The 142,848-nt window shown below is 44.3% G+C and overlaps 3 protein-coding genes across 4 annotated transcripts; 2 read left to right on the top strand and 1 right to left on the bottom strand.

The window, feature by feature from the left end:
* Positions 1 to 32,305: 32,305 nt before the first annotated feature.
* TP53BP2 (tumor protein p53 binding protein 2) lies at positions 32,306 to 56,887 on the top strand. The gene is made up of 16 exons (XM_009809546.2): positions 32,306 to 32,419; positions 34,221 to 34,300; positions 35,263 to 35,364; positions 38,208 to 38,382; positions 39,828 to 40,009; positions 40,405 to 40,569; positions 40,992 to 41,229; positions 42,924 to 43,052; positions 43,461 to 43,597; positions 44,381 to 44,870; positions 45,228 to 46,009; positions 47,922 to 48,059; positions 48,652 to 48,785; positions 49,802 to 49,968; positions 53,104 to 53,303; positions 56,060 to 56,887. The coding sequence occupies exons 1-16, from the start codon at positions 32,332 to 32,334 to the stop codon at positions 56,099 to 56,101; spliced, it is 3,249 nt and encodes a 1,082-aa protein (XP_009807848.2). The 5' UTR covers positions 32,306 to 32,331; the 3' UTR covers positions 56,102 to 56,887.
* Positions 56,888 to 58,038: 1,151 nt separating this feature from the next.
* LOC104255472 (calpain-2 catalytic subunit) lies at positions 58,039 to 86,431 on the bottom strand. 2 transcript variants are annotated; one of them, XM_059835586.1, is made up of 21 exons: positions 86,195 to 86,431; positions 85,619 to 85,688; positions 77,076 to 77,194; positions 76,565 to 76,698; positions 75,484 to 75,652; positions 73,396 to 73,479; positions 71,755 to 71,840; positions 70,982 to 71,056; positions 70,612 to 70,772; positions 70,106 to 70,275; positions 68,864 to 68,875; positions 67,187 to 67,398; positions 65,828 to 65,864; positions 64,931 to 64,996; positions 64,340 to 64,397; positions 62,651 to 62,715; positions 61,455 to 61,523; positions 60,785 to 60,863; positions 59,690 to 59,806; positions 59,139 to 59,197; positions 58,039 to 58,515 (listed from the first exon to the last, which is right to left on the bottom strand). In XM_059835586.1, the coding sequence occupies exons 1-21, from the start codon at positions 86,429 to 86,431 to the stop codon at positions 58,492 to 58,494; spliced, it is 2,103 nt and encodes a 700-aa protein (XP_059691569.1). In that variant the 3' UTR covers positions 58,039 to 58,491. The 2 variants fall into 2 exon arrangements, with proteins under 2 accessions (XP_059691569.1, XP_059691568.1); XM_059835585.1 differs by lacking the exon at positions 68,864 to 68,875 and having other exon boundaries at positions 70,094 to 70,275.
* A 6,707-nt stretch (positions 86,432 to 93,138) lies between these two features.
* Positions 93,139 to 123,773, top strand: CAPN8 (calpain 8). Its single transcript, XM_009810964.2, has 21 exons — positions 93,139 to 93,375; positions 96,349 to 96,418; positions 104,321 to 104,439; positions 105,529 to 105,662; positions 105,971 to 106,139; positions 107,036 to 107,119; positions 107,963 to 108,048; positions 109,405 to 109,479; positions 110,495 to 110,655; positions 111,364 to 111,539; positions 113,540 to 113,551; positions 115,282 to 115,493; positions 116,073 to 116,109; positions 116,787 to 116,852; positions 117,794 to 117,851; positions 118,376 to 118,440; positions 119,672 to 119,740; positions 121,066 to 121,144; positions 122,060 to 122,176; positions 122,797 to 122,855; positions 123,750 to 123,773. Exons 1-21 carry the CDS (start codon positions 93,139 to 93,141, stop codon positions 123,771 to 123,773), a joined length of 2,109 nt encoding a protein of 702 aa, XP_009809266.2.
* The last annotated feature ends 19,075 nt before the right edge of the window (positions 123,774 to 142,848 follow it).

The raw sequence follows: 142,848 nt of genomic DNA, 5'->3' as shown, positions 1-142,848 counted from the left end.
TTACATATCCTCACACAGCTGTACTCAGAAGTAAGCTCAGTGAAGAAGCTTTTATAAAGAAGAAGGTGGTTTTAATTAGATTACATCACTTTTGCTAATTCTCTGTATTATTTTCTTGTAGGATATTTGCAAGCCCTAGAATGGAGAATCAGTTTCCACCACAGGGAGGGGCTCAGTTTTGCTGCTAGTTGCCTTGATGTAAGTTCTAAGGCATTCCTTTGATTTTAGTATATTACTATATATTTACACTATGATAAAGAGAACTTCATGAACATATCAGTAATGCCTCTCTGTGTCTCATCAGTTCAGCTCAGTAAAACACCACTGACACGACAAACTGCACCAATAATGTTGATGTATAAGAAAAAGTCATCTCCCAAAGTGTCTGTTGTCGCTTACATACAATGTACCTGTGTCTGAAAGGGTTATCTAAAGCAGAGTTTGATGTGCTGAGGCACAGGACTATAGCTCTGTATAAGAATGCGCAAAGAAAATAGGTAAATTGACCAGGAGAATACGTTAACAAAGATGTAGTCTGCTCAGTTCTGCAGTCACTTTACGAAAAAGAAACTGTGTGGAGCCTGATCTTGAAGTAAGTTTGTATTTTCCGAAATCCTTCTGTTTTCATTCTCTCTTGACTCCAGAGGGACTGCTAGCATGAGCTAAGGCTGGCTCTTGGCAGCTGAAAAATAGGGATGAGGCACAGTAAAATGGTAGTGTTAATTTAACTCTCCACATTCTCTAAACATGCAGCTGGGATGAAGGTTCAGCATCACTGTATGGCCGATCAGTGTCTTAAGATTTCTGGTAAGGAATGGGATTTTGATCACAGAATTCCTGTTTGCGACAGCTGAATATATATGTGCTTAATGAGCGTATTTTTTGGTTCCTTCCCTGTTCTTCCTCACCAACTAACTCCCTTATGGGGCTGGGTGAGTGGCTGCAGGCAGAAAGGGCTTTCTCTCATTGCTGTAATTGCCTTAAACATTTTGTTACAGAGGGTCTTCTGTCAGGATCTGTGCTGAGGCAAATTGACAGGGATCCAGAGTGAGTCTAGTGAGTGTAATTTAGTTATTGAGAAGAATGGCAGCTGTGTATGATGTGTAAAAACCACTAATTTGTGCCAGCCTACATTTTTTTCAAAGATGCTGGGGACTAATGGAAGAGGAAGTTTATTTCTCCTCTCTTTAAGACACAGTGCAGGCTTGCTTGAACTGGCTGGTTGGTAAATCAGCTGTGGAAAAAAAATCTGAATTTAAATTACATGGAAAAGAATTTTGAGTGAGGAAATTAGAATTTTCTTCCAGCAAGTAACTTGAGAAGTTGGAGAAGCTTTTGTTTACTGAAGTTAAATAATTCCTGGTTGATCTGGAATAAATGGAAGACTTTTGTTTACTGTGAGTGATGCTTGCGTGCAGTGATGTTAATGTCACTTTCTACTTTTATAGAATCACCCTTTGAAACTGTTGTTAAATTATCAGCTTCAGAGCTGAATAGGTTGCAGCAAAATTGATGCAAGTTTCTAAAGTAGTTTCTGAGTGCTGCTGGCTCCGTATTGTTATTAGCTTACTGATTAATGTGATTGAGTATGTACTTTGCGCAGTGGGCACATGTGTGACTCCCACAACTTAGATAATGGGATTAGTTTACAGAGAGGGCACAAGCTAAGCAAGAAATATTTTTTAATTAACTTTAAAGTTACAGAGTCTGGACTTGAACCTCTGTTGTCTCATGTAGTTGCTTACATGCATTACCAGTTCATATATACAGCAACCAATGAAGTTTGTATTCACTTTGTACAGAAGTAAATGCTTTCACAATGCAAAGTCTGTCTCTCATGCCTCTGAGTGAGGTAAATGTAACTCAGCTGTTCCTCATGTTAGGCAAATTTAGTTTTTGTTTGAGCTGTAGCACAGGAATGTCACAGAATACATTTTTTTGTTTAGATTTTAAATTAGTATCAGCTGTGTGTGAATAAGGAAGTATATGGCGCAACCAAAATGGACTTCATCTGACATACAAAATGTACCTTTCAACAAAACACACACCATTCAAGTAGGGGCCTGGTGATGTTCATTAAGCATGCACTGATGTGATGAACTCCCTGAAGGGGATTACAGCTGAAGAGAGTAATTTTAGTTGCCAGACTCAAACATTTTAGAAAGAAGTAGCTTATCACCAGGAGGAAGGTATGTCTGTTAGAGCACTCCTGAATGCCTAAAAACCCCTCTACACTTAAAGAATTGGACTTGACAAAAGTTGTGGCAAGCCACTGTGTTTTAATTTAAAATTTACATCTGCTAAATGCCTCTTGATGTAGTCTTTTGAATGTGGCATAGAGCAAAGGCTTTTGCTTCGGAAGCAGCCACTGGGATAATATGGGATGTCCTAGCTGGTGTGGGTAGCAGATTTCTTTAAGGATTTCATGAATCTCAGCTGCAGACCTTGGAACTAGTGAACTTCTTTTTCCATCTGGGAGGTAGACTCAGTTGTTGCCACACGTTTTCCCCAAAATTGTTTCCACTGCAAGGTCAGTGATCTGTCATTTTAAAACAAATTAAATACTAAAAATGCAACATTAAATAGTGACAATTTAACAACCATCAGAGGACAGCTGGTGGATTAGCAGAACTGTATGAAAGTGCTGAACGTATAAACTCCTCAGTTTTCTTGTCTATAGCTACTTTTTTTTCCTCTGTGAGCAAACTTGATAACACACTAGTTGAGGCCTTTGCTTTGAATCACTGTCTGGAAAAGCCTTATCTTGAGCTGGAGACTAGCTATATAAATTAGGTGCCAGAAGTTCAACATTGCTGGAAAGAATTCCAAGCTTGTGAAGCTGCTGTGCTGTGTCCCAGCCCGCTCAGTTGAGGTGAGCAATTCTCTTGGCATGTTCCCTTCTTTTTTTTTTTCCTCCCCAGCAAACTCAATTCCGAGGCTTTCCCTTCTTGCTGTGCTCTTCAAACTGTATTCCTCAGAAGCTAGAGCTCAGAAGTTTGACTTGGTGGAGTTTTAACAGTAGGTGGCAGTGGACAGCAAATCTAAACCAGCTGGCCTCCTGCTCCTCTTACATGGATGCTGTCCGGTTGATTTCTGAGAAACTCTCTCCGAAACTACCATCTTACAAACAGTCTAAGAATCAGGTTCACTGTCTTTTTGCTCAAGAATTAAAGATGTTATTAAAATACAAATGACTGGCAGGTACAGCTTTTTTAAAATTATTACAAGGTACGGCAAAAGAGATGTCGCCTGATGTCTGTTGCCGGATAATCCTCCTAATTGTGTCAGAACTATAGAAGAAGACTTGACTGGTCTGGAGGCAGTTTTAGGCAGGCTGGTAGAGAAGAGGATGAGAAGTTACTGTTAAAATTGCTTAGATATAGCACTGAAGCAGTTAACTGAAGTTCTGGAGTTTGAAGTAGTGTGCTGAAGGTAGGAAACATAGCATTGCCTTCCTGGCCCCCCTCCCCCCAGTCTCATTGCAAGACTGATGGCGAGAAAAGATGATGCTATTGATTTCTACGGATTATCACTACCGCTACTGTCTGTAATGTCTTTCTACTACCGCAAGTATCTGTGGTTCAGATCAAGTAGATCTCTCATGGAGAGAAGAATGATTCTCCTAGATCTTTGTTCAGTGGTTTGGTGGGTTGTTTTTTTTCCTTTTCTTGGATACTTGTCAAGCAATTCCATGAGTATTAACTTCCCCTGGACCCTTGCTGTGACTGCTTCTAGGAAACTGCATGTGGTCTTACTCAACTGCAACTCAACTCCGCACCAGCAGCCAAGAGTGGTGGGAACCAGGGAAGAGGTGCAGAGCTTCAGCTGTCTGTGTCGTTGGCTCCAGATCCTGCAGATCTCATCTTCCCTTCCTTTTTGTGATAGGTCTGTATATGCAGGACTGAGAGCTGTTGCCCCTTGACAGTTCTCCTGTGTGTGACTCAGTTATCTCCAACTGTTTACACACCCCGGAGATTGAACCTGCAGTGAGAAACCCTCACGTGTTTCTTCCCGCTGTGGGGGAGAACCATCTACTCCTTGCTCATAAACCCAAAAATCTTTCCTGTAATTAATAACCTGTTGTGGGAAATTCATGTCATGCTTATCCAGTGAAATCGTGTCTGAACTGCTGTAAGAGGCAGAAACGTGGGATTCCGTATGGAAAGTAAGAAATGCGTAGGGAAAGGTAAGAAATGCTGCTGAGATACGCACAGGTGCGAGCGGTTTTGGCCCCGCTTTACCTGCAAACCTGGCAAGGGTTGTCTCTGCTGGAGTGAAGCTGTGAGCTAAAGTGCGTGGCCAGATGGCACAGAGAGCCTCCATCACAGCGTATGAGTCACAGAGCCTGGACAAAAACTGGAAAAAAATAGGTGCACCCCTTGAAGCTTCATTTCCTTAGCAGGGATGGGGTTGTAGTTTTGTATGGAGGATGTAGAAATTAGCAGTCGTGCCAACAGACTTCTGTGGATTGACCTTCAAGAGGCATGCGCTAGCAAAATATAGGTACCGCACACAGACATGCATCTGAAACCTCTTTTCTAGTTGATTTCTTATCTAAACATTTCCAGGTTTATTTTACAGGCTTAGAAATTATTATTCTAATATTCTAATTTTCATTAAGAATAATTTGTACCTGTATTTGGGGCGTACATTTAAAGATCATACCCCTTATCTTATCCCTTTCCAGCTAGATGCTCCTAAAAATTCAGCAGAGATTTGCAGAATAATTTAGGTTCTCCGTTGCCACGTGCTTTGGCCTGTAACTTGTTTATCTTGTAAAATAAATTCAAAGTTTGAGTTAAAAAAACCCTACCAAATGAAAACTGGGATTGCAAACCTTCCGTGGGTTGGTGGACCAGTATGTCCGGGCAGTGAAGGGAGCCGTGCGTGCAGCGGGGCCATGAGGAAGCGCTGGTGTGTACAGTGTATGTTCTACTGGTCATAGATCGGCAGTGTGCCCGCGGGAGCAGCGATGCTGCGCTTTGCTCGTGGTTTAGGGTGGGTGTTGCCAGTCCTTAAGTCAAACCAACCACCTGCAGACAAACCGGCGACGGCTGGCGCTGCTCGGAGGCGCGCGCTTTTCCCGGGAGAGCCGCCGTTTTTTCCCGGGAGAGCCGCCGGGAGCAGCGAGCCGCTGCCCGCGGGGCTGCAGGGCCGGGAGGCGGCCGGGGGCAGCCGCAGCTCAGCCGCCGCGGGGTGCGAAGGGTTACGGGGCGGTGCCGTGACGCCACGGCGTTGCTGGGAGACGGCGCGCTGTTTTCGCGAGGTACCCAATAGGCGTCGGGGGAGGTGATGTCATGCCGCCGGCGACGCCTTCTCATTGGTCAGCCCTGGCGGCGGGGCGGGGACCGGCCGGGGCGGGGGCGAGGTCCGCGGGGAGCGGCCCCCGGCGGCGTGGGGCCCCGCACCGCGGGAGGGCGGCTTCGGGCTGCGCCGGGGCTTACGCCGCTGGAGCCGCCGCCTCGCTTAGGAGAAAAACGTTCCGGGGGGCGGGAAGTTAAAGCTGGTCACGGCCGTGGGGAAACGGCCGGGCTGGACCCCCCCGGCCCGGCCCCCGCCGCCTCTGCAGGTGGTTCTTCCGAAACCGAAGCGCTGCCGTAGGTGTGAGCTGGGGGCGGAGGGACTTGGTACAGCAGGTTTAAAACAGATGCGAGACGCTTCTGGGGCAGGTTTTAGATACTGCTGTATTTCAAAGCGCTGTAGCAAAACAAAAAGGTGACTTTTCCTTTTCTTTGCTGTAATTAGACAACTACAACAATAGCTTTTTATCTTATCTATTTTTTTAGCGCCCCCCCAGCTGCAAGGGTGTTGTATTAAACAATATTTGATTATTGCATAGGAGTTCCCGGGGTTTTTGTCAATGCTGATAAAGTTTCTTCACTGCTTTAGGAAAAAAAAAAAAAAAAGAGATGTTTATATACAAATTAGGTCTGAGTTTTGTTCTCCCTTTATCTGGAAACTTCTAATCCTCTTCCCTTTTATCCTTTTTAATTACTGGGAAGATTTTAATACGAGTAGGAAAAACAGATGGAGCTGGTTTTCTTGCAGCGAGAGCCCTGTAACGGTGCTGATTTAGCATACTTTCCTTCCTCGAGCTTTTGAAGTGCTGCTAGCAAAGTACCTGGCTTCGAAATGGGTATCCCCCACTCTGGTTCAGGGCAGGGAGTTTTTTTTCCCCCCCCTCTTAAGTGGGTGTCAAAGATTTGTGGGGTTGTTTTTTTGCACAGCCCAACCTTCATATGGGTCTCTAAGACTTTGTTCTGGCACCTCAACGTTGCTCCGCGAGGTTTGACTTGGCCGATGTACCTCGACTGCAGGTCCAACTAAAAAGAGCGAAAACTGTAAAACGTACCTTGAGCAGGGATGCTAAACTGGCTGCGTACATCAGGAGCTAAAAGGAGGTTATCGGTAGGCCCATCGCTTGAGGCGGCAGGGAAGGCAGGGACTCGCAGATCAGACTAGGGGAGGCTCCGCTCGTGGAAGCCTGACCTTGGCCGCTCGCTTCCCACCCGCGCTTCCCCGCTGCCGTCCCGGGGAGGCTCCCTAGGGGAGGGACCGGTGCCGTGCGTGGGGCCCGGAGGCCGGCGCGGTTCGGGGGGATGTGCGGGAGGAGGTGACCCGTGAGGACTCACACGTATCTCGTATTGCTGCAGCCCCCCCGCGCTGAGCCCCGGACCCGGCCCGGGACGCGCCGGGCCCCGGGACTTGGCGGCGGGAGGGCAGACCCCCGCCGCACCGGCCAGGGAAGCGGAGCTCACGGTCAGCTGGGGCGCCTCGGCTCCCCCGGGCCGGGCACCCGCGGCGGGCGAAGGAGGCGGCCCGTCCCCCGCGGGAGCCGCGCTGGCCCCTCCCGGGGGTGGGCGGCGGGCGGGGCGCGACGGCTCCTCCTCGCCGGGCCGGGGTTAGTTTCGGAGCGGAGCCGGGGGCGACGGCAGCGGCGGGAGAGCAGAGCCCGGCGGGAACAAAGCGCGGAGCGGGCGGCGAGGCCGGGCCGAGCTGCGCGCCTCCCGCAACAGGTCTCTCCCTCCGCGCGTCCCGGCGGCGGCGCGGGCCCTCCGCCTCCCGGGTTCGCCGGTCTCCCGCTCCGGGCGGCGGGGCCGGCAGCGGCCGCCCCCATGCGGTTCGGCTCCAAGATGATGCCGGTGAGTCCCGGGCGGGCAGGGCCGCGGGGGCGCGGAGCGGAGCGGAGCGGCGGGTGGCGCCTGGGGGCCGCCCCCGGGGCGCGGAAAGTTGGAGCGGGGCAGCGGGAGGGAAAGTGGGTCCTGCGGACTTGGAGAGGGGCGACCCTCCTTCCCTCTCTTCCTCCCTCCTTCCCTCCAGCCTTCCTTCCCTCCGCACAGCGCCGGCTCCGCGGTGCGGCCGCGCAGGGGCTTCCCCTCCCCCTCCCGGCTTTTTTTTTTTTTTTCTTCCCCTTTAGCTTTTCCTTTTCTTCCTCTTTCACGGCGAGATCAACTTGTTAGACGGGCCCGCTGGAGCAGCGCCAGCGCAGGGGGAAGGGGGGGCCGCGGGGCCCCGGCAGCAGCGCGGCGGGGCCGGGGGAGGCGGCGGAGGGGGACCCACAGCGCCCGGGACCCTCCCCCGTGCCGCGCTCCCGGGCGGGGGGATGCAGGACTGCCCCGCCGGGGCCGCTCGCTCCGCTCCCCGCGGGGTAAACAGGCTCCTCCTCTGAATCCTCCTTTTTTTTTTTAATTTTTAAATGGTATGAAGTTCTGCAAGTTGGCTTGAAACGAGCCGTATCTGCTGCTTCTGGGTGGTGGCGGTGGTTTTGTTTCCGAGCGCCCGGACTCCAGCAGGAAGATGGTGTCCATGTTGTTTACGGTTCAAAGTGATGAGGAGCTCTCGGGGCTGGGCATTCCCATCCCGGGCCGGGGGAGCTTCGGGAGCTGTTCGCTGCCGTGTGTGTTAAACCTGCCCTGCTCTGGGAGGTGTCTCTCGTTTAACACTTTCAAAAGGGACAGGGAGGACCACCTCCAACCGGAGTTTCAACGTGAATTTTTAAACGACACAGCTTTTGTCAGCTGGAGTTGGGTGAAAGCGTAGCACAGCAGCTTTGCTTAGCTTCCAGCACAAAATACGCGAAGGTAATGACGTAAAATACTTAGCTTCCTCAAAAAGTACGCCTGCTTTTCAATACCTGGTTTTACCAACAGAGATGCCCCATGAAATCCTTAATCCATTGTTCTGAGAGGCTGGAATACCTACAGAAAATCCCAGCAAGTTTAATACCCGCTTGGTCCGAGTGGAGGGTGCTCTAAAATGTTCCCTGCCTTCTTCCCCTGGGTGATGTGTCCGCGCTTGATACCGAGGAGCTCTGCATGCATAGGTAGTCCTTTCAACAGCACTCTTCTCTTAAAGATCATTTCCAGTTTAACTCTTCCAGGAGCTGACTGAAGTCAGCGAGGAAGGAACTGTACTAGGAGGTGAAACTGGGAGTCCATGCTGGAAGGATATGGGTGTTTCAGGGATGCTTGTTTTGCTATCGGTGTGAGGTTCTTCCTCTGCAATTAGGAGGAAATAATGAGCCATGATTTGATCTCACAAAACGCTAGAGAAGGCCGGGTGACTATTGCTGTAACTGATGTGGGAGGCACAGGCAGCCCAACTACAGATTAAATAGTCAACGTGTTGTGCAACTGTGGTGTTGTCTCCCCAGGAAAAACTAAGAAAAACAAGCAGTAAATATAATAAGGTGTTAATTCAACCCATGTCAAAACCAAGCTTGGTAAGCACCCTCATATAACAGTGAAATCTCCAAGAGATGCTGTTGCTGGCCGGTTCCTTATCACGGAGTTCAAATAAAGGAGAAAACAAGCAGGAACAGTCTTACCCCATCAGCGTTTACAGGTGACAAGTTCCGGAGTATGCATTGCACTGGTGGCTCAGACTTTTCTTTGGCTGATGATTCAACTCATTAGTGGTTCTGGGTTTTAACCCATAAATAAAGGGATGGATACAGTCTTTTCACGTTGTGCTTACTGTGAATAAGGAAAGATTTATAAAAGTTGAATGTGGCTAAAGGAATTAAAAATATGAGTGTTATGAGTATTAGAACTTTAATTCACCTTTAAAAAAAAAACAACAAAAACCTGAGTTTTAGCGTGATCTTCAGAGGGATAAGATGTCCAACAGTTATATTAAACAGTGCAAAAGGGTGTTAAAAAATGCTGTGGTCCATTGGCTGTAGGGCAAATAAACAGCCACTTGCTACTTTGAAAACATTTTATAGTAAATACGTGAATACAAAAGTGTCGAAAATACAGTGCCAAAAGTAATTCTTACTGATTATCTTTTTTTGTAAGTATTTCTACAGATTTCCTTGTCTCCTTTTTTAACAGCACACACCCCCCCCCCCCCAACTAATTACTCTTTATAAAGAGGTTGAAAGAGTTTGGGGTGGGAAGAGAAGGAGTGTTTGAAGAAAGTCATGAGGAAGTGGGTCATCTGAATACTCTTTTATTATGCAGTAATGAGGTGTTCATGGGCTTGAGTATCTTTATCTGCGTTGTGAAAAGTACTAGGCTGGCCGTAAACCATCTGCAAAATGGTTTGTTTCTTGCTTAACGTTTCTTACAGTGTCTCTTTCTCTTCCCCACCCTCCAAATAAAATTGTGTAAGATTTTCAGGCTCTGCTCCAGGTCCATCTTTCCTCTGCTCCAGAAGATAGCGTGGACAAGGGATTAAACAACACGGGAGGGCTCGTGGCCCCAAGTGGGAATACAGCAAGCCCGAGCCCAGCCAGGAATTCACCTCTGCCAGTGAAAAGCCTGGAAACTGCTGTAGCAGCCTAACTACTTGTGCTCTTGGGAGACTACCCTGAAACAGGAATGTTTTCCTTGCGGTGATGACAGATAGGAGCTAAACTGCTGCTGTAACCATATGTCAGGACAATGTGATTAAAAGTCTGCAGGAGGGTGTAATATGAAGTAATTTGTGTGTAGCTGTTCTGATGAAGGTAATAACAGGGTTAATGCTGGCAAGCTGTGTGAAGTTGTCTCACCTTTCATCTGCGAAGGCTTGTGGGAGTGTGACTGGTACTGTTAAGTAGTGAAAAGGAACTGGAAACACTTTCAAAAATAGCATATTTTTCTGCAGCATAATTGGTCTCTCTCCCTTATTTTACATTATTACCCTAAAGATGAGCATGTATTGAGAAATAATTTGCATCATTATGCATACTGGATAAATGGCTTTTTGAAGATAGTAGGAGGTAACACAGATTGAGCTACCTTTTAATGCCCAGTGAAGTTTTTGGATCAAAACCCCTTGATGATCTAGATGAGGGTCCATTTTGCAATTTGTTTTATGTACAGTAGTTATGGGGAGCCTGCTTGAAATCAGGATGGATCTAGACCTGCAGATAGATCGTTAGGGTTAGGGACTAACCTGGCAAACTGGAGAGTGCTTAAATTCCTAGATTAGTTTTGCCTTCTATTGTCAGAAATAACTTAAATTTCTGAAACTGAAATTTCCTGATAACCACGTGTTCTTTTCTAATCAAGTTAAACTACACTTTGTTTAAGTGTAACACTGCAACTTTGACACCATAAGGAGTTGTGCTTTCCTTCTGCAGTCTGTTGAACGCCTTGTGCCAAGTGGGCTTCTCTGAGCTGTTACCTCCGGTGAGCACTGGACTTAAAGTACATATTTTCATTGCAGAATACTCGCTACTTTGCGGATGTGTGTATTTTTGTTTAAATGTATTTTTGACCTTTAAAAAACCCCTACAATTAAAGTTGTTTTGCTTGCTCCATTAGGCAGTTAATTGGAATGGCCATATGGATTCTGAATTACTGAAATAGTGTAGTTGTAGCCCATCTTGGGCAATTTTCTTGGGAAACACTTTTCTTGCTGCTTAACTAAAGAAATTTTAACAGAAATTAATCTCCTGCACTTTGTAAGAGCAGCTATAAGTTTATTAACAAACTGACCACCCCCACCCGCCCCCTTGGTAGAGTTTAACAACTTGTTACGGTACCAATAAGTGATCTGTAGGATCTCAGCCCCATTCCCTACAGGCTTTTAATAATTTAAGTTCTGATCTGGTTTATCAGTCATTAACATTGTTTTTCTTGTCTGCCTGCATGGATTTCAGTGCATGAATGGGACTTCAGACTGTGAGCTCTTCCGAGCATGTGTCTCTTATCTTCAGCTGATTGAAGTATTTAGTATCTGTTGTGTGTTCTTCTAACTGAACTTCCATTTAATGTTAGTTATCTGAAAGTTTTAATACTGTGATTGTATTCAAACATTATAATGTGGTACTCAGCGTTTAAAGTATTTAGTCCAGAATGCTGAATAAAGCTTAGGTGATTATTTTGCTGAGCTTTCTTACCTCGAAACTTCTACCTCTTGCACTTCTCTTACAGACAGTGACCTGTAATTATGCATAATAGGAAATATTGCCTTGAGGTTCCCAGGGTACTTTTTTTCCCCGTATGGTGTTACAACAAGATCTTTTCTTCGTTTTTTTTCTGTCCCATGAATAATTGTTCCAGGAATAGTTTTAAATGCATGTAATTTCTCAGATGACTTTTTTTAATACCTTAGCCCTCCGTCTGCAATTTGTGTTATATTACACTGCAGTATGTTAAATATCTTTGTTTCTTTGTGTGGCTTTTATCGGAAATGGGGGAAGGGCAGTATTACAAATTCGTACCAGATCGAGCTGTAGAGACCATGGGAATAGCTAATTATGCTGCTTCTGATCTGTTCAGGGTGTGAGTGCCTCGTGGGGTTCTTGCGTTTACTGTTTCAAGGGCTAGCATGCAGTGATGACGTTTGAGATGGGTGGATAGTTCACAGGACTTCTTTTCTTTTTTTTTTTTTTTCTTCCTAGTGTTGCCAGATGGGATCTCTCCTTTATTAGTGAGCCGGTCTGCTTTGTGAGATTAATTTACATGCAAGTCAGTTGGACTTCAAAAGAGTCAGGTATAAAGGTTATTTCAACAGAATAAACTAGCAGAATGGCAATGTGCCTAGCATTCCTTTCAAATTATTGATTAGGAAACGGTCTTGAAAATGCTCCATTTGTCTAGCCACTGTCCTTGTTAGTAGTCTGCCGCGGGGACCCTCCTTTCTCTCCCACTGTGTGTGTTATTGAGCTTGTTTAATTATGGGCAGAGTTGTGCCTTGCTGCCGTACAGCCCCTCTGAAGAGGGGGCCCGGTAACCCCGAGGAGACCGGCTCAAGGGACCTCCCATGGCTTGGTGGCACAGCTGGAGGAGGACTTCTCCCTTCCTTCTTCCACTGATAACAAAGGAAGCCCCAGATCCTTTTAATCTGTGGGTTTGCGACTTCCTGTGAAGTGTAAGAACTTATTTAATGTTCTGGAAACTGGAAGGTGCTCCTATTCACAAGGTAATGAGCAGATAAAACTCTTCTCTTTGCTCTCAGTTTTATTATCTTGAGGCCTGGTTTCTCTCAGCTTAGTCACTTGTGAGTCAGGCAAGGTCTTTTGATCTTCAGTTCTCAAACAGTCTGATGATACTGTGTATAAAGGTCACTAGAAATCCTGGACATCATGTGAAGTATACTTAATTATCTTAGTCACTGTTGCTTAACTGTTTTAGAGGTTTCAGGCTTTTCTGTTGAACATGAAAGACCCGAAACATTGTTTAAAATAGTATTAGACAACTGTTGCTGTAGTTTGGGATAAATGGTCATGGAAAGGGAACTGTAAGTGAATCGGGGAAAGAACAGCAATCGTGACACTGTCATGATGCTGGACATGTTAGAAGGCAGAAACCAGTCTTCTGCTTGCTTTTGCTATTTGCTTTTTATTAATCATTAATATTCTGGATCTTGCTGCTGGTGTTTAGAGTTAGTCATGCGTGTGTCCTTGCCAGTTGTTTCACCATAGCAATGGTATTACATGGATGTTGAACCTAGTTGTGTATAAAGGATGAGCCCTTTTTGGTTTTTGTTGCTGTGGTGTTAACAAGAATTCTATTACTGAGATGGTAACATCGTTTCTGTACCAATTTCTTCTATGCTACAGTGATGCTTCTGGGTCTTAATACGATATGATCTTTTGATAGATGGCTGCGTGCAGTGCCCTAGCTTTTATTGGCATCTATTTTTAAAAGGAGGATTAGGGGAACACGTGTTGCCTTTTTCTTGATTTTTTTTTTTTTTTTTTTTTTTTAATCCTACTCTTACATCTTTTATTTCATCCTTTTGCAAAGTAAAGCATATACATTTTAAAATCAAACATGTACTGCAGTTATCCCTTGTCCGGCATGGTTCTCTTGGTTATGAAATTGATTCAGGAAAAACCTTTATCTGCAGCATACCTGGGTTGTAGGTGTAGTACCCAAACTCAAGTAGAAGCATGGACACTTTTACATTGCTGACTTGAAAGCTTCTGATGTCGTTATTTTGAGTTGTTCAATGTGAAACAACTGGCCTGTAAAATACTAACTGCTATGGGTCAGGGCATTTGATAAAGGGAGTGGAAGCTGCAGGGAGGTTAAGCTACTTGTTAAAGGTCATGCAGTGAGTTCAGCCTGGCATTTGGGAGACCAGGATTCCCGTAGAGTCAAACCAACTGGTACGCTGCAGTGCAGCTGGAATACAAGTGTCATATCCAATGTAAGTATTAAATGATCTTGCTTAAAGTAACTACATCGCCTGCACCCCTACTTCTGTAGGGTTAATCATGAATGGGGAGAGAACCGTGATGGTAGTTTATTCTGTTCCATGCTTGAGAACAGTCCCCAAAAGAGGCGCTTGTTCATAAATCCTTTACATGTGTGTAAAGTCAATGTTCCCGTTTCACTGTTTAAGGCATATCTTGCATATAAGAAGCGGCACGTGGGTTTTGTTTTGTTTTTGTTAAGTAACTTAGGAGATTTTCCTTGTCTTTTGATACTTTTATTTTGTGAGGCTTAACTGCTTAAGGGACAATTTAGATCTAAGCTTAGATTAGTAGTTTTCCTCTGTTGCAGCAGAGTGTTAAATCCCATTGTTTCTTTAAATTGAAAGCTAAGGAAGAGTCTCTGGAATCATGTATTTTTCTTACCTTCAGTTTCCTTCTGTCATTTAAAAGAGGAAAATCCGTATTTTCTTAACTCTTCTTCAGTGGGTTCTTTTTTAATGCTGTCATTGTTATCCCATTTGAGCTTTATGCTGCACCAAACCACCCGTGTGCTCTGGTACTCCAGCGGAGCAGCAGCCTGCGGGTTTGTGAACATGTTGCAGCTTTGCAGTATGTGAATAAGGAGCCTGAAGACTGCACGTAAGCACCGGTGTAGAGTATCCCTCTTGCGTTCTCAAGGTGTGGAGGCTTGGCCTTCTGCAAGGTGACTGTCCCCTTCTTGGGTTTCAGTAGCCACAAAGCCTCTTCAGCAAGACACACAGGGATCTCGCCCTCTCATTCCTTAGTTTTGCTGGACAAAGTTGAAGTTGTGCAAACTGGCTGGGCTAGCAAATCACGCAGAAGTGTACAAGAAGGGGCTTACTCTCTGCAGCTGGGGCTCTCTTATTCAGCTGTTTCTGTCATATCTATGCACAGTTATAACTCGGTGGTAATTTCTTTGCAGCTTGAGAGTGGTGGCTTGTCTGGCTTTTTTTTTCTCTTTAAAGTGTGTGCAAACGCCTTTTTCCCCCCCTGTTCTCCATCCTACATAGTGTATGCTGTCCTGAATGCAGAACCCCACCCAGATCAGTATCTGGGCCGTGCAGAGCAGTGATTGATGACTCCTGCCCTGACTTCTTCAGGAAAGCGAAACCCATTCTTGCCGTCTTTGGGCATCCCGGGGCTGGGAAGACCCTTTAAAGGATGGGATTCCCAGAATTTGTTAGAGGTTCTCTGATCTCAGCTGTAGTAAGACTGTGTGTGTCTCTCAACGTAATGAAGTGTTCAGGAAAAGCTGACGTAGCAGGGAATGTGACTGATTTCTGGCTGCAAAGGAGGGAGGGAGGGAGGTGTTCTGAGTTGTGAAAGGCAAAGTGCACAGGAGCCAGGCAAAATACTCCAGACCTCCTTGGAAAATGCCATGAAGCTCTCGTGAAATACCAAAAATGACAAAGTGACTCTGCCATGGGTCATGTGTGAGCCGTGTTTCTGAAGAGCATTGCCTACTTGTCATGCTGCCCCATAGCCACTTTATCAGCGATAGCCACACTGTGTCTTCCAGCCTTTTGAGAACGTTTTACTACAAGTAAAGGTTTGTGTGTGGGATCTATGGAAATGGCACTGCACGCTTCTTGCCTCTGCATCGTTATTCCTATGCTATTATTCGTAGGTCTTGCCCACTAGGCCTTTCTGCAGTGTGGTCTCCCAGTGTTGCACAAAACCATTGTTATTTAGAGCGCTTCTCTTGCAAATAGCATTAAAGCGAGGTTGGGTTAGCGAAAAAGTTTTCTACCTCCAGGGAAGCTGAATGAGTGGCCAAATAGTAACAGGCTGAGAGGGGGAATTTCTGGAGTTCCTGAGGCAAAAGAAGCCTGTTGAGGAGCCTGGCATAATATAAATGTTGATTTGATTAAACTCTACTCTGTTTAATTAATTTAAAATAGCTGTGACATCACCTCAGTGACCACCATTTCACATAAGGCTGTCTGCAAAGATCACTGTCATGACTTTGCTGGTGACAACGTGCAGAGCCGCCCAGCAAGCCTGCTGCCTCGCTCTGATGAACTGCTCTCCCTTCCTTCACTTCTCAGCTGGTGTGTCTGTTTAGAGCCTGGTATCGCCTAGAAAGAGCTCTGGGGAGTAAGCAGCACTTAAATAAAACCTGTCAGACAGTGATCAACTGTACAATCTGCCACCGTTCTGCAGCTTCTGTTATAGTAGCTGAATGTTTCCTTATGAAAGTTAAAGCACGTAGAGGTCCACGTTACAGGAGCAAAGGTTGGCTCAAACGGGGTGCTTGGTGGGCTAACAGGCGGACTGTCAAGACAAGATTTCTCCTTCTTGGTTCTGCTGTAGTGGGTAAGTTGTGCATATCCCATTATAATGTGGTTGACTAGGCCATCTGACCATCCATCGTTTCCAGTGCTGGAATAGCCCCACTGGTCCCTTTTAACTTGCAAAATAAGAAAAAGATCCATCCGTTTTGGTGCAAAAGCTCAATATGTCTTCTGTGCCAGTTGAACGTGTGCTGCTGTAGCGTAATATTCTTCAGTATCTGCACAGTTACTAATGACTTCCCGCGTGTTTGTAGCCCGGAAGTGGTAGGACAAAACCTCTTCTTTATGGCTTTGAATAATAACTTTAGCTGCTGTTGTCAGACAGATATAATCACCAAGTGCAGGCATTTCATGCTGATTGTCTTTGGCATTGCTGGTGGCTATGTTGGTTGCCTGCATTGCCATGCATGGGCTGCTCAGTCTCAGTGCAGTGCTAGTTGTCGGGGTTTGACAAGTGAAGATCATTCCTCAAGGTGCACTTCCATTGCACTGGGAATGCGTTCCCACCCAGGACTGGTAGTGAATCGGAAAGGGCTACCCTTCTGCAAAGGTATGGTGTGATATTACACCTAATTAATTTAATAGTAGGATGCTGCTCAAATGGATGGTCTTGTTCCTTTGGTTTCCATCCCCACCCAAAGTCACGTGTCTCTTGTACCTTCCCCTTGAATTTAGTAAGGAGTTGGGTGACAGTTGATTCGGAGGAAATGCTACCTACACTAAAGGCAAAAAGCAACAAAAAGGCTTATATGGTGGAAGCGATATGCCATGCGGCTGCATAATCAGACGTAAAGGGGGACGGATTTGCGAAGAGCACGGGCTTGCCTCCGTCAGCTCACCATTTTGATCGGCTAAGCTGTAGCAGTCAGATGGTACCTTATGCTTTCCTTAATCTCCATGTTGTCTTGAGAGATGGTAATAGAGGGGAACTTCTCCACCATCTTTGGGTATTCTCACTCGCTGTGAGGATTAAGTTGGACTAACAGAAACCTATTTATCCTGGTGAGATTGAGAAGCTCATATAGCAGGAAGCCTCTGCTTCCTGGAGGCAAGTATATAGAAAGCTGGAGCCAACCTTGAAAGCACTAAAGTATGCAGACTGTTGTGCTATGTGGTCTGAAATTCCTGTTTTGGGTTTGTTTCCTTTTTGCTTGTCCTGAAGGTAGATGGCTGAACAGCATGTTCTGGGGTCGCAGCATAAAGGAGACGTCAACCTGCCGTGTGCTAAAATGCCCCTAAACTTCACAGTGTAGTGATGCATTTTAGGATACCAGACTGGTCAGACTATATCACAGAACCCCCCAAACAGTATATCCTGTGACTTTCCCCACACTGGAATTACCCCTGTGGTTAAACATGTGTCATTGTTTCAGGTGCCAGAAATGGTGTGTCCGCTGACCTACCTGTGCATGTCATGAGCATTTGGGTTTGTCATAGATCTGTTTCGTGGAGGTAGGACACAGACTTTGGCAGCTGTTTTCCTGGAGGAGTGACTCACGTGATGTAAGGAGTAGTATTTTCAAAAGCGTTTGGCACTGAGTACTTATGAAGTTGCTGGGATTAGAGTAAACCAGAGTTCTATGCTTCTTTTTTTCTGACTTGGTACTGATTTGTTTTGTGTTGCTATTAAATCACAAAGCTTCTGCTCTCTTGTTGGTGTGTGTGTTTGGTTTTTTTTAAACTGTTTGAGATAGGATTTTTTTTTTTTGTGAGTCGATGTCTTTCTGCTTCAGTATTCTGCCTCCCCCATGGGTGCTCCCAGGAGCCAACCCTCTGTTGCCAGTAAATAGAAGGTAATAAATTTGCTTGATGTGGTGGTCAGGCACTTGTTGCATGATAAATGTGGATTTGACTTTCATGTTCTGGTGGGCTGAGATTGGGTGCTTCCTGGTGTGAATGTTGATCGTCTTTTTATTGGTGAGATTATTATACGTTGGCTGGAAAAGCAGAAATGAGTATTTTTAAACCCAGTAAGGAGTTGGTGACTTAGCCAGTGGGCGGTGTGGCGTGGGTGGTATAGGTGCCAGTTTACTGTGATAGCCTGTTTTGTTTAGGTGTAGGTTGTGTTAAATATGCTTTCATCCCTGATGCGGGTGTAACTTTCCTTTTCTCTGTGAAGGATCCTGCCTTGTACAAAATCTTTTTTGATTACCAGGAAAAATACTAGGCTTTCTTTTCATTGTAAGAGTATACATGCATCTTAAAGGACTATTTTGAGAGGTGTAATTCTCAAGTGTCCCGACTGGCAGCACTTAGTACGGCTTTTTATTGGCCTCTAGCCGTCTAGGAGGCTAAGAGAACAGTAACACTTACTCCCAATGGGGGGGGATGCAAAGCTGTAGAGCAGCAAGAGCAGCTTAGTTTCTTTTTTTTTTCCTTTATTTAGTTTTTTTAGTACAAAGACTGCCTCTGGGTTTGATGCAAGTACAGAAAATGGAGATGATTCAGGCTTAAGCTTGAGTTCATAACCCCGCTCATTATGCTTGGATGTTGCCTTGGCTATAGACTCTTGTTAGGTGCAATGTGTGTTGTGATACTGAAGAATGGAAAGAGGAGCAACTGTAAACCTCTGTGGTTATGTTGTATGAGTTAGACCGTTAATCCTTTTCCAGAGCATAGTACCTATTGTAACAATTATGTGGTATCATTTTTTTTATCTGCCTGAAAATAGTATTAATTGCTTTCTTCTTGTGTACCAAGTGCTAATAACTCAGTGCTGAACACAGAAGATGAGGCAGAGTCTGCCTGAAGGGGCAAGCCTCCAAAGACCCAATTCTCCTTCGCTGACTCCAGGAGGAGGAGGAGCAAGCTCCAAGTAGGACACCAACAGTACAAGTCCGATAACTGTGTGTAGGCTTGCTTTTCTGCCAGTCAACTTGCAGCAGGTTTTGGTGAAGTGTCCAACAGTGCAAAAGCGGTGGGTCTAAGGAGTTACGAGGAAGGATTTGGGGAGAAAGGGGAAGAGTACTTGGTGGGGGGGAACCTGTGGAGGAGAGGAACTTCACAGATGGCAACGGGAAGAGATCTGTGAACATGCTGCTGTGTGGTACAATATGAAGAATGTATTCAGGGTTTGTTTACCCTGAATTCCTGCAGTTGTTTAACTAAATTGGTGCAAATCCGTATGTGGTTTCAGGTCTGAGCAGAATGAGCTGTACGTGATGTGTTGGCAAATGTGGGTGCTCAGTAAAAGGCTGTGGTTTCCTACATATGTTATTGAAACCAGTTTAGTTTCTGTATCTTAAAAATCAAACAAACTGGCCTGTATCTTTTGGAACATTTTCTTCTGCTTAATGCTGATGTTGCAATAGATACCCACAGTGCAAAAGTATAAGTGGCTTTAAAAGCCACACTTGATTTGAGACATTTTTGCCTTTAGTGATAGGTGGTAACTCAACCAAGGAGCGTGGAGTGTGTTGCTCCTGCGTGTATCCAAAACAGTGAGCTTCATTTGCAGAGACCTTTCTGATGTCTGGCTTATGGGAGGACTTCTGCTCTTTTGTAGATGAGAATGACTGAAGAAAAACATGAAGTCGGAAAATGTAACTTGGGTTCAAAGCAAAAATCTTTGTTTGCAAAGATCTCTTCTTCATGACCTTGTGCGTAATGCCCTACTGAAAGAGGGGGGATGTAGGTTAGGAATCCTGTATTTACCAGTCCTGAGCTGTGCCTGACAGATTTCACAAAACCAAATTGGCTAAACTAAGGTGATGATGATTTTCTATAAGGTTTGGCAGGAAGACTGTAATTCCATCTTCCTCATTTCTAAGTCTGAACTGAAGCACTGAGTTCTGTCTTTAGGGTTGCAGTCCATGAAGTAGGAGCATTGCGAACCTACGTCCATTAATTTTAGATGGTAACACTGCTTGGCCAGAACTTGGACTGTTTTCCTTGCAGCTCTTCAGATTCCCCTAATGGTGATTCAGATGCATGCCTGATAGTGAGACGTAATGTGGCGTTTGTGCTGTAGCGTTTGCCCAGTTTAAGTAGTGTATACCAGAAACAGATGGCTTTCATTCTGTTCTCTCTGCATTAAGGATAAAAGGGAGGAAAAAAAGGAAGGGGAGCAGAAAGGCTTCTGCTTTGCTGTTTCCAGCTCTTTTTCCCCATCCCCCCAAAAGTGCACATAAATGCACATTGTATTTTAAGACCTGGAAAAAAATGACATTTTTACCAAAGATAAAATACAAACACATAATAAACTTATCTTTAAAATAATCTACACAAGCAGAAACTACCATGCCTTTGAGAGTAAAGGCTGAGTCTTGTTTTCTCCTGTAATACAACTGAAAGGAAAAAGGGCTGTGCTTTATATAGACTGGGAATAATCCGAACAATCCCACGGTGCTTCCTACTGTACTCCACCTAGCTTGCATCATAACTTCCTTTCTCATATTTATGGCCAAAAGCCAGTACAATATAAATGGAGTAGTGTGTGCGGTGGGTGAGACAGCAAGAACCTAACTCCATGCATTTGGGTGCAGCTGTAGGCAAATATTAAACTTTACTCTGCATTTCTGTTGCACCTAGCTTTATTGAACAGCTGAATATGAAAAGGATCAGGAATAGCAATCATCCCGTGTGCCTGTCTTCTAGTAAGTCTATTATAATCTTTTGCTTACCTTAATCTTTTGCTTACCTTAATCTTCAGGTACAATAAGTGAGCATGTTGCCTGCTGAAGGACTGTTTTAGGGTTCTGAGAAACTTGATGTGAAAGAATCGCTGAATTACTTTATTATTGAGATATACTTTGCATTAAATGGAGAGCCATAACTATGCACCAGCTCAGAATGCTGCTTATCAGAACAGGAAAATGTGCCATTGTGCAGGCTGTCTTCTGTTGTTTAGAAAGTTGCATCAGGTCAGCAAAAATATCAATTTTAGCAGCTGATTTTCTTTGCGGCTATCTGGGAAGGTGCAGCATCAGTGTTCCCACTAGGTAAGATGCAAGACTTCCATTTAAAACTCTTCGTTTGGAGGGATTTTATATATATCAGGAAAGACTCATTTGTGGTTAAAACTATGGGTATCAGGTCTGTGGGTGGAAGTGGTTATTTCTCATTTCTGTCATCTGTACTTGAAATTTGATAGTTAATCTATTAGTTCTAAAAATGTTATGTTGCTAGTTTTTCAGCTAACTAAAATGAACTTCTAAAAATACATTTTAGTTCAGGATGTAAATTATATTGTTGCAATTATTTTCCATCCCACACAGTGCTTAAAAAAAGCCTTGTCACATACTTGTGAAATATATTTTCTGTATTGATGTATATTGCTGCTGTGTAACCACACGGTGTAGAAAAGTCATTGAAGGGCGTGCTATGAGCTCTTTTTTTGGAGGCTTGTTTATACAGCACATCAGGTGTACATGCTCTCCATGTTGGAGGAAGATCCATTGCCTATGTTGAAACATTTGCAGTGTAATATGATAGGTATAACTCTGATAACAATAGAGAGAATATTACTGCAAAGCATTGCATTGTCAACCTTAAGAGTGACTTTTAATGCCTCCTTAAAAATGAGAGCTAAGAAATTGGTATGCAAGCTAAGGCCATTACTTAGCTGTGTTACGGAAATAAAAACCCCAGCACTAGTATTGTGCGGTTCAAGGGTATTAAGTTTCGGTCTAAAATGCAGAGAATATGGAATGTGGTACGGAATTATATTATTAGCTCTAATGCAAGGTAATGAAATGAATCAACGATTTCCAGAGGCAATATGCTTGTTTGGCTACTAAATAATGTTCTTGGCTCTGTCATTGCCTTGTTGTATGCCTCAGTTTCCCTGCCTGTAAAGTAGGAAAATGCTTGCTTGTGTCACGACTTCCTGGTCATAAGGTGCTTCGAAGATGAAAAATACTATGTGACTAGATGCCACAGTTTGTATTGTACGTTGCACGCTGTGCAGGAAGACTGCATAAAGTTAGGAATTCAGCAAATAGTGAAAACCAGCGTTAAGTTAGGGTTGTTTTGTGTTTTTTTAATAAATTATCTACTTGATTACAATATTTTATAAGGGACTGAGTTTTGCCCTGGGAGATGGTTGTCCGTTGTTGAAATTTTATGATCTGAATTAGATATTTCACTAGAAACTGTTGGGGGAGAAAAGTATGTTCATCCTTTAAACTCGGGTAGTTTCAGGAATTAAGGAAGTCCTTGTGTATTAGTTTGCATCGTGTACAATAATGGAGTTTTCCCCTGAATACTTGCATTCTGAATAATTGAATATTATTAGTATATTAATTAGAAAATGTCCAATTTAGCAGCCTTTTAAAACCTAAGGCATGATATCGGTTTTATAATAAGTAAGGAGTAAGAGAAGTCTGATCCTCACAGAAACACCATCAAAGCTGAAAAGTAAGTTGCATTTCTATTTCTCCTCCCTTTTAATCAATAATTAAGGTCTTCTGATCTCAGGAGAAGATTGATATGAGGTCTTTGATATGAAACAACGTCTCATTGGATGGATGTTAATTGTAAGGCACATGTTTCCTCAGGTTTGTATTCCAAACAGGTTTGGAAGCTGTTTTGGGTTTGTTTTTTTTAATACGCCAAAGCAGGAGCCAAAATGTAGTGTACTTTTGTAGAGCTGGCCATTCTTAAATATTTTACTTTCAGTTGAAAACTTATTTGCTGATGTTGAGTCCTGTTATGTCATATTAAATATCAGTGCAATTGCACAAAATGATCCTGTTGATGAGCTTAACAACAAATGGGTCAGATTTGCAGGCGAATATAAGGCTATATGGGACTGACGTGCAGAAGGGAGTTGGAGGATTATAAAGTGGGGTGTGACTTGCTTTAATTGATGCCCTCTTCTGTCCTCCTGTTGGGTTGCTTTTCTTGCCACATTCTCTTCCTGTTGCTGGGCGTGTTACAGTCCAGGCTCGGTGGCCGTAGTTGGAGGTGATGCATGAATAATATGGGTTGGAACCAAATGATATATTTCATGCTGAGAGGATTTGAAGCTGTAATTCATACCAATTTGGATTTTCTTAGATTTGTGTCTTAGGTGGCAGGCTTTTTTGAGACATAAAGTCCTCCCTTATGTTCGGTACTCTACTTTGCTCTTCAGCTGTTTGTAAGTCATATGTAGCAGTCGTTCTTGCAAAAACTGTCTCTTGCTTTAGCTCGAGTGTCCTTGGTCACTCCTTTGATGCCCTTGAGGCATCCAATCGACCTGCCTCATTTGGCGGCTCCATAACTGCATACTTTTATTTTCTAAGCTGTAGCAGAGTCAGCTGAAATCTGTGATGTGATTTTTTTTTTTTTAAAAGCAACTGCTTCAATAGGTAGGCAACACATCCCTGTTTTTTTTGCAAGGATGCCCCAGTCCTGGAATGCTTTTACGTTTTAAAGCTTTTCAGTACCTATAAACAGTGAGTACATCTTGGGGGTGGGGTGGGGAATGAGGGGGAAATCTTTAGTTTAGAACTTAGTTAGGGACCTGACTCCTGTTTAAAAGTGCTTAGCCTGTATACTGGGCATTCCTAAAACTCAATCTTTAAGAGAGGAAAAAACCCTGATCCAAGGCTATATGGAATTGTCAGATATTTCAGTATTTGCCTGGATGCTATTTTTAAAAGAAGTGCAAGGTCTAACTGAGATTTGTCTTCCCCTTTTTTTTTATCAAGTCTTTCTTTTATGCCTAGCTTGAAAACAAATTTTTTGCATGTTGTTTTTTCTTTTTTCCTTCTATCTTAATTCCTGGCTGCCTATATATAACTCTCTTAACGTCTTCGGTTTCAGGGAGGAGCTCTAGCTTGGTGCAATCTACGGGATTCAAACTTCTGAACAAGGTGTCATGAGAGTATTCTTGTTTCCTTTGTTTTTCACTGCTGCGCAGCGATCAAACAGTAATGTAAACTAGCTGGTAGGGTGCTTAATAAATGTTGCATTTGAACCATTCCCGGGGGAAGGATGATTTCTTGGGATCCCAATAGGAGGTGGTGCAAGCCACGGCAGCCACCAAGGGTTACGAGCAGCGCTGAGAGGCCATAGCGGGCTGTTGGTTCACACCGGCTTCTTCATGTTTTCCAGCCCTCTCTGGGGAGAGAGACATCTCTGTGATGGATACTCTCTGCTCAGTGCGTGCCCCAGGCTCAGCCGTGGCCGGGCGAGAGCAGGCTACTCCAGGAGACCTTGCAGATACGGAGGCAGAGGAGCAGACAGGAGTAGCTCCTTGCCTCTCCGCTGCAAGGTGATAAATGTGACCGCCATTTAGGTGGGAGAGAAGGGACACAACCACTTAGAGGACTTCTAAATCATCTCAGTATTGTCCCTGGAGCTACAGGGAAGTGGGATGAGGTAACTGTGAAGGTCACACCAATTTTGTAGCCTTTTAGTTGCTTTAGACTCTTAAGACTTTGAGGTACGTTTTTAGGGAATTTCCAGAGTTTGGTTGCTTTTTTTCCCCCCCCAGTTCCTGGAATACGTGGGATAGAGGTAATGGAGACACTACCAAGTCTCAGAAATGGCCCCCACACACCAGTTTGAGTGCTCTTGGCTTAATGTATTAGTAATTATCCTGAGCATTGTGGATAGAAATGGCAACTCGTGATCCTTCCTGCGTAGTTGTCTGTATTGGTAAATCCTAAGGATTAACAACTGGATATAAACAGGCATGCTGAAGAGTGAACAGCCCTGTGACTGTCAAATTAGGTCTGCTTTGTGTATAATGCCATGTTTCTTTACAATTTTCTCTTAATTCCCATCTGTGAGCTCATCTTTTAAAAAACTAACAAATGTTACTGCAGATACACAGCCTGGGCGATTTAGTGTTGTTCTGAGGACGAGGTTGTACAGCTTTAAATGTGAAGCGTTGATGTGTTTTGCATGCCTGTATAATGCTGTTGTAAAGCTATTTAGGAGCCTCTTTTTTTATTTTATACTTTTCTGCCCCAATTTTTGTGATTAAGTGGTATTTTTACCTGGTTCCATGTGGCATCCGTTACTGTCAGCCTCCTCTAGAAACACTACATCTAAAAGATAGCAAGTTCAATGACAAAAGATTAAAGCTGAGTATCAGACTTCCTGCTTGGAAAGCTTTGTCTCTTAATTTAGGTCAGTACTTCAGTGCGCTATGCTGTAAACAGCGCAACGGTTGCGCCCGTCTTCACTATATGAGAAGTGTATGGGGTAAGCTGATCCTACCTGACTGCCTGCCCCACAGCTCTGCCCCACACAAAGCATACCCGTACCGGAGAGGGAGCAGCGTTAAAAGGAATTCCCCGCCGCCGGTGGGCGAGCAGCTGTGACCCTGGCTGGCAGGCGGGTGCTCCCCTCCAAGAGCAGAACCGTGGAGGGAGCAGCAGCCTTGATTCAAGCTAAAATCCTCAAGCGCTGGCTGTCCCGCTCCATCTGCCTGCCTGCCCTCCACGGGCTTCACCGCCTTCCGTCGGTCAGTAACTGGAATTTTGTTGCTGCCTTTGCGTTTTCCACATTCTCTCTCCTCTAATTCCTCTCAGAAAGAATCACAGAATCACTAAGGTTGGAAAAGACCTGTAAGATCATCAAGTCCAACCATCAACTAACACCTCCATGCCCATTAAACCATGTCCTGCAGTGCCATGTCCACACGTTCCTTGAACACTCTCCTTACAAGCTCCAAGCATTTGGTGGTTAGGTTTTTTTTTGTTGTTGTTTGTTTTTTTGCCATAATGTGACAAGGAAAAGGTTGGGCGATCTCAACGTTTTCCTAAGGATTACAGGCAGTTTTGAGCCCTCTTTCAGCAGGCTTTTTCCTCTCTGTGAATATTTGTACAAGGTCTTTAGGAATTTATCAGAAACCATTGTCTTGGGGAGCTGGGCAAAACCAGAGATCAGAAACTCTGCATGCTCTTGATGCAGTGCCAGGGCCCGAAATACTATTCACAAGTGTTTGTACTACCACAAGTGGGACAAATGCTTACGCTCTGTGTAACAAGACCGTGCGGAGTGCTTTCCTAGAAGTTTTTAAAAGAATAAAGGCAGCTTCTCTCATAGGGGCGGAGGGGATTGTGGAACTCAAAAGAGCCCTGGAAAGGCTTTGGAGACATCAGGGATGTGCCTGTGCACAGTTGTATTCCAGGAGAATCCCCAGGAGGGGGTTCCTAAAATTGTGAAGAAGATGGGGCTAAATTTCACTTTGCAGTGGCATAAAAAATACTCGTTCCAGAGTATTCACATAAAATCACAGAAGTTATACTTGCGGTAATGTTTGGTTTTTTTCTTTGAATTTAGAAGGCTGTTTATAGCTTTCTCTTGCCTTGTTTGATTTGGACTCCTTTTTTTGACCTTTGAACTGTTGTTCATAAGGATGTATATACCCCTTTTACTCTCTAAAAATGAGGACCGGCAAGGATTTGTGTCTTCCTGCAAAAACAGCTTTTCCGGCTGTATGAAAAAGACTGACTTGTGTAGCCTATTGATAAGGTTTCTGTTGCTTGAAATGCTTAGTGGAGTAATTGCTTTCTGGAGACATTTGACTGGTTTTTTGTGTTGCTGGAAGTCATGCAACTAGCAGCCAGTCGATACTGAAGTCGAGACTAGGTCTCAAAGAGAATCGACATTAATTTTTAGCTAGCAATGAAACTTTGATAGCAGTTTAATATTAATAGCATACAGCGAGGTGGTGTTCAGAGGCAGTAATCATCAGTATTTTCTATCAAATAAGGCACCTAATTTTTAAAATGCTTGTTTTCTAGTTGTGGCAGGAAAGACGTGAGCAAGAATAACTTTTAGCTGTGTGGTGTGTTTATACAGAATAATAACCAAAGATCAAGGATCCTTTTACAGCTGTGAAAAGGATGCCAAGTAAAATATCCTTGCTTTCCTGTGAATGGCATTTGGGGGGGGACCTTGTATTCAAGCTGAGACTAAGGGTGTAGCAAGTCAACTTGTGCTTGTAAGAAACCTTCTGATGAAATGGAAATGCAAATTATGTTTCCACTTCATTGCCTAAGCTCCAGTCTTTTTTTTTTCCCAGATGTAATTGCCATTGTTTTTGACTATAAAGAATATTTCTGAACTCTAGATGACTGTTTCTCCTGCTGTGTGAAATGGGTGCAGTATATATCTATAGTAAGGTGGGAGGAGTTCTGACAGATCACCTTAAGAGAGAAGGAAGGAGCAGTAGGTCCAGATTTAAAACCAAACAATCTTCCAGCAACATGATTTAGTTGAGCAGAGAATTACTTCCATAGTGTCTCACTTGCTTGTCCCTTAAAAAGAAATTTGCTTTTGTTTCAAAATTCTGTATCCACGGTAGTTGGTAACAAATGATACAATTGTGTTGAAAATAATGCGTTTAATCAGAGAGTTGTGACTCTGATGTGCAGTCTGGCGTTGTGTTATAAAGTAAACCGTGTGCTGCTGCCTTTGTCTTTTCCAGATGTTTCTGACAGTGTACCTCAGTAACAATGAGCAGCACTTCACTGAGGTGCCAGTCACCCCTGAAACAACCTGCAGAGATGTGGTGGAGCTGTGCAAGGAGCCTGGTGAGAGCGAGTGCCACTTGGCTGAAGTGTGGTGTGGCTCAGGTAGGTCAGGCTTGCACTTGGTGAGTTACTGGGCATCTACTGCTTCTAATAAGGTAGCACACAGAGACCTGACAGATGTGGCCTGTCCCGGAGGGTTTCTACCTTACAGTTTTGTTAATCTCTTCATCAGACCTGCTGTATGATAATGCATCTACAGAAAGGCTCACACATGCAAAAATCAGTTAAAAGCAAAAGAAGGGGACTCAAGCATGTGTGTCTGCAGCCTTTCTCTGACTCAAATGAGTCTCTGAAGGGCGTGGGGGAGTTGTTTTCTCTTCCCCCTTCTCCCCACAGTGGGATCCCAGTGGCCTGTGTGGGGTTTTTGAAGTAGTAAGTATCAGTGGTTCCGTGACGCAGTCAGAATAATTTCTTCAACCCCATAGTCGTTTTCACTTGCAGTGGCAAAGGAAAACTTCCTTTTTCTGATGGCATCTTCATTGTTCCCTCTTGTGTTAATTGAGTTTGGAAGGGAAGGAGTGTTACCAGAAGTAGTAGGAGTTACCTGGTGTGAAGTGCTCTAAAGAAGGTGTGTGGTGGGTGGGAGGGAGGACGTAGAAACTACTTCTGACTGTCCCCTGTCCTAAGCCTGTGGAAGAGGGTTTTATGTATGTGGTCAGTTGTGGCTTTTTTTTCTTTTATGTTCTTGCTGATTTTTGTCTTGAAGTTCAAATCTCCCTAGCTTGCAGTGCTCCACTGGAACTGGAGAACATGTCAACAAACAAACCAAAAGCCTAAAGTACAGCTAACTTTTCACGGCTTAAATGGGAAAGGACTCTTGGCTATCTCCTGTCTCCATGGTACTTACTAGAAACTGGTAGCCGTCCAGAGGCGTAAAATAGGTGAATCACAGACAGGATTTTAAGTCATGAAAAATAATGATATTTGATCCCATTTTTTTGAGATGCTTCAACAAAACTATAGAAGAATCGGATCGTAAGGACTCGTGTTCCTGTCTTCCTCTGCTGTTGGCTCAGGCTCACACTTGTTCAAAGAAGTCTTTGAGCTGGATGTTTGTTTAATAGCATGAGATACTTGAGTTATCTCGTTTTTTTTTTTTTTAGCAGCTTCTGACAGATATAATGTTTGTGATATTTCTACGTTTAAAGAATGCAACAGAAATTTATTTCTTCTTAGAAAAGAAAGCATCTTTTATCTATAAATGATAGTAAAATAAAATCGCCAATTCAGCATGGAAAGAGATCTTTCAGGAAAGTGTTTTTATTGTACAGCTTTGTCCAACTCTGTCTAAAACAACACAATACCAAAGTCTACCGTGAAAGACAAGTAAAATAAAGGTTTAGGTAAACCCACTGAATTTATAGTTAGACTTAGCCCCACACCCTGTTAAAGGGCACAGGTTGTGATGGTGAGGAACAGGGTTCTCCTGTGAGCAAAGTTGGAGCCCTGCTAGAAGTGGGCAGCTCCTCTCCTTGTGTTTCCTGAACGTGGATTCTTGATTGGCTTTTGAGATGTTGTAGAGTATGCTGGAAAGGGCAGAGAGATTGTCCTGAAATCAAGGGAGAGCACCTATACTGAGTGGCAAGTGAAGTCTGCCCATACTTAGTGTCCAAATGGTCTTGTTAAGCTGAAAAGTGAACTTCTGGGTAAGTGGGACCATATAATACATGGAGATTTATTTGTCAAATCAGGTTGTCAGCCTCTCTGGTACTCAAGGAGATGTAAGAAAATAATCTGGATACAGCAACATAAAGAATTTTTTTCTGAGATTAGTCTTTGCAAAAATGTCATGAGATACCACGAGAACAGATATAAATGTTACTTGCACAGCTATTGTTGTAAGACCAAAAAAAAAAGTGTCATCCATTTATACAGTGAAAACCTTGACAATTGTTTTGGAAACCAAATTATTCTTGTTCCCTTCACTGATCCTGCCATATTTACTAATTATTTACTTGTATATACGAACACTGGTCTGTGTGTGTAAAACTTTCAGTTTCAAATTATACTTGGTAACAAAAAATGCAGTAGTCTCCAATCATATAACATTCAAAGAGCTGTGTACTGGATGAAGTACCTAACGTTGTTTTGGATAAAATACATCCTTTCTTAAGCATACTGTATAACACCCAGTAGCAACCACTTGCAAGATATGTTTTCATGTATATCTTGGATTTTTTGGGGGGGCAGGGAGGGAAAGAAATACTTTTAGCTTTTACCTTATCTCATTCTAGATGTCAGCAAAGTTCGCTATCTTGTTTTGCCAAGATACGTCATGACTTCTGTTTTATTTGCATTTTACGCTGAACAAATTAAGCTTTATTTTAAAACAAACATGGTACATGGCAGCTAGCCTTCTGGGGTAGAAACAAAAGATTTATGTTGGAACATGACTTCTCAGACTTCAGTTACTGAGATCCTTCTTAGATCGCTTGTCTCTCTCTTTTTCTGATGCTTGGTCAGGAATTTTAGCTTCTGTTGTCAGACCTTATTAAGCGTACTTTGAAAGATTGCTGCAAGTGCGCTTCAGGCACTCTGCTCCCTGAAAGGGGCAAGTTTACTACTCTCCCTGTCCTCCCAGTTTTGCTTGAAACTTGATGAGTATCAGGGCAAACTTTCTTGATCTTCCTGTTATTGCCAGAATTCTGTTAGGCGACTACCTTGGCCACTGTGGAAAGCAGTCAAAAGGTAATTGTATAAAGATTTTTTTTTTTTTTTCTTTATGAGATAAGGAACAACAAAAAAAAGTCTGATTGTTTGTCCTTTCTTCTTGAGCTTTCCGAACATAGCTTTATTTGGTATTTGAAAATCTCTTTGACCTTCCTTTGAAGTCAGAGGGGTATTGACAGAATCCTTGTGTAAAGGGCATCTCCCTTGATTATAGAGTTTCAGTTGAAGTATTGCTGAGCTGCTAGAAATATGTCTCATAAGGCTGCTGTATATTCTTTAAGACGGAAATCTGACAGTGGTGCTGTTGGTTTTTTGTTTTTGCCTTTTTTCTTGAATTAAGGTTTAGCAGATGAAGAGCTTTTTTAGCTGTCTAGACAAGTAACTGCCAAGAGACTGCTTTTTCTGTAACAGTGACCTACTTGCTTATTCTGTAAAGCTAATCTCTTTTGACAGTGACTCCAGAAATTTTCCTTCCTAGATTGCCTGAGCACAGCTGCAGCATTTTCATTTAAAGAAACACTTTCACATTGAAAAGAGCTTTTCACATGCTGAAAACGTATGCTAGTAGCTCCTTTTCTTATGAAACTGAAAACATTTATACTTAACACCAACAATTTTTCCCCTGAAATGATTACTCCGTATTAAGATAGTGACTTTGAAAGACTCCATTGAATATGAATGAACTACTCTCTGATTTGTTTCCCTTTTTTTTTTTCCTCCCCTTGTTTAAATAATGAAAGGGAACATCCAACAAAAGCAGTGTCAGGAAAAACGAAACTGGTGCAAAAGTGGTGGTATTTAATTTCAGTCTTTATCTGCTTGTCTTATTTCTCAGGCCAGGAACAATATCTTCTGATTGTCTGGCACCCAGCACAAATGGATCCAACCTGATCATGAGTCTCAGATGTTGTCATAAGATACTGTGACACTATCCTGACTACGTAAAGTTGACTACTATGATACATTGACTACATAGTTGCTGTCACTTTTAAAATAGGCGTAAAAATGTGTGGTATAATGGCTAGAATAACAAAAGAAATTGCTTTTATGTAAAGAATTAGAGGCCAGTAAGTAATTCTGATTATATCTTGTCTGTGAATGCCCAGCTATGAAATGTGTACATTGTAGAAGAACAGTAATACAGAAAGGGAGGCGTACCAGTAAATGAAGGCGGTAGACGTAGACTCCCGCTGGATTTTTGTAATATCAAAAGGCAATGACTAAGGCTTAAAAATTAGAGATGTGACTGAATCCCCAACTTGGGAACAAGAGCAGGAAAGGAGATTCAGTGGAACATGTGCATGTAGCTTTTAAGAACTTGCCATTTTCTTTCAGACAGTTCAGATGAAGTTTCTTTATTGGAGTCACTTTTCACTGTCTGATCTTTTTTCCTTTGAGCTGTGAATCCAAAATACTTCAGCTTTTCCAGGCTTATCAGAAGTGGAGCTTTCAACACGCATGTAATCTGAACTTCATGAAATTTGCTGTCTGAGAGAACGAGCCAGATCTATGGCTGACAGGAGCTATAGGAGAGCGCTGGAAGTGACAGGAGCTGTGACGGCTTGCTGAGGATCAGGCCCGTTGGGTACTGCCTACGGGAGCCTCGTCAGGCTATCGCGTGTGTCTGCCTGAGCAATGAACGGAAGGGCTGCAATCCAGCATTTGATGGCAATCCTTAGGAAGCGTTAAGAGAAGAATTCCTCTTCTCCGAGAGTTTATCTTTGCATCTCTCTTAATTCTCATTGGAATAGGAAGTAAATGAGTCCCTGTAGGAATCGGGGCAGAGAAGCCCTTGTGAAGGAGGGTGGGAATGAGTGAGAAATAAGTTTGAGGTACCACAGAAGTGGAGCAAAAGGTACGCCAGCACATATCCTGCAGTGCTGAGAGGGTAAGATGATTTGCAGATGCAAAACTAAGGTACTAGAGCCGAAAGCTCTAAATTGCCTGTTTGCTTCCCCTTGGGCTGCAACGGTGCCTCAGCTTGTGCATTCGGGGGCGGACTTTTAAAGGGCTGTATCTGCTTTTCAGAGGTGGTGGTTTCATTTCAGAAGCAAGGAGTGGTACAGTGCCTTCCTAAGGGAACAGAGAAATGCCTTGGGTGAGGGCAAGGGTTAGGTGCACGCGCTGCACCTGGGTAATTAAGAGGTGTTCAAGTGCAAGATGATGGACAGATATTTTTGTTTTGTTTTGGTATGTGCCCAGGCTACGTAGGGATCTAATAGTCAACTGACTTTTTACCTTTTCAGAACGTCCCGTAGCTGATAATGAACGGATGCTGGATATTTTGCAGCGCTTTGGGATGCAGCGAAGTGAGGTTCGTTTCTTTCTTCGGCATGAACGCTCTCCGTGCCGGGAAGCAGGTAGGTGTTGATCTCAGCTGGTTTATTTGTCTAAGTTTCACTTAATTTCTCAAGGTTAAGGGAACAGCTTGCATATGTTATTTATTAATGTTGGTAGTCAGTATGGTGTTGCAGCCCTCTTTGGTCTGACCATTATTTTCTTATGAATAGAGAATGCTAGTAACAGAAAACTTGTTCATTTTAGTAAATACTTCATACTCCCTTGCCAGATCTGGGGACATTAATCAAAACTTCTGCAGGTTTTCTAGAGCTGGTCATCACCAAAGCATCCAGGCATGTCCTGTGTTAAATTTATTAGCCACAGCTTAGAGATCTGTGATAATCTCTTCTTGTAAAACCAAACTGTTGTCCAGTAATGTAATTTATTATTTGGGCTTAGGATGTTTCACCCAGATAATACTTTACCAGGGCGATAAACTTAACGTACTTGGCAAAAGATAGAGTTCTTGGATGTTTCTACCACAATATACACATTCATATTAGTTTCAGGAATAGCATTAAATGAACTGCCTAGTCAAGTTCTCTGAGAATGTAATATCCGTGCATTGTCAATCTAAATGTGAAACCTATAAAGAAAATGACTTCTTGTTTTTCAAGGTTTTTCTGTGCATCCTATATTAATCTTTTCAGTAGAATCCTGAAGACTTTTACCTTTAAATCTTTCTATTGAATTCTCCTTCCTCCCCTTTTTCTGTTTTCATCCTTGGTGTAATCTTCCTCAGTATTGGAAATACTGCATTGGTGTTAAGTGACATTGCATCCAGCGTATTCTGAAATGGCTAAATGTACCTTGATGTTTGAAATGTGTAATGAAGATAGAATGAATACATGAAAAGTTAGAGCTGTGCCATATCTATCTACTAGGGACCTCACAGTGCAGTTTAATTGTCAGAATGTAATTTTTCAAGTCCAGGGTGCTCGTAATATAAGGATTATTGCCATTTTATTGGCCACAGCATTGCTAAGCAGTACATTTAAGGAAGAGCAAATGAATGGTTAGGAGGTCTGCAGTTGGTCTGGCAGGAATATACTCTTGAAATAGGTATCAAATGGGCAAGAAGCTAACAGACATAGCTTCATCCTGTAGTACATATATGTCCTACTGGGAAATGAGTGAGCTTGGTATTTGGCATCTGAACACCGTTGGTACATAATTTAATGGAAGTCTTAAAGTAGGATTCTAGTTAAGTAGCATCTTTACTGTCACAGTGACTGCAAGGAAGAAAAAAAATTGTGCTTTTAAACTTTATTATGTGCAAATAATCAGCTGTAGATTAAACGGTGCATCTTTCATGATAGGTGACTAACCTTTAACTATTGTTATTCGTATTCTCTGAGAGACAGTTGACAAAGGCACACCAGAATATCTAAATGTTGATTTTAAGACGGAGGTCCAAATGCCTCTCTATGAATTAACCAGTTATTTTTTGTGTCATTTGCAGAGGAGAACACATTTTTGTGACTATGAATCTGTAATGCAGACTTTCTAGGGGCCAACTGCCTGTTGACCATGGCAGAAATACTGAAATAGTGTACTGTTGGTTAAGCTTTTTTTATTTGTCTGTTTTTAAACAGTCCTATATTTTAAAATAAATGTTGACATCGAACAGCAACCTCTTCATAAAATGTCTTTTCTCATCAGTTAAGTTTATCCTAGTGGTAAGCACATGGGAAGATCAGGTGTTCAGATTCTAAACCAAAATGATTGTACTTCCTCCTTTTGTATTGAGTGCTGTCTAAAGGGATAAGAAAAATCCTAAAATACTTTGCCATCTTTGACTATTCCTGTATTTCTATCTAGGGACTGGACAAAGGTCTCAAGATCCAGCCTTAAAAAGAAATGGTGTGAAGGTGCCTGGTGATCGAAGAATAGAGAATGGAGTAAGTGCTTGATGCAATGGCCAGTATAATGAAAATGGAGGCTTCCCTTCCTTTGAGATACCGGTGCAAATCCTTTCCTGGAAACTAAGAGACTATTTTGGAGAGATTGCTAATGACTGCTCTAAAATAGATGCAAGGCCTCTAACAATTATCACCCTTGCTTTCAGTTTTTAAGATGTCTCTGATACCCATTGGCTGTCATATCTGTGGGTGTACAGGTGATCTCAGAGCAGCAAATTCAGCATACTTCCCCTTCTCTACTCCCATCCAAAATTTTCTCTCATTTTCCTTCAGTTCATTGATTATTTTCTCACTCAGTTTTGTGTCAGAGATCCCTTAGTTCCAGATTTCAAGTTGAGACCAGTTAGTGTTTCAGCATTGAATCCATTGTCTGTCATATATCTTCTGGAGCAAGAATAAAATTATGGTTATAAGATTGAATCTAGATTCAGGAAACATGTGAACAGATAACTAATATAATAATAGTGCTGTCTTTGAGGGTGGTGGGTTCCCCCCCATATTTAAACTTTCCATTTTCTTCAACTTACATTGAAGCGCTTTGAGTTGCAACGATACACCTACGACCACAGATCCATCCTGCTGTGTGCTGAGCATTCTGGGCTCAGTCAGTCAAAGCTGATTCATGCTGAGCTTTAATTATAAAGGGCTCTGAAACGCCTCTTTAAAAAACTGCTGGAATTTTGCTAGAAATATTAATGTTTCAAGAGATGTCAGCTTATGTGTGTTGCTGGATTGGGCTCCGGATGTGTATGAGCTTACAAGTACTTATTCTTTTACCATGGAAATAAGCCATTTCTTTCTAATTATTTTATTGGATACTCAGTTGTTATTATTATTGTTTAAAGACTTTTATCATACTTTTCTGAAGTAGCTCTATTGAGTTGTATGCTAACCAAATTAAAAATTCTAGACTTAGCATGTTCTGGATTTTCTTTGTCCAGGTCAGTGCTCCAAGGATGGATATGACACTGGCTGAACTTCAGGAAATGGCATCACGCCAGCAGCAACAAATTGAGGCTCAACAGCAAATGCTGGCTAATAAGGTGAGTTTGGAATAAGATTGTTTACAGCCAGGAACAAGGGTAGCAAGAGTCACATGAGGTGGAGGGAGGGTTGGGGATTGGGGTTTTTTTCATCTCTTATAAACAGAGGACTCCCTTTCTTTGGCTCCCTCTTTTTAAATTTGAAAGTCAACCTACACAAATATCCAGTAGTAAAACATTAAAATAATGCCAGTGATAGAAGTGACCGTATCGCTTGCTAAAAGGATAGAGCATATAACATTAATATATTGTCATTCATCCTGGTGGCTCTGCCAGCCCTATTTGTGTTCCACATGGTGACCAGCCATTCACCGGTTTGATCACTGAACAACGCTTTTGTCTCTGGATATAATGCTGTCCTGTAATGATATCTTGCTTTCTCCTGATAAAGTTCAATGTGCTCATTTCCTGGGGCAGCTGTCTGGAAAAGATGGCATGTATGTGATAAAAGTAACTAGGAGAGTGATTTATAAAATGCTTGCTGAACGATAACAGAAAAGCTAATGAAAGTACATAGGGTACTCCTGAATTGTTTAGGGGAAAATATACTCTGAATGTATCTGCAGAACGGTGGCATGGATTTCATATTTGACTTAAGTGTTGTTGTTACACACTACTCTTGGAAATAAAACGGAAAATGCTGCTTTTGGCACAGAATTGTTAAATGTGAGCTCATCCTGAAGAGCGCTCGGCTGTCTGGATGGATGAGTTTCCATGCCTTTCCGAATGTGCTCTACAGGGGAAGAAGGCTGCTCTGGGGCTTTTCTCTTGCTACTCTTCCTCTGTTAGAAGCCCTGTCTCACTCTCCTTTTGAGATAGCTGAGTTCTGCTTTCCCCCCTGCCCCCATGTTTAGCATCTTGTTTGGTTCCCTTGACTTTCAATAAGCATATCTCAGGGGACTGCTTCAAACTAAGGCTTTCTAATGGTTCTGAAGCACCTGCAAAAGCGGTACTATGGCCTGTCAAAATAGCCAATACAACTTCATTTCTCTTTTATGGTAAGAACTGGCATGAAGAAGATGCAAATATAAATGTAAGAAATCAGTCAATCAGCTAAGTGATTAGAGTTTTCACTTGAACTTTAGCAGCGCAGTTAATACCTATTCTGCCCAGATTACTTTGGTAAGGTAGAATGTTGCCGTCATCTTGGTTCCAACAGAGAGATGAGTGTTTCATATAGAAGAGAAGCCTAAACTTCCATAACTTCTGGCTGTTTCACTCACAGGTGATGGTAACAGATCTTGGTCTTATAAATAGCAATAACACTGTAGTCACTATATATATCTCTCTGTATATGTATCTACCTATCTCAAACTAGAATTAGGAACATTATATATATTTATTATAAATGGAATCGTACAAGATTTTTAAAAAAATAAAATTATGAGTTTAAGTCTGGATAGCGACCCATCAGGTAGGTGTCTGCTGCCTGTGGTTTGCAGAAGAGTAGCCTTGTGAGTGTCCCATGGGAGAATTTTTTATTTAACGTTGCCTCTCTGAAAGCTCATCTAGGAAAGCAGGTTTGTTCCAAAGAGAGGCTTTGCATCGCCTCCTTCCTGCCTTCTGAAATCAGATGCAATATTAAAAATAGATTCTGAGGGGGAAAAATACACTTTCTTTTTAGACATGAGCTGTAATGTCTATTTTTTGACACTTTCCTGTGTGGGTTTGACTCTAAACGCGTGCATACGCTGCAGGTGCTGCCTGGCTTTCTCCGGAAGGCAAGCTCACTCTTTTGCTCTTCCCTTTTTATTCAAAGTACACAAGAGTCTCTGTTTCTAAATATGACTGGTGATTGATTTGTGTGGGGTTTTTTTCTGTCTGTTTTGGTTTTGTGGGTTTTTTGTTGTTGTTGGTTTTTTTTTTTGAGGAAGTGTTGAGTTCTAATGTTAGTAAGCAGTAGTAGTCTTGGCTGTTAGTGGGTGCTTGAGAATGTCTTAATAGTTCTACCATTGGAACAACCTATTATCTCCAGTACTGGAAGCCATGTGTAATGGCCAGTGACTTAAAGGAAGTCTCTATAGGTGATCTGGTGGTTTCTTTTTGCTCTAAACTATAGACATCTGTATATAGAAACTGATAGTGCACCATTTTACTCTTGGAGAGGCGAAAGGATCCTCTCCACTGAGATGACGTCTGTTGTATAAATGGGTGAAGGTTTTCCCATGCCTTGAATTTTCCTGTCTTATGATAGTGGTGATCGTTACCAGGAAATGGCAAATTTTCAGAGCTTTGGTGTGCAGTGATTTCTCCATCTCAAGGAGTTTCTAGCAGAACCAGTAAAAGTACAAAGAGCAATGAAAATGATCAATGATTTATGGAATACCTTCCGTATAAAGAACGTCTGATATTCTCTAGCATGACTTATAGTTGTTTAAAATGTGACATATGATAGACATGTGTAAAGTACAAGCAGCATGGAGAAGGTAGAGAGGAAATAATCATTAGCTCTTGCAACTCAAGAGCCAAGCAGTGATTAAATGAAATTGGCAAATGTCATGGAACGTGAATGCTAACATTTTTCTTAGGCTTCAAATTTTGAGCAATTTCGTGAAAGAATAATTTACCAAGGGCTGTTAGACATGGATACCACCTGTGTTTCAGTAGGTTCTTGTACCACAGAATGGTTGTACCTGGAGGATTGCATTGGGACAGTATAGACACATGCTTGCTCTGTTCTCTCAGACTTCGCCTGAGACTCTGGGAAGTCAGGATACTGGGCTAAAGCTGATCTGAGCTGCTGTGGTGATTGTTTTTAAGTTTTAAGACTCTTTCTGTCAGTACCTTACCACAAGTTAATTTAAAAAAAAAAAAATAAAAAAATATCCTTGTCTTGACTGCAGGAACAGCGTCTGAAGTTCCTGAAACAGCAAGATCAGCGACAGCAACAGCAAGCTGCTGAACAGGAAAAACTAAAGCGATTAAAGGAAATTGCTGAAAATCAGGAAGCCAAGCTTAAGAAAGTGAGAGCACTGAAAGGCCATGTGGAGCAAAAGAGACTCAGCAATGGGAAATTAGGTGAGTTGCTGCTTGGGGAAAGCAGCCTGTGATTTTTCATGAAGGGCTGTTCTTGGAACTCTGAAATTTTCTGGTTATTTCAGTGATTCAGAGGAGGTATTTGCAGTGTTCCAGGAAATGTTAATCTTAACAATTTCGTATCTTGTATTTACCAAGAAAACTCCTGAATGACCTAGAACAAAATATATTTTCTTACTGTATTTTAAAATATCCCATAAAGGCACCCTGTATTTTGAGCCTGGCATATACTGCTCTTTAATTACAGTGTAGGTTTTTTCCTTACTTTAATACCTTTACGTACCACAGTAATTTTTTCCATCCTTGATGTTAATATCCCACACATTCAGAGTGTTGTTTTCTTCTTAGCCTAAAACAAAGCTTGGCATGATACCCATGTTGCCTCTTATGCAAGATGTAACTTAATGACTGAAGTGGATGAGTATTTTCTTTTTAATTAGAGAAATCCGTCTAGTGTCTGGCTTGCTACAGTACTAGTTGGGTGCTTCCAGTTCAGCATGTTGATGCAACATTAAATATTTATTTCAGACTTCATATCAACACACATTCTTCTGCATACCTTTTCATCCTCCCTCTATGCATATTGTACAGAACTTATCAGTTCCAGCTGGACTCAAATGAAAATATATTGGTTTATTAAGGCAAAATGTAAATATATTGTTTTATTAGGAAGCATGGTGCTTTACAGATAAAGCAAAAGTGTTTTTTCTATGGGGAGAAGGCATTTTCTGTTTGGATTCTGTTGCACAAAGTAAACATTGGTTTAAAGGAATAGAAGTATGGTAGAGTAATAAAAGATCTTGGAGTGCATCTATCTGTTTCCCCGCACCCTCCCCAGTAGGCCTGGTTTGGTACTTGCTTGAACTCTTACTGATTCCTTAAACTTTGTTCTGTAATGCGACTGTTCTGGCAGCGGGAGCAGCTGATGACAGCCATTTGTAATAGACCCTAAAAACTCTTCTGAGTCTTTGTTTAAGGTAACAGCTGGAGTGTTTTGTCATTGAGTTCCTATGACCTCAATTCAGAGTTTTAAGTATCATAAATATGCCTTGTGGTTGAGCAAGTGTCTTCCTGCGGAGGTCAGCATTAAGCAAATTTAGGCTTCTACAGATGAAATTCAGCTGGGTAATGTGGTTTTGTTTGTTTCCATACTTCAGAGAGTAAAAAATGTTCTTTTTCCCCTCCCCATTAGTGCTCTAAGTAGACTGAATTTACATAATCTTGCCAGTGCGTTTTGCTTTTACAAATGCTTCGAGGAAGAGCTGGTTTGACAAGGACAGTGACTTCGCGGCAGCCGGCCGCAGCCTCTGTGCAGCAGTGCTCCGGAGGCTGGCCGGGCGCTCTCTGTCCCCTTAACCGCCTCCTTGGAAGCAGCCCACGCTCAGCTCTTTCTCAGGGCAGCTATTGTGCTTTCTCGTCCTCTCCAGTGGAGGAGATTGAACAGATGAACAGCCTGTTCCAGCAAAAGCAGCGCGAGCTGGTGCTGGCGGTGTCAAAGGTAGAGGAACTCACCAGGCAACTGGAGATGCTGAAGAACGGCCGAATTGATGGTTACCATGACAACCAGTCGGCTGTAGCTGAGCTGGACCGCCTGTACAAGGAGCTGCAGGTAATGCAAAGCCGGAATGTGAACCACAACTCTAAGGGCTAAAAGTTGGTCGGGTTGTTTCTTGCCTCGTCGGAAAGAAATCCCGTTGCTCCTGTTCTTGAGAGAGCTGCGTGGCTGCCTGCGTGCGGAGGATGGAGGGTTAGTTGTACTGGGTTCAAGGTAAACAGGGGAAGGAGCTGACACTGTATACACCTTTCCTTTCTGCAAAATTTGGAGACGAACCAACATTTTCTCCGGAGAAAATAATCCGAGTTTGCCAGTGTGACTTGACTTTTTAGAAGGCTTTTCTCTTTGTAACTGTTTCCTGTCCCCCATCCTGAAAGTTAATTTGTTTTGATTTTTGTTGTTTTGCCCTCCTCCCCGCCCCCTCCCCCCTGCTTTGTGAATTTATTCAGTTGAGGAACAAACTGAACCAGGAGCAGAATGCCAAGCTGCAGCAACAGAGGGAGTGTTTGAACAAACGCAACTCGGAGGTGGCAGTCATGGATAAGCGTGTTAATGAGCTGCGAGAGCGCCTGTGGAAGAAAAAGGCAGCTCTGCAACAGAAAGAGAATGTACCAGTAAGTGCGGGATATTTAATAACAAAAAAATTACTTTCGTTTGCGGCCCATAGTCTGAAGTAAAAACTTGCTTGTGGGGAGGGCTGCTCAGATGCTGGACTTGTATTTATCCATACATGGTGGAAGTCTTGTATTATTAAAGTACTTTTCATGGTACATTGGTGTTAACCTACTTATTCTTTACAGACAAGAACTCTTCTTATGCTGTCGTGGATGGGTTTTTTAGGATTTTGTTGGGGTTTTTTTTTGCTATTACTGCTTCATGTTTGTATCTCTTGAAGCTTTTTTAAAAAGGCATTTTTAATACTGGAATATAATTTTCTACTTGTTTTATCCTTTTTTCACTTCTGTTTCAAACTCTGGGTGGATGGATACTGCAGCATAACATTCTTTAAATTTTCTTCTTATCTTTTTTCCCCAAGGTTTCTTCAGATGGTAGTTTACCCCAGCCAGTGGCTTCTGCTCCAAGTCGAGTGGCAGCAGTAGGTCCTTATATCCAGTCCTCTACTATGCCACGTATTGCTTCCAGACCTGAACTTTTGGTGAAACCAGCATTTTCAGATGGCACACAAGCTTTGCAGGTACCTGATGGTCCACTAAAAACACAAACTCTGCCCAACATGAGAGCTGGGAGCAGTTCACAAGCTAAAGCTCCTGCAGGTAATAGCTTACGATTAATATGTCTTTTCCACGAATGTTTTGTTTTCTTAGCTACCAGCTCTGTCATTTTTTTTAAGCAAAGTATTATTTGAGATGTCAGTCTTACTACTTGCAATTTTCCTGCCTCAGTGAATATATTTTATAAGCACTGAGTTTATACGATTCAATGTGTTACAAATTTAGTCGTCTTAGTGAGCAATTTGAGTTGTTTTACAGCTTAGAACGTAGAAGGATTTTTCTGTAAACTAGTGTCTTATTTGTTTTAAATACTCCTAAAAACTATACAACAGTGTGCGTTTGAGTTTCTAGAAGCAGTTTTAGGGCATACATGGTAACAACCTGGTGCCTGGACTTAAAAACTAGCAAAGCCAAGTTTTCTGATCATGAATTTTGGAAATGAACACTTGTAAAGGATTAACCAACATTACAAGAAATATTATAAAGGAGGCAGCTGACTGTAGCACAGAAATAGCAGTAAACTTGCTGACATGTTGATGGTGTAGGAATATGGAGAGATGCAAGTCCAATGCCTGACGTGAAGCTTGGCCTTTTGGAGTGTTGGTGAAGATTTGTCTGGCTTCCCTCTGTGGCTTTCTTCTATGAGAATAGAAGCCTGGAGAACCTGGAGGCTTGCAAATATCTCTTCTGTGTTATCTTGGGAGGAGAAGGCTCACTTTTCAGCTGGGAGATAAGAGAAACTCTGATCTTCCCAAAAAGGAAAAAAAAATGGAGGCTGAGCTTGTCGAAGTTCGGTTTATTTTTTATCTCCCTCCCTCCATCTCCAGTTCTGGCAGATATTAATAAAGTAGCCATGGCACAAAACCGGTCCACATGTCTCTTGCTATACCGGAGAATGGGGAACTGTTTCATTTTATCTGATTTGTAGATGCTAAAATTACTGGAGTGGAATTTTAGTTCTGGTCCATACAAAATTTGAATGTTTGCTATAGAAATGTGTGGTGGTGTGCTATTTGAACTAAAACATCACTCCTAATTTTTTTAGTATTTGGGCAAAACAACTGCTGTCCTAGAGAGATAGTATCTGATACTTCACCAGGATGAAACTGTTATCATTACTATTTGAACTCAATAACACTTACTTTAATAGCTAATTTAGAATTTAACAGAGAGAATTTGGTGAAATATTTAAACTAACAGCAAGTTGGGAGCATTGTCTTAGCTATTTTTGAAGCAGGCTGGATGTCTACTGCAGAAAATGTGAAGATCAGCTTTAATGAACCGCCTATATGCCCATTGAATATACAGATGATCTTTCTGCTGTTTTGGGTATCACTGGCAGGATCTATTTCTGCATTAATGCATCATGTTTTTCTTTTAATGCACAATATGTCTTTCTCATCCCTTCTTATCATCCTGTCACTTTTAATTTACTGTAAGTATCGAAGGGAAGTTTCTTACTAACTGGAAAGAAGCCAATCTAGAAGTTTCTTGTCTGAATGCCGGTTAAGTGCAGACACGTGCTAGGACAAATAGTTTTGCTGCTGCTTTGATAGTTGTTTCTGAGCTTGGTTTTGTGTTCTCTTATTTAAACAAACAAATGAATGAAAACCTAAAGTGATAGGATTTGTAACAATTAACCTGGATATGAGACCTGACTCTTACAAAATACCTACCTGTAATAAGTCAATAAAAACATAATTTTAGCTTAATCTGTTCCACTTGTTCTCTCCTAGGTTCTGTGGTCCCCAGTGCAAAACCTTCCCAATCTGCCACTGACTGGAGTAGTTCAAATGCAGACAATCATATTAGTCAAGGATCAGCCTTGACTTCAGGAAAAGGAATTGTGACTAGTGAAGGACAAGGTATGTTCTTATGTGCTTGGCTAATCTCAAAATATGGAGAATCTAGTTAATGAGATCTCTCTCTTCTAAATGCTTCAGTAAATATGTAGAATTCATTTGAGAGCACAAAATAAAAGTCAAAGAACATTGCCATGTAAGCTTTAGTATGGTGTTGCAGGGATTTTTTTTTTTAAAAAAAAAACACACCTCTTTTCAGGTGGTGTAGATACTAATGCCTTCATATATGCTCCTGTTCAATTTGCAAGATACAGCATTTGGCAGGCCCTCGGGTCCTTAGCACAGGGGTGGGATGGATACAAAAAGCATCCCTTGCATACACTGTCTTGAATATTGCACAAAACAGGACTCATTCCTACAATTGTAGGATACAATTCCCTTTTAAAAGCCTTCCTCTCTCTCTGACAACAGCTGAAGGAGAAACGTTTTTACGAGACAAAGAGAAGAAAGTGCGTCCGTTCTCGATGTTTGATTCTGTGGACCAGTCTGCTGGGCTTGGCACGCTGAGAAAGAACCAGAGCAGCGAAGATCTCCTGCGAGAAGCACAGGTATGCAGGAAACTTGAACTACTGCATTCCATCTGACAGGGTTTGCTACACAGCTTTTCAAATATTGCTGTCAGAAAGCTCTTTGAAAAGTACATAGGTCTTCTTTTAAAAGACTACTTCTAAGGAAAAAAGTCTTTTAGGCTTTTAATGGCAGTTGGTAACTCAAAATCGTTCCCTGCAGTCACTGTGATGAAAATCTACATTTTGAAGGAATACAAAAAATGACTGTGTTACTTGTACTAGTGTGTATGCGTATACTTTTTTCCCAAAGATTATATGCAGAGAGGCATTTGCATGGGTTTTTTAAAACCATTTACGCACTTGTTTCACTGTTTAATGCAGCAGTGTCCTTCAGATGTTTGATTGCAGCAAGACTTCCCACCTAAATCTTGGCACAAGGGCATGGTTTGATCAGGTAGGGGTGAAGTAACATAAAAGAACTGAGGATGACAAGTGCTCCATTGGAAAACAAGCTTCTTGCCTACAGATGCTACTAAGTGCCTCTGATACCTCTAGAGAAATTACTGTGGCCTGCCATTGCTTCACGTTTTAAACATAGCTGCTGCAGAAAGAATTAGAGTATGGGTTCAAAGTATAAACAACTATAATGGTAAAACGTTTCAAGAAGTTGCTTCATGTTTCCAATGATGTTGTAAACAGTATTGCAGCAACAGTAGAAATGCTAGATACTGTGTCATACTTTGAGGATCTTTTTATTCACAGCAGAACTCCTAAAATGTGTTTTGCTGTTTTATCTTAATTAACTTTTTTTGTGTCTTTCAGACAGCCAATAAAAACGTAACGAAGGTACCACCGCCTGTCCCCACTAAACCAAAACAGATAAACTTGCCTTACTTTGGTCAAGCCAGTCATCTGCAGCCTTCTGATACTAAGCTGGATGGAAACCTGCAGAAGCTGCCTTTGCCTATTGTAACTATGGGGAACAAACAAAAACCAGTGGCACAGCAACCTTCCCATCCTTCTCAGCAGATACAGCAAAGAATTTCTGTACCTTCTGCAGGTCCTCCCTCTAGCCAGGACCAAATTCTTCCCTCCTCCAAACAGGAGAGTCCCCCAGCAGCAGCCGTGAGACCTTTTACCCCTCAGCCGTCCAAAGAGACTTCACTCCCACCATTTCGAAAGCCTCAAACTGTGGCTGCAAGTTCAATTTATAGCATGTACACGCAACAGCAGACTCCTGGGAAGAACTTCCAGCAGGCAGTGCAGAGTGCTTTGACAAGGGCACAGACCAGAGGACCGCACTTCCCAAGCAGTAAGCATGTGCTTCTCTACCTCTCTTCTGTCCTCATAAACCTCAGATAGATGTACTTTCCACCTGGTCTGTGGGTACAAAGCTGTTCCTCAGGGACATTAAGCAGGTTAGTGCAGCTGTAAGAAACTTAGGTGGATCTTACATGCTGTTTATCAGCGTTAACAAAAAGCGCAGAATATCTGTCTTGCGTTTGCAAGATAACCAACGGTAAACCTGGTTACCAGATTAATTCTGTTCAGTTGATCATATTGTTCTGCTTCTTTGCCCTAGGTAGGTGAATTGAGCTGCATGTTCTTTTTAGGTTTTTTGATCAAATATTCACAGTTGTTTTTTTCCCCATCCCTCTCTGAACTGCAGTGTATGGCAAGCCTGTGATGGCAGGAGCTGGTGTACAGAACCAGCTGCCGCAGACAGAGAACGTCTACTCGAACCTCCAAGGCAAGCCAGGCAGTCCAGAGCCTGAGATGGAAACAACAGCCTCCGCTCATGAGAATCATGAAACAGAGCGAATACCACGTCCCCTTAGCCCCACCAAATTGCTGCCTTTCTTATCCAATCCATACCGCAACCAGAGTGACGCTGATCTGGAAGCACTACGGAAAAAGCTGTCCAATGCACCCAGACCACTGAAGAAACGTAGCTCCATTACTGAGCCAGAAGGACCTAATGGCCCCAATATTCAGAAGCTATTGTATCAGAGGACCACTCTGGCTGCAATGGAGACCATCTCAGCTCCATCACATCCCTCCAAACAGACGGCATCAGCTGCCAGTCCTGAAAGCCCAGCAGAAATCCCAAATCCATATCTAAGTGCAGAATCGGAAAAAGAAACAGCTGCTTCTATGCCAGAACCGGCCATTGCTGAGGAAGCAGAAAACACACCAGCAGATCAGAGTGAAGCTGTTCTTCCCCCCGTAGCTTTGGACACTGTACCTGAGGGAGTATCAGATGGTGATGAAGTCACGCAACTGAAAATGGAAGAACCAAGCCTAGAAGCTTCGCTGCCACTGGAGGTATACATGGAAGAATATCCTCCATACCCACCACCTCCCTACCCATCAGGGGAACCAGAGAGTTTGGGAGAGGACTCATTTAATATGAGGCCTCCTGAAGTTACTGGACAGTTTTCCTTGCCTCCTGTAAGTATTAGTTAGCCTACAACTTGGGTGCCCTGTCAATAAGTCATCTCAAGCTCTGCCATAAATCCTGTGCATTGTATTGTAGAGCTTAAGCAGATGTGGGAGAACAGTCACACAAATAGGCTAGAAGTCTCTTTGTGGATGTCTGTTCTCTGTGTGTGATGCTCTTCTCTCCAGAGTGAACGATGGTAATGAAAAGTCTCTGTCTGTAGAATTAAGGACATGATGAAAAGGTTCAAATGGAATTTGATACACAAATAATAAAACTCTTCTGGGCTGTAAAGAACATTCCTTATAGAAGTCTGCCTACTACATCCATACTATACTTCCTTCTTAAGAGAAATTAAAGTTCTTTTTTTGAGGCACAGATAACAGATTTCACAAGCATTTCCCACTATTGCTGATATGAGATGGAAACTATCTTAATCCTGGATTGCATTTGTTTATCTGAAAGTGCCTTGCTTGAAAAACATGGAGAAACAGATTTCTTTAGTTTCTGTTTTAAAAACTCATTTGTAGACATCAACTGCTTGCGCTTCTGCTGAAATGTTTTCTGAATTTTTCTTTGGAACCTGATTTAACATCAGTCAGGTCTCAAGTTGCATCAAAATGGAGTCTCTTTTGGGCTTAAGGGTAGGCAGCATTTTACCATCTTGTTTGTTTTGAAAGTTTGTATCTCTGCGTATGGTATGGTGTTATGTCACTGTTGTAGAACAGAAATGCTTACTGCTTTCAGTTCCTTGAAGAGTTTCTTTTAAAACTTATCGTGAAGAGAATGTTAATAACTTGATACATGAAAGTGGTTTTTTTCTCTCCATCATTTCAGTGCAGAGGAGTTAAAAGCTTGAAATGTGCTTTTTAGTCTTGTAATTTCTGCGTGGAATAGTCATTGCATGTTTTCATGCTTTTAAGACTTCATCCTTGCTCCCTTTAACAAGGAAACTTGAGTGGTAGGATTTCCTAAGTTGTAAGAACTCGTTTCTGTTTGGTTTTGTAATAAATCTGTGATGATGAGAAGAAACCAGCCCAACTTCTTGATTTCATATTTAAATACTTGGGTTGTGCTGACAGGCTCTTTCTTTAAAAAGCCTGTACTTTTGAGATTATGTATAAATCAACAGACAAAAGAGTATTTTCTGGGAATCTCTTCTTATATATCTTATCTTCCCATGCTCTTGCAAACCATGAGTCATTTCTATTCATCTTTGCCTGGACATCTGTCAGAAATTTACATACCCCTATGAATAGTGTTTTATTGCTGCTGCACAGCCAGCTGGGGAGAGTGCTGAGCTAATGCATGCACGTTCTCTAAAGGAAAGAGCACAAACTCGGCTATAGAAATACTTGGTTTCCAGTATCGCTGGGAGCATCTAAAGCGTTTCTACATTTGGTTCTATATTCTTTCCAAACCCATTTTCCATAACTGTTTCTGTTCCTGTTAACCTCTGTTAAACTTGGGAAAATGTTAGGAACTTAACATCAGTGCTTAAAAAGTAGTGTACTTCATGGAGTATACTACTTGGGTTGTGTAACAGCTTTGAGCTAATGCTATAATATAGCTGTTAAACAAACCAAGTAATAATGGTATAATCTGAATAAATAAAAAAATTGCATTTTTCTCCTGACCTTCAGGGATTTGGGAGTTTTATTATTTTGTTGATGTGTTTGATCAAGGTGACTTCTGTATTTGAGTTGAATAGTGACCTTGTCTAGAGATAAAGGCAGAGATCTTTCATAACATGCCTAACCTACTGTATTCATAATGTGTCAGAGAGTTGGTAGAAAATAGTCTAAATTTCATATTAAACAATGACCGTTTAAGGCAGTTCTGCTGTCATTCCCAAATAAGCAATTCTGTATTCTTGTTCTTCCCAGGAATAAAATGCCTGTAACTTGTGTTACCTTTTCACAGGGGAAGAGGACGAACTTGCGTAAAACTGGCTCTGAGAGAATTGGGCATGGAATGAGAGTGAAATTCAATCCCCTCGCGTTGCTTCTGGATTCATCTTTGGAGGGAGAGTTTGACCTCGTGCAGAGAATAATTTACGAGGTACGAATCCTAACTCGTAAGAGAAGGAATAGCAATCCTGGTTCAAACTGAGAAGTCGCAGCTTTTCTGGGCTGGGGAAGCTAAAATAATAGTGCATAGCCTAGATCTGCCCTTGGGGAGATGGTAAGTCTTAACAGGACATGGCAACTTGGAGGCTGATTTTAAGTGTGTTAAAACCACACTGGGTATTTAGCATGAAGACTATAAATTTGCAGGACAACTTTTTCCTCATTTCTTATGTAGTGTTCCATCCCCTATCTGGCATGTTATCAGGTAATTTGATAAGCAAAATCCACATGAATTTTGCTTACAGCTAAATAGGCAAATATCAGAAATTTGTTATAAATGCTTTTACTAAGTTATCAAGATACTATTTCTCTGAACCACTTTAGGTTCTCCCTATTAAAAGGAGGCTGTGAGCTTATATGTGAGTCATCTTGTGAGATTGGTTACTGCTGTAGTTTTCTGCCTGTTGCTCATGTCCTTCATAGAAATATGGCTTAAAATCGTATTTCAGAGTAAGACAGCTCATTTTTATATGTGGAAAAAAGTGTTCACCAGAATGTGAATGGCTCCTTTTCTGGCTGAATAGGTTGAAGATCCTAGCATGCCCAACGATGAAGGGATTACTGCACTGCACAACGCCGTGTGTGCCGGACACACGGAAATTGTCAAGTTCCTGGTGCAATTTGGTGTGAACGTGAACGCTGCAGATAGTGATGGATGGTAAGGCTTTCTTTAAGTGGTACCCTACAGATGCTCTCCTCAAGAGAGCTGCAGCTTGGGGGCTGCTACAGGTCCCTCAGTTTGCTCCTACAGACCTGGCAACGACTTTTCCACAGTAGAGCAACAGCAGTTCTCTGGGGGACCTCACATGAGAATGCACAGAGGAGAAAACAGATTATATTAATATTCCCTATATGAAAAAAGTGTGTCTGAGGCCCAGTAGGGTGGATACAGTTGTCAGGAAATTGCTCTCTTTCTTTGAGATATTGAAGGCAGTTTATGCATAATGAGCTGTTTGCTGAAATTCCCAATGTCCTCTCTGTAAGACAGCCTGTAGCTTATACGTGCTCTCGGCAGTATCTAGCTCTGCAAACTCTCCTCCGTTCTTTGTCCAATACTTGGACAACTTGAAAACAAAACAAAGCAGAAAACCACAACCTAGGCTTGTAACTGATAATGGGTTACAAATCCTTCTTAAGGTAGCTAGGGAGCTTATTTATGAAAGGCTAGGGGAGGGGGCAGTGATTTTACTATTATTTCTGCCTGTAACAAAAGTGCCTGAGGCTCAAGACTGAATAAAGATGCTTGTTGTCCCTCAGCCTCAGTAGTTGTCCCAATTATCTGCAGTTGTCGCCAAGTCAGGCCTTGAAGTAATTAGGTGGTAAGAGGCATGATGTCAGGAGGATTTCTGGGTGGTTTTTTAATATGGATTTGTTTATAAATTTTATTGTCTTAATGAATGTTCTTAAAATGTTAACAGGTTATAAAAAGGTAGCATAACTAGAGATCCATACGGAAACCCAGCTTTAGGGCTCAAGCAGCTCTTGGTAACTCCAGTTACCTGTGAAAAGCGATTGCTCTTGACATCCTGGGTTAAGTGCTTCTGGTGGGAAGCCCTCAGCGATGCAGTACTGATTGCTGGAGGTCACGCATGAAAGTGGTTTGCCCCTAGGAGTCTGTAAGAACTGCTATCAGCAATCAAAATAATGTGTCGTCTTTTTCTTCTTGGCTTTCAGGACCCCATTACACTGTGCAGCATCTTGCAATAATGTGCAGGTGTGCAAGTTCCTGGTGGAGTCAGGTGCAGCTGTATTTGCTATGACCTACAGTGACATGCAGACGGCTGCGGACAAGTGTGAGGAAATGGAAGAAGGCTACACACAGTGCTCCCAGTTCTTGTACGGTAAGTGATGACAACTCGGTTCTGGAGCGTGCTAGGGACTCACCTGGTGCTTTTTAGTATCTTTTTGGATGAGGAGGGGTGAGTTGCACACTTAGGTTGTGTGCCCGTGCCTCGGGTTCCTCTTGGAAAGAGAGAGGAAAGACCCAGCTTCTTGTCACAGAATGAGGTCCATCGAGACTAACGTCGTAATATTCAACCTATAGAGAAGATCTGAGTAGCAAAAGGTTTCCTAAATTAAAAAACTTGAAATTAGTTAAGCGCATACATTGACAAATACATTAGTGTGAGGTGACGATTAGGTGAATCTTACCGCATAAGTATTTTTTTTTTTTTACATAAAAACCGAAGCAGTGTGGATATCTCAGTAGGCAGTTCCTATCTGCTACCTGGTGTCTTTAAATGAGTATTTCCTAATAATGCACTGCAGAACCAAGAAAGGTATTGCCAAGTTTCTGCCTTAATGGAGGTTAGTAAGCACTGAATTTGACTTCATCTTTCGTCCTTTTTCTTCTCTTGCATTTAAAAAGAAATCCCATATTAAATTTAGATTTTATCCAAATAGTAAGACTACAGGGGAACTATCTTTTAATGGAGAGAATGAATTCCCCCTAGGGTGTGATGAGTATTAGTCAATGAAGTTTTAAATTACTTTCCTGTATGTTTTGTATGTAATTCTTGTCCCCTAGGCACCTACCAGCTAGCGTGTCATCTGTCTGTTAAAGGTTAGAGTAATAGCAGTGTAATGCAGTGTAAAAAGCTGTAATACAGCCTTTCTGGTTTTGTGGAACATGCAAGATCTGAGTTTCTGTAAGCTGCTCAGCCAGCATATTTCAAAACAGTCTGTCCAGCTGTTCTCACTAAGCTTGAAAACTGTATCTCTTGGTGCCAAATATATAGTTTTTCCCTATGAAGGGAGGAAGCCTATTTAACTAGCATCCAAATCCGTGGGCTAAGCAAAATTCCATTTAGTTTTATATCCAGACTCCAATGGTGGTCATCAACAGCAAATGCCCAAGGAAGATTGTAGAACTAGATTAAAAATAATAATACTTGTCCAATATTTCCTACTGGTTTTAACTCTGATGTGAGTTAAGAGATGGTATCTTTGTGTTGAATAAGTTTTAAGGGATTTCTTTCAGGAATTTGTCTAATCCTTAAATTCAGGTAAACAGCCCACAAGATCCTGTAGGAAGGAGATCCATGGCTTTATTATATACAGCATGAAGAAGCACATTCTTTTTGTTTGTGGGGTTTTTTGGACCCACCATCTGGTGATCTCGCTTGATACTCTGGTTTTTGTTGGATTTGGGATTTTTCTTGGTGTGTTCTATTTTTCAATGGGTCCTGAAAGGACTGAAAGGCTTTGGCTTATTGCCAGCTTTTCCAAATTGAAACTGCTGAAACTAAGGTATCTCTGGATACGTTGGCTGTTCAGCTATCAAATTTCCGTATTATTCCATTAGGAATTAATCCTATTGCTAAGACTGTTTCTGGTTGCCTATAGTTATAGCCAATGAATGAATGTCTTGCTAAATCTGTTTCTTGCTGCAAAAGAAATTTGGGGATGTGTATCTGTCTGTTTCCAGAACAGATATACCACATTAAAACTTGGCCCTCTAAACTCATCTGTAGGTGAGAAACCTTGGTGTAATTCATTGATTCACCTAATCCCTTTTTGTTGTAAAGGATACACAATATTGAATATCATCAACAAGTACAGGTAGGTTTAAATAGAACCACTACTCCTTTAGCATTGATTAAATGACAAGTCTGATGCTGTTTAAGTATGTCATTTTTTTCACTTTCGAAGTTTTAATGCCCGTGCTGTCTCTAAAAACATGTTTGCGCTGCCACCCTGGTGTGACCGTTAACACTTTTTTAGAAGACCAGATCCACTGTGTGAATTCACTGTGTGAATCTCTTTGTCTGCTTTCATGTTCAGTGCTCAGTCTTGCCTTCCACGTGGGTGCAGAGCACAGCTTTTGCCAAACCTTGAATTATACCAGATGCAAAGCAAGGGAAGAGTTTCTCTGAGCAGAACTAAGCATGCAGTGGAAGTAATTTAATTTTACATGATGAGCTGGCATGCAGAAATAAAGAACTTGATTTGTGCAGATGCTTCCTTAAGCAGGTGTAGGTAAGAGCCCTATACAATAGGTTGTAATAGCTAAGAGATGGAAAGGGAAATTACAAGTTTTGCAATACTACATGCAGCGTGCTCTTTGCTCCTGGCAATACTGAAACCAAACAAAAAAACCCCGTAGGAGTCAGTATTTTAAAATGGAACAATTACCTAATAGAAAGCTTGTATAACAGTTGATACCTTTTCTGGCTTGCTGCTTAGAAGCTGAGGAAGTTGTACAGAAAGAATGGTATTTCATCTTTGGCTACAGCTATAAAATAAGCAAGTTCTAAGTAACATCTGCAAGATGTCTGCATATACTCCAAAACACCTTGGCTGAGAAGCAATTTAACAGAATTGTGTTTCTTGAGTCAGTGTTTTTAAAAAAAAAAAAAAAAAAAAAAAAAAAAAAAGAAAGTTAAAATAGTGGCAGAAATTAAGAACTGCTGAGATAAGTGTTTGAGTTAACTGAAAGCAGCTGGCAGGTAGCAGAGAAATCTTTTGGATATAGGTCTGAGATGCAACTTGTTTTAAAGTTCTGAAATGAAACGACCCAGGTGGCAAATGACACTTCAAGCAGCAAAATGGCAATGGTGGTCAACATAAGCAGGTATTGCTGTCTCCCTTTGACAGGAGATTACTGATGAACTAAGATTACGAACAAGTGTTTCTCGCTCATCAATTAGGTGTAGGAAGTGTGAACACTAGCATGAAAATACCACCTTTTATCAATCAGTGCTCCTCTCCCCATTTACCTCATGTAAGGAAGGAATCTGTCTGCTGTGCGCAAGAGCTGACTTCCCAATGCCACCTCTTCCAGGATAGACTTTCAGTGGGCTGATGACAACAAGGTGCTAAGTGTGATAGAAATTGAGATTTATTTTTTTTTTCCTGGACTGGTGTCCAGTAAGAGTACAGCAGTCTTTACAACTGTTTGTTTTTGTTTGGTTGGTTTGTGGTGGTTTTTTTTTTTTACTTTTGTATTGAGCTACTCTGTGTTTTTAATGTCGCAGGAGTCCAGGAGAAAATGGGAATAATGAACAAAGGAGTAATTTATGGACTCTGGGATTATGAGGCTCAGAATGATGATGAGCTCTCAATGAAAGAGGGAGACTGCATGACAATCCTCCGCCGGGAAGATGAAGATGAAATTGAGTGGTGGTGGGCACGGCTGAATGACAAGGAAGGCTATGTTCCCCGCAACCTGCTAGGGGTGAGTCCTTGATATTTCCACCCACCCCATTACGTGGAGTAGACACAGCTTTATTCTCATGCATCTAGGTTAGGTGCAATTTCAGAAGTCAAGAGGAAGGAGTTGAAGTTCTCCATTTATTCATTTGGGGAGTTGAATACCTTGGCAGAGTGGGTTAACACCCTCTGTTTAGGTACCTTACACAGATCATATTAATGGGTCCATAAAAGAACAACATGTATCAACACCCTGCTATACATATCAGATTCTAATACTAACCTTGTCTCACCACCTTAGAGAAAAAAGCGCTTTTATCTGAACATGACGTGCATAAAGTTCTCTTGAGCATGTGAACAGAACTGGGTTTCCCCTCTTTTAGAAAGTGATAGACTGGCACAAAGGGCCTTAAGAACTGAAACTTGTATGAAGAATGAGTCATGAGTCCTTCCCTGTCCTGGTGTACACAGTGCACCTTGTGATCCCAGATGGTTTCACAGAGAGTTTTAAGACAAACACTGCAAAGTTCTATGGTTATCGTTTTTCCTAGTGTTGAAAAAGAGATCAGGTTGCCAAATAAAGGCAGATCTTTGTTTTTTCCTATGCTCTTTAATATTTAATCATACATCAAAGGCCTTAAATTAATGGCCTCTCCTTTCCTCATCACCTTCTGTACTACCTCTTTTATTAAAAAGAACTGTATACAAATAATAGGTATTTTCAGTTACGTCTCCATATTTCTCCTCATGGTTGAGTTGCTAGAAAACTATAGCAGATGGACACATGTATAAAAATTCCATTAAGCTTTTTTCTACGTATCCAGTTGTCCTGTTGGAGATAAGAGGTTCTGCCAATGCTAAAGATTAACTGTGAGTTTTAGCTGATTGATGTATGATGCTTGAAAGAGGCTGAACCTCCTTCCTTATGCAGATAATCCTTACTCTTAAATTAGTTAGATTTTGCAGAGCGACTGTATCTAATGCAAAGTAAGTTTTCATTTCTGTATCACTTCAGGTCAGGCCTACCCACAATGTACTGTAAAATTCTCCCTAACATAGTACTTCTGCTCAGTTTTTTCCTCACCCAATGTAAACATTTCTAGATGGAGCACAGCCGTCAGCCCAAAACAATAAGGTCAGAAATGGCAGTTTTGGTTTTTTCTCCCTGCCCCAGGGTGAATTGTGCATGTGCTGCTACTTCATAAGCTTGCGCACTCAGCCCGAGCACAGGTTTGCAAGAACATGAGGAGCATCTGTGCTGCTGTAATAAAAAGCACAAGGCAACACAGCTTAGACTGGGAATCAAAACTCATCCTTCTAAGCACAACTCAATCTGAACAGAACCTTCGGGGAAAACTACCCAAGCCCGGTATTAACTGTTACACTCTTGTGCCTGTTCAGTTGTGCTAGTACTGCTACCGAAGTATTCTGTGGTTATTCTCAAAAGCAATTACTGAACTCTTAATACAGCAGCTGAAATCTAGGCTGAGATGTTCAGCACAGAGGAACATGTTTGGTAGTTTAATATATTCTTAGATTAAGTTGTATTTTTATCACAGCTGCTTTATCCTTTTGCAGTTAGGTGCACTGAATAAAAACAAGGCTGAAATTATCTGCATCAGTACTCTATCCTTCTTAGTGACTCACTAGCTCCCTAGGCTGTGTGAGAGCTCTAAAATTGAATGCAAATAAGATAATACTGTCAAAATACTGACTTCTTAATACCAAATGAAATCTTTTGAACACTATCAGGTGTTATGCTGCTGTAACTGACTGACTTCATCTCTGCTAGTGGTGAAATCATAGCAGGCTGAGACAAACCTTGTGGGTGAAATTGTTGGTCTTCTCTTAATCTTTAGCTGGCTGTGAAAAAGAGGAAAGCCAGAGTCTGGTTGAAGAGAGAAGAGGGCATCTTTAAGGAGAACTTTAGCTAAAAACACCCAGGATGTAATGTAGACATGCATTGCCATTTAAAGCATGGAGGATTGATTAATCTTTCCTAATTGTATGAAGTGTCCTTCTATTTTTAGATGGCAGTAGCCATGCTTTGCAGAACAGTAGCTGTTCCCAAAGCCCTTTGCAAGTGGGAGCCAAGAGCTTCCCAAGCATTTCGGCACTGCTGCGTGCTGTGTCGAGCCGTGTCCCATCAATCGTCACCCTGGAGCTGAGGCAAACTCTGTACCTCTGAGTGCATAGCCAGGATGTGTGAACAGCACATAGCTCAAGGGCCGCAGGGTGGCAGCTACTGATTTACTGCTGGGCGGTTAAATTAATTTAACTGGCCACCCACTGTCCACTAACTAAAGCACAGCTCCTACACTTCTACAGTCCTTATGCAGCCAGATGTTTCCAGCTTGCCCAAAGCTATAGATCCATAAAGGCTGATAGGCATTGAGAGATAGAAAGCAAAAGAGACTTTAATACCTCTCTATTTCCATTTACAAACCAGGGAAAAATCCTATAGTTCACGGAACACAAAAGTCTCTTGACTTACAAAGCCACATGCTTTTCCTAGCCCACCCATCTGGGTGGAGGGTGCTCAAGGTACTGAATTATATGCTTTTCAATGCCTTCCTTTTGTACTGACATGGGTAGTAATTTTTTAAGCTTGACTAAGAACGCTAAATTTGTATTTCTTAATGCTCTGGGCGTTTTTTATAACCATGCTTTTGCTACTAGAGATTACGTTAGAATTGTAACACCAAAGAGAGGTTTTTCTTTTTTTTTCTTTAACCTTTTAAAGCACTAAAATTTTAAATCTCATTTCTATTTTACCCTCAGCTGTATCCAAGGATTAAACCTAGACAAAGAAGCTTGGCATGAAATAGTACAGAAGCCAGATTCTTGAAGTACTAATCATGGATGACTTACAACAAAAAAAAAAATTCATTTTGTGTTGGTTCCAATATCATGAGACTTATTTCAATGACAATGTAATTTGAAAGCTATGAAGAATGTGCTTTGAAAACAAATGAAGGATTGATGCATTAGCAAATGGATGAGGGCATTCTACAAGATGAAATAATGCTTACAAGCAAATGAAATTCTGCTGCCTCTGGTCTAAGCAAGCCATTATGTTCAAGTACCCACTCTGATTTCTTCAAACATGGCAGGAAAGAATTTCACATTTTTCTGCATTAAATACAAGGACCTTTTCAATTTACCATTGAAGGAATCATCATGAAACAGGCAACTTGGCTTTGTCCAAATTTATCCCGGGGCTTTTTCCAGATGGGAGAAATTAAAATAAAGTACGTGCACAGCACCCCAATGCTTATTGCTGGAAGCAGAACATTTGTTAAAGAAGCTAAACCGAAGTGCATCTGAACAGTGACAACCACATGACCAATCCACTAAGCAATAACTTTTAAAAATCCTGTAGCATCTTAGGAATTCCATGTATTCAAAATACTATGTGCTATAACAGACAATGTAGTTTTAGATTCCTCTTTTTACAGAAAGCCTCATGTATTTATTGTATTTTGTACTTTGAAAACTAAGTATAGAAACTTTCTGTAGTGCTTGACAACTTGTTTTTACTTGACTGTGATACCATTAAACTTGTCTCCTCTTAACCTTTAACTCTGGGGGTTTTTATTAGACCATCTGAAAATGTCAACAGTAAGACACAGTGCTGTTCTACATTACGCTAACATTCAACTACTTTCTATATTTAATTGAACCCTTTCTTCCCAGTTTGTTCGAGACAGTATTTCTGCATTTAAAATTAAGCTGAATCTGTTAGTTGCATATAACCTTTGTTAACCTTAAAAGCTAAGGGATGTAGTTAAGAAAAAAAAAACTTGGTACAAGTATTTTCTAAATAAAGCCTTTCCTATGGAATTATCCTTTATATCTATCTATTCAGGAATAATCATTTGATAATGAACACTTTTTAGGACAAGAGGAAATGGCCTCAAGTTGCGCCAGGGGAGGTTTAGACTGGATATTAGGAAAAATTTCTTTACTGAGAGAGTGGTGAGACGCTGGAATAAGCTGCCCAGGGAGGTGGTGGAGTCACCATCCCTGGAGGTGTTCAAGGAACGTGTGGATGTAGCACTGTGGGACATGGTTTAGTGGACATGGTGGGGTTGGGTTGATGGTTGGACTTGATGATCTTACAGGTCTTTTCCAACCTTGGTGATTCTGTAATGGCAATCAAATCTTTTCTTAAAGATATTTAGGAAGTACGTCACTGCCTTACCCTTCAGGCTCACGGTTTCCTCCTAGGTAAGTCCTAACTGCTTTCTGAAAAGGCACCCATAAAAACAAGAAAGTGTTGGCAGGATCTAGGACACAATTCCTCAGGTGGGTAAACTTAAGTCAGCAGTAGTGAGAACACGTGGAAGCAGCCATCTGCTTGTGTTCACAGCCTCACGATTTTAATAGGTGGGTACAGGGTATATAGTATCAACCCCCTTTCTTGGAAACCTGTAGTTTTTCAAGCATTTATCTTTTAAAGTACCAGATAAAGTATCAGACTATCTAGGATTTAATTACCTCACACACACACAGAGTGCCTGTCAGTACCTACTCAGCTCCAGAATGCTCTTTTTCCCCTTTAAAAGGCAAGATACTCTGTTCCTGACAACCAAAACTCTGCCTATGCTCTGTGATGATCTATCTCTAAGAAAAAAAAATGTGCCTACTTGCAGAAAGAATAACAGTCTTACAAACTTTATTTCTACTGTTTTTATTTAAATATACTTTCTTGTATTTCAAAGGAAGATAAATAAGATACAAGAAATCAAGATTGCACCTGAGAGCATGGGCTTTCTCTTGGAAGAGTCTGGTTGCCAACAGCCTCCTGCTACAGGCACATCAATGGTGTGGAGCTGTTACTCAAAAAGCACTTGCAGCCTGACAGTCTGGTTTAGTAATGAGCTTTCTTCCAGAAGTCTCATAAAACACCTTAAATACAAAGATATTAGCAAAGCAGTATTTTCAAAAGTTGCACAGAGGATTTATACTAAATTAAAGCTTTTGTATGGAGGATACATAGTAGCAGATAAAGACTGTCAGACCCATAAAAATGAGGTTGCAGATTCTTCTGTTGTTGAAGTAGATGGCTTTCCTTCTTAAAACTGTGTGCAAAATTTGCCATGCATAAGTTAGTTAAGGCACGTTCATGTTGGGATATTACTTGCATGTTAGCTTGATTATCTTCACCTGATCTTGCTCTTGTTGAGGTCTCTTGAGCTGCTGTCAGTGGCTCAAATGACAGTAAAGCACAGCCACTGTAACAAGAGAAAGAGAGGAAAATGGCCCAAGGTTAATTTTAGTGAAAATACCTGTAGCAAGTATGCATGTTCCCATTTCTAGCATAAGGAGGGAAGCCTATTACAGAAGCAATTTTAGACTCTTTCCTGAACTATTTAAATTTAGATCTCATTTAAGTTAGAATTGAGTTGCACATTCCTCATTTAGGTCCAGAAATAAGTTGCGTTCAGGTAATAAGCAAGTCGAACATGTGTAGGAGGGTAGTTTTCTCTTAACCTGGCCCTTTCTACGGGGCACACATGGTGCAGAAAGAAGCAGATGTGGTCAACACCATGAGTCACTACTGACAGAAAAGGCAAGGAAGAAGCCTGCATGCATTATCAGCCAAAATTACTGCCAGTAAGTGAGAAGTGGCATCAGGTTCAAGCAACCTGGCCTGTCTGTTAGCAAATACAATGTGATGTAGGTACTAACTTTTCTTAAGACCGTTTATAAATACACAAGCTATATAAATCCATATATAACCAGCCATTATCAGTCAGAATAGAGCAGGACAGTCTTGACTGTTAACTCCTTCCCCCCAGCCGAAAAAAAAAAAAAAGAAGGTGATAACAAACGTTTTAGAGCTACATGAACTTACATTAATGAGATTCAATTCTATTGTTCCAGTTTTTTCAGTATCCAGTTTTCTAAACATTTCTGTGGTAGGAGAGAGATGACAGACACTAAATAATACAGGAGCTAAATGGAAAGCCTTCCCCTTTGTTATGCTTCAGGATCAAAAAGGAATTTAGTCCCACAGTCTAAAACTTACAATGGTCTACACCCCAAACCAGAAAGTGCCACTCTGAAGTCATTGCATGCTCATGTGTTAAGAATGAGACTGAACATTTCTAATGGTTCAGTCTGAAATATTAACAGTATTTGTCAATCTGTAAGTGGTTAGATTTAAAAAAAAAAAAAAAAAAAAAAAAAAATCAACATTTAGTTGGAAGACTGTCTGGCTCTGGTTCAGCAGCCTGGCCTAAAAGGCTGGTTCCTAGATCTAGGAGGAGCGTGCAGACTGGTTGCCAGATTTATAGCTCAGCCTTCAAGTTGCCTTGGTTCCAGTACAAAGTTTTCTGAATAACTTATCCTGGACTTGAAAACACAAAGCAACAGAATCTGTCTAGTTATTAAGCGTGTACTCACTGAACAACGTTTCCAGCCGAATCAAACACCGCACAAAGTTATCAAAGTCAATGATGAGGTCTTCATCAGCAAAACGAGCCACAATGATTTGATGTAACTGGCAGTTCAATTTGAACCCTAAAAATACAATATCAAGGATTTAAAACAGAAGAAAAAAAATGCAAAAAGCTCCAACCAACAAAAAGCTCCAACCTTATACACTGCCAGAAAGTCAATTAGCTACTTTTGGTTAAAGTCTCAAATTTTAAGAGTATTTACTCCATTTTGGAAACTCCCAACCACCCCTTCCGTACTTGAAGTGATTTCAAGTTGGGGCTAGGTCATGTGTGTTGTTCCTGCTGCGTGTGTTCCCACACCGGTACTCCCATTTCCCAGGGGAAATGGCCAACTGCTCCAGCTCATGGTCCTTCCCTGGGTGATGAGGGCCCCCTCAGACCTGAGCTGAAGCAGCAGCTTTCTGTGGGCAAATGGCTCTCTATTTCCAAAGAGCGTCTAAACCTGGGACAAAAAGAAATGCTGCCGCATTTACATGGTGACAGGAGGGGAACGCTCCAGAGAGGCCAAACGCTGACATTAAGATGGCCCCAGAAGATCAGTGAGTGAATTAGGGATCATATGGCTCTGTGATACTCCCTTCACTCACCGCCATAGATTTGCTTTTCAGTGGTTGCAGGAGCAAACTGACTCTTCTTTTAACGCTCTTGTGAGCGTCACTCCTTGGTCAAGCCACTTCCCTAGGTCACAGCTGGCTTATGCCAAACCCACATAAACCCAGAGAGACTCACTGAAAGACGACAGGATGCTGTTACGAGACCAGATTGTTGCAGTTATTTGTGCGTCTCCAAAAGCCAGTCACTAAAAATAACTGCAAACCTGTCACTCCTTTGAGATGCTTTTAGTGTCCCTGAGTGGCAAGACACTGCTAGACAAAGACGAAAGCCCAGGCTGAGCATCTAGATGAAACGGAGGCCTTCCATCAGGTCTGGGAACACAGGATTTTTCAGCTTCCAAGTGATATACAGGAGACTAGTGAGCATCTATCAACCCAGCTTGAAACTGATATAATCCTAAAAAGAGACAGACCAATATACATACCTGCTGTTTCCAGCGCTCTCCTCATCTCATACGAATTCATGGTACCGGATCGATCCACATCAATTTCCCTGTAAATTTTCTGCAGAACACAAACCCAAAGTCAAAACTTGTCAATAATTTAAGAGTGTGTTTTGGCTTTAGTCAGAAGTCAAACATTTTGAAATGCAGCCTGCACGTTGCTTAGGAGCATTTGCAACGTTGTTGGTCTGAAGGACTCTGTACTTATCCCCAAGTTTGTCTAAATGCAGCTTTAGTAAGTCTTCTTAATGCAGCAGCCCAAGCAGATAAAGACTCTGGAGAATTCCTTGAATGCCTGTGCAAAATGACACCATCGCTACCAAAGCAAGCAGCAAGACCGACCCCAAACTCGCACTGTTAAGTGGGAAGGCTAAACATATTTGGACGCGAGTTAAAATAAAACAGAAACCCTTCCGAGAGCAAGGCAGGAGGAGAGGCAACCTCCCCTTCAGCCGAGCGCCTGAAGGACAAGCAGTCACACCCCTGGGCTCCAAGGGACAAAACCTGGGGGACTAAGGACACAAACGCATCGTGAGCTGAAGCCAGAGTCCCCGCTTTCGGAAGCGTGATTGTACACATTGCAGGAGGCAAATCCGGCCTACAGCCACCTCTACATTTGATTGCATGTTCACCCAAAAAGGCTGCGTCTTACCTGGTATTTCTGAATCTTTGTCCAGAGGGTGTGGAATTCCTTCAGTCCCAGTTTACCACTCCCATCATTCTTGTTTGAGTTAAGGGAACTGCTTTGCAAAGAAGGAAAAGGGTTTCCCCTCCCTGTGCTGGGTTTACTTACATGGGCAGTTGTGACTTAAAAAAAGATAATATTGCAATTAAGAAAAGGATGCAAGTCCTCTCTGAAGGACTCATCCTGTCAAAGACACAACTGTTGTCCAAGAGTTCTTGTCTTTCTAAATCAATAAGGTGACTGATTCATTTAAATCGTGATCATTTCACAAGCTCGCTCTGCTCCTCCTATCTTTTCAACAGATGTATAAAACAGCTGAGATGATGCCGTTTTGTTCTGCATCATTGGTTCAGCACCTGCGGTTATAGGAGCATGAGTCCTAAGTCTGGATTATAAATAGGAAAAGCCACAACCAAGCCTGCTATTTGGAGAACTTAAGTTCTTGCACAAGTGGCTAACAAAAGAACCTGGTCATTGCATTGCTACCCAAAACCACTAAGGAGTCCCTACGGACTACCATATTTTACACCACATTATAGCAGGGCATCGTTCGGTTTTGGTAATTTTCCCTTTTTCTGACTATGCAATTCAACTCCCACTGCACCGAGAAGCTGAACACAACTATTCTTAGACTTGAATCCTTCATCCTATGCCTTTGCCCTTATTCTTAGGAGTAGAAGCTCCTCAAAGCCAGCATAGACTCTGGCTCCTGTAGCTGTTTCCCTCATTTCCTATCATCTGCTAAGTCCTCATGGCTTTACGATGCCCTTACCAACTCCAGCCAGATAACAAAACAGTGAAATGCAGCGTTCAAACTCTATCAGCCAAGGCAATCCACACCATGCTGAGAGCCAGGTGCCTTTTCCCAGCACAAACATCACTTTGTCCCAGGCTAAACCAGAAGATGCAACAGCTGGGAAGACTTCAAAGCAGATCGTCTTGTCTGAACATGGATTTTCCCCGCTGCCTGGGAGAATGCACGTGCCACGGTCAGCAGCAATGGCAAAGGCTACCGTTTTTATTCAGGGGAACCCGGGTAAAACCAGCTTCTCCACCTCAGGAGTCACTAGTACATCAGGATGGACCCGTCACTGCAAAGGCAGCAGCTCATCTACTCTAGCGCAGGCAGAAGAATATCATCTAGGAACAGCCTTAAAGGATACATCTAACAGGTCAACCATTATTTTGCATGTCTCAATACTAAAGCCATCAGATTTAATATCTTGGCCTGTAAAGAAAGAGCAAAAGACAGGATTATCATTGCATGCTGTACCACGGCACCTTCCTAAATCGCTCAGGAGCTCTGTAACCAGTGTATACACCTCAGCCCTTATTTGCTTCTGTGCCATGGGTAGCTTCCTTTGAAGCTGGCAAGAGGACTTTGTCCTCTTGGTGCGGTTTTTTGCTTCTGTGTAACGAGTGCTTAGCGCTCTACTTTGTCTGTGATCTACACCTGCTAGTTACTCAATGGCAGTCCGCTGCCTACTTCAAATCCTCCCCTGGGAATATGCGTCCAGCTGTATCGCTGCTGCAGTCTGGGCCAGATGAGTGGAGTGAGCAGCAGGGCATGCCTGCCTCCTGCTCTGGGAATTATTAATATCATCCGAAGCCTTTGGGCTCTGACAAGTACCTGGCGCAACGCAGACTGTAGAGGATGTGGTGCCTGTAGAGCTGTAGTCGGGATACCTGCATACAGATAACCCTACAGTCCCCTCAAATGCCGGACGGGAAACTGTTACTGTACGTTGCTTAGGTACCTCCTCTGACATAAGCTAAGACTTCTGACAACTCCTTTGCACCCAGCAGAGCGGGAGGCAATGCTCACTTAGAGGTGCGGTCAGTGGGGTCAGGACTCGCCGGCGAGGGAGAGCTTCAGGTGGGACAACACATGTGCAAGAATTACAAGGCTCTTGGCAAAGGGTCAGAAGAGGGTCCTTGTTTTGCACATGAGAGGGATGCAGCACTGAAGCAGGCAAATGGATGCTAATAAGCAGCCCTCTGATTTCCTGATGAAGAGACTTAGGGTGAAAGTTAGCTGTGATGTTTCCCCAAGCAAACAGCCCAGTTAGTCTGGTTTGTAGGTGTGCTACAGAAGCAAGAGACAGAGATAAAGCCTTCCTGCCCTTACTGTCTGCCTGCAAAGACAAGGGTGGACTTTTGTGGACAACATGGACTTCTGACCTATGGAGGTCAGTAGCTTCATGCAAGGGAAGAACATCAAATCAAGCTTGGTAACCAGCAATACACCATTGCTAAGTGGCTGGTGCACACAGATGCACACACAGTCCTGGCTACCTGGCTAAGATTTCACTTTGGAAATTAAAGAGACACTCATTTTTCCAAGCACTTATTTCTCAGGCACTGTTTAACGGAAAGGAAAATAATGCAGAGCCAAGCTCTGAATCACTTCACAGAAAAAGAAGCCCAGAGTTTCAAAGTTTCTCCTCCTCCTCAGAGACATGTCAGACCATTGGCTGGGCTACTGTTTGAATCCTGAGTGGTTCAATACTAAAGTAGCAGCAATACCTTCTCTTGATTATTATCAAGCATCAATAAAATCCGTCCATCTTCCTGGCAGCCCATTCCCAGTAGCAGATGCTGGGACAAAAGGCACCCTGCCAAAGCACATGTCCTGTGAAACCCACCTTAAGCGCAGGCACAGCCCCAGTATTTCCACAGCCCCGTGGAGGAGCAGAGATAGCACGTGGCCATGTGGAGAGCCAAGCCGCAGGTCTGGGGCAGAGCCCAGGGGTTTGATTCTGCCCAGGTCAGCGCTGCGCTCCATGCTCTCACGGCCACGCTGGAAACCTGCCGGTGGCCAACTGAAGCTGCAGGTGGAGGAAGGTACTTACGTTTAGCCATAATTTTATTCAAGATGTTGCGCAGTTCAAAGGCGGAGATCTCTGCATCCTGCGGAAAAGAGGAAAACAGGTTTTTCACTGTGAGCTGCAGACACCATCTCATAAGCAGCCTCTAACCCCTTTGGGTGTGTTGGCCAAGTTCAAACATCCCTTGGAATTCCAGTTTTGCTTGGATGGGAATGCAAGTGGTAAGCTCTCCCCACCACCCGTTCCCAGTAGCACCACCAAGTCCCAGTAGCAGCGCCCTGCCATGTGTGTTAGCAGGCTGGGCTGTGGGCTTTGCCAGAGCCCTTGGGGAGGCAAGAGCAGCCTGGGGAGATGCTCTGCCCCAAGGACAGAATTAGGGGCCTGCAGAGATAACGGTCGAGCCTGCAGTTCAAAGAGAGCAGAGATTGTTTGCCAGGAGCGCTCACAAATCCGTTGTGTAAGCAGATGGGTAACTACACAGATTTTTGCATGCACAATTATGCACATGCTCGAGATCTGACTCAGCACAGGAATTAAACTCCGCGCTGCGGGAGGTGTCTCTCTTACCCACTCACACATGCTACCAGTAAGTCCTTAAAAGAATAAAATACTCACACTTCCTGCTAGCTGTCCAAAAAGTTTTTTAAAGCTGGGTTCAATGTCATCTTCACTGATGTCAGTCTAGAAGAGAGAAATAGAGAATATGGAAAGGAGGAACTTTTCTGCCTGAGAAGGACTTAATGCATTTCCTTGCCCCTAGTAAAACACAATTTAAGTGTCAAAGTTGAAGGTACAGAGTGCTTTTACTTTGATTTTAATCAGCTTTATTTTCAGGGGTGCCTCAAAATGCTGGCATTGCAAACACTGCGAGAATTAAGAACTTTTGCAATGGCTTTTACTAAAAAAAAAAATTTTAAAAAATTCTTTATTTTACATTAAAAAAATCACAACCAAATTCAGAACTTCACTGTTGCTGCTGCTGCTACTACTACTTTTGGACTAGCTGTCTTCATTTAAAGAAAAGAAAGCAAAATGTACGTTCTCATCCTGGGGGGGGGGGGGGGGGGGGGAACCAATCACACAGAGTGGTAGATTCAGTAGTAGGAGAAACATCCCCAGCTCTAGCAAGACTAAACATATGGTGAGCCACTTCTTGCTCAAGAAAACAACATCACATGCAAAAACACCCTAAGGCTAAGGGCTGCACTCCTGCATTCCTGGAGAGCACAAGGAATTTCCAGTTACCTCTGCAGAGTACCTGATCTCCTCTACCTGGCAAGCCCAAACTCACCACTCTGGATAAGGGACAACATGGGTTTCCGTTACTGCTTACGGTGTTTCCATTTGCTGGACATTCAACTATGGATATTGAACATTCCGTTTCCAAAGTGGGACAACAGGTCTTGACAATGCCTATGGAAAAACGCTGCCCCGCACAGGGAACAGAGCACCCCAACCCCCCTTATTTACGACAAAATTATCTCCATTTCAAATATTTAAGTTAAGATATACCTCTTCAAAATTGGCCTCGATTTCATCATCTATAACCCTAGAAAGAGAAAGAAATCAATATTAAAACCAAAACAAACCACTTTTCTGATGCCCTTGCTTCAAGTTTCAGTTGAAGAGGAATTCTTTAAATTATGGGAATAACGATGAACGTTCAAAGCTCAGAGGTTACTGGATTAAATCAACCACAAACACTGCGTACCACCAGCGAAAGCAGTACTTTGCCAGGTAAGGCAACAAGAGTTTCAAAGCACATTACAAATTGTGCAATGTCCCACAGAGCCACAGACAGGATTTTGGATCAGACATAACCCTTTGGATCACTTAGTGCCACTGCCTATGGACCTCAGCCCAGGACAAGGCGCTCAGGTGCAAATCAAACTATCCAGTCACTTTTTTCTTTTTCTTTTTTTCCCTTTAAGGCTCTCACTTTTTGCTGTTTTAAAGTCATTCGGACATGCCAGAGTGGGAAGAGAAGTGTTTCACGCCATCCCCCAGCTGCTGTGGGAGCATCTTGCCTACGGATGCTGCGTAAGCACTGCTAAGCGCCCACCAAAAGCTTAATGTGCCTTCACACAACTGATGCCCCAGTATTCTCATCGCTACAGAAACATGCAACAAAAGATTACAGAACAGTAGAAAGGTTTTTGCTTGCTTTGAATTAGGGAACTCAATATGAAAGATCCCACACCCCTCCCCAAGGCCTTAGCTCAGCTGGTCTTTAAGATGCGACATGTCTCAATTTTTTCCCGGCTTCACAGCTAACGGTGTGGTTTGAGCCAGTTCCATTAAAACCCATTTTAATTTTATCACAGGTATCATTTGGTTGAGCAAGTATCTTGAATTTTTTCCAGCCTGATCGCAAAGGTGTGAGATCAATTGCTGCCATCAGTGTGTTGCCAGACAGCCGAATGCACACGCATTTCTGTCTCCCAAGCGGAGAGCCCAGCCTGCAGCTCTCCGGGGTGTTCCTCTCTCCACAGACCAACCTGTGCTGTGGCACCCAGCTGCCTACTGCCCAGTAACTGAAAATGTCTGCCCAGGTAGTGCTGGTAGTAATAATAATAATAATAGTAATAACAACAACAATAATAATAATTTGTTATATTATACTATATTATTATTATTCCACCATTCCTTCCTGCTAAGTTTACTCAGACTTTCCTCAGTTGCACATGGGGAAATGGGACAAACAAGACCTGCTGGTACCCCATCCATGCAGCACGGGTGCGCATCCCCCCTTCCCGCTCCCTGCAGGAAGTCGATGTACCCCAGCCCTGGGCTGCTCCATCCTTCGACACCTGCGAGAGGGACCAGAAATCACCCGCGTGCCCACACCACTCTTACAAAAAAGCTACGTACGTGGAGTTTGCGTTTTTTTCAGAGAAGACTCGCAGGCAGAAATCCCCATTCTTGTTGGGTTCGAAGGTCGAGGGCACAATGATGTATTCTCCCGCAGGGAGCTTGAACCGGTTCAGCACTTCTCGGAGGTTGATGAAGGTGTTCGATTTTTCTCTTGCTTTGTTGGTCAGGAAAAAGTTTTTGCTCAGATGAATATTTGTCTGGCCAGAAAACTTATGAAAACGAAAGAGAGAAGGAAAAAAACCCCACAGTTTGCAGGTATTTGCATTTACAAATTAAAAATATAATAGATATGACAATTAGTTATGTATGGACAAAAAAAGACATCCATTCAACAGAACCAAAAGAGAGCAGGGGAAGGGGTGGGTGCATCCCACCACAGGACTCCTGACCTGTGGGTGCAACCGTATTTTGCAGATGATCTCAATAAATCATTTGGGTCATGCTTATGTTTTGCAGATAATGAACAGTTTGTGAAAATATTAGGCAAGTTCTTCCACCAACTATTTTTCTTCAAAGCGAGATGGCTTACAACCAATGTCCCTCTGGTCCTCAGAGCTGGTGCCACCAGGGGACTGCAGCTCAGCTCTGCCTCTGAGGTCAGGCTGCCTCAAGGCAGAGAGCCCGCTTATGGAGGCCTCCAAAAATAAAATGAACATTACGCATTATACAAGCATATTTGGACTGCAACATCTTCCAGAATAAGCTCTTCTGCGCAGGGTCTTACAGATGGGCTAGCTCAGCTCTAGAAGCAAACATCAGGAAGGTGCATGGTTCAGAAACCTCCCCCTTCCTGTCCTCACGGATTTTTAAGAATGCAAAACCTGCTGGACCTGCTGCCATGGTGGGAGGTAAAATTCCACCTTTCGGGGGAAAGAAAAGTCACGGGAGTGTAGCTAGAGTCTCTTTTTAATGGAAATCAGATTTTTGGGCCACTAGGGTGAGAGCTGAGCAGCTGACACAGTACTGCTAGAGCACTCAAAAGGTACCCAAGAAATGTAATTAACTGGCAGCAGCACCTCCTTCCTGATGAAACCAAGTTTTACATAGCAGCAGCTGGTTTGAGCGTAGCCTCAGGAGCCACAGGGTGCCCCGGCTGCTTTGCATGCACCCTCACAGGTACAGCAAGCCCCGTCATGAGGTTACCCAGGCATTTTGCTCAACCTCACTTGTTCCTCTGAGGAGCAACAGCTCAGAGGCATCTGCAGCCCTGCCTCCTATTGCATAGGCATCACTGCGTTGCCACCCTTCTCTGATCCCCGGGGCATGCTATTAGCTACCTACAGGTAGAAACAGAGAGAAACCAATAAAAACAGTGTTTAGGGAAATGAAAATAAACACTTCCTTGGAGTATTAGTTGTGTGTCAAACATGAACTCTGTGCAAACCTGCGAAAAGCCACTGTGCTCTGGGGGAACAGGTGGGGTCTGGGCTGGGAGAAGACCCGTGGAAGAGCACCTTTGGTGAGCTTCTGCAGTACAGAGAGCTCTTATCCCAAACCAAGACGCTCTGAAAAGGCAACATGGGCTCAAGGCCCCTTCCAGAATAAATGGCCTCTAACTTGAGACTCTGCACGGTCAATATTGTCCTGCAGTGAAGGAAGATCCTCTGAACCGTTTCTTCCCACAAGCCATTCAGCCCCAACTCTGTGCCTTGGCCACCAATGAATGCTACATACCTCTGGGGGCACCTGCAAGGAGAAAAGGAGAGAGTTATTTGCTTGTTGAATGGCAGGTCCAGGGCTATTTCTTTTCACCGCTCCTTAGCAGGTACATCCACGCTCTTGAAATAAAAAGAAAAAAAGGAGTCAGCTCAAGGGGGAAAGTAAGCGCTGAGCCCATGTCACCCACCGCTGACTGCTGGCTCAGGTCCCGACTCCATCCCGGAGGCAGGTGGGGCTCAGCCGGGGCAGCGCGGGCACCGCTTGGCACAGACGCAGCCAGGCTGGTCGTGGTTTCCTGCTGACCCTCCACCCTGCGGCCCACTGCGATATTTTTTGTAGACTCAGTTTCTCTACTATTTCTTTCCACTTTCACCCTTCCGCCCCTCTGACCTCTCCACCATCAGGAGAGGAGGCAGGGGCTGAGCAAGACAATAATGGAGTTTTCTGTTTCCTTATGGGTTCAGGGGACCTACCTTTGCTTTAAAACTTATTTGTCTACGGGGACCAGATTCTTTGACAAGCTTTTCCAAAGCTGGGATATTGAGAAAGCAAACAGTTGCACATATTGCCTATAGTTACAGATCAACCCGCAGGCAAGACTGTTATTCCTGTTTTCTCTGCCAGTTAACCACTGCTTCTTTGCAGCTCTGAACAAAATGTTCTCCTTAAGGAGTTACTATAGACACATCTCTGACCCTTTTTTCAGCAGAACGAGTTTTACAGGTGTTTTGGCTGGTTCTGCTGCTGGGTTCACACTCCCCAAGCTAGGGCAGCTGTCCCAGCTAGCGTCACATCCCTACCCCGGCTGCTCTCATTCTGCTGCTTTTCACCGCAGCCTGACAAGTGAAGGTCAGACTGGATTTCTGCACTTTTAATTTTTGTTTTTTAAATACTTTTTCTGCTCCTCCAGTTAGAAACACAGAATATTATAGGTGAGAAGCAGCCTCTGTGGGTCATCTGGTCCAACTCCCTAATCAAAGCAAGGCCAATATCAAAGTTAGATGAGGTTGCTCAGGACCTTGTCCATTCTAGGTTTGAATATCTCCAGAAACGCAGATTCCATCATCTCTCCCAGCTTGACGACTGTTTTGGTGGAGGATAATTTTCTGAAGATCTAAGTGGACTTGTCCGTGTTGCAGCTGGTGTCCAACTCAACCCAGCTGAATTCTGATACAAAGCCCAGTCTGAGAATTGCACTACCTCATTTTTAGGGCGAGTTTTCCTTTTCCTCCCATGCACCTGTACTGCCTTACTTGCCTCATAGATCGCAAAGCCAATGGTGTGCATGTCCTCTCCCATCTTCCTCTGCTTCCGCCGGTGCTTCTGAATCAGGCCAATGAGGAAAGTGCAGCCCCTCTCAGGATCATCGGGATCCTCATCTTCTTCCTCCAGCTTGATTAAATACTGTGGATTCGTCCAGAAAGTGTCTGGGAAGCGGATTTATGCAAAGAAAAAAATTTTACTGCTCAGAGGCTGAAAGCAGCCATGCTGATATATACACGTCAGCTAGGACAGATGCGAGACTGATTTCCAAAATCAGCTGTGAGAAGGAAATAATAACACTCCCCCCCCAGCCTCTACAACCACAACTAGACCCTCATCAGGGAGCCACATTTCCCAAACCCTTGCACTTTTTGGACCTCAGTCCTGGATGTCCCAGGCACATCCTCCTCCATAGGCCACCCCAAACCAGCTCCCAGAGAAAGTACAAGTGGACGAGTGTGAAGGGTTTCTCCAACAGAGTGGGGACTGCCCGCTCTTACTTGGGTAATTCCTGCAGCCCCCTGCAGTGGCTCCTCGCCTCCAGTTCCCATCCAGCTTCAGCAGGCTCCACTTCTTGTACCTATCGCTTGCCAGGGTGTCTGGAGTCAGGTTGCAAATCTCCAGGCGGGAGTAATGTCTCAAGAAGTCGTTGAACGCCATCCTGTGGGAGGCAATGCCACAGGCAATGACTCCTTAGGATGGACAACCACCTTGTCTATCCTTCCTCTCTCCCACTGCGATTTAGCACTAGGATTTGGGGTGAATTTCCTCACTCATCTTGGAGAGTGCACTGGGAGAGGTTACTTTGTGTGAAAAAAGCAGAGGAGAAGACATTCCCTTCAGCCTGAATGGAAACCCAGTGGTACTTACCAAAATTCCCCATCTTCGTGCCTCCTGGTCAGCTGCTCTCGCACCTCAGGGTCAACACCACTCCAGTTCGGGCAGCTGAAAGACAACCCCACATCAACTACAGGGTACAGTAAAGGTTAAATCCTAATGTAACTGGTTTGGCACAACGATTTCATTTTCTTACAGCTCCATGCGATTGCACTACTCCACAATATCTAGTTGATAGCAGCTCCAGGGCTCTCAAGCCACAGCAGAATTAAAATACAGGGACCTGGGATATTTGATAACTCACTTCTTAAATATCCAAGGTAAGGATCAGCAACAGAGTTTTATTTGCAGAAAGTGCTAATGCCTTGACTGAGATGGAGCTTTATTTTAGAGAAAGCAAGACCCAGAAGAAATACTGCCCAGCCACAGAAGTAAACTCCAGCTTTCATTGCTAACAACAAAAATGGATTTTTAGAGCCCTTTTAGAAAGGAAGTTTTCAGAAGCTCACCACTGAACCTGGGCTGTTAAAGAAGCAGAAACTACAGAGAGGCTTGTAGGAACCACCAACCAAATGAGTGCATCTTACACCAAGGCACATGTTGGTATGAAGGGCACTGCACGCTGTGACGCTTGTGTGGAAGATGACAGACAGTGGTGGGATGCTTCTTTTAAACAGCTCAGAGCAAACATCACATCCAGATGAGACAGAGAGGGATTTGAGGTAGGGAGGAGACAGGAGACAGCAGAAACAGGATCACACCCCTGCAGTAAAAGCCTACAGGCAATGCACAAGCCATCGACTCACTTGTCATTCCATTTTCCAGTCCACTCCACTTCCCCCCAGGGATTTCGGATTCTGATCAGCTTCTGCACTGTTCCTCGGAAGTTCACCTGGTGGGATCAGAAGTGCATGGAGAGTTACCCAGGGACTCAGCACTGCGTTCCCTTCCACCTTTTCTATGGGAATTAAAGGACATGACAGAGTAAGTATCTCAGTGCTACACAAAGTGTATATACACAAACACGCACTTGTCTGGCCCAAAAGGCAGGAAGTCAAACAGATTTTGAATAAGCTCCACGCACCCGAGCTTGTCCAGAAAAGGTTTTTGTGCAATCAAAGCTCATGATAACCAAAATGCCTGTTTTGTGACGCTAAAAAAGTCACCTCTGATAGGATTTCAAGCAAAGGGAATGTAAAGCTGCTACAGGACTGCCGGAAAGCAAGTACAAGGGGATATTTCTCTAAAGCTGTCATCTATGTATAAACTGCCCTTTCACATTCAAATGCCTTTTTCCGCTCCCTATATATAATCCGACTGCACCTATTAGAAGAGATGGGATGCTCACTCTGGACATGACCCCTTTGACCATACGAATTCCCCACAGCGCAGCAGCGTCAGCCCTGCCACAACAGCACCTCCTCGCACTGCGCCGAGGCTCTGGCTTTTTATCTGCTGATCTCTGTGTGCACAGAGTCCAGGCCAAGCAAAGTTGTACGAGTTTCAGTGGGAACACCCAGTATTTATGGGGAAGACAGGGCACTAATTCGAGGAAGGAGCTGGCGCACCTCTAGAGCCCAAAGCCAAGAAAACTGCAGAGTATCAGCAGCACAGATTCCCGAAATGATGCTTCAGTGCAGAAGATAAACTATCCTTACAAAGCCTGCACATATCTCCAAAGGAAAAGCCTGTTTAAGTCATGCCTGTTCGTGAATTAAGGTCAAAGTCGCTCTTCACTGCTTTTGCGGTGAGAGGAGGACCAAACACACGCACGTAAACCTGCCCGCTGGCAGCGTCCACCTCCATGCAGCATGTCAGCGGCTTTCGACACCTCACTCTGAAGTTTCAAAAATAATTTCAGAAATAATTATCAGTGAAGTGACCGAAAGTCCACTACACATGTGGAAGGACGCCATGATCTGCGACGTTTGTTTTCACTCACTTTACCTTCACCAGTCACCTACTCTCGGGCAGGCACCTTGCGTTCGAACACCGTGCCTGGCCGAAAGGCGCTGTTCGGCAGGCGTTTCAGGGACAATAATTGTTTTTGTTCGTTTTTGCTTGGCACAGGTCTCTCGCACATCTCGGGGTGCATTTAAGGTACAGTGCTGCCTGCTATTGAGAAACGTGTTCAGGGGTCCCACCACCAGCAGAGGCCAGTGTGCCCTCTGCACAGGGCTTCCTGCCACCCCGCTCACTGCAAAATAGCAATGCTTATGGAAAAAAAGGGGTTTGTTTGGTCAAAACCCCAAGAAGTCAAGTTTGCGTTAATCCAAAACACAGCAACTAACTCAGTATTCCTTCAGAAAGAAAGCACTCAAAACCTGACTTGGCAAAACAGGTGTGACTGGAGAATTTGCAACGCTGAAGACGAATTTGTGGCTGCCATGGCCCCGGGCCACGCACAAAGCTGGCTGCATTTCGCCCCTTTGGGGCGGCGCACCTACCTCCTCTGCCCCGGTGACGGAGTACGCGTGTCCCTTCACCAGCTTCTGGGAAGTGACTGCCTCTGTCTCTGCCGCACTGGTGATCTGGAGGAGCAAAGAAAGTTGGTGAGTGTGGCTTCCCGCATGGCAGGGGATCCAACGAGCAAAACTTCCCCTTCTAATGGAGTTTTAGTCTCGCTGGGAGGCTGTAGGGGTGATTTAGCTGCTGCACACAGGCAACGAGAGGGATCTGTGTAACAGAGCGGGGAGAGGGGACGGCAGCATGCGTGGCGGTGCTGGAGCCCCCGGAGCCCATGTTCGGGGCGTGGGGTGCACACCAGAAGCCCTGCACTGCCGCAAAGCTCCCTCCTGGCTCTGAAACGCTTGGTGAGGTGCATCCCCTCTCATCCATCTCCAAACGCTGTACAAAGGGAGTACGCAGGATGAACTCTGCGTCCTCGAGAGACCAGGAGGAACACAGTGGGTGACTGGCCTGAGGCTGCCCAGGTGTCTCCAGGGATCACACCCAGGTCCAGCAAGCCCCAGTGCTTTGCTTCAAGGTCAAAACACCCCCTTCACAGCGGGGTGGGAGGTTCCCCTTCCCTTCCCCAGCACCACCACCCTAGGAGCTGCCACGCAGGGAAGCAAGGGAAAAGGCTGCACTTTGGGTGCCATTCATACCTGGAGGCATATCACCCTCTCGCTTTTTCATGGCCATCACAAGACTTGAGCAGTCTGGCCTATAAACACTGCAGAGAAAAATCACTTCTTGCTAGAAAGTGACTGCTCGACATCTTGCTCTAAAGATGCTTAAACCCCTGTGAAATGTATTCTTGCTGTTGCCTTCCCACCGTTTCAGAAAGCGTGTGATCTTTAAACAAGCATATTTGAAGCTTAAAAAAGAGAGAGGGTGGGATCAAGCAGGCAGGATTCCTGCTGTCAATTAATGCCCTACTACTGCCTGCAATGCACTCTCCATGTAATGCTTAACCTCTGTGTCCCTATTTCTCTGACAGAAGAGGAGATTTTACAGGATTTTTCAAAAGCTACACTCACTAATAATTAGTTTATAATATAGAAAGTGTCAGCACTTACCAAAGGAATATATTTACTTCCTCTCACCCTGACAACATTTGTATCATTCTGGGGCAAAAATCCAGATGTCGGATTCTTATCTAAATGCAAATGAGTAAAACAGGCCTTGAAAGTACTGTGAAGTCGCACGCTGAGATTAACCAAGTACTTTTCCTGCTGTGAAGCTTCCCTCTCCTCTGACTCCAATTTAACTTAAAAAATGGGAGGAAACACTTGAGTTTATATTATGAACAAAGTTCTTGTAAACAGTTTACCTTCCCTTTAGACATAACTAAGATGTAATCTCCTTTGGGAGCAGGGTGATTATCACAATAACCATACTTAGACTCATTTCAGTGAGGCTAAAAGTGATGCTGAATCCTTGCAGGCAGGGACAAAGCTCCTCTTTTCCTTCTGGTGCAGGTTCAGCTTTTGGCGATGTGTTTTCCAATAAAGCCTTTTAAAGGCCTGGCAACAGTCCAAGCCTCCCTGCTTCAAGAACAGAGCCCAGATTTTTTTGGGAACGTTTTGGTACGATTTGTGCGACAAACAGGCTACGGCAAGGATGGAGGTTGCCACCTTTGAGCATCTGACTGCAGAAGCCATTAGCAGCAGCTTTCTGTCCAAACCCACTCTGCCTGTACCAACCTACTGCCAAGTTATGGGCTTTCTTAAGAACAAAGACGTAGATCAGGACCCCTAATGAGTTCTCTGTATGATTTGTTACCATGAACCTATGAAACAGCAAAAGCTCTAGGTCTTGAAGAAAAAAAACAAGGGAGGCAATGAGCTTTTACACGTGAACTAATGAAGTCTACATTTCAACCTGTTCTCAGACATAAACCCCCAAGAAGAGCATGCACCTGTGTCACACTCTTGGGTCACATTCTCCAGGCACAAGATAGAGCAGAGAACCGCAGGCAAAGGGGACCAACATCCTTTGTGCACCTCCTGTGGATGGAGCACAGGTCCATCCCCCAGCTGCCTGCATGCCCAGCGAGAGCCGAGCATCCAGCAATAAGCCCGCTAACTCACGTCAATGGAGCAGCCAAGGAGAGAGCCTTTCTGAAGTGCCTTCTGGATGATTTTGAAGAGGTTGGGTGGTGCCTTCTGCAGCTCATACCATTCTGCAATTCCACCGGTGAAGTCCTCGAAGCCTTCAGTGGTGGTGCCACCAGAGAGAGATTCGTAAGACCCATTCAGCCTGCACGAAAGGGGACACACACACACAACCATCAGGCTCTCTATTTTCCTCTTTCACACACACAACCATCAGGTTCCCTATTCTCCTCTTCTCTTGGAGAGGGACACTCAGTTGTGCCAAATGGCACAGCATTTCTGTTTTCAACAGCACCACAGCAGCTACTGCCATGCCTCCCATTCAGCTTTGCTTCTTAGACCTCTGTACTTGGAAAGCTCAGCGTAAAATCTTATACGGTCATGTATGCAGGTTGTAGGTTCAGTCGTATCAATGACAAAAATAATGAACACTAGCTGAAGAAAAAATAATATTAAAAACAATCAAGATCCAACAATTTGCCTCTCTAGTTCCACACAGTCTTTCAACCTCTTTAAAAATTATGGGTCTGATGTGCAGCTTATCTAAATTAGCTCAATTTCTTAAGTCAATTGAAAATAGTAATGTTAGACGTCAGAATTCCTCCCTGACCATCCCAAAACTGGAAATTCAGATTTGAGCATCTCCACCTTGAAAAGAGACCGGGGCATGTGGACTGGTGCGCTTTGCACGCTGAAGCACTGCAGCTGCAAGCCCTCACAGGTGCGTAGAGCACACGAAACAGAGCTTCCCAGGCCCTGGTGACGGGAGACAGCACTCTAGGAACAGCCTTGCCATGAGATGCAAGAGCTATCTTTCTTGGCTAGCAGCAAAGCCAGTACTTTTTGCTTCTTGTCTTAAGCACCTGTTGGCAAAGCTTTACTAAAGCAGCCACTGTGAGATACCCTAGAAGTTGTAAAGGCTAATAATTAGACTGACTTTTTAAATGCATAGTATCCACGCAGTTGAGGATGCTATGGGGAAGGAGAGGCACGAGGAGATTTGAGGTGGGTAAAAGCAGTCTCTTGCCGTAGGAGGGCCGCCCTGGCCTCAACTCACTTGGCATAGGCCTTCTCCAGCAGCGCGCTCCAGAACTCGCTGCCCTCCGCTGAGTGCACGAAGAGCAGCTCCCCGTTCTTGGTGGGCAGTCTGTCGTCCACCACGACGTCCACCCACTCCCCATACTGCCAGAACTGGAAAGAGAGCACAAACACCTCGTCACCACCCCATGCTGTACACTCAGGTCACCAGGACCTCTATCTGCTAACACCGATTTCCTAGAGGAACAGCAATCCCTGTCGCAGTCAGTTTCGCCCATCCTGTACAGGGATGCACATCCTCAGCTAGATCTGCTGACGGAGGAAGGACCACAAAGACAGTCTCTGCTCCCAGCTCTTTGGTTAGCGGTCTTCTTCCTTCCACCACCATCACCCTTCTTGGATGTCTCCGTTTTTCTGCCTGGCTCTTTGACGCCCCTCAAAGTGTTCCAGGAAACACCACACGTGTAGACATGGCTACGTGCACCAGCTCCTGGCCAACAGCACTGGGGGAAAGGCTGTTTTCCACCTACCTGGAAGTGGAAAATTCCTGCATATTTATCCTGGAAGCTCTGGTCTTTGGGAACGACACGGGCTAGAATTTCTTCATTCAGGGTGAGAGAGGCAATAGCAGCCAAGAGCCAACAGTCCCCTGTTTAAAAAAAAAAAAAAAGTTCATTATTGAAACCTCGTTCTTTAGTTTTTGTACTGCATAGGGATTGTGCATTATAACCAACAATCCCCTCAGCTGCAATGAGACAGTCCCTCCCATCACTTTCCCTCTAAGGCACATCAAATGCATGTACACATATACACACCACGTCCAGGCAAGTGTCACGTTTCCTCAAGACCAAAGGAATAAAAAAAGGTAAAAGCAGGCTTTTTATGGTCTACCAGCACAGTTATCACCCATTCTGGGACTATTTGAAAGAAAACTTAATATTCAATTGAGTGTCTCCAGGTTAGGAAGCAGCGTGGGGAAAATGCGAAGAGCAGGGCCTGTGGGTACACGCAGGTACTCAGCGGTGCAGTGTCTCCTCAAAAGGCCAGTGTTTTCTCAAGCATAGGCTGTTTTCCTTTCCCTCCTCCATGTTTAATAAATGCCTGTTGACTTGCTATCCAGAGGTCTACCCTATGGATGAGCTCCCTTTAAGGTCTCTTGCCAGCCTCCTACCAAATAGGAGCTCCTTTCACTCTGGGGGCTCTTGCTAGAGGCCTCTCTGTTTCGTCCCACATCTCGCTTCTGGAGCTAGTCCCCAGAGAGTCAGGAAAGGCCTGAAGGCAGCCTCTGTTCCCCAGTGCCACACACCTCTTCACCCTTCCTGGGATGGAGCCAACATACACCGAGCCTGCACGCCAGAGTCCCGGCGTCCAGGCTGTCTGGATCGTGTTTTTCCACACCATCTCCTACCAAGCAGAGGGGAGACCACAACTGTTTAAACATTACCTCTATTTTTTGTAATTATTTTCAGAAACTAGGGTTACTCTAACAGAGCAGCTACTTTGCTGCTCAGCAGTGGGTTTTCTGCAGCCCATTAGCAAGGTGGTTAGACATTTAAAGACCCAGCTGATCCCCTGACTCCCACAACCCAACACAAAACTCATTGTTACCGCTACCAGATCTGCTGTTCCCTTGCTTTCTGAAAGCAGGGAAGTCGGTATTACACATCAGATCCCGCAGAATGGTCCTGCAGCATGTGTAGGATTGCAGGTTCAAGAAACATGAACCAGCCACAGCTGCTAGCAAGTCAGAGGCCAGCAAAGCAATGGGCTCTATACAGCCAGCGCCCTCCTATAGGAAAAGGGTGAAAAGCTCACAGGCAAGAAGCTGGGGTTCAAATGGGCGGTGGGGAGAAAGCCTCAGGGAGAAGCAGCTCTTGGGCACCCTCAAGCTCAAACCCAGCACCACACAGAGAGCGCAAGGAGGAACACAGGCAACCTGCAACTCCCTCCAGGCTGCCCATCGCTTTTCACAGCTGGTCCCCAGCAGCAGCTCTATGAGTGACGTTTGTCCCACGGCCCTTTTCACATCTCATGAAAGCTGGAAGGTGTGGAATTTCGGAATTATTTCCAAACCTGAGATGCTTTTACTATTTCATAACCTAGAGGGGAAGAACCGAACATAAAACTTTCCCTTCAGCCCTGCCTCTGGCTGCTTGTACTGTAATGGAGAAATCGTCACAGCCAAGAAATTTCTCAAACAGGAAAGTCACCTTGTCATTCTCCTGTGACAGATTATGAAGCATCGAGGACGCGCCCCCTCCCTCCTCTGTGACAGCACATCCATCTCACCCTGCAAAATGGCGACTCTTCTTACAGCCTCCTTTGGAGCACTGAGACCCTCTCCCGGGGAGCTGTGCACCTTCTGGTGCCGTGGTGCATTCAGAGGCGCTGCCAAGCACAGCAAACGTGCTTGCTGGGAAAGAGATTGGAGTCAGAAGGTACTAAGAGACTGTGACCCTTCACAGCAATTCTCCTTACAGAGGAGGACACTAAAGGGCTCTGCAAACAAACCCTTCGGTCAAAAGGCAACAACAGTACTTCAACCTCAGCTCAGCTTAGATCTGTGCTCTCCCATACACAGCCTGCCCGCACAAAGTTATTTCTGTGGGTTTTTTTGACCAAAGGAGTCTTCAGACAAACCTGACAACATGGCAAGCGCTTGGGAGAAACTGCCCCGAGATCCCTTCTGTACTGAGGATCCCTGCTTTTATTCAGTCTCCAAAACAGGTATTTACTGAACAAGACTTGGGGTTCTTCAAGTCGAAGGAACAACTCCCTTCTAGAGAACAGCCCTGGCACTTTGACTGGAGCCCCTGTGGGGTGAGGCCAAACTCATATCTTATTGTCTCCACTCCTTCCTCCGTAACTTGTTTTTCTCCCACTGGCACTCATCACACAGCAAGTTAATTCATTAACACAGACAAAAAAATCTTTCTGTTGTCTTACTGAGTTAAAGGAGGTTACAGCTTTTGACAGGGCTCTTCTGGGTCAAGAGAGCAGTGTGTTATTATGTATTTGGCAGTAGAAATATCAAATGCCAGAGACGACGTAGGAGAAGGAGATGGATGTAAATATACATGTGCGCTGGACCAGCACACACCACAGGAGAGCTGAGCATTCTCCATCAACACCCCAGTACTGCACATGATAACCCTTGGCTTCCCCCACAAATATTCTTCTTCTAGCACCCGCGAGCCACTGGCTCATAGGCGTTTAAGATCAACAAAATCCTGAAAGAAGGAAAAGAATGGGGATCTCCATTCTCCCTGCTGTGCCACCATCCCTCCGGCAGGATGAAACATTCACACCTGGGAAAGGTTAGCAAGCCTTAGTAAGACTTTTAACTTCTAACAAACAGGCAATCTCAAAGCATCCTGGACGCTGGGAACAGGCACAAAACAAGTCACAAATATATGAATTGATAGGTTAACCGGCCCAATCTCAGCACAGAGGCCAAATAACTGATAAGCCGCAGCAGAACAACCCCGGCACACATCCCACGCTCTGCAAGGCTTTTGCAGACAGACACGCACAACTCAAGAGGCAAAGCGAGTCTCTGGCATCTTAGACCTACACTAGCTAGACTAAAGGCAGCACAGGTATGCTTACCTAGACTACTAGGATGCCTTCACATGGTTAGGCAGATCCATGCTCTTACTCAGACTAAATTAGATAAACCCAGGAAGAGAGCAACTCAGCCTGCTCAGCACCGCTGCGCTAGTCCTAAGGCACAGCTGGGTAAAACCATGCAGCTCCTGGCCTCTGCCACAAAGATGCAGGCAGAGCTGAAGGCATTTTGTGCATGCTCTATCGGGTGGGTGGAAACAGCTGGAGGCACGTCCTATGCCCCATGTTCGCAGTCAGCTGTGGAGGTGTTTTTCCTCTTAATTGCTCAACCGGCAGCATAAACCAGAGTTCACGTTGCGCAGCCTTATTCGACCAGGCAAACTTGACCACTCCAAGAGACCCCCAGAGCATTTGACATTGGTGTTACTATCCTCAGAAAAACTTTGCTGATTTAAATTAGTAGCAAGTCTGGCTCAGAAAGCAGGTGTCCCACCACTCACTTTCCCAAAGAAATACTAGCCTTTCTATTCCATAAACAAGGCAGGGGCTGGGCAGGTATAGAGCAGCACAGAAAGAGTAAGTGAACAACTTGACCACAGTAGCTCAGGAAGCCTTGGTCATGAAGCTGGTCAGGCACCTAGATTAAGAAGAGCTTTTAATGCTTTAATGCATTAAAAATGCACCCTTTAATGCTCTAATACATCCTTGAGTCAGGTTTCCTCTGTAGACAAGAGGCACTGAAGTTCAAGGAGGAGAAACTCTGCCCAGAGAACCTCTAAGCCCATAAGCAGAGTTTATAAAGAATTTCCTTCACTTCCTAGCTGTCCCATCAAGGCAGACACGAAGAGACAGAAACAGCAGACTTTGTTGTAAAACCTCTCTGTTGAACTTTTTACTGGTTTCTAAGGAGAATCTGGAGTCAGACAAACACAGATCTTAACTCTGAGAACTCTGGGCAAGGTCTTCTTGAGGTTAAAAGGCAGATGCAGCATATACGGGAGACACACCACCCTATGGTTTCCACATAGTGGAAAAGTGCTCAACAGTCAGGATATCATCTCTCCCTTCCTGAACAGTCATCACTAAAAGTAGACCTGATAATTCAAAGCCTGGATGAGAACAGATCTTGTGATAATACCTGTAGTTTTAGCCTGCACTAAATAAGCCTGAGCAGGGTCTTTACCAAATAGTCTTAACTATAAGAACTGGTACTTTTGTAAAGGTCTTGACAGTGACTTTCCTTTGATAGAGAAGGAAAGTCCAAGAGAAGGCTAACAGACAGGTTACTTGTATGAAGAATTTGAAAGGAATGTTAGCAAGGCTAAGTTAATCATGGAGAATTTTTGTAAATGCACAATACAATAGGCAGAACAAGGTTATCAGAAAGGGAATATTATCAGGCTGTGAGTTTATTTATATTAACAAGAAGTACTATTTTTTCCTGTCATGCTTCCTTTTTGCTGCTATCAATGTTTTTAGTTCTATACATCCATCTCTGCATTTACCTAATCTCCAGCTATAAACAAGAACGTTACAAAAAAATGTAATTGCAAAGCAAGCATAAATAGCCATAAGGGCTTAAAATTCGCTATTCTGGAGAGCAAAGACAAGCAAAGCATCCCCATGAAGCGCCTGGAGCGAAAGGCAGCTCCTCTGGGCACTGCACAGCCCATGTAAGAATATGGGGTCAAAGGAAAAATGTACATTCAGCCCACCACAGATATGTCTCACAGCTATAGATTAACAACTACATCAATGGCTGAACGTATTTATATTAACACAATGTGACTCCAGGACGTTTTCTGGTTAGAAACACGAGGCTGTGGCCACCCACTTACAGTACGGCGGTTGCCAGCGTGGGAAAACTATGCATCTAATTTTCTATATTCATCCTACCCAATTCATTATTTTTCCATACATTTTTATTTAAGGAGGAGACACCTGTGTCTACATAGCAGACGAGAGAGACTGCACTGTGTACACCCCAGTGTTGTGATACCATGGTGACATCCCCTCCAAAGAAGGCGGTTAAGGGTGAATAAGCTTCCTCTCCACAGTGTCTTTGGTTCCTCCCCTCCGCTGCAATGAGTCACCACATCCCATGTGCTGCCGTTCGTAGCCAAATACCATCATTGACTTCAGATCTGATACTGCAAAATTAACGCTGAATACTCGCCTTTGAAAGTTTCTTCTAAAAAGCACGAAACACAGAATAAAGGAGAATCCAAAGCCCAAGGGGCAGAACTTTGGTGTCTGGAGAACCTAATGAACTGCCACCTTGGTGAGGGGACAACCTCTTCTGTGTTGATGATCAGCTATGCCTTCTATGCGTTCCAGTGTCACATAGTCCAGGTCAAAAACAATGAAACGAATTTATAGGCTGCATCTGGCCCACAGATCACAGAATGACAGGGGTTGGAAGGGACTTCTGGAGATCATCTAGTCCAACCCCCCCACCAGAGCAGGTTCAGCTAGAGCAGGTCGCACAGGAATGCGTCCAGGTGAGTTTTGAATATCTCCAGAGAAGGAGACTCCACAACCTCTCTGGGCAGCCTCTTCCAGTGCTCTGCCACCCTCAAAGTAAAGAAGTTCCTCCTCATGTTTAGATAGAACTTCCTATGATCAAGTTTGTGCCCGCTACCTCTTGTCCTGTCACAGGGCACCACTGAAAAAAGACTGTCCCCATCCTCCTGGCACCCACCCCTTAAGTATTTGAAAGCATTGATAAGATCTCCCCCTCAGTCTTCTCTTCTCCAGACTACAAAGACCCAAGTCCCTCAGCCTTTCCTCATAAGAAAGATGTCCCAGTACCCTGATCATCTTCATAGCCCTTTGCTGTACCCTCTCCAGCAGTTCCCTGTCCTTCTTGAATCAGGGAGCCCAGCACTGGACACAGCACTCCAGATGTGGCCTCACCAGGGCAGAGTAGAGGGGGAGGATAACCTCCCTCGCCCTGCTTGCCACACTCTTCTTGATGCACCCCAGGATGCCAGTGGCCTTCTTGGCCCCAAGGGCATGTTGCTGGCTCATGGCCATCCTGTTGTCCCCCAGGACTCCCAGATCAAAGACTCTTGCGCTAGAAGGAATGTCTGTACCACTGCTCATTATCCGAGCTGTTTGGTTACACATCCCCTGCCAAGAAGCCTGTTGCAGCAGTGATGGGTGTGTGGTTTTAGATGCCTCATCTGTCCCTGCAGTACTCTAAGATGTTCTGAATGGCTTAGCAACAGCAATGAAACTCCACGTGGGCACAGGTCTGTTGCTTTGTAATCAAGCCTTTTGGGTGATAAATAGCCTACAAAAGCTTCCTACGGAAAAAGGCGACACAATAAATAGTACGGGTTTCCAAGAGCACCTGGCATCTTCCAGTGCAATCTTTGTGACATCCTAAAATGTCATGGGACATCAGTGTCAGCACACAAAGTTCAAGTAAATGGAAGCTTAAGCAAATGTATTGATACAAATGCTGGTGTCAGATGAGGTAGTGGCAAAAAAAAAAAAAGCATTTGTACGGCACATCTGCTAGCCTCATTGTGTGAAAATGCAGAGATTCTCTACAGGCTCTTACTAACTCAATGGCTATACAGAGAAAAGATCAATGGCATCTAATTTTTAATCAACCACTAAACTGTCACACAATACCAAAATCCTGCCCAGATTCATAAGAAGATAGTGAGGCGAGTCATAGCAGTAGTTAGTCATGGTGAAAACAGTAATACAAACATGAACACTAACAACCTCCTAGTCAAATACTGTTTCAGGAGATAAAATAACACAAGCTGTTAAGTCAGTTCGTATCCTTTGGTGGTACCGTATAACTTCATGAGAACATCTGACTAGTCCAAAGACCATTAAGACAACAAATGCTTTCATCCATTTAAAGCAAGGTTTGGCATTAGGAACAGCAGCTCCACAACTTGAAAACTAAGTTACAAATCTTTCATTACAGTGCTCTTGCTGTCACAACATCTGCAGAAGAAAGCTAGAAGGCTGCAGAATGCAGAAAGCAACTAAGTGCCTTCAGAAACTAGCATCTCTGCAAAATGCCAGCTGCTGAAATGGCATGACAATAAACTGTCATTTCACGTTGAACTAATCCTCAGCTGTTAAGTTTCACAATAAAAAAGAGGAAAGATGTTTGGCATGTGTGTTAAGCACTGGGACAGTGGTGGGAGACATGATATCGGACAGAGAGAGAACACACGAAGGAAGCTGGTGACATGCCAAGGACTTCACTGATTATACAACGGAGCCTAGTCCATGCCACAGATGATACTGGGGGCATGAGGAGAACTAAATTCACAATCTAGGTATTTTTTATTGTCAGGGCTTTTTACACAAATTGTATCTAGTTGCTAAAGCACCAACCTGAATAACTTCTGAAAGAAAACATAAGCGCAAGACATGTGAAATAAGCTTCTCTACCAGTTAAATTTTTGGACATATATATGTATTTTGAATGCAAATAGCAGAAGTGGGACTAGAGACTAAGAAGCTGCAATATGGCTAATACTATGCTGATGAAAAGCAAACGAACAGAATTTTGTTCCTTTGCCAACCCCGCTGCAAAAGCACAACACTCGGCACGTATTAGTCATGTTTCCCTACACCGAGAGCTTTCCCTCAACCACACTATCAGTCTAATCTAAACCCCTCTCCCTACAGTTACAGAATAAATAGGAGCCTCACTGCTTCCACTTCAGCTTATTTCCCCTCACATCCCCGCAGCTGTCCTCCTCACCAGCCTCCATGCTGCCTTCTGGGAGGAGAGGCACAGAGGTGCTCGCCTAAAACCCCTTCTGGTGGGCAAGGCAGGAGATCGGGATGGCTGTGCATGCACAGCCAGGTTAAGGCACTCACTTCCCTCTGTCCCCGGGGGTGCAGCCCCCCGGGGCTTCCCCACAGCTCCTGGGGCTCCTCCGGAGTGGCTGACCCGGGGACTGCCATTGCACAAACTGAGCGGCAGCCACGGCAAAAGCAGAGGGCTCACAGGCTGGCGCATCCCTCCTGAAATACCCGTTTTATTTCCCTCGAGAGCTGGCAAGCAGCTGGGAATCCCTCTGTATAATTTGTTTTCTCCACACCGTGTCCTTCCAGGTTTCAGGGGGTCCCTCCTGCTCAGCAGCCCCACTACGCACGCAACTGCTCTTCTAAGCAGACTGCTAATGGCAGAAATTAGTCAGGCTGCTCTCAGGTACGCAGATGCAGGCGTGAAAGGAACTGGTAGTGATCAGAAAAGCCATCAGGAAACCAGACTCTGTCATCCCTGCTCGGTGCACACAGCAAGGCTATGCTCAGCGGTCAAACACTGAGAAGGTCCCTACCTGCAGCTGTCAAGGAAAGGCAAGAAGGATCTGATTTGATATGAAGAGAGGTGGTAGGATGCAAGAGGACGCATTTGCAGAGTGAGTTACAGCCTAGTATAAATCCACACGGTGCAGCCAGGGACTGTGGTGTCCCGGGGCAGCACCTGCATGGAAAACTCAGCTTTCTGCCTCCGCCTTACCTAAGGCCCCTTGGCAGATGTCTGTGCGAGTGGCTCCACCGGCTACGAACTGGGGGCTGGAACACAGCTCCTGGGAAGGAAACAAGCCTTGCGTTACATGTATCCACAGGTAAGGGAGGGAACAAGGTCCCACTCACAGCAAATTTAAACAAGCGATTGACCACAGCAGGAAAACACCACGGAGATGGCGCAGGACAGGAATGAGCGCAGGCACCAGACACGCTAAGCGGGGTGCGAAGGGGTGACCAAAGCTCATGGGCAGCCATCTTGCTTCCCAGTATGTGCCAGGAGGTCCGCCGCGTTTCTACACACGTGCACGCACCGCTCCGCTATTACCTCCCCGCCACCGACCACCTCAGGCTCCTTCAGAAAAGCCTGGGCACCCCGGAGTGCCTCTGACCCGATGGCTCCCCGGAGTGCCTCTGACCCGATGGCTCCCCTGGCCAGACCGGGCTGCTTCGGCAGCTCGTGAAGGAAACCTCCGCGCGGCGGTCAGCCCATCTCTCTGCTGAGGGAAAGAGTTACCCAAAGCCGCAGCCCCGAGCGCTACCCGAAGCAAGCGGTCCCGCATCCTACCGTGGGTCTGCGCCAGACGACGCCCTGCGTCTTGTAGGAGCTGGGCCCCAGCTCCCGGTAGCCGAGGGCGGCGGGGCCGGCGGGGAAGGAGGGGTCCTGGAAGAGCCGCCCCTCCCGCAGGCACTCCTGCCGCAGCGCCCCGAAGTCCTGGCCCAGGTAGGGGACGGCGCGGCCGTGCCGCCCCGCGCCCGCCGCCGCCGCCCGCTCCTTCGCCACAGCCGCCGCCATTCCCGCCATCGCCCCGCCGCTGCCGCCGCCCCGCCCCGGCCCGGCCCGGCCCCGCCCGGCCCGCTCTGACAGCCCCCGCCGCGGGTGCTCAGCCTCCGCACCGGGAGTCCCCGCACCCGCTCCGAGTCAGGGCTGGAGGGACTTCCCCCCCACCCCCGGGCTCCGTCGCTGCTCCCCGCGGCCCCGAAGGGAAGGCCGTCTCCCGCAAAGCCGGCGCCTCGTCGGCCCCGCTCCGGGGCCAGCCCGGGCTGCCGTGTTGCCACACGTATTCGGCATTTAAAAACCCCAACATTTCCTGCATAAAACTCAGAAGCATCCGTGGCCCAGTCTGGAAGCTTAGAAAAAAGGCAAAGGCGGGGAAAAAACTAACACGGCTCAAAAACTAATGTGGTACCTATGTACCCTGTATCGTCGTGGCTTGATGGGCGTGGTGGTGTGTGGTGTGGGTGGGTGGTTGTGTGGTGTGGGGTTTTTTTATTTTATTTTATTTTTTATTTTTATTTTTTGTAATGGTTGGACTTGATGATCTTACAGGTCTTTTCCAACCCTAGTGATTCCGTGATTCTGTGATTCTGTCATCCTGTTACAATTTTGAACGCTGCACACAGCAGAAATCATTTGCTGGTGGTAACCAAAGCGTGTGTTGCTGTCACTGCTGGCACGCACCCATCCACACCCCCCATGTATCCCAAACTGCCGGCAGCGAGTTCCCCCCAAACACGACCTCCGCCGTGCCGTGGGGGAAAAGGAGTGCCTCCGTTTCGGCCATGTGCTGCTGTCAAGGATGGCTGAAATGCGGCTGCTGGCACCCGCGTAGTACGGCAACCCTCCAAGGAAGAATTCAAACCATTTGTTTCATATTTTAGGTCTGACTCAGGACGTGCTGGGCGCCAGGCAGCATTCCCCGGGCCGCGGCGCAGAGGCTGATAGCCCTTAGTGCTGCACCCACCGCCTGCGCTGGCTGCCCAGCTGCCTCGGAAGGAGAGGCACCTCCTTTTGTGGGTCATGTCCCAAGCCCTGGATGCACTAAACACTTGTTTGGAGCCATCCTATCCAACTAAAATGAACATTATTGTTTGAAAAATGTCTGAAGAACCATAAAATAGCCAGCTGTACCATCTGCTGGGATACGGTGGGAAGTTTTCCTTGAAAATCACAAATCAGAAGTTTTTCTTCATTGCTGATATATGGTATCTTGATGTCCCATGAGATACTGTCCATTGCTTGGTGGCTTTGGACTTCAATCACTTACGATTCCTCTGCTGATACTCAGGACAGGTCCTACTTACACAGCCACACAGAAAACCATTGCTATTCAATAGGAAAACAAGGTAAGCATCGCCCATTCAATTCACAGCATAGCAGAGGAGGCCCCCAAATTCTTTTTGAAGTTAGATATGAGAGCGGTGTGAGCCGCACCAGCCAGCAACACCTGCATAGATCATGGCCATCCAAGGGAGCGGTCCTGATGCTGCCTGCGAGGTTGTCCAAACCTGGCCAGGCACAGACCGCCTTCGCTCTGCTTTGAAGGTGTCGGTTCTTCCTTGCAGGTCAGAGGGGCTCTCTTAATGAAGAGAATAATGGTATTTTTAGCTGAATATTGGGGCACGTGGGAAATCAGTCACACAGGGAGAACTGGAAGCGGATCAAGTAATGTTATGTGCCGTAAGTGCTCTCTGAACAGAGCCGGTACGTGCTGTGTGCACTCAATTACCAGTAGACCATTAGCCAAGGTCTCCAGCATAGCAGGACACAGTATGACGCCGGAGGATGGTTTTGCTTGACTGTTTCAATTCATTAAGCACTGCTGAATTATTTCACAGGCCAGAAGGCCATCTACTGAACCAGGAGACTAAGAGACAACAGCACCTCACCACCTCAGAGTTTAACTAACAGCGAGCCATGTTGCATCCTAAGGTGACAGATCTGGGAGCTGTAAAGCTGCTCAAAAGGCGTTTGTTTGGCTCCACGCAGTGGTTCAAATCTGTACAGCTGCCACAGATCAGACTTCTCTGATTTTTCAAGAGTCACAGTAAAAGGAAACCAGTGTCGGTTTAAAGCAGAGGTTTTCACTGGCCCACAAAACTGGTTTTGGTTTGTGAACTCCTCTATCCACTTTCCAGTAGATGCAGAAGTTTAAGCTGGGTTGAAGTTTGTCTCAAAATCACTTTGCTTTACTTAGTCTTCTCCCCTGTGATGATATTCTTCTTCCCTCCCTCCTCCTGTGATGATATTCACAGACCACTCTAGGGTCTTCTGGAAGCGTGCCGACAGCCTCCGCTTGGACAATGATCAAGACGACCAAGAGTGTACAAGCATGTTATATGGCCGCGCTGTGCAGTCAGAGTTACCAGAGTTTTCTTAGAGTCTCTGCGGTGGGATTGGGGTTGAGACAGAGCCAAACAGAAAAGAGGAGGGACAGAAGGGAGCAAAGGCAGAAGGAAATTGAGCCAGCAAGGATTCAGGTAGGCAGTGGGAGAGGTACCTGGGGCAACGCAGAGAAGAGGTATATTTGCCACCATGGCTTGTTAGACTAGTCCCAAAAATATAGGGGCTGTACTGTCCCGGGTGGTTTGACGATAGACAAGGATATGTTGGTGTAGCACAGGATTTCACTTATTATATGGGAAGTTGGCCGTACCGGCAGCCATCTGAACAGCCAGGCCACAAAGTCCTCTGCAGCCAGGTAAGTCGACGAGTCAGCTGTTTTCAGCCCAGCAGCAGATGTGGGTGTGAGTCCACAGTTGGAGGGAAAGAAGTTCTTTTGAGCACTACACGAGCCAGTCCCTTGGTATTCTACATACTCACACAACATGCCAGTTTTCTTTAAAGAAAGGGTTGATTTCCACTTGACTGTGAGACCCGTGCAATGCTCCTAGGTAAAAGAGCAGCCCCAACAATAGTTACTCACTAGTGTCCCCCTAAAACCAGGCAACTTTAGAAAGAAAAAGAAATTTGACTTTTTTGTAAGCTCTCTGCACACCTGCAGCTCTTCAAAAAAGTCACTAGCTCTCACATTTTGCAAGTAAAGTGGTTTCAGCTGTTGCTGGTTGCTGATAAGGAGCATCCAGCTGCCTCTCACAGCCTGGAGTCCCAGGCAGGGTGGGCTTTCCTTCCCTATGCCCACACCCGGCAGTTGGGAGCTGCTCCGTGCTGCTCTGCTTCACAGCATCCCTCTCTCTTGCTCATCTGCCCCCTACTATATGCAGATATTGGGGGGACAAAGGGGAGCAACTTGCCAACCACCCAGGACTGGGGAAACGGGGCTGTGCACCCGCTGGGCTCCTGCTCTCCTCCCCAAGAGCTGCCCTGTCCTTACCAGGATGAAGGGGGCTTCCCGGAGGAGGAGGCTTGCAGCAGCAGCGTTGGTGTTTCACAACGAAGGGAATTGCTTTCCCCTCTGGAGCTGGGATCCAGGGAGGGACTGAGGTTTCCTCATCAGCACAAGACTGGCTGCAGCCCCAGCCAAGGCAGTGCCAGGGAGGCCTGGGTCATCTTGTGAAACACAGCTGCCCTTCCCGGCCCCTTAAGATGCTGAAACACTGCCCCTGGATCAGCCCGGTTGTGTCGTGGAGCTTCGCACCTGGGGTGCAGGCGTTACTGCTGCACCACATCATCTTCCTCCTTCTCCTCCTGAGGCACCGACGATTTCCTGGCTTTTATGAAACGAATGAGCAGGATCACTGCTAATTTCAAGATGTGTTTCCCTATAGGGAACCCACTAGGCTGCAGCTTGTAGCAACTCCTCCCTCCAGAAACATTTAGGTGAAATATTGCAACCTCGAGAAGAATAGTCTTGTAGACAAACATTTAGGACCTTTCATAGCTCACAGTAGTCTGCCTAGTAATAGTCACTCCGTTTTCACAGTAATAGGGTGGGTAGGAGCCCATACATCTAGAACAGGAGAAGGCAAGCTCTCTAAATCAAGCTAATCCCTTTTCACGCTGCAGGGTCTACAATACAGCTAAGCGGCTTTAATTCTCATTAGCAAAGTGCTGCAGTACAGGACAGCCATTTCATTTCCCTCTAATACACTACAGCAAAAAAACATATCTAGAGCTGCTAGATAATTGACAGTTATTTTCTTCTAAAGATTGCCACAGATATGAAACAGTTTTGATTTCATGGAATTTGCAGATTCTTCTTTGAAACCAAGATGATGCACTTTCCTGATTTATTTGGTTCTTCCCCATTTCTCTCACCCTCCTGCTATCATCAAGGGGGGGGTGGGGGCAGGAAAAGCCAAGCAAAAACATGCAAATCCCACAAGGAACAGAAATCAGAATAATTTTTGTTTTTTTTTTCTGGTTCCTGTTTCCCTAAGGGTTAATGCCCCTTCAGCAGCAGTTTTTGAGAGTCATGCGGAACCTAAAAACTCTTTCCCCCATAACTGTCAGCTGTTACTGTAGTCAACTATACAATCAGCATCTTTTCCTCTTCTTTATATCCTCTAGATGGTGCTTGTGTATAACTTTCCATACAAAATAAATCATTCTGCCGCTAATCAAGCTTGGAAATGGATTTGGAGTGCTGTGCTACAGGTCACTAGGAGCAGAGGTTTGTGGTGGACACACTGGGTGGTTACCTGGTCCAAGCCTCCGCTGGAGAAAATGGTTGTCCTCAGCCTCTTCCCAAATGTGAGATACAGGACAGAAACAAATCTTACAGCACACTTTATTGGAATTTATGAGGATTAAAATCTGATTGTATTTCCTTTATATCGCACCTTAACATGCTGGTGATGCACAAGGGTTCACCCCTTCTGTGCCCACTCGTGTCTAGTGGCAACTGGAGTTACAGAGCACACAGCCTATCAAGTGTACGTCTAAAAAAAGGACACAGGAAACAAAAGATTCCTGAGCAAAATGGCATTTCCCAAATGCTGGAGCACTGTACTTTTCCATGAACAACATTGCCAAAGCTTGCAGCTTACAGCAAGCACAGCAAGATGGAAGTGTGCCTCTGGGCCACAGGAACAGAGGAAATATCAGCGTAAGAGGCTGGTGCAGGGAGGGAAAGGAGCAGGTATTCCGCCTTATGAGCAGAGAAAGTGGGTACCTCCGAACGGGTCTATTTGTCAGGAAAAAAACAAATCGATCCTGGAAAGAAAAAACCCTGCCCTCAACCCTTTATTATTACACTCTCCATTCTGATTCAGTACACCTCCAAGTACTGAAATGTAACAGAGATGAAATTCTGCCCACTCTTTTACTCAATTTCAACAGTATTAATTTAATTTTGCGATAACCAGTATAGTAATTCCCTCAGCCCAGCCTTCTCTACCTGTGCCCACCTGGTACCAACCAAGTCATTTCGTTTCCTCTTTTGCATTCACGCTCTTCAAATATTTGCAGACAAGCAAGCTGGCTAGCCTCTGTTTGGACTCCTTATCTCAACAGGTTTCAGTCCTTAAAAATTCCCTCTTCTCTTCCCCACACCTTCTGTCTAAACTTACCAAGGAGTAGTCATCAAACATGCTCTTTGGCAAACAAAATTACCGTGTACCCAGCTCTTAGCCGGACACGCAGGGGGCTTTGCTGGGGAAACCTGGTCATTAAATAGGACGACAGCAGAGAGCAGCTGTGCTCCGTGGAAAATTGCTCCTGCTTCAGTTCTTGAACCTACAGACATTAGCAGCCACCATGCCAGGGAGGTGTGCACCCCCGTGTCAGTACAAAATGGGCAGAAACTTGGAGTTTTTCTGCTACAAGAACAGGAACCGCTATTTTTTAAGGTCTAAAAAGCCTTCTGCACCCAAGGCTTTCCTTATATTTTTTGCTTGTAAATATTTGCTATTCCGCAAGCACCACCAAAAGACTGTAAATATGATGCCTGACTTTTCACTAGGTGAGATAAGACCCTGTTTTTATAGATGGGGAAGGTGCAGTGACTGTTGCCCAAGGTCACACTGGAGGTGGGGAGCAGGCGTTACCAGTTTACCTCCTATCTGGTGATATAATTTTCCCCTTTTGGCCTGGGTCGTGCTCCTGGATTGTATCCTTGCCCTCTGCAGGTCTTATGGCCAAGTGGCCATCTCTAGCTCTGCCAAGTTCGCACCTTTTATTATTAATAAATTAACTCATAAAGTCATACTGTTTTGCGATACCAAATAGAATTTAAAAAAAAAAAAATCACTTAAGCAAGAAGTGCGTTCAACCTTTCAACCTTTTCCTGACTTTAGAACTCATTGACATCTCCATAGCCATGGAGTAGCTATCTGGCTCCAGGTTCTGTGGTTGCTCAACCTTCCAACAGTATAGAGCCTGATCTCAGAAGGAAGGAAAGGAGTTTTAAAGCATCTTCATCTGGATTTTTAAAGCACTGGTCCTCAAGCCTGACTTTCAGCACACTGAACGCACACAATCACTTTACATGTGTAAACAGGCGTGTCTGCAAAAACACGGGTTTCCCTTGCTCCTCGTTAAAAGTGTATGTTAAAAAGGGGCAGGGACTTCACATGCTTTTAAGCAAATAACGGGGGAGTAGCACAAGGCAGTGCCCACAGTCCCAGCCGCGCCGGCTGCGGCCCCTGCCAGCTCCCTGCCCGTGTCTCTTGGGTACATATTTGCACTTCTGGTGCCTCCTCCCTCCAGGGTTGTTGGAGCGTGTAGGGCAGCCCCCGGCTCCACCTGAGCCTGCTACCTGCCTATATTCACCTCCTCTTGCCCAGGAGGCAAGGAGAGAGCTGTGCTGCGCCCCGGGAGCGTGGGCAGGCATGGCTACGGTTGTGGCGAGGCTCTGCCAAGAAAGAGCGGCCGCGGACGGCCTTGGATCCAACAGGAATGCCATCAAGTATTTGAAGCAGGACTACGAAGCCCTGAAGCAGCAGTGCCTGCAGGCTGACACCCTCTTCAAGGATGAGGAGTTCCCAGCCTGTCCTTCCGCGCTGGGCTACCAGGACCTGGGACCGTACTCCTTCAAAACCCGGGGGATAATCTGGAAGCGCCCCACGGTAAGAGTGCTTTATAACTGCCTGTTTTACTGGGTTCAGATCTAATCAAAGCCCACCCGAACATCCATGCTAAATCAGCAGTGAGCCCGAATGTCTGCTATTCCTGTATGTTTTTTTTTTTCTTCTATCTTGCTTTACCTCCATGGTTAGCAGAAGCAAGGTTGAAAAGGGGGTAGGAGGAAGAAATCAACATCTTCTAAGCCCTTCCTAAAGCAAGAATCCTATAAGTGCTTCATTGGAACGGGCTTCCTCCCTGACCATCCCAGCTCCACGGAGCTACAGGTCCAGGGTACAATCCAGAGTTAGATGCAAACGCCCCACGTGTATCCAGACAGAGTGCAAGGCACCTCAGAAGCCATCGACCGTCAGTTGTAACAGTACCCACACCATGGTCTTGCCGCTGTGCGCCCCAGGAAATCAGGCTAATACTTAAATAAAATCCTCTGCCTTGCTTCAAGCTACCTATAACAGTTAAAGAGTGACTGACTGGAACTGTTATTACCCAAATACACATATCCTATAAATGGCCTTTCATTTTAAAAAAGTAATTTTCATCAGGAAAGATTAGATGCTGAATTTTTTTTAAACCACAAAATCAGGGTTTCAGAGATTTTTCTGCACTTTCAGTTTTCAGTCATTTGTTTCTGTCCCTACTTTGCTCCTTCTTTGTTGTTTTGCCTCTCTTTGCAACATCAACGATTGAAAAACAGGGAATGGAAGGAAAAAAACCCGAACATCTTACTTTCCTCTGATGAGGGAAAGGAGAATGAGAGAAGAAGGGAAAATTTCAAGGCTTAGATTTTTTTTTTTTTCTCCTGAAAAGTGAGAAACAGAAACTTGCAGGTTTAATAACTCCCAAGTTTCTACCCTGGCCACCCCATTTGTCCATCAGCACTTCACTCTGGCACCTGGATGTTTCAACAACCGTGGAAGCATCTCTTAGCTTTGCCTGCCCTAGGAGAAGATCAGCCTTAAAAAACTCATTAAATTATACTTTGGTTCCTCATGCGAGAACAACATGGTGCCCGTTGCGGGCAGAGACAGAGTCACAAGTGTAGCGTGGTCAGGAATGACTGAGGGCTGAGATTGAGCAGGGTTAGATGTCACAGCCCTGCCCGCCAGAGACCTGCCCGTGTGGGACCCCTCTGCCCTCCCGGCACTCAGCAGGGACACGAGTGGTTTAGGGACACTTAATCCACAAGTACCGGGACCCACTGGCTTATCCCTATGCATGGAGCAGAGCCCAGCCCCTGCTGCAAGGTGACACAACCCCTCTGCTTCGCTCTCCTGTGGAGGGACCTGGATCTGACCTACTTTTACAGGTTGTGGATGGCTCCTGTCAGAGGTCACAGTCCCGCTCATTTCTCGGACTTTTTCAACCGGCCAACAGGTTTCCATCTCTGCAAACTCTGCAAACTCTGCCCACGATTGCAGGCTGATGGGATCGCTGTTCACTTACCTGCCTGCATCCCAAACAGTGGACCCAGTGGACGATCTGGAGAAGACCTGCCGGAGAAATGCCCCCTGCAAAACAAATATCCACTGCTAAGGTCATCTCCCCCCGGCTGTGACTGCTGGTTTGCAGCCGGTGAGTGTTAGACACTCTGCCATCACAGACTTATCTTCTGGTTTGAACTGGGGGTTTCTAGAAAGAGAGAAGGTGGGAATGCAGTTGTGGAAAAGGAGTATGTGGCACTTGGCAGGGGCGCAGAAAGGACAGGTTCCTGGGTGAGTAATAAATCATATGCAGCTGAGTGCCACCAGGTGCACCGATTTGGAGGGAGGAGAGAAAAACCAACACAAACCCTTTTCTGTGGGGTACGCAACCTACTCCTGACTCCTACCCACCGACAGCTGACCAGCTGGATTACCACAGAAGCAAAAAGGATGTAGCTGAGATCACACCTACTGCAAGAGGAGATTCACAAACTGGCTCTTCATCACTCACACACAAGAAGTCCAGGGTTGTCCCTGCCTCCATGGCTCAGTGACACAGGGATGCTCAGAGCTGACAACCGCCACTGTCTGGGAGAGCCAGCGACTGCCTAAGCCTTCCTCAACCCTGCTCACCAAGCTAGACTTCCTATAAACTGCCCCTTGCTGCCATCCAGAAGCTGATGGAAAATGCCCGGGAGAAAGAGAAGGCTTTTCACAGAATCACAGAATCACTAAGGTTGGAAAAGACCTGTAAGATCATCAAGTCCAACCATCACCCCAACCCCACCATGCCCATTAAACCATGTCCCACAATGCCACGTCCACACGTTCCTTGAATACCTCCAGGGATGGTGACTCCACCACTTCCCTGGGCAGTTTATTCCAGCGTCTCACCACTCTCTCAGTAAAGAAATTTATTAATATTGTCTAGAAATTTATTAATATTGTCTCTAGAGAGACAATATTAACTTCCCAATATAGGGCATGAACTGTTGGAGGGCTCAGAGTTGGGATAGGAGGGACAGTCATTGCCATAACCTACTTGGCTGGCCCCAAAGGGCCGGGAAGAAAGCGGGGGGGTCACTAATAAAGGCGTTTGCATGGTTGGCCTCCCAGGAAGCGGGGTTGGGGTGGGGGAACCTCCTCCATGCTGGTGGCAGGAGAAGCTCAACACAGCTCCAGGGCCAGAGCCAGCAGTGACCGCCACAAACTCATTTGCGCTGCTTTAAGCCCAAACCACAGCAAGATAAAATAAGATGTAAACGCCAAGGCTAAATTTTCACCTCTGCCCGCACAGTAGCAAAAATTCTCACAGGTAGCATTGACAGTCTCAAGTAGCAAAGGGCTTCAGGATTTGCCTCCAAAAAATACACACAATGTTCTGACACCAGCTTAATCAGACAGAGGCCAAAGGATATATTTTTTAAGAAATATTGAAAGTGTTTAATATTTTTTGAACATTGAAACAATGAACAAGAAACGGGAATTTTTCAGACGAGGAAGGGTGATGCACACTTTGCAAATGTGTCTTTTCAGGAGATATGTGCCAACCCTCAGTTTATAATTGGAGGAGCTACTCGAACAGATGTCTGCCAAGGAGAGCTGGGTACGTACAATGCTTCTGATTTTTGCTTTGGAAGAAAAAAAAAATGAAGCGTCGTTTAAAAATTCCTCATATGCAGACCATTTTATTGGCTATCTCCCAGACGTAGTATGGAGAGAGGCAGATACCCAAGAATGGGACTCACACACCAGCATTGCTGCCTGAGACAGGGTGTATATGGATTTGTAAGAGGTATGTCAAGTGTGGGAGACACCAAACTGTCTCTTGGAGGTAGGAAGCTAATTATCCCTTTGTGGAGCAGAAGACTGGCTTGCTTTTCACCTCTTGAGACAGAGCTGGACACCAACCTAATCATGAGAGCACTTGCCCTGAAGCAAGAGACTGGGCTTCATGCCCATCCCAGCAAGAGTGGCCCAAAGGCTCAGGGGGCAAGGGGCACTGGGGAAGTTTCACTCAGCAGCCTAGTCATTAGGGTTTTTTATTTGGGAGGCAGAACAAGTTCCAGCCACAGTTTCACACAAGACAAATACTCAATAACCAAGTTGCAGAGCAGGAACTGGTTTAGTACAGGGGCTGGGGCTATGATGTGGCACTATCCCAAGTGGGATGGCCCATCTGCTTGCAGGCATGCGTTAGAAACAACGACCGCATCATAAAAAAATGAACAGAGCACGTAAACGTTGTAATACCATCCACAACAAGCAGATTGTTCAAAGCCCTTCATGCTCAATGCTCCTTCTGCTTGCACGGTGTTTGGTGCAGAGCTGTGAGCAGGGAGAGGAGCGACCAGGCACCCGCCGCACTGTGCAAACACAGCCAAAAAAGGCAGCGTTGCTCAGCTCCCCGAATTAGGGGCTTACGCTGATGAGATGTCTCTCAGACAGCACTCATCCTTTCCTGGAGATCCATCATAGCAAAAGTTTCTTACCCATTTTTTTGCAGCGGTTGCCATTGTCTAAACAGAGCTCCTATGCAAGCAGCCAGAAGCTGTAAGGGGGTTTCATTCTCCCTTCGAATAGCTGCTGCAGCAGCCTTCTTCCCTGCCTGCCTTGCTGATGAGATCCAGCTCCAGAAGACAGCAGCAGCAACCTCTCCTGACTACGCGCAGCGGCGAGAAGGCTGAAACTCTTGTAATGAGAATTTGATAGATTAGACACAGAGAGATCAGCCTTTCTCCCTCCTGCGCTGCTTACCGCAGTACTCCTGACCTTACTGGTCTTCTAGCCCATCCATTGTGCAAATGAGATTCAAACAATTTCTGCAAGTCATTGGCAATAAATAATACCAATGCTGGTCCTGTAAACACAGCACCATTAAAGCAATTGCTAAAAAATTCCTTGGTGTGTGGGCCTGTGCTCCAAATGCTAAAAATAAGATGCCAAATCATATACTCGCTCCAGGATATTTATTCGGTGGATGCTGGAACAGAGTATGGGGAAATCACTTACGGTATTTTAGGAGAATGGTTCAGATAAGTAATAAAAGCGACATTTCTTGTCACCTCCAATTTGGGAAGTTTCTATAATAGCATAAAAGAATAAAGATCATATGCCTGAAGTAAACCCTCATTTTCCTTGACAGTTTATAAGCTAAAGGACTGAAGAATGTTATCTGCTCTTAAACTAGAAGAGGTCAATGCATTATTTGTGTTAAGCCTAGAAACTGAATGCAAATATCCTGAGCCCCTTTTTATTTCTGCCACCTCCTGAATGTCTCTGTGGAGTCTCAGTCCTTTGTGCTAAAGAGGCTTTCATTAGAGATCCGTGCCAAAATCCATCAAATAGTGGTAACAACAGAACAGGACCCCAAACCCTCTTGTGAGTCTGGGGACGGTGCCTGGCTCCGGACTTTCCCAAGCCAGCCTTCGGTGAGCGGTACCCCAAGTGCTAGTCCTGAAAGCTACCCCTAAACCCAGAAGAAAAGCCCCAAAATCTGATTCTGCTTTTGTTAGGAGCTTCCTTTTCTCTCTCTCTCGAAAGAAAGATAAAATAATCAAAGATAATCCAATTTGTTTCTGCAAAGCTGCTTACAATCGCTTCTGCACACGCTGACCCTTCACAAAAATAAACTTGGGAATAGAGGCATGGGAATTCCCTTTTAGCATTCAGGTATTTGCTTTACACCTCTGAGACATACTATGCTTTTTGGAATTTGATTGAATACCTTGAATATCAAAGTCCTTGTTACTAAAGCCCTCATGTAAAACACTTCTCTTGAAACAGACCCTGGTTACATATTTACCTGAGCCACGTATGTGACCTGTTAACACATCCTTTAAGGAAATAGAGCCTATTTTTAATAATCTTCTCCGACATGTTTCGTTTCTTTTAAAAACAACACTGCAGGTCTGGGTTTATATGAACAAAAGGAACAAAAAAACCCAGAGTTAGTCTCACTCCATTAAACTTATTTCTTTGACAACAGCATAAGCTAGATGAATATCAGCTTGGGAAGTTTGATGGGAACTTGAAAGACTTGAAATATTTTAAATGTTCTTTGAACCATATCTTTTTGATAGCCTAGTAACAACTTGAAATGCAGTCACACAGTCTTAATAATTAAAGGTGGCTATGAAGTTTCCTTGCAGCTATCTGAAGAAGTTAACCCCAGAATTGTTTGCAGAAAGTCTTAAGAAGCAAGTAGCATAAATTTAATTTAAAGAATATAAAACATTCTCAAACCCTCTCAGTTTAACATCAGCTTTCCAGATCTGCATTGTTTATATTCGTGGGGCACCTTTGGTTCCGAAGGCGCAGAGGGTACTCCAGGCACCGCGGTTCCCTTGGCCTGGGCCGTCGGCTGGAGAAGTCCCCTGAAGCCAAAGCAGACGCAGCAGTTCACACCAGCTGAGGAGCCCACCCCACGCGTGCTTTGTGTGCCTGTTGTCTTACGGGCAGATTGGAGAACAAACCAAACACTGCAGCTCTGAGAGAGATCTGAGACCTGTTGAGGGAGCCTTTGGAGCTCCTGTAGGCAGGAGAGTGCTTAATAGTACTGGGTTTCACTTATTTTGCTATAGACATTAATGTATGGCCCTTCTGATGTTCAGTCCCATGGGCCCAAGGGTATTGGATAGCCTTGTTCTAGCAGATCTATCCCCATCATCTCAAAAAATACATTCACTGACAACTCTGAGACCCCGAAGAGAAGAAAGCCTGTTCCTTGGCTGGGTGCTCCTTTGCCTTTCTGTACACAGCTGCAGAGCTGAATTCACTTCCACAGAAAAATTTAGGAAGCCTTCTTTAGCAATCTCAAGGCAGGAACACCCTCCGCTGACAGAAAGGATATAGCTGGCGGGTCAGTGCTTCCTTGCTGGCTGGTAGGATGCCTCAGGTACTACGAGCTCTGAAGAAGGGCTTCCAGCAGAGACTAAAGCTGAGAGTCAAATTTGCTTGACAAACCGGGAAGCAAGAGCCACAGCATTGTGTTTGGATGCCTTCTGCACACCAGGCGTTGCTGAAACAGCAACAAGCCAAAGTACAGTCAGGACAGAAATGCCTCTGTACTGCCCAGTTAGATCTTGGAACCAGACACTTGGACTTTCGGCTTAAACTCTCCATCACTAGGTCAATGAAGAATTTAGATGCTCTGCGTCTAGACACTTTGATGGCAGCTAAACAGAAACTGAGCACAGCTCTGTAGCAACTGCAACTAATCAAATTTCTCATTTATTTCATGGCCTCTGCGAATGCAGCGTGCTTGGGTAAACATCATCAGTACAGAGGAGTCGCTCAGCTCCCAGGTCACCAAGGATTCGGTATTCTCTGCAGCAATTCAATTATCTCTGTAAACTGGGAGGTGCCTGCGTGGCACTGAGAACATGAGCCATCTCAGTACATCTGTGAGCAGCGAGTGATTTTATTTCAAGCGCACTAACAGTCAAAGTAATTCTCCACAATCGTGTATATTTTGATATATACGCACACACACACAGAACTAGGCACAGCTAGGCTTCATGTTTACCCTTGCCACCACAAGGTCAGAGTTGCTTATTTCAAATTAGAAAAAAAAAATAAAATACAAGAATTGCACTTTACCAACATTACAAATGACTTCAGATCCAGGAATCAAGCTGGCTTCTTTTTAGCACATTCAGCAGCAGCGGTAAACACTGTAATTGGCACTTGTCTGAAACTTTTGTTCATGAAATATGAGACTGAGCAGAAAGCAGCATATGTGCCTGTAGGTGATTTAGCCTTGCAGGGCTAATGCTGAGAAGATTTTTTTTTTAATTTATTTTTATAAGCTAAAAGGGTACAACTTCAAACACGTATAGTGAGTACAAACGCTTTTTGATATTGTCATTTTTCTGACTATAACTGTATTGGAAATACATTCTAATTAAATATTTAATTCATTGGCCAATTGGCCTCATTTTCTCTCCCTCCAAAAATTTACTTGTTAGGCAGGGAATCAAATAGTTTCCTCGCAGTTTGAAAGATGACTTATAACCTGCAGCTGAATCAGGACAAGTTTGAGTGGTCCTACATAAGCTGCCTTTCTAGGGAGCTTGTGCTGTTGCACTATCCTGTAGGCACAAACAAAACTCTGAAATTTGCTGCTGGCAAAATGATGGTGAACTTTGAAAAAAGGAACATGTACTGTCAACTTCTACTTTTTTAGAACTAGTAATATATTATCCAGTAGGGCTGAGAAACCTTATTAACAGGCCAGGATCCCATTGTGGTGTACAAGAAGGTAAGAGGCAACCTGTGCAGTTTAGGCTCCATCCTGGAAGCTCCTTGGTACAGACAGATTCCTGCATCCTCTTTAATTTGTCTTAAAGCCAATATCTCAGGAACCTGAAGGTAATGCATCACTTGTATATAAAGACGGCCCCGAGCAATCTGCATCTAGGCACCCCATACAAACCTTCTTTTTTATCAAGTTGCTGCACAGCAGCCAATTCCCAGCTGGTTCCTTTCAGAGGGCACGGTTGGTATTTGTTCAACCACAAGCTTAGCCAAAGATATTAGACCCCCAAGTAAGGTTTAGAGATAGGATTCTGCATTGCTCAAGGCAGGCGTAGTTATTTTTAAGGCCAAGTTCACCACTGTGATTCTTCCAACACAATTCTTTCCACGCGTGCTTGGAGCAGCCTTGCCCCTAATGCTTCCCCGGGAGGTTAGATTGCACGGTGTGTTTGCGGGAGGCAGAAGCGCCAATGCCAATGTCATTCACTCTCCCAGATGCTAAGAAGTTAATTCATACCGTAAGATAGCTATAAAGGATTTCACGCTGCATTTGGCATCTTATGGGGCTGAGATTCTGCAATTGTTTAGTTCAGAGTCAGGGAAGTAAATAACATATTTAAGAAAACCTCTTTCATTTCACTGATTCTTCTGCCTAATTGTGCATCAAACATACACCATCCTCAGCAAAGCCCAGAGTAGTTTCCCCTTCACTGGCTGTAAAAACCTAGCCTGGACCAGGAAGGATAAACCCTTCCAGATGTTGCATATCTGGAAAGCACCAACTCATCACTGCTGCAGACCTTCTCTGGTCTCACCAGGGGTGGAGGGACACAACAGGGACACCAGGACCCCCATCCTGCCACCTCCTCAGAGTCTTCTGTGCTTCACAGCATGCCAGGAGCAGCCAGGGCAGCAATAACATCTGGGGTAGTTGAAAAAATGAGGGCTTCAGTTCTAACTTCACAAGGCTTTTCATCTTCTTCCTCTGAAGAGCCATTCCACAGACTTATCACCATTAGTTCTACCTCTCCAAGCAAAAGCAGAAATTATAACAGTATAAGGCATACACCTGTACCAAGGAAAGCCTCAAAGCGATAGATACAAGGCAGATCTGAGTGTTCTCAGTCTCATGTTTTCCTGCATCCACATTTTCTTGGGAAAGGAGGTTCTTAAAGCCTTTTTTCCCCACCTTGTGCTCTCCCAATTTTGCTTTTTTATACATAGGTACCTAAGGCTGGGAGGAACCTTCCAGGCCAGTGAGTTGAGCCCTCTCCCACAGAATGTGAAACAATTTATAAAATAATAAGGTTGAAGATGAGCTTGAGAAAGTTTTTGCTCACAGTTGTTCTGGAGGCTGAGGCTTTCGGACTCTCTTTTCTATACGCACAACAGCAACTTTTTCCTATTTCCAGTTTAAACATCTCACAACCCTTTTATTTTAATTTATCTTCTCTTCTGCAAGGCAAATCGTACCTTTCAAGTAAGAGCTCTTGGCTCAAACAGCTTTTCTGCAAAGTAGCATTTAACCTGCCTCACACTTCCTCTTCAAACTTCGCTTGTGTAAGATGAGCAGGACAAATTTTTTCAACCTCTTCTCATAAGAAATGCAGGTGGATGGGGAGAAGTGGGTAATCCAGCCATTTTCTACCCCCTTCCAGCTTGAATGCTCTTTCCTGAATGTGACAGCCAAGATAATGCAGAGCAATCCTGGGGGAAGGCTCAAGCAGCACCTCACATACTAATACTAGGTTTACCCTCCTCATTGGAAGTGCCTGGGATGGCACACCGGGTAGATCACGCTTTTGCACCCATATCCCATCAGCCAGCTTAGGTGGTTACGGGTCATCCCACCAGGGGCACTTCTCTACCGGTGTTTCTCCAGTCACTGCTTGCCTAACTGGGGACAGCTATTTTCTTGCTCAGCTCATAGGAGACATCTGGGTACCTCCCAGTGGGGTACAGGCAGCAGAGAGCACACAGCACCAGGCAAGCCCCTGTATCTTACCTTTACAATTATATTCATCCTGGCACTAAATCATAAAGCCCAAGTCAATATAAAGAGTTAACTGTTGCTCTAAGGTATTAAAGCATGCTACAGATTGCACTCTTTCCTCGGTTTCTGCATTAGCTTATTTCCACTGAAGCAAGAGCTGTTATGCCAATTCCTTCTGCAGAATATGCACCTGCACAAAGAAACTATGTCTTGGCACAGATAATCCACAGGGAACCAGGAAAATGTTAGTACCTTCAGACCAGCTTCGTTTTCCTAGACTTTCCGCACACCTCAGAAATAGCACAGAACCACAAAAGTTCTCCCTACTGTTTGCAGTATGCAAATACTGTAAGAAACCCAGGAATCACTGAATTTCCCAGGGCCACCACCTTTGGTGTGATAGAGGCTTCCCAATTACCCAACCTTCAATCCACAACAAGCAGGTAGCCAACCCAGCAAACAGCTCCAGCTGCGAGACACCCAGCCTCCAGTGAGGGCTGGGCATGCCCAGCCTTTCCAGGATAAGGAGTGGGCCAGAGAAAGGACTCACCTCCTCGCAGAGCTCCCAGGAGACTTCAGCTTCCATGAGACTCATGGGCAAATCTGTAGCAATGGCCCTAAGTGCTGGTTCAAAGTCCGACCTTCAAAGAAAGGGCTAAGAAGGAATAGCCACCCAAATGTTCTTACTAGCCATCGAATCTTCTCCAAAAGATAGGCATGGAAGTCCCACCACCCTTCTATCGACCCAGAGCGTTTGCCCTCTTCTGGACACCTTCTAAGCCCTTGCCTCTCCCAGATGTTGTGGCTCAGGTCTAGTTAAAGTATCACAGGTTATTAACTCTGTACTGCCCAGCCAGGCTTTGCAACCCACATACCCCAAATACCTTCTCTCTCTGGCTATGTTCTCGGTCTCCTGAGGGCATTAACAAGCTTAGATAAAGCAGCCTACTTTCACAGCTTCATTAAAAAATCAAGATAGCAAAGTCCAAACTGGACCATTGAAATTACCGCCATGATCAGCCTGAGGCCCTAAGATACCTGTGTGGTCTGGGTGAGTGGAAAATGAGCAAAAGATATAAATAACGCAACAAACCAAGAATGAACTGCTGATCAATACTGAGTCTGGCGGGCCCTTGCAAAGCACTTAACGCTGGTATTTTAGCCTAGGTGGGAGCATGACGTAATGGTGTAAGGATCAGCTGGGCAAAACACTATTTGTTAATGAACTTTTCTGCCTCGTAACGCATGTGTTTTTAGGTGATTGCTGGCTCCTAGCTGCCATTGCGTCTCTCACTTTGAATCCAGATGTTCTGTACCGCGTTGTTCCCAAGGATCAGAGCTTCCAGAAGGACTATGCTGGGATCTTTCATTTCCAGGTACCTATATGGCCAAGGTATTGAGAATAAAAGAGGAAAATGCTAGTATTTAGCTAAAAGCAGCTTTTTTATGTTTGGTGCAGGCTAAATATTCAAGAATTACAGTGTGTAAGTGAAACTGGTGGGGGGCAAGGGGGGAAGAAAAGAAGAACAGAGTTAAGTACCGTTCCATGACACCTGCTCACTGGCTAGGTTCTGCTGTCTTACAGCTGGTAGGGCTCGGGGGAGTTACACAGGTTTTGTAAACTGAGCCAAACCATCATGCCACGTGAGTTAAGCCAAGCTCTGTGTCTGCCGACTGTCGCGAATGAATTCAGGCTGATGTGGTTCCTCCTCCTTCCCTTCCCTTCCCATCACTTTGCTCAGATTTCCTTGCCTGCAGACCCAGCATGTTGGGACTGAGCCAGCCTGCTTTGACTAGAAGTGGGAGCAGTATGGATTCACCCTGCAAAGCTAAAAGAGGTGTTTTGGCGAGGACTGATGTTATAGAGCACATACCTACCCCTTCTACCAGCTCATCTCAGCAGAGGGATTATTGTATAAATTATCTTCTGCATAAAATTCTAGATTGAATGTTTCAAGTGCTCAGGCAAAAAATAGTATTAGCAATGTTTCTCACATTTCCCAGTATTTTCAGAAGGGATTAGCACTACTGAGTGCTTCCCCTTTGGGTGACCTCTCCTTGCAGCATTTTTACAGGGTCATTTTTTTCCCAGTGGATTGGGCCTTAAAAGAGTAGGCAAGAAAAGATTTCAGAGTATCCTGTCTACGCATGAGCTTTCTGGAGTCTCCACCATGTAAGCTCTGCATGGAGCACAGACAGCGTTCCAGATGTTACGTGCAAGAAGTTGCTGTTATTATTACCTATCAGCAAAACTTTAATACAGACTTAAGAAGTCTGCTCAGCGCTTCACAGGGATGGGAAGAGTCTGCCTCTGTTACAAGGGAGAGGAGTCCAACATGGGAACGAAACCTTACAGTGACTTATCCGGGGGAACTGATGGCAGGTGAAGGGGTGGGAAGATGGTAGTGCAGAGCTATTATGTGCATACCGGCCCTCATCATCTTTTCCTTTCTTCTTTTCATCAGTTCTGGCAGTACGGGGAGTGGGTGGACGTCGTGGTGGATGACAGACTGCCCACCAAGAACGGGAAGCTGCTCTTCGTGCACTCGGAGGAAGGCAACGAGTTCTGGAGCGCACTGCTGGAGAAGGCCTACGCCAAGTATGGTGGCTAAGCAGGAGGCAACACTCCTGGGTGTGCAAAATGTGACTGCTCGGGTGGTTGTGGTGTTAGACGCAACGCGCTTCACTCAAATGCAGCCTCCATTCCACCCATTTTTTATAGTTTCCTCTAGGTCCGTAAAGGGTACTGCCAACCGTCTTTTTCAAGGGGCTTTAATTCTGGTGCCCCAACTCACACTGATGATCACATGGACTGAGAGATACTAAATTATAAATGTTTCTTTCTTCAGTGTCAATGCTTACAGGTGGAGATGGCCCCTTATATAGCTCTTGTCATCTCTCCCACAGGTTGAACGGCTCTTACGAAGCTCTCACAGGAGGGTCCACTATGGAGGGCTTTGAGGATTTTACTGGAGGCATCTCTGAGTCCTATGAGCTGCGGAGGGCTCCTTCAAACCTGTACCAAATCATCCAGAAGGCTCTGAGAGCTGGGTCGCTGCTTGGCTGTTCCATCGATGTAAGAGACAGTGGCTGCTTTACTCTCCTCACTCCTCTTCTCAGGGCTCTGGTCCATACTGTAATAAAAGCTCGGATCAATGTTAGACATAGGTAGGAAGGTCTGCATTAAAAGCAAACTACAATTAATGGGGGACTTTTATTGATTTCAGTTTTAAAAACTTCGGATGAGGTTCTAAATAACCAACTCTCGTCATGCCTCTCTTTTTACAAGACAGCCTTTGATAATACTTTGACCCATGGACTGGGGACTGATCTTCCTGAACTCCGTTTTCATTCTCTGAGTATCTTTTCTCATTCAAATTCTGTGTGATTTCAGCTTCAGCCACTCAACTGCCAGAGACAAACTCTTTGAGACACATTGTTGTAGCCTGTAGTCTGATTCTGGCTTTGGTTTTCAATCCTAAAGATTATTGACACCTATAATACAAATTCTCTCAAGTTACAGATGATGTTTGTACATGTTTTGGAAACTCGACGCCTTGCACATCCCATTTCATTATCTTGTCTGACATCCTGGTTCACGGCATATAGGATTACCAGAATTCAGATGTTGATATGCTGGATCTCAAGTGGGGCAGGCGAGAGTTGAGTTCACGTGAACGTGTCTTTGCAGCTGACTGGTTCTGTTACCTGAGCTGGGAATTGGATTTAGGTTTAGATTTCATTGTACATTCTTGAATCTCTGCTGTGCTAGGACTGCATATTTAGGGCTGTGAAGTTGTGGAGGTGAACTTCTGCTGTGGATGTCACCTCTGTTTCATACACTTTGCATTAGGAATATTGATATTCATTGTGCATACAGCTTTGGATATCTTCCCCCATATTAATTTGCTCATGAAAGCTGTGTTTGTACACAATATATAGGCCTAAATGTATATACTTGTATTGCCCCAGATAACTTCTGCAGCTGAAATAGAAGCAATCACAAGTCTGAAGCTGGTAAAGGGACATGCTTACTCTGTCACTGGAGCAGAAGAGGTAAGCCAGCCTCTCCAGCGCTCATCGAGCCTGGCTGAAGCTTTTACACTTGCCATCATACAAAACAGCTTGGGGTTGCAATATTGCAGTGCCTTCAACTTTCTGATGTGTTTCTGTGACTGACCGAATAAAAATGTTTCTAACTTACGCACCCTCGTGCAGAAAAAGAACGTTCCTGCAGTGCTTAGCCAGGCCAGAAGCTCTGTACTGGTAGTATATAGAGTATACTGTGCAGTCTGCAACTTGCGTTGTACCAACAGACCGGAATGCAAAAGGTAAAGGTGGACCAAGCTGTTACCAAAATGGAGGGTACGGAAAGGAGAAACAGGAGAGAAGGCAGCTGTTTCCCCACGTGTTCCTACTGCATGAGGCGGGAGTGTGTACTTCGCCAATCAGTGCTGATGGGAAAGGAGTAAAAGCCTCTTTCACGAACTCCTCTGTTAGTCCCGCTTTCACAGTGACCCCTACGTACTCCTGCTCCTCTGAAACAGGAATCATCACAGAGGTGTCCATGCTAAACCACCTCCTTCCAACCTTGCTGTGTTGTGCGATGTCTCCTGCTTTTGAGGATGTACATATTCTGCTGTTTTGTAGCCGATGTTTTCCCTTGCAGGTTGCTGTCATTACACGAAATGGTGAGTGCCGCAGCTAATGGCTCACTTGGTGGCACAGGTTAATGTGAAATAAGGGTGGAAGGTATCTAGGTGTCTTTTAACTATTGCAAATTGTAATAGACTGCATCACTCAAGTACAAATCATGTTTCATCCTGTCTGAAAAGCAATTGCCCTGTGATGATTGGAATAATGGAAGTGCTCAGGCTCTGTTTGTTGTGGATCTTTTAGGTATATTACCGAGGACGGCCAGAGAAACTAGTGAGGCTTAGAAATCCCTGGGGTGAAGTGGAATGGACTGGAGCTTGGAGTGATAAGTAGGTTTTTACATGCGCCTGCTTCTCTCTCTTCAGTGTATTTTAGTATCTTTTAAAAATTAAATTGGGACTGTGCAGTTAATCCAATCACAAAGCACATTTAGGAGAGATAAGAAATCAGTTGGAATAAAACACTATTAATTTATTAGCAAGGCTAGATATTGATCCGCTTTGCCCAGCGGACATTCTTCCCTGCCTCAGGCAGAGCTTTCTAATAAGAGAGAACAGCCCATGTTTTAATTGTGAGCAGCCCAATACAAGTCATATCCATGTTATGTTATTTTACAAGACGACTTCTCTCAGATTGATCCTACTGATGGTGCCAGGACCTAAGTAGGATATGCAAACCAAGCCCATTCCTGGGAAATACATCAGGGCTAAACCACTGTGCTTCTACTTCAACTCTAAGGTTGCTGTGCTCTAAATCAGATGGGTTTTTGGTTTTTACTGGAGAATCTTGAAAAAAGAGGGATGTTGACTAAGCTAAGGACCCAGAAGTTTGAAAATCTGTCAGAAACTGGGCTTCAACTACCTTGGAATCTCATGACAATGGCAGTGACAACATCTCTTTTATTTTTATATTTAGAATAGCATAAATTATACTTTCATTTGGGCCATGACTTTTTTTTCACGCAATACTTTGAGATTTCAGGTTCCTGTCCTGACTGACTGCAATACTGGTGCTGATGTTGTATAACACTTAAAGGATAGAAAACAGAGATAAACATCAGAATTATTCTTACCTTTATCAGAGCTGCTTTGCTCAGGTGCCAGATAGGGTGCTTCAGGCATGCACACATGCCATATCCTGATTTTCTTGCACTTGTTTCACCATGGGACAACCCTGCTGAGGGAGGGGCAGAACGGAGCAGATCGGAGCAGAATCCCGCTTGCTGCACGGTAATGTCAGAACGGGAAAGGAGCAATGCTGTTTTCTGCAGTACATTTTCTAATCCCACCTTTTTGTCTTCTTGTTCTTTGGTGACCCCAAGAGCAGAGCTTGTATTGTTTCCCTTGGGAGACTACCAGGCGTTCCAACAGATCTTACAATGGAGAAGCTCTGCTCGACTTTCAGGCCGTGTGTTACCTCATCCAGACAGTCTGCAATATTTGTACATTCTGGCACCTGGCAGTGATGATTCAATTTAAGGCTTATTTGTTGCAAATATGGTTGCAGTCGGATTCCAGACCTGTATAGTCAGGTTGCAGTGCGTACCACCCTTGGGAGGGGCAGAGGGTCTAGTTGTTGAAGAAACACATGCTCCTTTATCAGCTGTAACCAAAGACAGAGCCTAACTCTCTGATCTTGTAGAATAAAATCCAACTGAACAGCTTGCTTTTGTGCTTTGTCTGCAGTGCTCCTGAATGGAATTATGTTGATCCCAAACATAAACAGGCGCTCGATAAGCAAGTAGATGATGGAGAGTTTTGGTGAGTATCATTCAGTTAGCTTAATCTTTTGTGTATTTTATGTGCACGTATGCTTTTTAAGCAGTCCTTTCAGTTGGATGGAGAGAAACTGCCAGCACCAAGGGGGTTAATAATGACGCGCGCGTGCGCGTGTGTGTTGTTAGCCTCTTGTTATCTCCCTTGCCATTCAAATATTACCTTTTATTAGAGCTTGCATAACTCAGTGCTTATCCAAAATATAGAGACCAGATGGTAATAAAATTAATGAGGTGGCAAGAATGAACCTCAGCTGCTCTATATTTTGAGGTTTGATTTTTTGCCTAAATGCTACACACTAATGAAAAAGTTTAGATTACCAGCTTGGGAAGAGTCTGTTTACCCAGACCTAATGGAAAGCCCATCCCTGTTAGCTGATTATACGGATCAGTACTGAATCCATGTCACTCTGTCCTCGACTGGAAAAATAAACGCCCACCATCTTTCAGTGCAATCAGCTATATGGGCCATAAGGCACTGAGAAATGAGAACAGACCTCTGCTTGCGGCATGAAGTGATCAAGCTCTGTCACTCATGCAAACCTACTAGGAGTGGTAAAAACAAACATTAACAATAGAATTAAAGCAAAACACAAACTGAGACTGTTTTTCTACAGAGTGACTCTTTTATAAGGGCCAACTCTTACTCCCATTAAATGGCATCTCCTTGCACATTTTGTTCCACCAATTTTAGTGAATTTACTTAAGAAGTACGATCCATGAGGGATTGCCCACGGCTGGGGATGACGGAAAATGGTATGACTGAGCCCATAATGTGTAACAGCCATTGAGAACAACTGCCTCCAGGAGATACAGCTCATTCAGGGAGTGGGAAATTTTGTTTCCCCAAAAGCCGGTTCCGAGCTTCAGAGTTCAATTAAATGGGGCTTTGGGCAGCTCTGTAGTACCGATGTTTGCTGCCCTGTTGGGAGAGACATCCATTTGCACTCGCCTTGACTATTGCAGGCTGATGGACTAACCCTGGTCTTTTTGTGTACCAGGATGGCTTTTTCGGATTTCCGAAGGCAGTTCACCCGCCTTGAGATCTGCAACTTGACTCCTGACACGCTGACAAGCAATGAGGTCAATAGATGGGACCTGACCCTGTTTAATGGACAGTGGAGACGGGGTTCGACTGCTGGGGGCTGCCAGAACTACCAAGGTGGAGACCCAGCCAAGCGGGCACTTGGTGAAATACCAACATAACAATCAAAATAAATGCTTGTGAACTGGAGGGGGCTTTGGTGGGAAGGGCTTGGAGGTGCAACTCTTTCTGCAGGATTTAGATAGCAAACAAAAGCTTGGCAGCCTAAACCAATATCTAATTCACACTTATTTCCTTGTTGGGGATTACCAACCCACTAAGCAGTTAATTCATGTTTGTATTAATTTTTTTTCTCTGTCTGCTTTTCCTGCTTACACGGCTTTTGCTACTGACTGGAGTAATCCTCCAAAGAGTTGGGTAGGCCAGGAAAGTGTCACAGTTCAGTGGCAGTGTTGTTTCCTATTCATTTTCAGGTTAGACCTCTGGAGAGGCTGTCTGGCACTTGGTCCTCTTGCAACAATAACAACATCAGCCAAGGACGTTTCCTGGAGATAAATGACTGGCTGGAATTAACGATATCGGCTCCTCCCTGTTGGTCATTACTCCCCAGGAAATAAATACCTTGGTGCTTTGATTTGCCATGGCTCCAATTGATATTCAGCATAGCTGTGAAAACATAAAAATATATAACGTAAGGGAAAGGACTGGAAAAACTCCAGGCAAAAGTCTTCCCAAAGAGATATCCTCTGTAATTCTAGTGACAGCCATCCTGGCTACAATGACAGCAAAATCTCCTCCTTTTTGTCTCACCTTGGGAATTCTTAGCGACATACTGGACCAATCCCCAGTTTAAAATCCGGCTGGACGAACCAGATGATGACCATGAAGGGAGTTTGAATGAGCCGTGCTGTACTATACTGGTGGGCTTGATGCAGAAGAACCGCAGGAGACAGAAGAAAATGGGAGAAGCTCTGCTTAGTATTGGTTATTCGCTCTATCAGGTAAATTTTCTTCCTGATTAAAGGCTTTATTCCCTGTTCCGTTACGCTGCAAAAAATTAGCAATGATGTGCTACATCTTGACATGCAGCACTACACTTCAATAAGAACTCAATTTTGCAAGATGATTCAAATCCTTCTCTCATTTCTTCCTGACCCACATAATATGGGAATATTCAGACAAATTTAGGCTCAGTTTTTGTCCCACTTTAACAGGAGACAGTGTAATACTAGAGGCAATAATTTAGTAACGGTCTCATTGAGAGCATTCTCTTACAAAATCTGAATGGGGGCAGGCTCAGGGTGCCTGGCAATTCCAGATAAGTGTTTCTGATTACAGTCTATCGTTAGTGCTCAGCAGTCACTTTCTTTTTTTTATTATTTTTCCCTTGCATTTGAAGATTGTTTTGATTCATTGTCTACCATGCTATTGTTCTCGTTCAATAATTTTGGGGGATTTTTTTCTGATTCTCCCAGTGTTGCTTCTGTCTCTAAAAAATATAATGTAGGGGAAAAATCTACAGTGTCACCTCTAATTTCTGTGATGTGAGGGGAGAGAAGCAAATATAAAAATTTCCAAACAATATTATCATTCCCAATATCATATCTGGAGAAAAGCAATTTAATGTTGTATAGATTCCACTGGATGAAGATCATTAACCAGAACAGGTGGGAGCAGATGGGAATGGCTAACTTTTGCTAATATATCTTGTTCAGGATGGTTCAAAACTAGGAAAGGTTTTCCCTAGTGCCTAAGTGTCTGCATACACAAATGGTTCTCACCAAGCGCATTTCTGAGTTGCCATCTGCGTGGTGCCAAGCACCCTGGCCTATTGGCATCCTGAATTTCCATATTAAGGACGTTTGCCTGCTCATATCACTGAGTACAACCCTGGAGAAGTTAGCAGAGTTTTTGTGCTTTACCTCTATTTCATCCCATCTGTGATCTTCTCCATAGCAGGGTAGACTTGGTGACTCTTAACGAGATGAAGACTTTCTTTTGAAAGACATGGCTGCTAAGCCATCTCAGGTGGACATCCAGCTATGACCCAAGTTACTTGGGTCACGCACTGTTGTAGATTTACATCATTGCAGCTGATGCTGTGGCTGAGGAGGTCCAGTTAGGACAGCGTGGATGGTGACCTAAAGCCGATCTCCATGCAGGAGAAGGTGAAAAGATGTATGCTTACATCTACCTGCCCTGCAGAGCTTTTGAGAGTCATGTAGCTCAAACTGCCTACTGGCAATAACCCTAAGTGCACCCACCACCGAGCTCCTGGCCTTCTAGTATGCTGGTCATAAGTAACAAGACCTGAGGTCTCAAGGGGCCATCTCAGGCCCCAAAATCATTGTATGGGCGATATTTTCAAAAGCTCTTTTGGGTCTTGGGAGGACACTCTCTTTGGCTCTCACTGGAATCTGTGCTCTCAAGACAACTAATTGCTTTTGGAAAAGCTACCTTATATTTGGAGGTACAAATTAACATAGTAATTTAGTTAATTTAGGAAGGGCCAAATCTTGAAATTTGTTACTTGTTATAATTGCCTTGCAACAATCTCATCATCCTTAACCTGATTGCTAGTGACAGTAGCATTATATTTTCATCATATTCCAGTAACAGTAGACTAGTAGATTTTAGGTCTGCTGTAATAAATTCTCAGTTTGGTTTTAGATAGCAAAGTGGGGCTAACTTGTTAACTTTCCTGACTGAACATTTAAAGGCTTACCCAAATACTTCCAACCAATAGTATCATTCACAACACCACATCAAAACAAAAAACAATTAAATGTCGTATAGATTCCTCTGGATGAAGATCCTGTCTTTCCTTTGGAACAGCTCTAGCACAAGCTAGAACTTCATGCATAAGTGATTCTACAATATGTGGTTGTAAATGAAAATGAAAAAACAGTGTCCGGAGGAGGCTTTATCTGATTTTTTTTTCCTAAAGATAGATGCAGGTATGTAGCAGACCTTTAACATCGTCTCTTTCTCTTGCTTTCAGATTCCTCCGGAGGTATGTAGTCTCTGCTGAAGACTTGTAGCCTCCAGATGGGCACCTCCTGTTGCACTGGAGAATTTAGCTACCAGGAAGACTTCTTCCTTACTAATGACAGCTCTTCTGGAGAGCTTTGTTCCTGGATCATTGGACCAATATCTCAAGTTCTGAATAACCACTTCCAAGAGACTGGGGCACGAGGCTTTATTACAGATATCTGAGTCCCAATCTTGACTTCATTTATACTTTTTGAAATCTGGCTCCCACTAAGTTTGTATAACAGAGGTCAGCATTTGTTTATTTAGTATAGGTGAAGGCAGAACAGGGTCTCTGCACTCTAAAATCGAGAAAATGTAGCTAATGTTGTTTTGAAGAAATGCCAAACTCTGTGGATCCATTCCTTTTATAGTTCTGAGATGGGGCTCCTGGTAATGATCAAACCCCTCTCAACCTTTCCTAATCCTCCCAGATGTCAATACTGAGGTAAAGAGACTTTTCATTCCTGAAGAAAGAGGCTCCAGGGGTGTCTGGCAGTAAGAATAGCCTATACTCATTACTGAGGTCCAGCAGCCTGCACTGCCAATTTTTCCTTGGCTTTTCAGCCCTTTTCTTCTCTCTCAGTAAATGAATGTGTGGTCATGTAGCAATTAACTTTGTTCTTTTAACAGCCTTGCAGATGCAAATGGAAAATGAGCTTTATATATTGAAAAAGATATGGATCTGGCTTCTTAATCTTTGCAGTCCCACTTAGCTTAAGATTGAGTGGGGAGAAAGGATAGGCTTGTTGAATAAATACCAAATCCAATCTTATCTTCGGAACAAAAGAGGAAAATCCCCATATTTTTCTACAGTTTACAATAGAAAAACTGAATTATTATAAAATGTTTGATAACATCTTTGTATGCTCTGATCTCAGACAGCCAGAAATCTTATCCCTATGCAGTGTTCCCCAGCCTGTGTCAACCACACAGCACTTTTTGTGGATCATTGAATCACACTTTTTGAAAGACATCCCTGTGGAGCAAAAATCATGAATAGGAGGTTTAAAGCAGAGAAGTTATTCTTACGCTATTGTTTCTTGTTACATTGGTGTTTTGTTTTGTGAGCTATGCAATGTTTCACTTGTTTAATAGTATATTGGTATTAAGGAAAAGTTAAGTACTATTTTCCACATAATCCAAAGCAATACCCTTAGTATTACTAATAGAAGTTGGGTAAATCATCTAATATGTGGCCCCAAAAGTCTCACCCTTGTGACTTCTGCTGTGTTCTGTTTACTATTACTTTCTGTCTGTTTAAATAAATCAGAGACTACAACTCCTATGTAATTAGGAGATCTATCCCATACCATAAATTGCTCAAAAACATTCTGAAAATTATATTTGTTCATGAGCAGCCTGTGAAAGCAAAATATGCTCAATACATGGACGACTTCAGTACCTCAGGTACTAGTTTGACCAGGTATGAGCACACATTCTGATCTTTTTATTTATTTTATATCACAAACTGTAAAGAAACATGTGAAAAGATAATCTTTATAAAGGAAGATGCTTTCCCCTCCTAATTATCTGCCTGACTGTTTCCCATGACAGAACCCTGGTGGTTATCTTTTACTCCATCACTTGCGGATTTATTATTTTATGCTAAGAAAAAACTTGAAATGGCTTTAAAGCACTGAAATTGAAATAGGGCGGCTGGATTACCCGTGAATTTTCGAATGGTTTCTAACAAAACCACATTTCCCACAGCTGGAAAACCACACAGATATTCATGCGAACCGTGCTTTCTTCGCAAGGAACCAACCAGCAGCCCGGTCTGATCCTTATGTCAACCTGCGTGAAGTCTCCAGCCGCATGAAGTTGCCCCGGGGAGAGTACCTCATTGTGCCATCCACTTTTGAGCCTTACAAAAATGGAGAGTTCTGCCTGCGAGTTTTTTCTGAGAAACGGGCTAAAACGCAGTGCGTATCTCCTCTGTAAAGCCTCCTCTTCTGCTGCTGAGGCACTTAAAGGAAAAGGTCAGGTGTCGCACCCACATCCCGTGCTCTATCTTTTCCCTTAACCAGCAATATAGGCCCATTTCTAGGACCTATTTTCTTATGTAGTCTACCATACGTGACACACACGCATCCATGATGGAGAGTCATGGCTCTTCAGATGGCCTCCAGCAAGCACTCGATGGGTAACTACATCCCTCAGGACTGTGAAGTAGAAGTTCCTACAGTTAAAGAGTGGAGGATTTGGGAGTATGATGATAAGGAGATGGTTTTAAAAAGGATTGGATCAATAGCAGCCATTGAATGAAAAAACAGGAGTCTGGGTACAAGACAAGAACAACAAGGCTGGATTTCCCAAGGAAAATATCTTCAAAAAGATGGGACAGACAGAGGTGTAGGAAGCAGGAAACCTGGGGGCTTGTTCTATGCATTTGGTAACACCTTATATTAAAACAGCTTGTTTCGCTAATTATTTTAAGGGCAAATGATAGACTTGTCATTTCTTGGTGATTTTTTTTTTTTTAATTTTCTGTTTTTTCTTAGGATGATTGGTGATGTGGTGGCTGCAAAACCATATGAGGTAAATGTCTTAACTGGGCAGATTGTTGGTTTTGGGGTTTTTTTAACAGACTTTTCTTTCATGGTGTGGGGGCAAAACAGGGGTGATATTTTTATTTTTCCCCTGAGCTGGCATCACCGTATGTGTTTGTGCTCAGGAAAAGTATTTTTTGGTTACGGGGATTCTTTACATATCTCCATGGCTTAGTGTCACGTGCATTTTCATGTACCTGGGCCCAAGGGGAACAGAAACTGAACCCTTGTAGGCTGGGCTGGAACACATTAAGTTGTCCTCCCATCTAGTACAGGTAGCAGAAGGTGGGGAGGGCACTGAATGATCCTTTTCATAGAAACAAATAGTCTTCCTGAGGCCCAAGAGAAATTGCAAAAGCAGACTTCCAAGGAACTGCTGAATTGCTCTGGCCAGGTGCAGCAACATTTTCACTGCAGCTATTTTATAAAACTATTTTGGTAGCAGAAGAAAACTTTTTCATCAGTCTTAGAAAGTATTTACTCCCAAAAGAAGCCAGCCCCTGACTGGTTGTGAGTCAAGTAGTGCCTCTGTTCTGCCATTGCTGCAGCGCAAGCGCTCATGTTCCGGTGCTGTAAATAGTCCCCTGTAAAGCTGCTTTACGATGTCCACAGCTCGCTTTCTAGAACCACCTTGTAAACCACACTTCGGTCATCTCTTTCCTCTAGCCTCATGTTGATAACAAAGATATAGATGATGAGTTCAAGACTCTGTTTCAAAAGCTCTCTGGAGAGGTAAGTGGATTAAAGTGCAAGAAAAAACCTGGGACCTCTCTGTTATGATTATGCAAATACTTGACTTGCCAGTTTGTTTTACTGTCTAGTCTTCAAAAAACCAAGCAGTTCTCCCCTTTTATTAACTCACAGTTTCAGTTCAATTTATTTTACAATAGAACGGTTTTACTGCATTGTTCCTCTTATTGGTGCAAAACATGATTTGTTCCCTCGGTAATGCAGGGCATGGAATAATTTTGAAAATACGGGTGATGGGAGTGAAGCCTGTGGAAATATTATCCCACGGTGAAATAAATTACCTATGGAGTTAGCGTATAATTCCAACAATTGCCTAGTTGGCCAATTCCTTCCTTTTTCTTTAGAAGCCCCGGGAATCGAAAAAACTGTTGGCTGAACTTTCTCTCTATTTATTGTATGTGACAAACCTCAGTATCTACAAAGCCCTGCTGTGCTAGCCTGTGGCTGTCATGTCAGATTTTCTCTTAATGAACAGATGGCTCCTGGCACGAAGAGGGAAAACATCTGGTTAGTTAGAAAGACCTTTTTGAGTTTTGAGAGGGCAATTTTAGTATTGTTTGGTTGTAGTTTCCATAAGCCTGGAAAATCTCAAATGCTTTCCTGAACCTCTTCAGCTGCAAAAGAAGGCAGTCACCCAATTCAGTCAAACCTGTTAAACAGTTAACATTTACTGGGTCATGTCACCATGGCACCTAACAAACCACTTATTTCCCATTTGAAAGGCTAGGATATATTGGTGGTTTCTGAGGATCTCCTCCATGTGATGTCTGATAGTAAATCTAAAGTGTTAGAAAAAAATTAAAGGTTTACATAGTTTAGATAAGAGTTGGAAGGAAAATAGTCCCCAGATGTCTGACCGCAAATGAATATAGTTTATTTCAAATAATTTTTGTGTTAACACCTAAAATATGTTTTCTATCCAGGACTGTGAAGTGACTGCAAGTGAACTTCAAACTATCCTGAACCGGGTTTTGGCAAAGAGTAAGTAACATTATGTAGTTCTCAATGAATGTTGCTGAGAGGCTCCTGCTGAAATGGCGAGACATAAAGTCGCTCTTTGGTCAGAGTGGATGTCTGTGCCTGGGTCCATCAGCATGCAGATGGGATCTGTGCTAGCAAAACCCAGCTCTATCAGCTAAAGGTGATGAAAAACTGAGTTTTTGTCCACCTCCAGTTGAGTTTCTCCTGGCTTGTTGAACCTCTAATACAGGGGGAAAAAGTACCACCTGGAGCTCCCCCTCCAAGAGTTGCCATCCAATGTCCCACAGAGGCACTATGTTCACTCTACCTTCTTGGGAGGACCGCCATGGGAAGATATTGTTACGCTGCTGCATAACTTCTGTGGACAGAGAGAGGCTTGCCACCCCCAAGAACAATAGCATCCCCTGCCCCAGTGCCAAAAAAGCCATGTTAATCAGCTGAAGGGAAATAGCGGAAGAAATGGCAGAACAAAATATTTGTCTAAAAGTATTTCTGACTTGGATTTTTACTTCCTTTTTTTACAGGAAAGGATATTAAAAGTGATGGATTCAACATTAACACTTGCAGGGAGATGATCAGCCTTTTAGATGTATCCTTTGAATGTCGTTTCATCACCTTTAAAGTTTCTGGATCTTCTTTGCAAAACTTCCTGACAAGATAGGCTAAGCTTACACTTCCATTGTCCAGGCGTGCGGATGGAGGCATAAAATTCAGCCAAGCAGCTCTATCGGCTCAGGGTGGCAGAAACCTGAACCATTTAATCATCAGCTGCTTCTCTCACCTGCTCTGCATCTCTCATTGCTCAAACTTCTCCGTAAAAAGAGAAGGCAGGAGAAGCAGGGACCTTCTGCCCGGATGCACCTGTGCGGTTTCGGATGCATACACAGCGTGCTTGGCAGGAGGCAGGTTGTAAGCACAACCTCCGCTTCCATCTTTAAGTCAAGTACTGCTTATTGAGCACAGAGCTCAGAGCAGCAGAGACAGGCTGGAGAGGCTGTTCAGAGGGGGAAGGCTATGAGTACATGCTGTGCCTCCCTCCCTTCTGCATAGCTTGTAGGACAGATGGGAGCTAATAAGCTTTGTGTAGCCAAGGGAAAAGGAGAGGTCAGCACATCTGCCCGGTACCCCTTTGACGTGCTGGGAAGGTAGCCAGTGCACTGGGACGGTCAGGAGCCATGCCGCCGGGATTGCACTAATGTTGGTTTCATGATGTGGTCATGCTGAGGGCAGCAGGGATTAGCTGTGGATCTTGTGGACCACCGGCTGTTAGGAGAAGTGATGCCTTTGCCCTACACTCCACAACCTCCCAAACCCAACAGGGCAACTCAATAAGTACAGCACCACGGGGGCCAACTCCTTGTTTCTGGATAATTTTCCATAGGAAGGCATGTTCAAGGCCGTGGAGGACACAGGGGAAGACTGTGTAGCCTACTATTGACTCTCCGTGTTCACTCACAGTTCCTGGCTCTGCTTTCTAACACTTGTCCACTGCCAGGCCAGTTCTTTGTTTCCCTAAGGGCTTTAATCTACTGTTAACTGTACAAAATGAGAGTGGATCTAATCGTGCTTATATATTTAGCAATCCCATACGTCATTCCTTGAGAGTGCAGATAGCCTAGAAATTCTTGGCATATCTTTAGCTAAGCAAATGTAAAGCTGTGGGCATGTCTGTGTGAGACAGAGATGTATTACATACGAGAATGAACATGGCATTAGGATGACACTGTGATGGGTGATTTGTTTTTATCAGAACTGATTGCTCTCCAGTTTTGCTAAGATAGAGGAATCCTGATTTTTGAACCATGCCTTAACATCCCCAGACCAATGGGACCGGCACGCTGGGACTTGTAGAATTCAAGACACTTTGGATGAAGATTCAGAAGTATTTGGTAACATAATGTTTCTAACTATCTCTCCTTCCCTCTCAGCTCTGAAGTACAGATCCAGGACTGGGATAGGGTTAAGCCACCACAGGCAGATATACTTGGAAGCCTTCCCTCTCATGGCTGGAGTTTGTTCCAGGGCTCAGAAACACCTCTGATTTAAGAGAACACAAGCAGATCCTCTTTCACCTTGGCCCCACCACTCGCCATAATTTGCAATACCTTATGGAAAGCCAGATTAACCCTCTTTCATTGCTGGCAAAGACAGCTCTCTGCTGCCTGCTGTATTAAAGCTCGTATGAACTTGTCTCTGCTGCTGCAATACGTTACATTGCCAGCTGAGCACCAGCAAACACAAGAAACACATACTTTTAGGACCTACAAAAACCTGGCTTTGTAATTTTTAAATCTTGTAGAAGTGCTGAATTATTTTTCTGACAGAGGGTTTAATATCCCAAGAAGTACACCCAGAATCAAGCAGTCCAAAGGAAGGTCAAATTTGGACCTGCTTTGTTTGACAATATCCCTTTCGGGCAAGTCTGCTGCTACCATGCGTGATGCTGGTCAGCACACAGCTGACCTGGAGGTTCACGAGGAGATGTTCGGCTCTCCTTCAGCTGGCGGCACCGGCTCTGTCCTGAGGCTGGTGTTGGCAGAGCAAGCCCCTGAGAGCCAATTCCAGTCTGAGCTGTAGGTCTGGGTGGCTTCTAATTCTGGATAATAAACCTGCTGGCAGTAGGAAGCGTCTGTCATCTCGTCTGAGATATTAAGCAAAATGGACTTTGTCTGTTGCAGTGTTTGCCAAATGATAGGATATTTTCCTCAACGGCCTGTCTGCCACCATGCAACGTGAAGGCAGGCAGGCTGCCAGCCCATGGGAACGCGTTTCCCAGTCTGCCTTGCTTGCCAGTAGCTACTTGAAACGTTTCCCTTGCTCATTAACATTTCAAAGGGTAGGAGCTTGGGCTGGTAGGGGCAGCCCCTGTCCCCGCCATCAGCAACCCGAGGCTGTGTCTGCACAGCAGAGTGACGTTGCGGACATGGCAGAGATAGGCACGAATGTCCTGGCCTTAACCTAGCTACAGGAGCAGGGAGGATGGCAGGGCACGGGCTGCAGAGTGGACTAGCAAACCAAGGTTAAACCCTAGAGGATCCCTGGTTATTTCATTCTGGCTGCTACCTGCCGGCGAGCCTCGTGTTACCACGTCTTCGCTACCGTTGTTACCCAGCCATGAGAGCTAAAGCCTGCCTGCCCGTGCTCGCACCACCACATTGCTGCGCGGGCACACGTTGAAAAGCTGTTTCCACATTCCCTTGTTCCTCCGCTGCAGGCGATCTATAAGAAAGTGGACAGTGACTACTCTGGTACCATCGACTCCCATGAGATGCGAAATGCCCTCAGAGAGGCAGGTGAGTATGCTGCATGGGATCACTGCAGTCCCCCCACCAAACATTGGAAGAACAGCGGAGCCTTTAGTGGCTTTGCTTCCCTCCTGTCTCCCAGATCACAGCGTTGCCAGTGCCATTCTCCCTTCCTGACAGTCACGTACTGCTACATCCTTTTGCTGTTATACACATCAAAACCCATCCTCTGTTCTGCATTATGAACCACTGATATTTTTGTCCATGCTGTGACCATTGCTTATCCATCTGATCATTACTTGCTCTATTTTTGGCCTCATTATTCCCTAATCTAATTGTCCTCTTTCAGAGCTATGTCCAAATCCTCTTTTTCCTTCATTTCCTCCCACCACCTTTCTCTACACTAGGGAAGGTGCAAGCCTGATCAAGGCATGCCCCAACGATATCCTCTCTGAAGCGTGCTATTCACTTTTGGAGCAGTGCTTGCCAGCTCAGAGGCATCTAGGGGAGCACTGTTTTTTTGATCTGTCTTGTGCTCGGTGGAGTCTATGTGAATGATCCAGAGACAGAAATAGCGCTAATACGGGCCTGAATAGAGCCCAATGTGTTATGTGAGCAATTGGCTCTACTGCAATCACTGCTATTCAGCTGCAGCACCAAGACTCGCTAATTAAGGGTTTATCTGGGGAACATAGGACTGGTTATGCTGTGAGACAATGTGAAATATGCAGTCTGACTAAATGCTGTGGCAGAACTTTATGCCTTTCTTCACCCAGCACAACGGGCTTTGGAAAGGACCCACAGCAGAGGTGGGTGATGGAGTCCAACAGACCTTCTGGGAGGAAGAGTCCTCAGTCCTTCACCCAGGTCTGCCTGCAGCTGCAGCAGTCCATGGGTAAGTGACATTAAAGACAGCACATTAACCTGCTGCGTCAGTGATTCGCGTGCTTCCCATCCCTTCAGGTTTCACGCTCAACGATCAGGTGCAGCACAGCATTGTCATCCGCTACGCCTGCAGCAAGCTGAGCATCGATTTCGATGGCTTTGTGGCCTGTATGATCCGCCTGGAGACCCTGTTCAGTAAGTGCCTCCGTTCACCAGCCAAAGGGAGTTCCTGAAAACTTTGGGGTTTCATCAAGTATTTAGTGTCTTTTAGCTGCCAATGTAGCAAACTGCACGGAAATGTGAGGGTGCCAGCAAAACTGTGTCTGCTGGAGAAAGCAGCAAAATAGCAGAAGCCTTTCTGTCTGAATGACCATGGAGCGTGGGGGACATGTTTTCATAACCTACCATGCTCTTCCGCTTTACAGTCATCTGCACTTTACGGTCAGTGCTCTGGCCCCCCAAGTTGTCCCATCTCCTATAAATGGTACCATTTGTCATTTACAGTCCTTGCTCAGGCCGGATTTACGGGTTTGTTCCTGGATCATACCAGATGCTACCGCATCAGATTTTATAGTTGTCCTGCTGCCAACTCTCAGTTTGTTGCTGCAGATCTGACTATTCCGCCCCATGAAGCGGCTTAGAAATGACTTGTAAAAGGAAAGAAGAACAGCTGTAATATTCCCTTACAGAACAAGTCTAGATTTCCAGTAGATCATGGCAAAAAGCCAGACTTCTACATTTTGTCAGACTGAATCTCTACATGCCAAACTCTGTGGTTTGTATCCAAAATTTTTTTCCTGTCTTCTACTTTTCAGAAGTGTTTCATCTCTTGGACAAAGACAAGAGTGGAGTCATCCAGCTCTCTCTGGCTGAGGTGAGGCTGGTCAGATTGAAATAACATCTGGTTAAGCTACAGCAATGGACTGCACTAAAATATATTTATTTAAAATCATTTTTATAAGTGGTAAACTCAATAGTGAATCAGAGGGAAAGTTTGTTTATGTGAAAAGGCTCTTCAGCTTGGAAGGCTTGTCCAAATTAGTAGAATGAACATTTACCTTATGTGAGGAAAAAAGTAAAGATATGTTCAAAACCCCTATAGCTGCTTGAGAAGATGCTTGCACAGCGTGTTTCACTGTCTACTTTTGGAGGGCAGTGGTCAGTTCATTAGAAAACACACAGCAGGGAACTGTTCTCGTCTGGCAGAGAATGTAGTGATCAACCTGCCAGAATTAGAAGAGACCTTTTAAGATGCCAGGTCTTTTTTTTTCCCACGTTGTTTTTAATGCAAATTTCTCCTGTTGAAGCTGTAATAAAAGCAATCAGCTTTAGTCTTCCCTTTGCAGAATACAAATATGTCTCAGGAATCAGCTGGAAGGGGCCCCAAGAGGTCCATCCAATTAGTCCTCTCAGCTGAAGACTGGCTCAAAGGGAGGAGGATGGCTAGGAAGCCCTGCGACCCTCAGTTGCACTTAAATCTAGCTGAAATTGTACATTGCATACCCTGACCCTAGAATTTTTCAAAGGTCACACAGCTTGCCCTGGAGAACGGGTCTTCCCTCGGAAAAGACCCCACTTGCAACCTCTGAGCCTGATCCTGGCAGTAAATCTCCCCGAAGTTCCAGAGCAGATGCATCCTACACATACAACAGATTAAAACGCAGCTCCAGCCTTTCCCAGCTTGTCTCCCAGAGCCGTGGTAGAGTGCCCCGGTGGCATCCTGTGGACCTTCCAGATGGTCTGACTCTTTGTTCTCTTTCTCCCTCAGTGGTTGTGCTGCACACTAGTTTGAACCACGGTTGATGAATCCAGCAGAGACCTCTGAGACTCTTCTGAACACGGAACCACTCATTTGGCTTCTCCTTGTTATGGAAAGCAGAGAGAGAAACTTGTTTTTATTACTGGCAAGTTATTTTAAACCCGCTAAAAATGAAGTGGTCTCCTGTCAGTTATAAAAGAAATGCACTCTTGAACAAAAAAAGATAAACAAATAAAACAAACAAGCCCAAACACAATCTCCTTTACTTTTCCTGCCTAAAGAGCATTTCTGTGTCACGCTGAAGTGTCACAAATTTTGACTTACCACAGATGAGCCCAGGTGGCTTTGGTTTCACTTCTGACTGCGCGTGAAAGTTCAGCAGTGTTCAAAATCACAGAATCACAGAATCACTAAGGTTGGAAAAGACCTGTAAGATCATCAAGTCCAACCATAAAAAAAACCCAAAAAAACCCAAAAAACAAACCAAACAAAAAAACCCCCACACACACCCACAAAAAACCCAAAACCACCCACAAACCACAAAACACACCACAACCCACACCAAAACAACCCCCCCACACCACACAGCACCGTGCCCATCAAGCCACATCCCACAATGCCACATCCACATCCTGGGAGGGATCTCCATTGCCTGCAACGCCCAGCATACGTTTCACAGAGAGAAGCCCATGCTCAAAGCATGGGCAAAATTTGTGTTGCTGCTCTGGCTACATCCCTTCCCAGCCAACTGTCCACTCCGGCTGTGCCAAGCGCCCACAGAAGCTGGGAGTGCGGAGCTCGGAGGCAGATGATGAGCTGCTGAGAGCACAGGGGAATCGGGCATGGACACAGTCCCGAGCGTGAGCAGGGAATTAGGCAAACATGACGGTACTCCTCCATGAGTCTGGGGCTCAGTCTTCTAGGAAGAGGAGGGAGGATGGAAGGCCATAGGCAAGCTGCTGCAGTTATTTCAACTGAGATTTTCTCCTATGAATGCTTGTCCATATGTGCACTTCAGTGCCCAAAGGTGGGGTTTGGAGTTTTAGGAGGTGTGTGATTGGAGCCCAGAAGCTCATGAAGGCAAGTGTGAGGGGAGGGACATAAAATGTGCGTGTAGGGCGTCTGGGAGCTTGAGTATGTGTGGGATGTGCTAATGTGGATCATAATTTAGAGAAGAAACTGAAGCTAATAGTCACTGGCTAACAGTGCTATGCTTTCCTAAGATCTTGTAAAACTTTTGTCCTTTAAAAAGAAAATCTCCCTGCATTTAATTTCACAGTATTATAAAGAGTAATAGCACAGCAATGCAGGCAAGATAATCTAGCAGTCTTTTTTAGCAATTGGAAAATATTTCTGTAACTCGCAGTAATGATCTGGCGAGACGACATGTCTTTGACACTTCTCCCCAGGAGCGGAAGGAGGGCAGGCAGAGACCTGCGTCCCCAAGGCAGATGTGGGGCCAAGGCTCCGACTCCCTCTCTCTTCAGCGCTGTGTTTGAGAGGGGGCCTTTCTCATGCCTACTTGTTCCTAAGCTCTTTCTTTAAGCAAGGAGAAAGTTGTTTGCTTCCCGTCTCTGAACACAAAATGCCCCGTGACAGCCCCCAAGCCTCCGCTTGACATCTCCCAGCACTTCTTGTTGGTGCTGGTTACAGCTGTCTGACTAAAAGGGAAGTATGACCCATTTCAGCGCACGGCTCTGCCTTTCTAATAGATGGTATTCACTGCTCTCATTTAAAGGTCCTCTCCCAGTGAAAGAGAAATAAATACTTTTTCATTCAGGTTGCAGGATAAAAACAGCCATCGGGGAAACCAAAGGCTTTCCCCTCCTGTCCCTGTGCACCTATCGCTGCTCATGACATGCACGCAGCTGTCTTAGGTTGCCACCAAATTTCTCCTGGTAGATACTTGCCTGCTGACCAACAACAGACGTCTACGTACCTCCACCTGCCTGGAAGACAGGGCTACCCGGGGCAAGCTGAGGTCTCCAAAACCTTGAGAATTTTCCAGTGAATGGTCTGCCTGTTCGGTAAGATGAACGTGTGCTTCCCTGCCCTATATCTTGAGTATGCAACACGTCTCCTTACTAACCATGCAGCTGCTCGCAGCTTTGGATTTGCTTTCTGCTCACATGCACTATTCATGAGTTCATTCCAATTATGATCACAGAGAGGCCTCTCTCCACAGGACTGGGAAATCTCAAATATAGGCAGAAATCCATTGCATGCTCCCAGTTCGTCTCCCTTTACATCAAGCAAGATGCTCCCACCACAATAATTCTCATAGTTATCTCAATGACTCTCACCTTCCTGCACAGGATGGGCAGAGTGCCGCACTCCATCTTCCTTTATCTTTGGGAAGCAGGCGGCTCCAGAGGAGCCACCTCCTCTTTCATTTGTTCTGTGAGCACAGCACTTGGCTATCAGGCCTCAGAGAACAACTGCTCAAAATAAGCCTTTTCATGGGATTGAATGCACTTCTCTTTTTTCCTTGACGCATCTGCAAAAAGATGATTAATGTCCACCTTATTTGCCTTCCTTGTGCTGCAAGCTGAACAAATGCCTGCGCTCATCGGTTCTCCCAGTTAGTCCTGATGGGGCTAAAATGCCTTTTGACTGAAACACCTGCAGCAGCTCCTGTGGAAGCAGTGGGGCATGGTGGGCTGGGCCAGGGCTTGGGCATCTGGACTCTCTGCACTCTTTCTTGTACCCTGCATGTCGGCCGTGCTTCGTTTGCAGAGCTGTGAAGCACTGCAGGTATGAGTAGCTCAATCGCGGGGAATTATAATGCAGGTAAGGCACAAAGGTTCATGCATTCGTGATACGTTCCCTGTCACTATGAAAACCGTGCTGCATGGCATTCTCAGCACTTTATAAATAAGGTGGGGCAAAAGAGACCCCCATGGAAACTCTGCAGTGCTTCTTCAGATCTTTCCCTTCTCTCTCTGCTTTCCCGTAGAAATGTTTTCATTTATGCTGCAGCTTTGTGAACTGAAAATTTGAACTCTGTACATTGCTCCTGTAAAATGTGGTTCACATTAGACAGTGTTCAGAGTTCCAACCTCCTTGTGCACTAATTGTCTTGTGGTTGCCTATAGAGGAACTTCCCGTGGGTATCCATCCTACCACATCAGCATCTGACACCAACTTTGCACCAGACTATACGTCTACATGAGCTGCAAGACAATCACAGGGATTTGGGATTCTGCCTACGAGCTAGGAGGATCAAAAGAACCAACCTCGTACATCAATTATCTGTCACCTGCTCATCCTCCCAGAATGGGATCTCTCCTTTTGCATCATTGCAGGCTAATGATGAGATCCATGGCTTTCGAGTATGCACAGAAGGAGCAGTCCTTTTCAAACTCCTTTTCGTTCTTTACTTCAGACAATCCCGCTGAACCTGACTCGATGGTATGTTTTAGTTCTTCATTTCCGTACAGTTCAGACAACCTGGCAGGCCTGGAAGCGCTGAGATACTGTGAGCACGTTTTTCCTCTCCATCTTATTCAGGATGCATCCAAAATCACGGCCTGCTGTTGTTGATATCCCAGCCTAAGCTTATAGACTGGAGATTCAAATAAAGTCCGTAAGAGCCAGCGAGATTCTGGGTACGAAAGGAACCCAAATTCCAAAGCTTTTGAAGTTTCTCCACCACTAATGATGTCCCCAGCGATAGTTAATCTTAAAGTAGTGCCCTGCTACTCCCTGACAAGCTTGTTGCCATGGTGTCTGTCTCTCTCTGTGTAACTGGCACGTACACCATAAAATCCTCTCTTTCTTTAATAGAGCAAATTACTTCACTTGTTACTGTTGGCCGCTCATTAACTCCTTCCTCCGTCTTTGAAATCTTTGATGCAGCTCTCACCTGAAGTGCAGGCCCCCATCAGCACAGCATCACCTGCCTGCATGGGCGGGAGGGCTTGGCCAGCGTGGCTCTTGGGGAGGGTTGGGTTGGAAGAGAAAGAGCGTGAAGCAGAAAATAATCTGTAGGAACGGATCTGGGAGACGGACTAAGGAAACACCTGAGCAAACGCTTGGATAACAGCCAGGAAGGAGCTGAATGAATCAGCTTTTCATCCATGCAGGAGCTGAACAATGTCAGGAACTGGAGAAAATTATTCATTCTTTGACTCTTGCTGATCTCAGGGAAGAAGGCATGGGCACTCTCTTCACAATACACCGGGCTGACTTAGAAAAACAAATGCTCTTCTCTTATTTGGAAAACTCTGCAAAACCTTGCTCATTTTGTTTATTTGCTCTTCTCTAAACATTTAAAAACTATATTGTTGACTCAAGGGGTGATTCATCTATTTTTTCTAACCCACCTCCTATTCATTCAAACCCCCCCCCCCCCCAAAAATGGTGATGCTTTCTTTACATTCAAGCTAGCTGGTCTGCTCCTTGATATGATCCCTCACCAAATTAGGTTTGCCTAGGCTAGTTTAAATGGAGTAGCTTGATCTAGCTCTTATACTGAAGATAACAGTGAGGGATTTCTTCCAGTGTCTTGAAGCACTTCAGGCATCCCTACTTTCCCACATCCTTTTTCATATTCTCTCCCTTATTCTCCTAACTGCACAGACGGTCACATTTTTATCTCTGCTGTATGCTTCTTGTCAGCTGATATGGTAAAACGTTCCAGTGTTCCTCTGTTACATGTAAAAAACCACTGAAGCTGGTTTTGAAGGGGAATTTCCATTATCCTCCTCAGTTGTTCACTCCCTGCCAGCCAAGACACAAGCCATACCCAGAGAACAGGGTCTCTCTCGGTGGTCCAGACCTGGTACATCACCATCAGTTGCTGAGGTGGAGCAGCAAGAACAGCGACAATCACTGGCAAGGGGAACGTCACCCAGGTGCTCTGCTGAGGCCACGTACCACTGTGAAGCAGGTCATGTATCCCAGGTGTGTGGGGCGCAGGGTGCCCAGGAAAATTGCTAGGCTATTCGTGTAGAAAGCAGCACAAATCTCTCCAAGGATGTGTCTTCATTGCGTCATAAACACGTGAGTACATTAACCACGTTTCACTGTCTGTGGGTGTTTTCTCTGTGTCTTTACTCAACCTTGTAGCTCCATGGGGACGCTACTGAACTTCCCACCATCAATGTCGCTGCCATTGGCAGCACGGACTATGAAGAGAAAATAAGCAACTGACCCCCGTGCTGTTGAGGGCCTGTATTTAGACGCAAAAGCAAAGAAACTGATTTGTTAGAAGGTACCCATAGCTCCCGTTGCCTCTCACACCTCTGAAAGAAGTCAGGCTACTTTTTTGTCTGCTGAAGCTTTTAAAGGAAAAATAGAGTTGACTGGGGCAGTGTGACCTTGCTTTAATTATAAAATCGTCAGTGCTCTGTTTAATAATGAACGGAATCCTTTTGCCACAGCTTAGCTGCAGAAAGCACAGGATTTGGGATTTCCAGAGATTTTTCACTTGTGTGTTTCTTATTTTCTCTGCACACCTTAACTGCTTAATTTGCCAGCACTCCTAGGCCAGTTCTTGGGCACAGCTCTCTGGATACTGGGGTTTTAATGTCATCCATCTCTAATGCCAGCCATCTAGGCTTGACTGGAAAAGAAAATATTTTCTTTTATTTAAAGAGATTTATTTGGTAATAGATATCTGGCACAGTCACTAAGCTAGCTAGCTTAAAAGTGTATGTGTTTGTAAAACTGCCTATGTTTTCCCAAGCTGTAATCACACTCTTAGATTGCTGTGTAAATTTACCCAGCGCACACGCCACAGCAGGTATGATCCCTTGAGAGTTTAAAGGGGCTCTGTGACACAGTTTATGGCAAATTGTGTTTTGCTACATTGTAAAAGCTCATTACATTTGTTCATTAATTTGCAGGGAGTTGGAGCTCAGAAAATGCGGTGCTCGTCAAACACGGGATTAATTACTGGGGGTGTCCTGCGGGGTCTCTGGGCTGGAGGGCAGCAGCAGCCCCGGGGGCTGTTCCGGCATGCAGGTGGTGTCACACGAAGGATGCTCCCCTCTGCCTTGGGTGGCATCTTCTGCTGGGGAAGCCTCGCCTGGGAGATGGTAACCATGAATACGGGAAACTGGGAAAATATTTTCACCTTCAGGAAGAGTCAGCATGGAATGAATTAAACAGAAGAAAGGAGATTAAAAGAAAAATGAGAAAATTATAAACTACCAACCTGACCTCTAATTTGTAACACCTTTAGCCAAAACACCTTTAGCCAAAATCCTGAGAGAAGGCGCTACCTGAAGCAGCAGTTGTAAACTTAATATGTACATGCTGATAATATTTGAATTTCAGACATGCTGCTCTGGTGCATGAGAGCTTGAACGAGAAATTATCTAACCAAATTTTAGTGTCCAAGCTGACAAAAGAACAAACAACGCACAAGCTTTATGGCGAGAGAAAATAAAACGAATTTCACAGTTCATGTCTTGCATTGTATGGTGATACCAGTAATGTGAATAACAAGAAAAAATCATGACTTTAAAAATTATGTGGATCACACCAGGGATTTCCTGTGTGTTCTGGCAAGTTAGCAGAAAGATTAAGTGTAGCCTTCTGAATTATGAGCTTGACGTTCAGTCCTCTTCACTCATGACTTCCAGGGTATCCTTGGGGCACTCACTTAAACTGCTCCCCACCTGCATTAAACCCCGACTCCAAAGCTGGACTGCTCAGACTTGCCATCTGCCTGTGGAGATACCTCTGCTCAGAGGAGCTGTGGATTTTTTACTGGAGCTGCTGAGGTCCCCGAAAGCCCTGTTTCTCTAAATGTGCAGACATATTTCAGTTTTGACAGTTTTCAGGTTTTGGCATCTAGCTCAGACTCAAAGCCAACCAGGTTCCAAGTACTAGGTGTTTCTCTAAAGAGACTCAGCCCAAGAGGCATCTCTGAGGATGCCTAAAGCATCTCAGGAAGATCCAGTTCTTTTTGAAACACAGTGATAGCACTGCTTTCATCCGAAATACTCCTATGGAGGAGTTGTTTCCCTGCCACTGTCACTTTCCTCCCATACATGGTGGTGGAGTGGTCTGAGCACTTAACTAGGATGGATGTGAGAAGCTCTGCTTCAATCCCCCATTCTCTGCAGATGATTCAAGTCAGCACCTCCTGTCCCCGGGAGAGTCTCTACCACCTAGCCCAGGGGTGATATCGGAGGGGAGGTGCCTCCCCGTTCTTCCTCTGGAAGGTATGCCACTGTACAAAATAAATACAAATATTTACGTGCCAGGAATACAGAAAGCCTGGGTGAGGGGGAGCACTGTTGGGGGTAGTTCTCCCCCATGGAGCAGTGTACCTTGAGGTCTGATCCCCAAAAGAAGTGCTGCTCACGGGTGGGAGCTCAACACAGGTGACTCATTGGCAAAGGTCTGTGACTCCGGCATCCCAGGGGGTCCTGGTGGCCCTGGCACTGGCAGACTGAATTTTGCCTGTCCTCATAAGAAGCCTTGAGCCAGCTCTGTCCATAGGACTGCCAATATTATTCTAGTTTTAAGGATATGTCTCTTCAGTACCTGATGTCCTATCACCATTCTGTGATATAATGGAGCTACGTAGCAGTGATGTCCTATTGTCAATAGGGATGTACGTTTTTTTGAAGACAAGGTGCATTTTGGGAACAGCATACCCATGAACATGCCTTGAAAAATCACGGTATTTGTCAAATCAGGATATTGCTTTTCTGAATTCCTACACATAAAGCAGATAAAATTTTCACAGATATCAGGAGTATGATTTCTTTGTTTCAGCTTTGTTTTACTCCAAATAAACACTTCTGGGATTCCTGGGAAAAAAAAGGTAAGTAGAATACTGTTGGCCAGGTCTTTACTTCATTTAAAAGTAGCTGGTCACATAGTGACAATTGGCTTGATGATACTTGGTGAGGAAATGTTTCCGTCCCTAAACTCAAGATCGTTGCATGGATGGATGGAGACAGCTAAATCAGAACAGAAGCCTTTTTGAGGGTGTTCAGCTAGAATTTGAATGAAGCTGGCTGGACCACAGATGTTCACTGCATTGAGCAGAAAGTGAACAGCATGTTTTGATATTGGCTTTTGTAGGTTGGAGTATTCTGATATATGTAGTAAATTGTGCCACATGCCACTGGAGTGGTCAATAGAGACATCTGGGAATACAGCTCATTCAGAGGCACTGCAAAACCAATTATACCACCAACAGATCTTCCAAGTACCACAGAGGTAGACAAGACTGTGCTGCAACACGTCTTCAACCTGCACTCCCTAAACGTTTACTTCTAATTAATTTTCTTAATTGCATAACAGTGCACTTCCTAATTACACTGGGGAACCACTCTTGGACTGTAACGGGGTCTTTATCTATTGCTCAGATTATTCTGGCTGTCGCTTTATCAGCACACTCCCTGGCCTAATTTTGTGCTAGCCCGTATGTCTATGAGCACAGACTGCTTGGGGAATGCTTGACAGATCCTTCAACTGATGCAGCTACATCTCCAAGGACCAGATGGATACCCTTATTCACACTGAGTTACTACTCGAGTAGTGCCATTGAAATCAATGGGACTACTGCTGAGACACTTACTGCTTGATGTAAGGGTTTTGTTAAGAGCTCCCGTAAACAACAGCCAGAGGAAGTCATTTGCAGTGCACATCCAGTTTTATTGGTCCTACAATACCCAGGACCTAGAGTGTATGTTCTTGAGTGCCGCTTAATCTGGGGAGTAACAAAGTCCTTATCAACAGATGGCATGCTCTTGAAACAGGGAGCACCATCAGCCCCCAAATTAGCCATTTCCACGTGACGCTGAGAGAAATGAGGGACACCATGCTCCTAAATACCTCCACGTAGCCCACCATTGTAACTGGCATACACAACGTTCTAGACAGGTACGTAATAAAACCATGCAAGAGTAATTACAATCAAGCAGTGCAAAGAGAGGCAAACCAAAACCCTGATGTGAGGAGTCTGGTTTTGGTTTTGAAGGAACACACATCCCAGTGCTGCCAAATACATCTGCCAGGCAGTGGTGTACAGTCACGCACGTGACTGAGGTTAAATACCTGAAGTGAATTCCACATTTTTCAACGGCACCAAAGTGCTTTAACACAGTGTTGGTGCCTCTAGGTTTCCACCACTACTGGGAAGTAGCTGGGGTCTGGATCCTTTTTGCCCTATCCCTATATTTTACTGAAAACAACCCAAAATTTCACAATAATTCTTGGTGGATTTTGTACCTCTTTTCCTCCTTTGTTTTCAAATTCTGTAAAACCTGACTTCTTAGGCAATGGGTTTACCAGGAGCTCTCCTAAAAACATCTGCTTCACTCCAGGAAAATAAGATGTTCAATATAACATGTAATACTTCACACCTGGTCAAAGGAAATATATTTTACAGAATGCTAACTAAAAGGTGGAGCTTATTGTCACTGGATGTTGTTGGTCTACAGTATTTGGCAAGATGAGAAAAGGGATCAGACATCTGTATGGATAAAAAGGATCATCAGTGTTTTAATAATTATTGCTAAAACATCTTTTGGAAAATTATGAAACCTCGTGATTTCAGGTTTTGAGCTGATCTCTTGTATTAGAGATTGAGTGCAAACCTGCTTAAAATATCCCTCCATCTGTGTGGTTACTCTGAAACACTTGATCTTGGACACTGAGAGGGGATGGTCCTCTGGATGGACCGCAGATCTCTTCCAGGAGGCCAGTGTTTGCTTCACACTATATCAAGCGGACTTGTACTCATTTGCTGTGCAGTTACCACCGGCGCTTTGTGCTTCACCCTTCTGTGTTGCCAGGAGCCTAATGTCAGCTTCTGCTTTGCTGAGCAGAGAGGAGTTGACATGTCACAGAGCAGAAGGAACTTGTGCCCTCTCAGAAAGATTTCACTTTTCCTCCACCTTCCTTTGCTGCTTTTACTGCTTCCTAAATAAATGCAGCTGAGTGGTAAGTTATGTGTTTATTCTTTATTTGTAGACTTATAAAGCAATGGAGACTGTGAAAGGTATTTGCAAAGCACAGTTCTGGCCAGTTATTGAATTGGCTGAAATATGTTTGACCAGTAACAATTACTCTAAAGCAGAGCACAACCTTTAAAAGTGTAATTGCCTTTTCTATAAAAATATCTTACGATGTGTGGGCTTGAGAGCACTAAGACATGTATTAAAAATATTTCGCATAAACCCGGTCTCTGTCAATTGTGAAAAACCTCTCTGGGTCCCTAGGGCTACCTCAGGAAGCACAACATGGGGACAACCCACGGCTCTGATTTCCAGATCTGGTGATAATAGGGACTATAGTCCCCGGATCACCTGAAAACATCCCTTCATTATTCCTCTCTTCTAACAGCTCTAGAAAATTACTTGTGGGATTGAATAAAAACCCGCTAGAATTTCAAACAGCTGTCCTGATAGAGATCAGTCCCCACAGGGGTACCCAAAGGGACAAATATTTCTGTCTGCAGACATGCTTCTTAGTGATGATGCTATACAAGCTGTAATGCTTCCTTTTCATCTAGCCCTTTTAACACAATCACAGCAACACATGGCTTCAGCCCTAGTTTTTCCCGTCATCCATTCCAGCAACCAAGGTCTTGTGAGACTGATCTGCTTTCAAATTGGATAAGACATATACCAGGTGCCGCATCCATGAGCACTGCACAAACAACAAAATCCAAAAATTGCCTTTCAGCATGGCCTGATTAGAACCAGTATAAAACAGCAGCAAGGGCTGCCTGAGTCTCAGGATCCGTCCCACCGCTTGCCCTCTGCAATGCACTTCAGGCTGCACGGCCGGTGGCTTTCCACCATCGTGCTTTCTAGGAGTATAAATGGAGGATGGCAGGCTGCAAAAGCAAAGGATGGTTATGCAGTTGCTATTAGACTGGGACTTGGGAGATTTGGGTTGGACTCTCAGTTGTGTCACAAATGACTTGCGTCATTTCGAGAAAGTCATGTCATCTCTCTTGGGGTCTCCACTTCCCATATTTGCTGTCCTTTCCTCAACCGATTGCCTCTCCCATTTACATGAACTAGACATAAACTGCTGCTCAGCCTGCGTGTCTGCGCTAGCGCCATGATTCAATCATCATGTTGGGGTCTCTCTCTATGCATGGTGGTCTGCTATACTGGAAATGCAAGACAATGCCAACAGTGCAAGTCCTCTTTTAAAAATGAAAAGTCCCTCTGCATGCAGGCTGGCAGAGCCCTTTGTCTTCTGTCACCCATGATATCCACGCAAAATTACATGCTCAGTTTCCAAGCAAAAGGCTTTTTAACTTTCTCAGTGACACCCATCAACCTGGGCAGATGTCCCAGGCTGTCATGGTGAATACAGGTTCCACCAAATAAAATAAGCCCTGATATTTTTTTCAGCCTGGACCCCAAGTGACATTTTTGCTTTAAGTGAATTTGCAAACTGTAAATGTTTAGGAACTCAGTACATGATTCTCCTGGTGATATAGAAGGGAAATAAAATCTGGACCACACTTTTCAGGGTTTATAGGAGTAACAGGAATAAAAGGCAATAAAACATGAGTTATCACTTAAGTCACAAGTTTGACTCTAATACAAGCAAAGGTCAGATCAGCTAATAAAGCAGTTCATTCTTTCCAGTTCAGATTAGGAGGGTGCTTTAATCCTCAAAACATCCTTGTTGAATAAACTCACAGATGCCGGTGCCCATGGCTAGCTCTAAAAATAATAAGCATGATTCATTTCAGTTTTGGACATGAGTTGAAATATGAGGGTCATGACTCGCTACATGGGGAAGAGTCAAGGGGATATCACCAGTCCATGTTCAGACGAAGGAGTTAGTATCACTTGTTTTCAAAAGCAATTTTGAGTCTGGAACTGTTTAACTGCAGAGATTTATTGAGTACTTGTGCATGGCAGGACTATTGAAATTACCATGTGCCAGGTCCTTTTGGCAGGGCCTGGATGTTTTTAAGCAGAGCTTTTCTGGAAGTTTTCTTTACAGCTCAGTTGCTCACAAGCAGGGGAAAACATCAGCTCCCCTCGGGCTCTGCCGTAACGTGCTGCTGGGTGCACTCAGCTGGCTGGTGCATGGTGGCACTGGAGAGATATGGGCTGCCTTGGAGTTCAGAACAAGCTGTATCAGAAGACAATCAAGGTGAAAGACCCTTACAGGAATGTCCACCCCATTTTTAAAGGTCCTCTGCTGAGAAACCTGTTTAAGCAACATGGCCAGAATGAGCCAAAGATATATATGAATGATGGAGAGGTGTTGCAAGTATCTCCTCTCCCAGAGAGACTTCTGAGTGACTCAGTCTGATCTATCCTTGCTGAAATGGTCTTGTTTTGGTTGTTGAAGTTCTCATGATCTCTATTTCTTTTTTACATGTGGAGTTTATTATGTCCATTTCTATCCTGAATGCAGTATTTTCTGGCTCTAAAGACACACGGACAGATGGCAAAAGCTATGAGGTATTGATTTTGTTGACACGGAACTTTAAATTTGCGCTAATTTCTGAGCACACGTAAAGAATGTTGTGAATTTGTTTTAAAAAAGAACTCCATTGAAACATACTGAAATTGGTAAGTACTGTTTAAAATAGTAGCGTAAACCTTATGATAACCAAATTGTAATATTATAGAGATGCGTATCTTTTTCCCTTAGGAAAGAAAATAATACATGAAATGACAGGAGGATCAATGATACCTAAAAAGTCAATTAGAATAAAGCATTGCCCTTGGCTTTCCAGGTGGCCGTATCCTTTATTTCAAGCTAGAAAAGGGTGCCCGTAAATTTGTATTCAATACAGTGACTTCCACCCACGCCTGCCCGCTGGAACTGTCTTACAGAGATGCTTCAGTGCAGAACCAAACTGCCGGCACGGGACTGATCACAGCCTTGAGCCCAATCCCAACTCCCATAAACTGCTTTGATGCAAACTTGTGCCCAGGCACAGGCTTTGGGTGAGCCCTGGGGCACGGCTGGGGGGAGAGGAAGCAAGGACTGAGCCTACGTATCCTCTCGCCTGCGGTGTGGGCAGCGCCGGTCCCCCGGCTGGGTCCTCCAGCTCTGCACCCCGTGGCAGGGAGCCAGAGTCTGAGAGACATGTCAGCCGAGGTCCTTCGTGGAAGGACCTATGGGGCAAGGTACCATGGGGCATGGAGATGGACGAGCCACTAGAAAGTCAGAAATTTGGGCTGAGGGAGTACAAAGGAGTATCATCAGACTAACTCTTAGGATTGTAATACTGTTTTTTATAAGCAGCTGAATGTCACTATGAAAAATGTTTCCATTTTGAAGAATAAACACAATCATTTTTATTGCTGATTTGAATCCCTCTCTATGCCTTTGCAGTGCCCCAAGGCTGACATTTCATGTCCTTATTGTATTCGTTTCTTAGTTTGGTTTTTATTTTTGTTCAGGGCTTTTTTTTTTGCTTATTTGATCAACATTTTGTCTATGTGACCTGAACACCACAAGATAAAGTTCAGTTGGGTAATTTTAATGAAATTTGGGAGGTTGGGAGAGAAAATCAGGAGGTGTTTGAAGAAAGTGCTTGTATTTCACCCTGTGTTGCAGCAGCCGAAATGAAATTCTGATTAATATTGTTCACAACCAGTAGTAAGTGACTGTACTGACCTTTGATTGTCTAGATTTTTAATACATGCCAGAGGTCAAACAAGTAAAAGACCAAGGAGGTATGGCCAGGGGGCATGATGGGGAGGGAACAGGGAGGGGGTATTAATGTGTTACATGTGGCATGTACATGCCTGCTCTTCAACTACAGTTCGTTCCTACTTCATAACCTCAGGCAGCCTGAAGCTAATAACCCTGTCATCTGGAGAGATAACACAACACTGATCATCACAATTTCACTAAATAAGTAATTTTAAATTAATTATATCGCATCCTAATAAGACCAGCTCTGGCTGACTCCTCACTTATCTTGGATTACTTTGTCAGGACTGAATATATTAATTTTACAGATAAAGCCGTGTGCGCTCGCACACCAGCTGATGCCAAGTGTCTCTCTGTGTCACCTACTATCTGCACCTCTCTGACCTCCTGAAATCCTGATGAACACAACTGACTGGGCAGGGAAAGCCAGCGAATTCTTCCCTTCTCGTTTAGCGCTGCATGATGCCACCCCGCAGCTGCGCACACCTCCCGTTGATGCGGTTGTTACAGTCACCTCAGCTATGCCAGTTTATCTCAAGGCATGAAGGTCTGCAATCCAAATGCAAGTCTGGAGCTTGCGACTCAGATCTCCTACATGTAACTATGCTCCAAAGCAGCTCCCTCGACCGTTTTGATAAGCCCAGAGTCAGCACATTGGTAAAGTAGCCCCTTTATTTTGATATCCCAGTGATACGAACGGCACTGACAAGCTGCAGAGAGGAGGGTTGAAGTAATGGGCAGGTAGCAGAGCAGGCAGAGGGAGAACTTGGAAAGCTCTCAGCCTGCCTCTCTAACAGCTACTTGAGAAATGCTTCCTCAAAACGCTCTTTTTGTCAGAAAGTGCCTCTGTGTTGAAACAAATCAGGTCTCCTGCATTTTCAGTCTCAGAGTAGAGCTGAAGCAGGATGGGAATATCAATGAATTGATTAAATTTTCTTTCCTCAAAATTTTAATTTACAGGAAAAATGTTTGCAATCGAAACATTGACATGATTCTAATATAATCCTTAAGCAAGGTTTTGGCTTTTAAACTTTGATTTAGAATAAAGGAGAAGCATGGATATTCAAAGTAATGGTAATTCTCTTGGGGTAGTAAAAAATTCCCCAGTGATTATGGCCTGGCATGCTACAAACTGGACACAAGTTTCAGTTTTGGAACCAGTTTCAATAGTCATTCAATAGTTGAATATTCACCTTAGAGATCCTCCTGGTCCATGAAAGGTCCAGCCTTCAGAAACTTCTGAGCCAAAGGCATGTGACTACATGTGCCCCTCACTACAAGAAGGACATGGAGGTGCTGGAGCGTGTCCAGAGAAGGGTGACGAAGCTGGTGAGGGGTCTGGAGCACAAGTCTGATGAGGAGCGACTGAGGGAGCTGGGGTTGTTCAGTCTGGAGAAGAGGAGGCTGAGGGGAGACCTCATCGCTCTCTACAACTACCTGAAAGGGGGTTGTGGTGAGGTGGGTGTTGGTCTCTTCTCCCAAGTGACCAGTGACAGGACAAGAGGAAATGGCCGCAAGTTGCGCCAGGGGAGGTTCAGGCTGGATATTAGGAAAAGTTTCTTTATGGAGAGAGTGGTGAGACACTGGAACAGGCTGCCCAGGGAGGTGGTGGAGTCACCATCCCTGGAGGTGTTCAAGGAACGTGTGGACGAGGCACTGTGGGACATGGTTTAGTGGGCATGGTGGGGTTGGGGTGATGGTTGGACTTGATGATCTTACAGGTCTTTTCCAACCTTAGTGTTTCTGTGATTCCGTGATTCTGTGACTTCCTTGAGACTTGTTCATCTCTGCTCTGTTTTCTAGGATGAAGCACTACAATCCAGATGTCCAGGGTGAGGGAAGGGAAGAGGGAACAGAGGTGCAGAGTGTTACTGCATTCCCAGTACATCTATGCAATGTTCTTTTTAATGTCATCAGCAGCATCAGTGAGTGACAACAAATGGTGGCTCCCAAACAGTAGGATTTGCTAAAGGGGAGAATAGCAATGAGACCAAGTCCTGCTTTTGTTGAAACTGTTAGCCAATACTTCAAAGAAAATGTGTTCGGGGACTTATATGGCAGATCAGGACACCACCTGTGAAGGAGTAGTTTAGTAAGACCTCGGGAGAGTGATACTTAGAGGGTGAATCTGAGATTACTAAGTGTGCTGCAAATTTCACTCTACATTTTTAGTCAACCTGTGTTTGGGAAGATGAAAGGCAGATAAATGAGAAGCTGAGTTCCTGAGAAGGAAAAAGACAAACCCATGAAGTCAAGCGCAAGAAAACAAAAAGCTGGGATGAGAATCCACAGCCGTTAGGCGGGAGCTGAGGAACGTGCCTAACAGCACGTCATGCTCCCACAAGTGGTCTAACCAGGCTGCCACGGCTAAGCCTCACGAGTTAGACAAGCACTTGCCTTCTCTGGGGGAATTATAGAGTGCCACTCACCAACAGACACAGTATGCAGGATTTTGTCCCCCAGTATACAGTGTTCTCTAAGGCAGTGTGTCCTGCATGCAGTCAAGCAGAAAAGACAATCCCTAAATGCTCTGTGAGGTGCCGAACCATGCTGTTAGGAAAAAAAATGACCAGTCTTCACCTAGTGTTGAAACTATACCTGTAAGTACAAATGCGGGCAAGTAGATGCCATCAGAAACTGTGCATGAGACACTATGTTACAGCAATCCTTCAGGTCATTCTTTGGGCCCATGCTAAGGATTTTCTCCCTTCAGACCATTAATCATGCTTGCTGATGGGCTTTAAGAAAAACACAAGGTTAAATATTGTTGCCCCCTTTTGCAGATGTTTTTCTTTGAAGAGAGAGAGTGGAAAAGCTCAAGAGACACGGTAGTTCAGAAGGAGCTGCAGGAATCACACCCAAGTTCCTCAGGATTTGTATCCTCCTGGCAGTCATATTTTCACTCTAGGAAAACGAAACATTGCCCAATTAGCAATATTTTACCACTTGTAGTATAAAAGATCTCCTCTTTCAACAGCTGTTTACTTTATAGTTTTCCCAGTAAAATTTGCATCTATTTGAGATAACGGAGCCTAATGATTTAATTGGCAACTGCTATTAGATGTTCCCAAAAATTTTGATCTGAATTCAAGGTTGATAGTAGCAAGAGTGAATTATAGACATGAGTCTCTAGTCGAAGGAAATAGGTTTCAGTGTCTCCCCAGAAAGAATTTGGTTATGATTAATCTGAACAGGGCAGTATAAGTTGATGAGAGCAAAGACTGTTTATGGGAGAGAAAATGGTTATTTACCATCAGAATTAAATTGCTATCTTTATTGCCTAGACCAAGTAAGAAAACTCTGTGTCTTACGCAGACATAATAGAGACGCATGTTGTCCCACGACGAGGAAGTATCGGCAAAAGGAAGTGTTTACTTTTGGGTTTCTTTTTAATAAGACTGACTTTCTCCAGGCGAGGTCACTTCACACTTATTTCACCTCTGTGTATTACCGTAGTTAAGGGCCACATCCACAGAGGCATTGCACCATTGGCTAAGCCTATGCTGTAATAAAGACTACTTTTACTTCAAGGTTGGGGAAAGATTTTCAAGATAACATGCTTTTACCAAAGCCTCTGAAGTTATGCAAATCAACAAACTCTCAACACTCACATCACATTGATTTTTGAGTTCACGGGAGGCCTGAACACTCCAAATTGGAAACTGAAACAGTGCTAGGAACTGCTCTAACTTCTATTCTAGCTCATGTAATCCCACAGGCTTTCCGCATCAGGAAAAGAAATGCAACAAAGGGATGTTGTGACCCTCAGTTAGAGACTTCTTCTCTCTAGCTGCTAACATATGTTTGGGACATTCACCAAATGGCTCTTTTACAGAGCGCGTTGAGGAACCACAGGGTCCAGGCTGACGCCTTGTGTCCTGTGCAGTAGGACTGAACACGAACCATACATTTGCCAAGGGACTAATTTAAAATGTAGGTTTTTTCTCAGCTGCTCCACACAGGCACAGCGGTCTTGCCTGTAGCATTATGGAGGGCCTTTCTCATTCTTCTCCTCCCTGGGCCACATAGTTTTCATGTGCTTTTTTCTTTTTTCAGATGGGATTTTTGCCATATCATCCTCAGCTGTGACAGATCTACTCAAGCAAGCAGAGACAGTTTCAGTCTTGCAGGTTGGGTCTGCAGTTTGTATTCAAATCTTCGTGGTCTTACAAAGGTTCTGAAGGTAAGACGTGCACCACTGTTGGCTCCGGCCTGTTGCCACTGGCAAGATGTAGTGCCTCGCAGAGGGACTCAAAGCATCTCACAGTTGATGCCTGTCTCTTTAGTTCTTTTCAGCAAAACAGGTTTTCTTCCCCACCCCGTACCACAGTGTTACATGCAACAGCACTAGGTAGCCCCAGGTCCTCCTTGGGAAGTCCTGTAGGCTGGAGAGAAGTGTGGCATGTCACAGAGCCTTGTGTACGGGACTGACTTCAACCTACCCCCAAGCTAAACAACACGCAGGTGGAGCAGGCTGTCTGTTTTAACGGTTTTGTACAAAATGCTGCATGCAACCTTCTAGGGTTCATGAGCTTGTCTGAAAATAGTGACTGTATTTGGATCTTCTTGTAATAGAGAGAGGCAGTTGTGGCTAGATTAAGGAAGAGGTGTGCTCCTAAACCTCAGTGGAGTTTACTTTGGGAGTATTGCTCAAAGGAGACATCCTGGCTGCTCAGAGGCAGGTAGTGTCATAAATGAATGGCAGTTAAATTGAGAAGGAGAAAGTGGAGATGAGAAAGTGTAAGGAATAATAATCAGAAGTTAAAAATCCCTAAGGAAAATATCATCTATAGTGTATCTGAAGTACAGCATGATGTTTAAGGCCAGAGTAACCCTATATTTTCAAGCCACATCGTTGCCAGTGCTAAGAATAAAAAGAAGAAATAATGTAAATAGTCTTGACCCTGTGTTTTCATTTCAGACTTGGTATAACTACTTGCAATATCACTGTCATTCAAGTCCCTTCTGTTTAGACCAGACACACCTTTTCCACACTGTTTCTGTGCTTTTGCCATTTCTACCACACCAGCCTACTCTCACCTTGAGCAAGTCTCCCCCTGTGTCTCTGTTCCCTTTCTTTAAAATGTGGGTGATAGTACAGCAAGCCTGCAAGGAAAAAAATGCCCTCGATGAACATTATCATAGCAGATTCTGTGAACATAGCTTAAGGAAATATGCTCTCAAACACAAGGTGAATTCAGCTTTAAAATGGCTACAATAACAAGTTGATATAAAATTTCTGTTCCAGTTCCCCTTGGCTTTTTTTGGGTGTTTCAAAATCAGATTCCAGTGAAGGACACCGCAGCAATACGCAATGCAATGTGTCTGAGGGCTTGCACGTGCTGGTTCACATCAGTGCCCTCTAGTATGATGGGCTGGCTGCCAGTCAAAGGCTCCCTTCATCCAAACTCAAATTAACTTCATGTCGTTCAGCGATGCCCGCTCTGCATGCATCTGCTGCTTCTCCTCTCTTGTTCAGACTAATGAGGAC

The sequence above is a fragment of the Gavia stellata genome, chromosome 2, assembly GCF_030936135.1.
Source record: "Gavia stellata isolate bGavSte3 chromosome 2, bGavSte3.hap2, whole genome shotgun sequence".
In the NCBI taxonomy this organism is placed as follows: Eukaryota; Metazoa; Chordata; class Aves; order Gaviiformes; family Gaviidae; genus Gavia; species Gavia stellata.
The sequence above is the reverse complement of the archived record's forward strand: the minus strand, read 5'-3'. Positions and strand labels throughout refer to the sequence as shown.

What these genes read in the sequence shown, in the direction of transcription:
- LOC104255472 (XM_059835585.1), bottom strand. Translation starts at nt 86,431, where the DNA reads ATGGCGGGAATGGCGGCGGCTGTGGCGAAGGAGCGGGCGGCGGCGGCG. An exon ending in CACGAAGATGGGGAATTTTG is followed by an intron (nt 70,773 to 70,981) that starts GTAAGTACCACT and finishes TGCCTCCCACAG; the next exon opens with GATGGCGTTCAACGACTTCT. An exon ending in TAATGGTTGACCTGTTAGAT is followed by an intron (nt 61,524 to 62,650) that starts GTATCCTTTAAG and finishes AACTCAAACAAG; the next exon opens with AATGATGGGAGTGGTAAACT.
- CAPN8 (XM_009810964.2), top strand. Translation starts at nt 93,139, where the DNA reads ATGGCTACGGTTGTGGCGAGGCTCTGCCAAGAAAGAGCGGCCGCGGAC. An exon ending in TAATCTGGAAGCGCCCCACG is followed by an intron (nt 93,376 to 96,348) that starts GTAAGAGTGCTT and finishes GTGTCTTTTCAG; the next exon opens with GAGATATGTGCCAACCCTCA. An exon ending in CTGGGATCTTTCATTTCCAG is followed by an intron (nt 104,440 to 105,528) that starts GTACCTATATGG and finishes TCTTTTCATCAG; the next exon opens with TTCTGGCAGTACGGGGAGTG.
- TP53BP2 (XM_009809546.2), top strand. Translation starts at nt 32,332, where the DNA reads ATGCTGGATATTTTGCAGCGCTTTGGGATGCAGCGAAGTGAGGTTCGT. An exon ending in CTCTCCGTGCCGGGAAGCAG is followed by an intron (nt 32,420 to 34,220) that starts GTAGGTGTTGAT and finishes ATTTCTATCTAG; the next exon opens with GGACTGGACAAAGGTCTCAA. An exon ending in TTCCCCGCAACCTGCTAGGG is followed by an intron (nt 53,304 to 56,059) that starts GTGAGTCCTTGA and finishes TTTTACCCTCAG; the next exon opens with CTGTATCCAAGGATTAAACC.